The sequence below is a fragment of the Mixophyes fleayi genome, chromosome 5, assembly GCF_038048845.1.
Source record: "Mixophyes fleayi isolate aMixFle1 chromosome 5, aMixFle1.hap1, whole genome shotgun sequence".
Classification (NCBI taxonomy): Eukaryota; Metazoa; Chordata; class Amphibia; order Anura; family Limnodynastidae; genus Mixophyes; species Mixophyes fleayi.
In genome coordinates this window covers 211,381,736-211,525,914 of record NC_134406.1, presented here as the reverse complement: position 1 = coordinate 211,525,914, position 144,179 = coordinate 211,381,736, and the positions used below count along the sequence as shown (strand labels likewise).

The 144,179-nt window shown below is 40.1% G+C and overlaps 1 protein-coding gene across 4 annotated transcripts; it reads right to left on the bottom strand.

Moving 5' to 3' along the window:
• Positions 1-36,509: 36,509 nt before the first annotated feature.
• MIB1 (MIB E3 ubiquitin protein ligase 1) lies at positions 36,510-94,773 on the bottom strand. 4 transcript variants are annotated; one of them, XM_075213398.1, is made up of 22 exons: positions 94,221-94,772; positions 90,628-90,799; positions 87,318-87,447; positions 84,049-84,153; positions 82,501-82,567; positions 79,871-80,075; positions 78,650-78,833; positions 78,117-78,261; positions 77,793-77,926; positions 77,300-77,407; positions 75,431-75,628; positions 68,516-68,667; positions 51,348-51,480; positions 49,590-49,676; positions 47,489-47,650; positions 46,330-46,511; positions 45,738-45,930; positions 44,090-44,168; positions 43,308-43,421; positions 41,611-41,765; positions 39,664-39,797; positions 36,510-39,130 (listed from the first exon to the last, which is right to left on the bottom strand). In XM_075213398.1, exons 1-22 carry the CDS (start codon positions 94,447-94,449, stop codon positions 39,112-39,114), a joined length of 3,087 nt encoding a protein of 1,028 aa, XP_075069499.1. In that variant the 5' UTR covers positions 94,450-94,772; the 3' UTR covers positions 36,510-39,111. The 4 variants fall into 4 exon arrangements, with proteins under 4 accessions (XP_075069499.1, XP_075069501.1, XP_075069500.1 ...); XM_075213400.1 differs by having other exon boundaries at positions 41,611-41,711; positions 94,221-94,771; XM_075213399.1 differs by lacking the exon at positions 36,510-39,130 and having other exon boundaries at positions 39,657-39,797; positions 94,221-94,773.
• Positions 94,774-144,179: the final 49,406 nt, after the last annotated feature.

The window sequence follows — 144,179 nt, the reverse complement described above, 5'->3', positions numbered from 1 at the left end:
AACCAATTTTACCAAAAGTATAATATGACTTAGACTTACAAACACTACACTTGAAAGATCGTGCCTTTAAATGAAAAAGTCAGTCTTCATTGCACGACTATGTGCAACAGGGACAGTTTTTTGGGTTTACAAAGTCAAACAATAACACTTTGACCCTGTCTGTCTGGGATCTCAATGACGAATTGTCTGTACCATGTTTGGAGGAGGTATTGTGGCCCCGGTATCAAATTGGGTACCGGGGCCACCCCACTATGCAGTCCAGATACTTGTTTGGTGGAATTCAGACACGTGGAGGGTTTTTTAATTATATTGTGGCCTCGGTACCAAATTGTGTACCGGGGCCACCACACTACGCAGTCAAGATAGATAGATGCGTATTGCGTATCATAGATAAAGTACATTCAGTGGTGTGGGGCAAATTGAAAAATATTCAAAATGCACTGACATTATCAAAAACAAGAGGTTGTCACACGCTAAAACTCCAACATGTATATGATGGAGAGGATGGAGGAGCAGCCGTATGTGTAGTGTAATGCAGATCTGTTGAAGGTTTTTTATATATTTTATTGTGGTGCCCAGTGCCCACTCCTCTACGCAGTCCAGGTACAATTATTGGTGCAAATCATAAAAGTTCAGGGTTTTTAATATATTGTGGTGACCCACTCCTCTACGCAGTCCAGGTACAATTATTGGTGCGAATCATAAAAGTTCAGGGTTTTTAATATATTGTGGTGACCCACTCCTCTACGCAGTCCAGGTACAATTATTGGTGCGAATCATAAAAGTTCAGGGTTTTTAATATATTGTGGTGACCCACTCCTCTACGCAGTCCAGGTACAATTATTGGTGCGAATCATAAAAGTTCAGGGTTTTTAATATATTGTGGTGACCCACTCCTCTACGCAGTCCAGGTACAATTATTGGTGCGAATCATAAAAGTTCAGGGTTTTTAATATATTGTGGTGACCCACTCCTCTACGCAGTCCAGGTACAATTATTGGTGCGAATCATAAAAGTTCAGGGTTTTTAATATATTGTGGTGACCCACTCCTCTACGCAGTCCAGGTACAATTATTGGTGCAAATCATAAAAGTTCAGGGTTTTTAATATATTGTGGTGACCCACTCCTCTACGCAGTCCAGGTACAATTATTGGTGCGAATCATAAAAGTTCAGGGTTTTTAATATATTGTGGTGACCCACTCCGCTACGCAGTCCAGGTACATTTATTGGTGCGATTCATAAAAGTTCGGGGTTTTTAAGATATTGTGGTGACCCACTCCTCTACGCAGTCCAGGTACATTTATTGGTGCGATTCATAAAAGTTCGGGGTTTTTAAGATATTGTGGTGACCCACTCCTCTACGCAGTCCAGGTACATTTATTGGTGCGAATCATACAAGTTGATGGTTTTCTTATTATATATATTGTGGTGACCCACTCCTCTACGCAGTCCAGAAAGATACCTTGTTGCAACGTTTTGGACTAATAACTATATTGTGAGGTGTTCAGAATACACTGTAAATTAGTGGAAATGCTTGTTATTGAATGTTATTGAGGTTAATAATAGCCTAGGAGTGAAAATAAGCCCAAAAACTTGATTTTTAAACTTTTTATGTTTTTTTCAAAAAAAATCCGAATCCAATACCTTAAATCCGAACCGAGACCTTTCGTCAAGTGTTTTGCGAGACAAATCCGAACCTCAAAAATAACGAAAATCCGGATCCAAAACACAAAACACGAGACCTCAAAAGTCGCCGGTGCACATCCCTAAAAAAAATTGTAAGTAATAAGAAGTAATTTAAAATGTCATTGTATTTTCAGTTTTAATATGATTTAGTTCATTATTCCATTTTTTCCAAGTTTGTGTCTGTAATTTTTCCCCTCTATTTTAACATAGATTTAAACATTGTGCCCATAGATTGTAAGCTTGTGAGCAGGGCCTTCTCACCTCTTTGTCTGTTTTACCCAGTTTGTTTATTAGTTCATATATGTTTGTCACCAATTTTAAAGCGCTACGGAATATGTTGGCGCTATATAAATAAATGATGATGATGTGATGATGATGATGATTGTGCAGTTAGTATTTTTTGCTTCAGCAGATGCACTTACTTTGCAATTTAAGATATGCTATTTAAGCTGCTTTTATTTATCACAAAAGAACTCGTCTAATTTCTTAATTCATATTTTTATCACCAAATGTATTGTTCAATGAATGTATTTTGGTGGCAATTTAGTAGCATTTTATCCCACATAAATAATTTGTTTTATCACTCAAAACATAACCATACATAAACAAATATTAAGGGCAAATACGCAGTGAAGAAAAAAAAAAGCTCAAAAGGACACTTAACAGCTGAATAGAACTTTGTTGGGTGAAGTAATACAGTCAGGTCCATAAATATTCGGACATCGACACAATTCTCATATTTTGGGCTCTATACATCACCACAATGGATCTGAAATGAAACAAACAAGATGTGCTTTATCTGCAGACTTTCAGCTTTAATTTGAGGGTATTTATATCCAAATCAGGTGAATGGTGTATGAATTACAACGGTACAACGCTATATGTGCCTCCCACTTTTTAAGGGAAATTCTGACATTCAGCATATTCAAGAGACAAAGGGGTAATGGAATGTTCAATAAACACAAAGTCAACTATATCATGGTGGTGACCAGGGCCGCTAAGAGGAATTTCGGGCTACGGTACAGCAACATCCTAGGGCCCTTCCATAGGCACCGAAGGTGGCATAGCCAAACAAGGTTGGTGGCTCCTTACATTATACAGGCAGGTCAGGACCCCCAGACTGGACCGGGCCTGGTATTTTCTACCTGCTCCCCTCCCCACCCTCACATGATAAGGGTGGGGGTGGGGTGGATGGGGGACAAATAAGCACTAACCCACATTTTGCATATCTTCAGCTGTCAGCTATACATCATATCGAGCCACACTGACCCACTGATGATGGTTTATAAATTGGTAACAGTATAGGCCAATTTTGAGGCGACTGTAAAGAAACGGAGATAGCGAGGGAATGTGCCCCATGTTCTATTAAAATAAAAAAATAAAAAATTAATGACATTGAAAAAAGTTCTATCACGGTTTTATAGACAGACAATGTACCTTGCAACACAATTGCTGGCAGTGGCCCAACTTCCAACTAACACAAGCAGAAATCAAGCACAGGAAGTGGAGAGATGCTCTGGCATAGTGCTAGGCTGGGATTCATTGCAAAAGACTTGTCACCTGCGGTTTTGTTATTGAAAGTTATTAGGTGTGACAGCGGTTAAACAGATTTTATTTATACACAAGGATATAAATTAAGCCTCTCAGCACCTAGCACACTGGCTTTATTGTTAGACCAACATGAATGCTAACTCTGCTAGAGCAACGATTTGGCAATGGAGGCTGTTGGATCCTGTGACTGTATTACTAGAGTGAAAGAAGAGATTAGCAGTCTCTTTAACCTACTTTAACACAACAGGTAAGACTTAACTCACTCATATGATAGCTTACAATTAAAACATTAGAAGTGAATGTAGTCATTGTCATGGTGATGGTGATGCAGCCATTTTGAAAGGGCCATAAAACTGCCCTTTGAGAAATGAATATCTTCATCCACAGTTTGATGCTTGTATTAAGGCTTGTATTGTGATTCATCAAGAAATGTAAATCCCGACACGTGCTGAATTTTAAGTAAAATCGCTCTGTGCATGTTCAGAGCTGAACTATACACCAGTGAATGCAACACCATCCAATTCACCTTCAAGCGCAAAGGTCACTTATGACAGGCTATGAATTAGTGGACAGAACCCAGAGGGTAAGGGGCGTCTGCACTTAGTCAATGTATATTAAAGAGGTGCCAAGTTCAGGAACACGCAGCGTCTCATTCAAGCTTTAGGCATGTCTCAGGTATGTGTGGTATCCCTGGCAGCAGCTACAGGTCAGGTGTAAGCGCTGTGTGATAGTGATAGCGGACACTTATGCACGCTATAACATGTGTTTGCAGTCAGAAGCAACTCTAACAATGATCTTTATGTACAGTATATATTAGTAACATCATGATAAATGTATTTCATGGGGAAAAAATTAAAAAAACATTTTTTCCTATGTTTTTTCATTAATGACTATATTATTAGCAGGTGACAATAATCAAATACTTTTTTTTCTGTGTTTTCTTTTGGGACTTTATATTCCGCATATTTCTTGGACATATCCTGCAGTGTATTGTGTCTGTTTAAGCTGAGCGCACCTAGACCCCTTTTCAACAAGAGACATTTCTTCAGATCTGCTTGAATACGGATCTGCATATGTCCAATTTACGTGCACTTTTTAAAAAGACTCAATTTAGAGTCGATTGGTTTGTCTTAATGAATCATGCCCTATATGAGTAATTCTAATTTGTCCTGATATTTTGGAACATTTAGGATTATCATAGGTTTGTTAATATTATCTTTTCACATCTACAGTTTTGATGTTTTGCATTTAGAATTTTTAAGGACATTCAACTGCCAATATATTACCATAATATAAAATCCAAATGAATTCAGATATGTGTCGTGTTTAAAATAATAAAGAATTTGAACCTTGTTGCACAGAATGCAGATACAGATAAGAATAGAAATGGGAGATATATAGCATTGAAGAATTCCATAATTACGATATAAATCAGACCACTTACATGCAGATCATGTTGGACAGTTTGGTTATTTTCAACCAAACTGTCCCAGCGTTGCACAGGGATCAGACAGCCAACTATTGTTCCTAAAATCCTATTTGATTCAGTAGAAAGGAAAATTTAGTGGGCTACTGAATCCTACATGCATATGAGTTTGGCCATTCCTTATCCATTTTGATGACAGTACATATCCACACCTACCTTGGCAGTATGAGGAATGGTACACTAGGCCTACATGTCCCTGGGAATACAGTGTTAACATTACCTGGATGTTGGACAATTTGTGAGGGAGCACCATCTGGAGGGACTTAAACCAGACTTGTGGAAGCCAAAAACTGTCAACAAGCTCATCAGAGCTAAATACATTATGGAGTCTGTTCCAGGGCTCCCCACTGCTACAGTAAAACATGTGTGGGAGAATGTGGCCTGATATGCTGACAAATAGTCATAAAAACATTGTATGGATGGCTATCCTGGGGGGTTTGCCTCTCAGGACATTCATGCACTTCCAGAACTTGTACAGATATGTTCACTGCCCCTTCTGCATCAGCAGCTCAGCATATTTTTAGGGACTGCCCCACTGCATTGGCACTGTTGGATGCCTTGGAACATGAACTTAAGGACAGTGTGTTCAGGAACTTGCCTTTCATACATTCCGATATTTTATGGATTATTTCTTGGGACCCACACCATTGGGGCAATCCAGGAGGCCTAGCACCTTATGAATTGCTTTAGTGACGCTATATGGCTTCTCAGGAACGGCCTAATTTTGAAGAGGGAGAAGATGACCATCTAGGACTGTCGCAGGCTGATCCACAGCCTGCTAAGAGACTATAACACCATTGACAGCCCGGAGGAAGAGGAAGATGGTTCATTTTCTGTCTCCCTCTTCTCCTTCTCCCCCATGTATCTGTTTATTCAATAAAGCTTTAGGCTTGTGTCTCCCACTTACCCCCTCTAACCCATTCCACCATCACTGTTTGAAGTTTTGCTGAATGTCTTGCTTTAACTTATGCACCCTTCCCTATATTTGTGCCTGTCTTTCAATAAAGCATCGGGCTTGTGATCTCCACCCCCCCCCCCCCCCCCCCTCTGCCCTACCATCCCCTCACACATATTGTTTGTTTGAATCTGTTACATCTATTAAGTTTGCATGGTTACTGCAGTACCTGATGTATAGCGTAGGATGTCATATCGTGTACCTTGTGCTAAAAGTATGAATGATTATGTTTCACGGTGTACTGAGTTCACATATTGAGTGTCATGTATTGTATGTTTTTTGTACCTATATACAAAATAAAGATACCTTTTCAATCAAAAAAACAGTGTTAACATTGCTAGAGGAAGAAACTTTTGGGTGCGAGTAGAAGGGGGATACAGGAAGTGGTCTACTGAGCAGTGGAAAGCAAACATACGGTCATCAATCATCCTCTTCTTTACACGCAGACAAATACATGTATGACATACAACAAAGAAGCTTTGCAGTCCTTGTTCACAGATATGACGATATGATGATGATAATGCTGCTATAAGAGGTTACTGAATGGCTTGATGAACATGAAAACATTGTAAACCATATGCCATGAAGTTATCAAATCTCATGCCATTTGAAGGTTTATGATTGTAAAGTTGCTCCTGAGATTGCATTTTCCACTATCATGAACAAAACATTAAATGATGGTATCTGTTGTGGAAAAGTAATGCTGGATCCTTTCAACAGAGTTCCAGACACTTGTAGAACCTATGACAAGGTGAATCAAATCTGTTCTAGTGGTTGGTGGTGTCTCCAATGCCCTATTAATAAAAGTGTATGATGATGTTATAAAACAGTGCTCAACACATCGAAGACCTGTCTAATGCCTGACAAAGCGGGTGATGTATACCCTGTGCTCAGGTTGTACTTTATTTAACACAAACGCTACCTACTTATTAATAACATTTATTTATTTATAGAATTATTATATTATTTATTATAACACCAATCATATTACGCAGCACTGCACAGAGAATATTGTATAATCACATCAGTCCCTGCAGCTTTGGAACTTACAGTCTAAATTCCCTACCAAACACGCGCACAGACACACACTAAGGTCTATTTTTCTCAGGGGCCAATTAACCTACCAGTATGTTTTTGGACTGGAGGAGGAAACCAGAGCACCTGGAGAAAACCTACATAAACATGGGGAGATCATACAAACTCCACACAGATACTTGGTCCGAACTGAACCCATGACCCCAACAACATGATGTCGCAATACAAATCACTGTGCCACCCTGACATATCCATTTTGATATATTGGAAAAGGATATAAAGACATTTTATTTTAACAATATCAGAAGCCTCAAAAAGATGACATCATAACCACACCCCTTTTTACATTACTCATGAGTGTCACAGAGAATAAAGATTCTTGCACCCAGCAAATATAAATTATTTTCTAAAACGGTCATTGTTGCAAATTAATGAATTTATTCGGGTGTGGTAGAATTTATCCCCACTGACTATGCTGCAAACTTTATAATGTATAATGTAATTGAGGTGCTGGGTCCGGCCATTGCCGCTTTAAAGCGGCATTTTCAGTAGGGCCATTACCAGTGACGTCTATTCTTAGTGTAGATGTTTGTAAAAGTCGCATTTTTGCTGTGGAGAGAAATAAAGCTGCCGGCAACAGAGGCTGTCAGTAATATGGTAAGTCCATATTTTCAGCTCGTCGCTGTCACACTCATCGCTATTTTTCTGTCGTTGAAACGTTTGTCGGCATAGTCAGTGAGGATAACATGACTCCCACCGATTTATTCTGTATTGTTATAAATATGTCGCAGTGAAACAACTAAATGCTACAAGTTACTGTTTTGGGTTTTGATATTATTGTAGGGAACTTTACATGTACATATTTTATCCACTCAAAGACTGTCATCTGTGCTGAGGATGACTGGAGGAAACACATTAGGGAAAAAATGTGCAGGTCATTTATCTTCAGTTAAAAGAATGGAAAAATCAATACTCCAGGGTCCAGGATTTGTGGAACCTTTTTCATATTGCTTGTGAGAAATTCACCAGTGACCTCTAATGAAGTTAATCGTTAACATGTTTATTTTACTGAATTAGCTCTGAATTTAACTCAATCAATACTCAGGTCACAAAGCGCTTTATATAGAACATAAGGCACAATCACATGAAGCTCTTCCCCATAAAAGAAAATTGTAAGCTTTAAAAATGCCACAAATGTGTTTAATTAATGTTCTTTCTTTATTGCAGTAAGTAGATGATTGTTCACCACTACTTTAGTGTTAATCACCTCGTTACCTATTTTTACAAGTATTTAATTTTACAACTAGCCAACAGTTTTTCTAGTAGTTATTATTATTATTATTATTATTATTGTAAATTTGTAAGGTGCCACAATGCTCCTCAAGGCCGTACAGTAGAGAAAACAGAACATACATAAAACAGGGATATACAAGGTAGACAAAATAAATGCAGACATTAAAACAAAGGGTATGGAGGACCCTGCTTATTAGAGAGCTTACATTCTAAGTGTAAGAGGGCACAGCTGAAACAAGAGGAATGAGTGTGGCTTAGAGGGGAGATTGGGACAGTTGTGAGGGTGTATTAGTGTGCATAGTGCTAACGAGGATAAGGTCACCTCTAATAAAGAGAAGGGTTTTCAAAGAGCATCTAAAGATTTGACGGTTGTGGGAAAGTCTGATTGACTGTGGTAGGGAATTCCATAAGTGGGGAGCAGCACGGGAGAAGTCTTGTAGGCGGGAGTGAGAGGTGGTTATCAGAGATGAGACAAGGTGCAGGTCAGAGGTAGATCTAAGTGGGTGGGAGGGAGAGTATTTTGATATGAGATTTGAGATGTATGCAGGACAAGAGAACAAAGGTACATCTTTAGGATCAGTCAAGAAATGAATAAGTACGTGACAAATGAAACAGGAGCACATACCTCATTGTATATATACTTATGAAATAGGATGGACTTTATTATGTCATTAAAGAGCCATTTTTTACTCTATACCAGAGGCTCCTTGGTTATGCTATCTGCATAATATATGTCTTGATCCAGTCACCAATAATCCTGATTTGTGAGAATATTGGCCACACATATGAAGATCCAGTTTCCACAGTTGTACAGGTACCAGAACATGGCATAAATTGTTGCACACATATATTTACCTCTCCCAAATCTGCTGATTGATGATCATTTGCAGAACTATACTAAGTACAATCTCTGTCAATTTTACTGAGAACAACCAAATTTGCTGTCTAAATCTACACATGGGGGTATAGATACTAAACTGCAGCTTTGAAAAAGTGGAAATGTTGCCTATAGCAACCAATCAGATTCTAGTTATTTATTTAGCACATTCTACAAAATGACAGCTAGAATCTGATTGGTTGCTATAGGCAACAACTCCATCTCAAATCTGCAGCTTGATAAATTTACCTCATGGTGTTATGCGCAACTTCTTGATAGTGCCCTTAGAGCGGTGTGTTAGATAGAGCAAGCAAAGGCTTTAGCATTCTCCAACACACAAAGCAGCATACAGATTTCTGTAATATTACCATTTTACCACCAAACCCATGTGCAACACAAACCAAAATATACAATACCTCTGTTTCATGAACTACTGTGGTTACTGTGAACATGTGGTGGACTTGTCCTAAAGTAAAATAGAAAAATGAAGCAGACAAGACATATGCTGACAAACAGATGAACGTGACCACATACAAACACCTCTCATAGGTACATCACAATATTGGAATATAAAAATCCAAATTTCTATAATTTGGAGCTCAGCTCTGTGTGTATGACAGTCTTACTGAGCATCAGCAATAATTTTTACTTTCTATTTTTCAGAATAATAACTGGTTTTCACTAAGGGTGTGCACCGGCCACTTTTAGTGTTTTGGGTTCTGATTAGCTTGAGGTTTTGGGTTCTGATTTGTTTTGCCAAAACACCTGACGAAAGGTTTTGGTTCTGATTTAGGGTTTTGGGTTCTGATTTATTTTTAAAAAAGCATAAAAAGGGTTAAAATCAAGTTTTTTGTTTATTTTTCACTCCTACGCTATTCTTAACCTCAATAACATTCAATAACAATCATTTCCACTAATTTCCAGCCTATTCGGAACACCTCACACCTCACAATATTGATTTTAGGTACAATATTTGATTTTTTGGTACAGCAGCAACAGTGAACGTATTTTGAAATTGCAGTACCTATTTTTTGGGACAGCAGCAACAGTGAACGTAGTTTGGAATTGCAGTACCTATTTTTGGGTACAGCAGCAACAGTGAATGTAGTTTAATATCTGATACGCATCTATGTGGACTGCGTAGTGGAGTGGCCCCGGTACCCAATTTCCTACCGGGGCCACAATATAAAACCCTCAACTGGTCTGAATTCCACTGCACAGCTATCTGGACTGCGTAGTGGAGTGGCCACGGTACCCAATTTGGTACCGGGGCCACAATATATCACTCTCAACTGGTCTGAATTCCACTGCACATATGGCTGTTCCTACATCCTCTGCAGCATATAGAGGGTGTAGTTCGAGCGCGTCACTACCTCTTGTTTTTGACGACCATGGTACAGAGCATTCATCATTGAGATCCCATCAAGTATGTCAAAGACAGACAGCGTCGAAGTGTTATTTGTTGACTTTGTGAACAAAAAAACTGTCCCTGTTGCAAATCTTCGTGCAATGAAGAGTGACTTTTTCATTTAAAGGCTGAAGCTTTCAAGTGTAGTGTTTATAACATCATTACACCAACAGGTAAAAATCCTTTTAATTGGTATAATGGAGCCACAAATGAAAATTGCACATATGTAATGCCCGCACAATGTTACTGGCGTTGTCTGACACCACAAATCCCCAGGAGAATCTAAGTGGGTTAAGCCACTGAGAGATTATTTCCCTCAGTTTCTGGACTGATGCACCACTGGACTCAGCAAGGACAGAGCACTGGACTGATGCACCACTGGACTCAGCAAGGACAGAGCACTGGACTGATGCACCACTGGACTCAGCAAGGACAGAGCACTGGACTGATGCACCACTGGACTCAGCAAGGACTTTTTTGAATTTTTTTTATATATTTTTTTTTTAAAGGATTTTTGTAGAATTTTCCTTTTTTTTTTCTTTTTATGGAAGAATTTTTAATACTTTTAAAATAAATATGCACTTAGCAGAACAAAGCACAGGACAAAAGCACCGCTGGACTCAGCAAGGACAGAGCACTGGACTGATGCACCACTGGACTCAGCAGGACAGAGCACAGGACAAAAGCACCACTAGACTCAGCAGGACAGAGCACTGGCAAAAGCACCACTGGACTCAGCAGGACAGAGCACAGCACAGCACAGTACAGCACGAGAAATAGCAGGACAGAGGACCACCTAACACACCCTCCCTCTTCCCTGATCAATGCCCGAGTGAAGATGGCGGCGGCAAGCGGGGAATTTAAAGGTTCCGAGTATCGCGAGATCCGACAGAGGGATTATGACTCAGAGCCTCGTTTTAAGTTTCGAAATAGGCGGGAATACCCGGACAGTGCTCGGATCTGACTCGGATCCGCATTGTTCGGGGGGGCTCGGATTCCAGGAATCCGAGTCCGCTCATCCTTATTATCTGTGTACAGTGAAAACTATGTATAAACAAAGTATTTCTTTTGATCATTGTTTTTTTTACATAGAATACTTGTATATGTTACACATCTGTTCCCCCAGATGTCAAAATGGACAAAAATGGGCTAATGATTAGTTTTACTATAGTGGGGTTCATTGAATAATGATATTTCCTTTTGAAAACCAGCAATCAGGTGCAATTGCATTATTTATTAATCCACGTGTGTGGCAGTTTTAAAGGACACAAACCACATGCAGTTTGTTGCAAATCATTGGTTGGCAACCAAACACCCATGTTCACTCCTGTTTCAACCCTTTCAGATGCATCCAATTTTGTCTAACTTGTATCTTTAATATATGCTTTTAAGAGATGTATCTTCACGTGTGGCATAGGTCTGGATCAAGTTTGTTAATAATAATGACTAACATCTAAGCTCTGGGTGCATCTGGGCGCTATGTTTAAAGTTGGACATATAATATTGGATTTGTCCAACATTAAACATATCTTTGCAGCTACTTTGTGAATGCATTTTAGAGATTAGGCATCTTTTATAGGCATCAATATAGGCATCATACTGAAAATGTTTGCAATTTGATCAATATCATCAATAAAAATCACATCTAAAAAATCTGTGTGTGCTTTCTGTGCTATTTCACAATACACCGCATAATGCTTTAACCTAATATCTATAGATCACAGGTTACAAAACTGGTACTGCAATTTTGATCTGTTGGTTTGAAATGTGAGTTTTAACTTTAAAGAATTACACTTGCCAGATATTATGGTACAATTAAAAATAACTTCAAATACCACAAAATACTAAGAATAAAAATACAGCTTAGATGATATTATACACTTTGAAGCCAAAGAGACACTTCTGGCAGTTAATGGTGAATTTATCTATACAGATCTATACATTAGATGCAAAAGAGAGATAGTTTAGAAGGAAATAGGCAAGGTATTTGGATCCAAAAACAGACAAGCATACCTCCAAATTACCCTGATTTTGGCAGTGGTGGCTCCATGCCCATACCTGAAAGGGGTGTGGCTTATCAGGAGGTGGGTGTGGTTTCATGGAGATTTGGGCAGATCTGTGCAGGGATTGGACAGGGTATAGATGGCTTATTTTTGTTCCCAATTTTGCTTCCTAAAATGTTATGAGGCATTGTTAAAAGTATGATGTTATAGATACAACAATTAGACGAACCACACTGTTACCTATGCTAATAAATACAGTAAACAAAAAGTGAATACTATTGTTAGTTCACATTTTGATGAAAATGCTTATAATCATTATATTATATTATGTTAAATTGCTTATAGACCCTTCAAATACTAAAAGTAAATTTTGAAAAAAGTTTAAAAAACTAAAGTTAGAGGAAGAAAATAATAAAAGAGACATATATTCTTAAAAGTAGCCATATAGTTCCATAGCAGTGCATTCTAATGGTGAATTCAGTGCGTACCATTAGCAGAAAGACTACTGTATGCTATAGGATCGAGCTTATCAGATAATAATGATGTGTGCATGTTACCAGCACTATTGTACGAGCACTGGATACAGTAATATATATATATATATAGTAAATTGAAATTGAAGACGATTTGTGAAAATATTTGCAAAATAAAAGTTAACAGACACAATGCACACATTGCACATTATGGGAAAAAACAGTATAATATCTCCTTGTCCTTGAAATTCCTATAAAGAGGCTGATATTGCCTTTATGCTATCACCTCACCACTGTTAGAAAAAACATAATCTACTTTACTGTCATATGAAGCAAAGTCAAGAGACATTTATAGAATTATTAAATAAACAATTATGATAACACAAGATAGAAGAGAAATGAAAGTGTAGTCCAAAACACATTTACTATTTCGTGGAAACATTTTTTTTCATCCATGTTTTCTCTATAATCAGATACAAAAAAAAACCACTTTTAATAACTGTAGAAATTTGTATATAAATATATATCTTTGTATCAGCTTTTTTCTTTAAAACAACATTTAAATGAATTCATGAAGAAACTAGGTGATATCTTTATCATTCCTCATAAACCTTGATTGACTACACAGTGATAAGGCTGTTTAAACTGTCATCCACATGATAAGGTACACAGTCCACTCAGCCCTTAGCAACTGTCTGCACAGATGAGGCCTCTAACAGAGCAGACAGCACATTAGGTAATGTATATCATGTAAACAATTGAAATGATGTAACTTGTTTATTTGAACGTGAAAGACACAAAAGCAGTATATTGTGTCTACACATGCCACTTACTAAGGCTGGGTACACACTATACTGTTTTTAGCCAATTATTGGGCCTCTCACCCGATAAGCAACCGGTCAGCCCGATATTGCATTAGTGTGTACACTTAGACAATGGACGATAGTCGTACCAAAGCACCGACCATCGTTTGACTTCATTGTTCAGCAGAACTATAAATCTCGTTCAGCTATGGAACAACGTCCTTCCAATCCTGCACAGCGGGCAGCACAGTGGCTCAGTGGTTAGCACTTCTGCCTCACAGGACTGGGGTCATGAGTTCAATTCTCTATGTGAAGTTTGTATGTTTTCCCAGTGTTTGCGTGGGTTTCCTCCGGGCGCTCCAGTTTCCTCCAACATTCCAAAAACATACTAGTAAATTACTTGACTGCTATCAAATTAACCTTGGTGTGTGTATGTGTGTGTGTGTGTATGTTAGCGAATTTAGACTGTAAGCTCTATTGGGGCAGGGACTGATGTGAGTGAGTTCTCTGTACAGCACTGCGGAATTAGTGGCGTTATATAAATAAATGATGTTGATGTGTATGCACCTACAATCAGGATCTCCATAGAGTATACAAAGTCATGCTCTTTTCAGCCCATGGTTATGACAGATAAAGAGCACATATCTGAGGGTAAAAGATCTGTAGTGTGTACACATGAATCTGCATGCTGATTGGGACTTTTATATATCTTTTCAGTCGCTAGTAAAAAAAATTGTAGATAACACATTGGTCAGAAAATTCTGTAGTGTGTACCCAGCCTAAGACATTCAGCAGACTTATCTGGGGGGAGGGTGGGCTGAGAGCAGGGCCTGATCAACCACTAGGCTGACCAGGCTGCAGCCTGGGGCACTGGGTCCCGGGAGGCGTGGCACTGTGGGTATTTTTTTTTTTTTTTTTTAAATTTTTAAAAAAAAAAAAAATGTAAAATTTTTTTTTTTTTTCTTCATTCATTTTTTTTTTTGGGGTGGGGGAGGGGGGGGGGGGTCGCCGTTGGGGATCGCCGCGGGGGGGGTCGCCGCGGGGGGGTGGAGGGCTCGACGATCAAAAGCATTGGTGGTCAGTGGTTAGCAACACACAGCCAATCGCCAGGCTGCCTGTTGCTGTGCAGCAGACAGGAAGCAGGACGTCTTCACTTCCTATCTGCTGATCTGAGGAGAGGAGCGACGCTGGCACAACTACAGGTAAGTGAAGGGGGGAACTGCCCTGCATATCTATATGGAGGGGGGGGAACTGCCCTGCATATCTATAGGGAGGGGGGGGGACTGCCCTACATATCGATAGGGAGGGGGGGGAAACTGCCCTGCATATCTATAGGGAGGGGGGGGGAACTGCCCTGCATATCTATATGGAGGGGGGGGGGGGGAACTGCCCTGCATATCTATAGGGAGGGGGGGGGGACTGCCCTGCATATCTATAGGGAGTGGGGGGAACTGCCCTGCATATCTATAGGGAGGGGGGGGAACTGCCCTGCATATCTATAGGGAGGGGGAGAACTGCCCTGCATATCTATAGGGAGGGGGAGAACTACCCTGCATATCTATAGGGAGGGGGGGGGACTACCCTGCATATCTATAGGGAGGGGGGGGACTACCCTGCATATCTATAGGGAGGGAGAGGGGGGACTGTCATGCATATGTAAAGGGAGGGAGAGGGGGACTGTCATACAAATCTATAGGGTGGGAGGGGGGGGGCTGCCATGAAAATCTATAGGGAGGTAGAGAGGTTGATATGTATAAAGGAGGGCAGAGGAGGGGGCTGATATATGTGACTGGGGGAGTTTTGATGTGACGGGGGGGGGATAGCTAGCTAGCAGAGTGGAGGTAAGGAAAATAGCTGCAAGGGGGATGGATGCAGGGTGGGAGGTAAAGAAAATGGCTGCAGCAGGGGTTAAGGAAAATGGCTGTGCGAAGTGGGGTTGTGGTTAAGGAAAATGGCTGCAGGGGGTATTTAAAAAATAGAGCAGCTTTGGGGGGCAGAATCTCATGATTGTGTGGTGGTCACATGGGTGGTCTCAGCAATCACTAGAATACTAAATATTAGTGAGATGGGGCTGGTAGAGGTTTGTATTTGATTGACAACAAATATTCAGATATTGCTTATATATGCCTGTCCAATGGGGTACTTTTAGCTGGCCATAATGGAGTGTTTTGTTTTAACTAAAGGGCCTAATCATTCAGGGTTTGCATTATAATACATTTTTGCATTTTCAAAAAAGGACGCCAACTTTCCAGAAGCCAGCGAGAGGATAACAAAGTTGCAAGAGAGAAGAGCAAGGACAGGTAAGAGACAATGGCACAATCTGTCTAAATTTGAATGCTGGAGAATACACCTGAACATTCCTATTCAGGAGTGTTCCTATACACCTATATATTCGGAGGAGGGGGGGGGGGGGGCGCTGCGGCCGTATTAGCCTAGGGCGGCCAGAACCCTTAATCAGGCCCTGTCTGAGAGTCTAATTTGGCCACACTTGTAAGTGTGGGTGGGATCTGGCAGTTCAGCTCACAGGCTGAACAGCCGGACATCTTCCAGCATCACTAGGGCCTGTTAGTATCGTCAGACAATGACTGCTAATGATCCAATCATTTTCAATTGGATTAGTATCAGACATGGGGATCACTTTGGGACCATGCAACCTGCAATATCGGGTCAGTTGTCCGATATCACCGCAGATATCGCTGGGTGTGCATGAGTTACATTCACATAAGTCACCCCTGAAATGTTGATTTTATTTTGTTTTGTTCAATATTCCTATATATTACAAGCTTTATCCCAGAACACAATATGAAGGGCATTATTAAAACAAAAATCTAACTTCCGAATGCAAGCGCAAAAGCTCACCATTAATAAAGGTGCTATAATAATACAATGTATCAACAAAATAGTAACATTACAACCTGTAGCCTGGGGCATCTAGTCTCAGGTGGTGAGACTAGATGCCCCAGGTTTATCTGGGGCATCACAGGTTATCTGTACTGACTATACTGGAAGGTGTGCTCTGCACCCCAGGTAGCCTGGACATTATTCACAATTTCTCACTGAACTTTTTAGTTTATACAAATTAATTTTATTTTGTTTTATATCAGGACACAAAAACCTTTCTATGGTACAATAGTAAATCAATATTTATTAATTTATTCTTTTATGGACATTTTATAGACAAAAATTGGCAACATATAAAAATACACTTTTCCATGATTCCACGGAATTATTTCAATCCATGAAAAATACCCCTTAGTTTATACTGCAGATTCTATAATTGGCATACTGAATATGTGTTCTTTATTAGATGATTTCTCTATGCACGCGGTTCACAATTAAATATATTAATAGATTGTTGCGTGCATGTTTTTCTTCCTTTTCTATTAACTCTTCAATAACTTATTGAAATTCATAACATAAAGTCAAGCATTAGATAACATTCGTTGTACCTTAGCTAAGCATACATGATATTTGCCTAATATAACACTTGATGGTGTCATGCTACATTCTATTTACTTATGATTTAGGGAATATTAATAAAATAATAAGACAGACAATAACTTTGAGCTCGCTGTGAGAGATGTGATCTGGGTCTTATAAAACTCAGCAGAAAACACTGGTGACTATTTCACTGGGGTTTTATCTTAAGCCTGGAGAAGCAATCTAATTGAGATCACAGCACCTATGCAGGCCCACTAAGAGGAATTTCGGGCTCCTTAGCCGCCAAAGGGCCACACCTGGTTGGCAGCACTTCCCACTACACAGGCTGGCCTGAGCTCGGTTACTTTGTCCCCCCCTCTCTCGGCCCCCCTGCACCCATGTGTTCAGAAACAATCCGTGAGCCGGTTCCCCCTGGTTCACTGAATTTCTTAGTTACAGAATCTTAACCTTAGTGCAGACACAGCTGTAAATGCTACAGCCGTGTCACTGATAGGTGTAAAAGCTGCTTGATGCAGTTGCTTCCATTTGTCTTATTGGAAGCAACTGCATCAAGCAGCTTTTACACCTTATACCCTGCTTCCTATAATCTAATATTAGTACCATTTTTATTAAAACAAATTGGCTCTTATATATTGCCAGTAATTTTGAACTGATGAACAATTGCCGCCATTCCCAGATATGAGGTTTATGTCCATGACTACAATTCCATATTCAGTGGACTTTTTTATTATATCAACATTTTTGGATATTTACATATCACGCTGATCTACTCCTTGTTACACTGTATACTCCTGTGGTTCGACAATCATCTGGAGTCGGATTTAAGATCCAATATTCCATATTTGTTTTATCATTACTACTGCATTGCATGTATTCCATTATATTGTATTTACTATAACAGTTTTTGACACTATGTTGTTTTGTGCGGCCGGAACCTATTGTTCACATAGCTTTGTCATTATTAAACTCATTTACCTTTTCCAAGTGCCCAGAACCTGTTTATCTTTATATCAATACAATCTTTGGGAGTCTTAGGGGTCTCCCATTCCATTCCAGGTTCCTTAGTGGCTGCTCATTATATGTGGAGGGAGCGCAACCTATTCCCTCCTTTTTGCTCTAGACACGGGCATTGCAGGAAGTGGCAAAGTGCTGGTTACAGTCTGACCAGGAGCGAGTGCCCACCCTCTCTCCCCTCCAAATATCAAACAACTTTTCAACTCTTTTTAATTAACTTACGGTGACAATAGTGAGTTACAGGAGCACCTGGATTCTTTTGATTCAAGATTTAATAATCTACACCAGTACACTAAGAGGATCAATTGATTCACTGCCACCAACTGTACCACACAGTGCAGAGCCGCTGAGATAGGTAGCTCCCCAGATATGTTACATTGGATCATTTTATCTAAAGGTTGTGCCCAAATTATAGAGATGTATGTTCAAATCACAAGAACAAGGCAAAGAAAGTAGAGATTTAAGCATTTTTTTGATTGGTCTAAAACATACAAGGACAGTTGTTATTATTACCGTTTATTTATATAGCGCCACTAATTCCGCAGTGCTCTACAGAGAACTCACTCACATCAGTCCCTGCCCCATTGGAGCTTACAGTGTAAATTCCCTAACATACAGACACACAGACAAGGGTCAATTTTGTTAGCAGCCAATGAACCTACCAGTATGTTTTTGGAGTGTGGGAGGAAACCGGAGCACCCGGAGGAAACCCACGCAAACACAGGGAGTTCATACAAACTCCTCACAGATAAGGCCATGGTCGGGAATTGAACTCATGACCCCAGCGCTGTAAGGCAGAAGTGCTAACCACTTAACCACCGTGCTGCCCACAGTTGCAGGTGAAAGTCAGCTATGAACAGTATACATATGATACAAGTTACCAGCAAGACTTTGTACCCCTACAATGGATTCACTCTCAGTCCTCAGGTTAAGCACTAACAGACACTCCCTCAAGGGTTCCTCGTGGACCATGTATCCCTAGTAAGACCAAGAGAACAAGAACCAAGATTTTACCGCACGGCTAACACTCACTATGGGGGGGATAAGGTGGGGACTTTGGGAGTCATGTGACCACATATTACAGAGGTTGAACAGGCAAATCCTTCATCTAGGGGAGCCGGAAACCTAGCTTGTGTTTGGCTGCCTGTCTATTAAGTAGGCTAGCTTATCGGATATTTAATCATTTCACGTTGGGAGCTCCTTGGGAGAGGTCTGTTCCTCTATTTGGGTTTTTTATTTTCCCTCTGTGTGTATTACGTTGAATCAAAAACAGAAGAGGATTTCAGGTATGAATTGATTTCGTCCACTGCACTACAGAAACAATTATGGTCACTATAATATTAAAAATGCGAAAGGGTACATATTAATAATTTATTTACATTACTTAGACAGCACATATTATTTTTATAAACATAAGTGCACAGAACATTTCATAAGAGGGCACATTTCTAAATCTATTATACGAAGGGCCACAGTTTTAATTGAATTACACTAAGGGGGCTCAATTTATTTTTTATCCTAAGAGTGTCAACACTTGTAGCTCTTGTGGCAGTACACTTATGCTGGTACACTTGTAGTGCCACAATAGTGTACACCAGAAGTGTTCAGACTCAGTCCTCAAGTACTGCCAACATTTCATGTTTTCAGGATTTCTTTAATCATGTATAGCTGAGTTCATCTATTTTTATGGGTCATTATTTATTTCAACTGTTTCTACAGACAGAAATCCTGAAAACATGAGCTGTTGGTAGTTCTGGAGGACTGTGTATGAGCACATCTAAGGTACACTATAGTTCAACATTTTAACTCTGCTGCCCACCGGACAGGGATACCAGAAGGGGCCCAGTGCTATTTAGCTTTGGGGCAGGAATTTCTAGGTTTCGGGTCAGCTCAGAGGACCAATCCTGGTTCAGAGCAGGCTGGGCTATTACAGAAAGGGACAGTCTTTAATTATTTATTTATAGCACGTGGTTTGCGCAATCTCTCCTCTCACAACCACCCCTTTTTTCTGCTGGGATTTTTATAGTAAAATAGGGGTCACCATTGGAATCAACAGGACTGAATAAGCGAGAGCAAATCATAATTGTTTTACTACCCTAGCCAAAATTTTCTCCTATTTCTCTAATTTTTCCTTATATCTCCCACTTGTAGACTGAGCTATTTGGTGGGTTCCACTAGGGGAGATGCTCCCTGCACTTAGCAACAGGCCACTTCGTTCTGAAATTCTCTTTACTGCAGGGGAGGTAGAATTGAAGTTCTAAGCAGTGAAAATGATGAGTGAGCCAGGTCATGTGACCGGCTGGAGTGGGAGGAGTAAGCTATTCATTCCCCACGCCCCCACTAAATAAAAGTGTAGGGGGTCTAATTTACTAAGCGGCAGTTTAGTCGAACCACCGATTCTTGCTGCCTTGCCGTCATTTTTAAAATGATAATTGCATTAAAGACAAAGCCCATCGGGTTTTGTAAACATACCTCTAGATCTGCTCCTGGCACTTATATAGAGTCAGTAAAAGGAGCAGGGTCCCAAACAACACACTGTAGTGGTGTGAGGTTTGTGTCACACTGATATAGGAAGATTGTGGTTTCAAACACACCTCTACACAACAGCATTTATACATCCATCTTCTTTTATTTCTTTGTTTATTAATCTTTCTGTTAATTAGCACTACAAATGGCACTTTACAAATTGCATTAGGTATGTAACAATATAGTTAGGCTGATTCCCAGGAATAGATGTAGCTGGGGTAGGTTAGTTGTATTCCAGAGGAAATAGGCTGGTCTAGGTCTGTCATTTATTGTCAGTTTTGTTGCAACCTTGAGTTAAGTTTTATGTACAATAATAACAGGTTTCCGTGACTTCACTGTGAATAATACAGCACCATGCAATAAAATAAGTACAAAACAGAAGTATGTTTTTTTATCTTTCATGTAAGTCATACAAGGACACATTTCAGGATAGTAAAGGATTACTAGGCAGTAATAGTATTTAAGGTATATGATTTTACTGAGCTCTTGGTTACTGCTCCATAAACAATGCTAGTGTGAAACAACAATGAACATAAAAGTGCACATGAAAGTGTGGTGGTCGAGTACTGATGGGAAATCCTTCCCTTACCTTGTCTCCCAGATACGAGTCAGGTTCTTTTCTCTTTTGGATATCCGGTGGTCAGGAGATAAATACTTCAATGAAAGGGACAAAGGTTGGTCAAACAACTTGATTTTATTGAGAATGCGGTAAGGATAGTTTCGGTAAGACACTGCGCCACTGACCCCTTCAGCTCAATAGTAATGACAAAATAATGCGTCTGATCAGCATAGAGCACAATAGCATTTAACATATAACATACACCTGGTGAGTATAAGGCAGAATAACAATAACATCTTCAATACACATTGTCTAATAAGGCACACTGGTAATCACAGTTACTACTTTCACGTTAACAATATCTGACTGGTGATGATGCAATAACCATCAATAATAACCCATCAAGACTCTTACGGTCACTACCGCGCCCACTAGAGGGCTACTTCTTATTCAGGTGTTTGGGGTACCGTGCTATTCCCTATGGCTCAGGCGCCCCACTTTTAGCATCTATTGCTGAGTTAACTTGAATTGCAGCGGTACCACTAACACTGAATGTCACACCTTCAATATTAATAAATCAATTCTTAGATAAATCACATAACATTAGCATCATCTAAAACATTTGGTGCACCAATATTATCCCCGGTAACGTTACCATATTTTCCACTCAGTCCTGGGCTGACCTGTGCACAGGAATTTGGGTAGTGTTCCAATGTCCTGCAGAGGTTTCCATCAAGGGTTAAGTATTATAGTAGAAAGCAGGGCTGTTGCTCATTTCAGCCACAAGATGGCGCTGTTCTCTTAACAGTCAATGAATATCAGCACATGTTCTCTGCAGCAGGGTATAATGTCCAGATATCAACACACACACACACACACACACACACACACACACACACACACACACACACACACACACACACACACACACACACGATATAGCTGAAATGACCGTCTTAATTGTTCCCTGCAGCTTGTGTATAGGTATGATCTGGGGGAAAAGCTCTCACAATCCTTCCTTGTACAAGAATGCAATGTCAGTTTTGGATAGATTCTCTCATCACTCTTCCCTCTGACACTGGGGTGTGTGCAATACACTGCAGGCTGAGGTTTTACCTTGAAAAGAGTTCTGTAGTTAGTGAATATCGTCTTTGGCGCCCCGCTGCATGTCCCCAGCTGTTCTCCGTCTGCTTTGCTGGCAATGTCACAGTTCTGGCAGCAGCTTATTTTCTCTCTGCTCGGCTGCACATCCTCCCCCTTGTTCCTTCTACCATGCTGCTCTCTCTCTCTCCTCCTTCCTGCACAACCTCTTCCTGTTACTCCCCCAGCCAATCAGGGCCTTCATCCTCCTCCTGTCAATCACTCCTGGGCACAAGTTTTCAGGAGCACAATTAACCCTTTGTAGCCCTGCATTTTAAAACGTTTATGCACTCCTCTGTGCTGTTCAACAGGGCTTTGGGGTACCACAAAGTTTCCTTATAATTACAGAAATGTGTGTACGTTAGTAATGGAATCTCAATTGGAGTATTAAGCGGTCACACACATGATTACTTCTGAAACACACTGTGGCCTTTTAGCAGGGCCGCTGAGAACGTCAGAGCTGTGCGTGCAGCCTAGGGGATACGATTGACAAATAGGAAGTTATTGGTCTGCGCAGTCACCTGCTCCTATTTCCCCCTATAACCCTGGCTCCATAGGGCAGGTGTAGCCCTAGCCCCCCCCCCCATGGTTCTCAGTGGGCAGAATGACAGCTCCTATCAGGAAACAGTCCCAGCTTCCCAACCTTCAATGGAGCGTGGGGTTCAACTGCTAAAGTGGGCAAGCTCTAAAGTGGAAATTCTGTTGCCATGTATGCAGTATGTTATTTTACACAATATACAAATATTCCTAATGTATTATGACATCACTAAACACTAGTACCAATTAAAAGTTTTGACCATGCTTCATAGAGATATTATTCACACACATTTATATGAATTGTATTGTGAATTGATTAGATTATTGCAATAATATCAGAAGTCCTACACAACGCCATGCTCTGTATAATGGTTTTACATGATTATGTAATAACTTGGCAACTAATTTCTAGTATCCTTACATCTAGGGCTACGTCATACTATATATTGTAAGACTGTAAGCTCTTCGGGGACAGTCTCCCTTCTGTTTCTGTTATTTTATGAAAACACATGTACTTATCTCCAGTATTGTTAACATGACACTATATAAAATACTTGTACATCAATATCATTAGTAGTAGGTGTGTCACAAGCCCTGGCAGAGTTACAACTTACTATTGTATTAGTTATGATACCTGCCTGCTTTTAGTAATTCACTTTGATAATGAGTAACAACAAGGAGCCATCAGGCAGTGCTTCCTAGGAAAAAAAAGTGAAATAAGTCTCACCGAAAGGGAAGTAATATTTACAGAACAGTCCTGTGAGCTATGCCCCCCCCCACCCCCCGTTGCCCCCCAACTGGGATTGAGAGCATGACACACAACAGGACGCAGGGCAGATTGTTCTGATCAGCAGTGAAAAGCCATAGAAGCAATTCAGTATGGAATTCTATATCATATTTGCCAACATTCCCGGAATGTCCGGGAGACTCCCAAAATCCAGGTCGGTCTCACAGACTCCCGGAAGAGCTGGCAAATCTCCCGTATCCCACTACTGGCTTCCAAAAATGATGCGATTCGCTGTGAATCACATCATTTTGGCCCCGTCCCCGCAGCAAACCGCCATTTTTGTTGCAGGGGGCGGGCCCAAAATGATGCATTTGGCCACGCCCCGCCCTCCAGTCACGCCCCACTCTCCCGCAAATAATTTAGCGAAAGTAGGCAAGTATGTTCTATATTTAGGAACTTAAACATATGAATATTTATTTTTGTTAACTGTGTTTTACTTCAGGAATTTAAAAGAAGAAGCATTTAACCTAAGTCAGCTTTTACATCTGTTTAAACTCTAACCAGTTCTATTTGTCCTAAGCAGGTGTTTGTCAGACATCTAACAGTTTCCTGTTTAGTGTGTCATTTTTATAATCATTTACTTCATTTATTCAGGTCATATACACGATGTGCAAGACAGATTTGTTGGAATACTTCTAGTGTAAAATGTGATTTTATTTCATTAGACTATGCCCTTAGCTACAAACAAAAGCTGATTTCATACTACATTCAAATCACCTTTTTATAGTGCAACATGTTTGCAGCACAGTAGTTTATTTTTATTTTCGCCTTTAGTTTATGAATGACATAATGCTAACAACTGAATGATGCAACATAACAGCAGCTACATAAGATCTTGTGTGGGGCTGTGCGTGTGAGCAGCAGTCAGTTTTATTCTGCAGCTTTTGCTTCAGTGCAAAGTGCATCTCTTCTTTGTCAGTGGAAAGGTGGTGACGTAAATGATGTTGCAAGAACACTGGTTTGTCATTCAGAATCCTCACTTTGAGGGACAGATGATTTGTATACTTGTATCATATAAAGCATGCAGATGCCACTCATGAAAACTAGCTTTGACAAAGTGGAGATACTGCCTAAGCGCTACATGAAAAAACAGACAGTATTTAACCATACTTACCAACTTTTGCAGTCAGCTGTCCGGGAGGGGGCTCCATCTTGGGGGCGTGGCCACGTTAATTGTGCTGTTAGGCCATACCCCTATCATTCTTTGCCCATTTCAGCCTATCAGAGCATGGTGGCGGGCCAGGATGACGCGTTTAGCTTCGCCCCCACACGCTTCACAAACAAGGTGAGCTGGACCCTGGATGTTGTCCTGCTCTCCTGGGAATCCAGGAGAACTCCCAAAAATTCGGGATTGTCCCGGACATTTCAGGAGAGTGGGCAACTATTATTTAACTTATGTGCAATATAGAAAACTAATTTGCACTCCTTGCATTGTAACATGGTTTTGTCCAAGAGACTACTTGGGACTCTAACCTCCCTTAGGATGTAAGCTCACATGAGCAGGGCCCTCTTCCCTCCTGTCTCCTCACCTGTTCTTCTGCTCCGTGCTTATTGCATCAGCCTGCCTGGAGTTTCTGAAGTATTGGTATTTTTTATTGTTCTGTACTGTTTCACCCTGTATAGTCTACTGTTTGTACTGTGTACGGCGCTGCGGAAATCTTGTGGCGCCTAACAAATAAATGATAATAATAATAATAATAATACTTACTCAATTTTTTTTTACTTAACTTTCCTTAATGAATCAGGTCTGTAATGTGTGTTACGTTCCCACCCACCTTGCAGCAGGTAAGCATCCACCAGGAGAATTACCTTTTTTATCAGCGAGTCCAGGCTATCTGGATGTTTTCAACAGAGATAGGACTTCTCCTTATTTATGAAGCCCTTACTACCGGCGATCGCTATTGCCGAGTCTGTCCGTCAACAGCTTACACATGGGGACCATGTTGCAAGAGCAAAATTTAATTAATAGTTGAGAGGGTCTCCTGGAGGCCAATTATCATGTGGTAGAATCCACATGATAGCGGATGTCACTGATGATGGGGTATACCACCCACGCTCGAGACTGCCACTGAATACATTGTGCCAGTTGTGCAGCATAAAAATATTTCTGCAGCAATTTGCGTTTTGTTCAGTAATACAGAATTTGTATACCTCCCCTCACCTTCCTTACAAATCCTGCATTTGCTCCTGTAACTGTCTATTATATATTTAAAAGGGTTGAGACTACTAGCTGCTAGAATGTACACTATGCTGGAAGCAAAATTAAAATCAATAGATATACTTAAAGGACCTCATTTAGAGTTGGGCGCAAAGTCCATGTAAGAAGTGTAGGAGTGGGAGTGTGCCGCAGCTTGGTAGGGTATTACAGGTGGCAAGCAACCCCAGTTACATCCCACTTGTAACACCCTACCGAGCTGCGAGCAGTTCCTGCAGCTAGATAACTGCTTGCGCCACCAAACTCCTGCCGCACAATTTTAGCCCTTTTTTGACGTGTGTTGCGTCTGCGCCTCACTGAAACTAGGACTTACTTACATGGTCACGCCTTCACAATTACGCGTTCCGCCCTTTCTCTCGTAGTGAGCCGCAAGCTGTCGCAAGGGTTAATGGCGTCCAAGATGCAGGCGGATATGGTGCTTGCGGCACATGCGTGATAGTGTTTTTTTGTTCAATGTGCCTAAAACGGACTTTGTGTCTGACTCTAAATGAGGTCCAAAATGTGAATAGTAGTAATGTTTGTGAGGAATAACTTCTGTCTGTATGTTTTACTGAGCAGAATAACTCTTGAGATGTTGTGGTATACTTAACAATGAGGAGGTTTGTGTATGAAAATGCAAACCCACTGCTCAAATGCTATTTTGTGACGTCATATGACCAAATTGCACCAACTAATATGATGCATTGGTCAGATGAGGGTATCTCCTTGACCAGTAAGACAGAAGTGGATCTACTTTCCCACCAACATTGAAAAATAAGATTTCATTTAGTAAGGCAAGATCAATGAAATTAGATAAAAGGGTGGGGAGGGAGCATTTAAGAGGGGAGGGGGTCCTTGCTTTGTGGGAGGACATACAGCCTTTTTCATCAGAATGTCCGGTAGACTCCCGAAATAGTAGCTGGTCTCCTGAATTCCAAAGTGTCTGGTAATTTCCCAGTAGTCAGGCTGGAATAGAGAACAAGTGGGCGGAACACAGCGTGTGACACTATTCCCATCATTACTCTCCCCCCACCATGGAGGGAACACTGGGAAGAAGCATAAGCAATGACTACATCTGTTTTCTGAAGAACTGCGACCATTTTCTTGTAGAACAGATTATTATGCTGCTAGGTAACTATGTCACTTAATTGTATTTTGTTGTATTCTATATACGGGACAATCTGAGAGGTGAGTAATTTGGAGGAAACACTACAGGAAAAAATAAGAAGCCTTTAATATACAGCAACACCAGTCCCTATTGATGAGAGCGGTGAACATTTTCATGAACAAACCGTGGAGAATAACAGAATTTTATTTCTGTAGGAAAATACATATGATGTATACAAATGATTTTTACAACTGGCAACATTTTTAAAACAAGTAAAATCCACAAATACATATCTACTATTAATGTCCACAGTGCAGGGCAGCGGCAGCCATTTTCTTATAGTCTCCCAAACACAACATTGACTTTTCTGACATAATTGCCTGGACACCTGGAATATTGGGAAACCTGATGTGCCTCTGCTGCCTTGTGCATGCAAGCACCTGATTATGTGATGCCATAAAAATGTGCAAATCTGAGTTAGCAAAGGCATATTACCCATTATATGCATATAACAGGGAACAGCAAGAAGAATGAGGATCCTTGTGACTCAAGTGAGACAGCACAAGGTGTGTATTACAGGAATATTTTCATTAATATTTTATTTTTGTAATAATTTATTACAAGTCCAAAATATAATTGTTAGAAGTTTGATAGGTTTTTCCTAGTTAAAGAATTCATGGCCTATAGATCAAGCCATGTCAACTTGGTAAAGCGCTACAGAATTTGCTGGCACTACATAAATAAGTGTTGATGATAATAAAACATTCATCACATGATTCTGTAAGCTACTTGGTCTATTTTTTGCGATTACAGCATGTAAACATATTGGGTTTGCCTTCAAAGATATTTCCAACACTAGTTTGACGCCCATCTTTACCAGCGTTATAAAAATATGCAGGTATAGCGACAGTGGGTATCTGACCGTATAGTGGGGAATTTTAAATTGTCTTAAAGCTTAAATGGGATTGAAAGTGTAAGGTCAGTAATGCAACATACTGGTATCGCTGCAGATAGTGAAGAACACATCAAGAACTAGTTTCACCTTTACATTGTTCATATCATATTGATTATATGAGAAAGTCTAAATGAGCAAAGACAAAAAAGTAACTAAGATAAGATTAGGGTCAGAAATAACAATAAATGTAGGATTGCGGCTGTGTTCTAATCATACAGTAAATTTAGATTAGATTAATGCAGCAGTGCTTCTCCAAACTGGCAGTTTTTACACTAATGGTTGGATCTTTGCCCTCATCAATAGCTATACTGTTCCAGCACAGCGAGTGGCAGAGTTACAGTGCACAAGTATAGCATTGTCAGCTAATAACACAGATACATAAGAATTTGTGAAGATTGCATTCAAGAACTGTTATTTAGCTTCACCAAGGTTTGTCCTGTACTTCTAGCGCCTCCTAATTAGTGTCATGAAAAGGTGTCTAGCGCCACCTGCTGACCACTATCCACACTACAAATTTGTATTTTGAAAAGATGCAAATGCAGAAAAGTGCCACTGAGATGCACAGAAGCTCCTACAAAAGGTATTTCTGGGTGTCACAATAATAAAACAAAACACACAGACACATTTATTTGGCAAATAATAGCTTTATTACACATAGGAGAGATGAAATTATGAACTTAAGAAGGTAGAGAAAGTATTTCCCCCCTTCACACCTTATTGGACTCTATGGGGAGTATTCAATTGTCGGCGGAAACGGCGAAAATCCCGCGATCTGCGCACTATTACCATTATTACGGTAATAGTGCGCGGAAAAAACGTTAGTACGGTAATTTTCTTGCTGGATTTCAGCTCCTATTTAGTTTTTACGTGGCGGGATTTCATAACAATTGAACACCCCCCTATGGGGTAGATTTACTAAAGCTTATAAAACAATCAACAAGATTCTAGCGATCATTTACCCAGTGCATGCTAGAACCTGATTGGTGGCTATGGGCAACACCTCCAATATTCCTTTTTTAGAATCATTAGTAAACATACCCCAATGTCTACAACTATTCCATTTCTCTGCAATTTTTTGCATTGTAAATGTATGAAACCTGAAAAAGACGCTTCCACAATAGTCAATTTGTCGGCTCACATTTTTAATTGCAGCTACATATTCAAAATGCATTGTAAAATTCCATTATGATCCATTAATTTGGTCTAATCTCCAAACTACCAGATTTCTTCAATTTGACCCTCAATGTGAGCTCTCATATTGGACACATACCTGTTCAAGCAGCCACATAATTGGATCTGCTTAGGTGTGGTCAGCAAAAGGTTCTTGAACTTTTTGTTCTAGGACGCAGGCAGGGACACTGAGGGGGGGGGGGGGGGGCGGTTACAAATTACCGGGGCCCGGGCCTGCCTGTGGGTCCCCGCTGCCAGGTAGTTAAAAAACATGTAAATGACTTGTTTTTTGTCCAGCGGATGGCATTGTGAAAGCTGCAATAACACGTGGATGAGAATAACTCCATTTGAATACATAATGGGGGAAATTCAATAGTCAGCCATGTAGCGCACATCGCAGGCAATTACGGTAGAAATCTCCACTGCGCAGTGTCTCACGGACGTTCCGGAATCACTTTGCGGCTAATTGAATTCCCCCCATAATGTCATGTGTAAGAGGCGCAGCCACAGCCCATATTGGCCACACCCCCATCACTACGTGGCTACAACCACTTCGACAGGGACGTAGCCCCATCTCTTCTCCTGTTATGTGTGTCTGGGGGGGAAAGGGGCCCAGAAAGTTTTTGTACCTGGGCCCAAAATTCCTCTTGGCAGCCCTGAATGCAGGTTAAGTATAGGGACCGATGGTTCAGTTCTAATAAAATAATTGCAAACATGAGTCATGGCTCAGCCCACAAGCTGCTTGTGGGTGACTGATGTACTGTACTTTAGGCACATTCAATCTGTTGTATTCATAAATAGCTCAGTGTTTCGCATTTCTGCCATACAGCATGAGTTCGATTCCTGACCAGGGCCTTATCTGTGTGGAGTTTGTATGTTCTCCTTGTGCTTGCGTGGGTTTCCTCCTACACTACAAAAACATACTGGTAAGTCAATGGGTTGCTGATACAATGAACCCTGTAAGCTCCAATGGAGCAAGGACTGATGTAAATGAAAAAATATATATTTAGAGGTTTCAAGAGCCAACACACATATACACGGATCTGCCACAACATTAAAACCACCTGTATATTATGTAGGTCACCCTCGTGCTCCAATGGAGCGCTCACCTGTTGCGGCATGGACTCCACAAGACCTCTGAAGGTACCCGGCCCCAAGATGTTAGCAGCAGACTCCAAGTCCTGTAAGATGTGAGATGAGGCCTCCATGGATCGCACTTGTTTTATCCTTGTTTTCATCAGTGGACAGGGGTCAGCATGGGCACTCTAACCCGTCTGCAGCTACACAGTCCCTTACAAACAAGTATGTTCTGACACCTTTCTATCATAGCCAGCATTAACTTTTTCAGCACTCTGCACTACGGTAGTTCTTCAATGGGATTGGACCAGACAGTTCAGCCTTCGCTCCCCACATGCACCAATGCGCTTTGAGTGCCCAAGACACTGATCCAGTTCACTGGTTGTCCTTCCTTGGACCACTTTTGGTAGGTACTAACCCCTGCATACCGGGAACACCCAACAAGATCTGCCGTTTTGGGAGAGGCTCTGACCCAGTCGTTTAGCCATCACAATTTAGCTCATGTCAAAGTGGCTCAAATCCTTATGTTTGTCCATTTTTCCTGCTTCCAACACATCAACTTCAAGAACTACATATATTATACTCACACATACATCATAAGGTTTTTTATAAAGTGTTTGTGAGGGAACAGAACAGCACACAACTTTGAATCAGTAATCTGATTCACAGGTAGTGCAGCAAACCTCTTTTTACCAAAAAAACAAACAAACAAAAAGCTAATAGGGGATCAAGTAGCTTGCATTCAACCGGACAGCACATATAACAAGATCTGTGAAGGTATAGGAAATGTAACATATTTGGGAATTGTCCTTTCATTTTTATTTGCTTGGTCACATTATCAGGTTTAGATTGTTGTTTGTGGTTTCGCTTAGCCAGTTACCTGTCCACCCCTACTGCAGCCGCATGGCCAAGAATGTCAACTGTGCACCAACACTGTTCCCAGTGTAGGAATAGGTGCTGCAACCACCAGGTTTCTCTACCTGCACCTGGAACCCTTTCTTCTGTACAGTGTATAGCTGCCAACACACTTCTTTGCTGGTTACTCTGTTGGATCCTGTTGATCGCTTACTTTAAGCCATGACAGCAAGGTAGCAGGCAGTGCATTAACTCAGGACAGCTGGTGGATGGATTAGAGTGCACTTACCTGTCGGCAGGGCCGGACTGGCCATCTGGCACTTCTGGCAAATGCCAGAAGGGCCTATGGCCAGATGGGCCGGTCCGCATGCCCGCCGAGCAGCAGCACTGTGCGCGCTGCTTGGCGGACGGAGAATCAGTGACTGCTGCCTACGCGAGCAATCACATGGGACAGCACCTGTCACGTGGTGCCGTCCCATGTGATTGCTCGCATAGGCGGCAGTCACTGATTCTCCGTCTGCCGGACAGCTGCTGGATGTTAAAAGGTAAGTGTCTCTGTGTTTGTGTAATACTGTGTCTGTGTGGCAAATAGTGTGTGTGGCTAATAGTGTGTCTGTGTGGCAAATTGTGTGGCAAATAGTGTGTCTGTGTGGCAAAGTGTGTCTGTGTGGCAAATAGTGTGCCTGTGTGGCTGTGGCTGTTTGGCAAATAGTGTGTGTGGCTAATGGTGTGGCTGTTTGGCAAATGGTGTGTCTGTTTGGCTAATAGTGTGTCTGTGTGGCCCCATGTTGCTATAGTGTGCGCGTGCAGTATTTGAAATATAGCGTGAGTGCAGTATTTTAATATAATATGTGAGGGAAGGGAGGATCTTAATATAGTGTGGGAGGTAGGCTATTTAATGGTGGAGTGTAGGTGGGGGCTAATTATTTAAGGTGAGGCGAAGGAACCTTTAATTTAATTTAATGCTGGGGTGGTTTAGGGCTATCAATTGAATATGGGGCTGATTTTGGGTAGGAGGGCTATTTATTAAATGTGAATATGAATTATTTATTGTCAGGGATGGTTGTGGAAAATGGCTATATTTATTAAACTTTATAGCTATTTAATTTATTGCTGGGACTGTTTGGAGGAAGGGAAATTTGTTTTGAGTAAATGGGGTATACTGTTAATTTAATGTTGGGGCTGTTTGAAGGGAAATAAGTCTACTTATTAAATGTGAATATTATTATTTTGGGGACAGGAGGGAGGCCTAATTATAAAACGTGAGTGCTATTATTTTAACACTGGGGCTGGTTGGAGTTTTCTAAATCTCATGTACCCATTTTTTTTTTCAAAATAGGGCATCCAATATTCCAGGATCAAGACAAGAATGAGCTGAGCTAAAGAAACCAGCTGCTACAAGTCGTGAAAGTGACCAAGACAGGTAGGAGAGAGTAGGACAACCTGCCAGCTGTCCTGAATCTGGTGGGGCAGTCCTGAATTTCTGTGACTGTCTCCCTTAGTCTGGATTTGGTCCGACTGCAAGGACAGTTGGGAGGTATGTCCCGCTTCACAATGTACTGCTTGTGAAGGCAAAGCTGTGTGCTTCTAACAGTAGTGCCTGTGTATTTGTCTAAAATGATAACCATGTTACATAATAGGGGCCCTCATGTCATAAATACCCTGAGCCTTAATCCAGCTCTGGTTAGGGAAAGGGAACGGATAGCTGCTCCCAGTTCCTGGACAGGACACAGACTGTAGAGCAAGCAGACGAGCTCTAAGTATCACAAGATTTGGTAATCTCATGAGACAAAGAGCTTCCCTGCTCACTCTACAGGGATTTCCCACCCTTATGGATGTCAGCAACACCAGAAGAATATATAAGTACAGTGGGCTGGGGGTGTCATAATGTGCCTGGGGGGATGGCGTGATGTGGCTGGGAGAGCGTGATAAATGTAATGTATTATTATAATGTATGTATCAATGCCCCATGTTGGCCACACCCACAACACAATGAGGTCACGCCCTGTTCAGCTGCGCGGCGGCACGTTTTCTTTCCTGTTGGAACTAAGGTGGGCCTATGTAATTTAAATGCCAGGGCTGATTTTTAGTCTCAGTCCGGCCCTGCCTATCGGCCATAGGATTGCAGAAGGTATAGGTGTTTCATAGGAACACAGCGGAAGCTTTAGTAGTCGTGAAATGAGTTATTTCTACTTACAGTAGTTAAGATATTACACATGTCCATGGGGCTTTTAGCTTTTTATAGTTGGTCACAAATATGCGAGCAGCTGGTAAGCCAGCACCATGAGGAATTCACCAGACCATGTTGATTCCTTTATCAGTCATCAGGACCATGCTTTCTTAAAAAATGTTTTTACTTTACTTTCGGGGAGTGGGAGGTTGGTTAGTTTGGGGATCGGAGAGCTCAGCCCTCTCTCCACTAAGTTTGGCCTGTGAGGTTTGATCTTTAAAACTTCCACACAAAGCTAGCGGTATAGCACCATCTCTACTTCGAATATGGCTCCAAAGACAGGCTGGGGGTTGAGGTCCTGCAGTCGGAGCTCTTGGAACCTGACTGCAGGGCTTCAGTTCCTGGGAGCAGCACCCCATCAGGATATATTTAAATCCCTCCTGTGGAAAGGAGATTGGTGCTGTTCTCTGATCCCAGTCTGGGAATCGGGTTGCAGCAGCATAAACGCTGGCAGCCCTCTCTCACAGACTCATTCCTGCAATGCTGGGTAATCATATTGTGGACATCCCAGCAGGATCTTCAGATGTTTAGGCCATTGTCATCATCAAGGAATTCACTAAAACATATAAATTTACCCTAGTTATTTTTTTTATTAAAATGACTATAACCATAATGTTTATTTTCCTTGTTTTATGTAAATATTAAAAGGCATGAATGTATAATATGCATAGTATTGGATTTATAATTATCTACTTCTTCTAGACTCTTATAGAGTCTAGGTGGTCTGCTTCGGTATAGTCACTGCCTCTAAGAGTGCAGCACAAACTCTGAAATAAGCTGGATCAGGCTTTCTGATACCCCTAAGGTGAGTTCAACTTTTTAAAGGTGGCTCATTTAATGTGACTATGATATATTTCTGCATTGATGGATTCAGGAAACAACACTGTTCGTAAGAACTGTATCTTTAATTGAGAATTTTATTTGTTATTGCTGTATACATTGACAATTATGGGCATAATTTGTTAAGAACTATTTGTACCAGAAGTGTAACTATAAAATTACTGGGCACCACAGCAAAACTATTACAGGGCCCCCACTAGCCAAGCCGAGTTTCATCGCTACAGCTGTTTCCTGCAGTCATCCGATATGATGAATGATTCAGCATGGATCAGCTGCGAGAGAGTTTGAAGTTTATAAATATCTAACTCTTGCTCTCCTGCATGGTGATTTCATTCTCCCTCCCTGGACTGGGATCAGTTCATCCCATTGGTTCTACTTTGCATGAGAAGGAAGAGTAGAGCTAATCACAGCGCAAGCCTGTGCTGTATCAAGGTCTGCAGCACTGCTCTGTGATTTGTTGTTCTCTCTTTAAAGCAGAAGTGTAAGCATAGAATTTAAGCAGTATGTTATCTGTTGCACTTGTCCATTGTTCTGAGTCTTTAGATATTATCATATGGTTTTGGCAAGGGAGGTGGACCTCCTCCAGCTGCAGGCTCCTGTAGCAGCTGCACTCCCTGAAAACTAGTGTAGTTCAGACCCTGGTCTGCACAGTTGATACTACTTTCCATATATTGGTCTTTACTAGATAGCTGTCTGGATCTATAGCTGCAAAATACATTCAGGGTACTTGGTGATATCTGCATTTCTTTTTCTTTTATTCCATTGACTAGAGTTACCATAGTTTGTGGTTGCCAAAACAACTCAATATATAAAAGCATGCAGACATGGTCAAGAATTCAATTGTTCAGACCAAGCACCAGATTTGGGAAGAAACATGATCTAAGGGACTTTGACCATGGACTGATTGTTAGTGCCAGATAGATGGTCCGAGTACCTCAGAAACTGCTGATCTCCTGGGATTTTCACACACAAGTGTCTAGAGATTACAGAGAATGGTGCACAAAACAAAAAAAACATCCAGTGAGCGGCAGTTCTGTGGGCCAAAATGCCTTGTTAATAAGAAAGGACACAGGAGAATGGCCAGATGGATTCAATCTTAAAGGAAGATGAGTAACTCAAATAACCATTTGTTACAACAGTGATATGCAGAAGAGCATCTCTGAATGCACAGTACGTCAAACCCTGAAGTGGATGGTCTACAGCACCAGAAGACCACACCTGGTACCACCCCTGTCAGCTAAGAACAGGAAACTGAGGCTGCAGTGGTCACAGTGCAGCTGCACAGCTCACCAAACTGCACAGTTAGACTGGAAAAATGTTGCCTGATCTAACAAATCTCTATTACTGCTGTGAAATGCAGATGGTAGGGTCAGGCTGGTGGTGTAATGGTTTGGAGAATACATTTTTGACACACCTTAGTATGAATTGAGCATTGCTTAAATGCTATAGCCTACCTAAGTACTGTTGCTGGTCGTGTGCATCCTTTTATCATCATCATAATCTATTTATATAGCGCCGCTAATTCCACAGCGCTGTACAGAGAACTCATTCACATCAGTCCCTGCCCCATTGGAGCTTACAGTCTAAATTCCCTAATGTAGACACACGCTCACACACAGACAGAGACTAGGGTCAATTTTGATAGCAGCCAATTAACCTACTAGTATGTTTTTGGAGTGTGGGAGGAAACCAGAGCACCCGGAGGAAACCCACGCAAACACAGGGAGAACATACAAACTCCACACGGATAAGGCCATGGTCGGAAACTAAACTCATGACCCCAGTGCCGTGAGGCAGATGTGCTAACCACTAGGCCACCGTGCTGCCCAGACTACTTATTTTCTAATAGCTACTTCCAGCAGGATAATGCGCTATGTCACAAAGCGGACGTCATCTCCACGTACATGACAATGAGTCCCGTGTACTCCAATGGCCTCCACAGTTACCAGATGTTAATCTAATAGAGCACCATTGGGATGTGGTGGAATGGGAAATTTGCAGCATGAATGTGCAGCTGTCAAATTGCAACAACTGCGTGATACTATCATGTCAAAACGGATCAGGATCTCCAAAGATGTTGCCAGACCCTTTTTGAATCCATATCACTAAGTACACACACACACACACACACACACCCCCCCCCCCCCCCCCCCCAAGTAAAGGAGTTGGGTCCTACACATACATATATCACATATATATATATATATATATATATTTATTCATCAAGTAAAGGAGAAACATTAAAATAAGAAGTTATAGTACCTTCAAGTAGAAAAAAACCCTTTAGAGCAGGGTTCTTTGGCAGTCTGGAGAAGCCTATGGATGACTTTTTGGAGCCCAAACACCTGTCAGCACCAAATATATGACATTTTCAACCAGAAGTTATTTTTTTATATCTTTTTCCCTTCGAAGTTCATTGACCACAGGTTAGGAACACCTTCTTTAGAGCATAGTTTGCTTGAGAACGTGTGCAATTATATGCAACAGAATTAAGCCGCTACCAGTTGTAAAATATTAGTATTTATTAAAGCTTAAGCCATGCTGTAATACAACAAGCAATGAATATTTTCAGTAATGTACAAAATGTTTTAGGTTTAAACATACAATTGTTTTGATTCCAGAACTAGAGCAGTTACATAACCTATCAATTTCAAAATTCAAATCTTGAAATACATATTAAAAAATTAAAAGGAAAAAGCCATATTACTAGAACATAGAAGTTAAAGGGGATGTACAGCGACAGACCTTTTCCTCCTCGCACCAAGCAATGCTGAAAAAGGTGCAATTCTGAGTACTCCAAATGACAGGAGAAAAACTGTATATTGTGGCGATTCCAGCAGCAATACTAACGTAACAGCAGGGGACCCACTGGGATACCGCTTTACTGCTGTTAGGGGCCACAACTTTGTTGGGGATGACTTTAGCTGGACATCCTCTTTAACGGTATATTTTACCTCACCTTTGAGGTAGTAAGCTTATATGCACAAACAACATTAAAATGAGAGTAGGCTTGCATTGTAGTGTATACTATTACATGAAGCAGATTTCTATGGTGCAGTAGCAATATCTGTGTATGCAATAACTTCACCGGCGTAACACATACAAAAACAGTATAACAACAACAAAAATTCTAAAAAGTATAAATTGTTTTTGATTTCTTTTTTACCTAGAACACTAAAAAAACAAACAAAAAACTAGCAGCTAAGCAGCAAAATAGAGAATTCTTTAAACTGCCTTTTTTGATTAGGACATAATGGTGAGATGAAGACTAGTCAAAGTGAAGCCTTAGGCTTGAATGATACACTGCATGAACATACAATTTACATATTTCCTTTGCCCTCAATGTCAAATGATACAGCTTAGCTGGAGTTGTTATTCTTTTATTAATCATGTAGAGAACAGGGAATTTTAGAGAAGTAGAAATATAAATAAATCATTTTAATTCAATGTTCTGGCATTCACTAGCCATGTATAAGGCATCAATTTAAAGTGTGAATTCCAGAAAGCACAATCTTGACAACTGAACGGAAAAACATCTGAATAATATTCAGAGACCATGGGCAACCAATCAGCTGCAGTTTAGAACGGTCATTTCATAATTAGTATTAAATGCAATAAATATTTAGAACATCATAGTAATAATAATAACATAATAGCAGTGACAGAGTAGCTGAAAGCATTAAAGATATACTTATTGATATGAAGAACATAAGTGTTACTAGTGTTGTCCACTATCCGTGAATCTTTATTTTCTTTTAAGAAAAGCTATAGAAGTAAATATTAGGGGTCTTCCTAGCTTTATATAGGACCATTTCCAAAGGTACAGGTTCTAATGTACAACTTTAAATGTAGTCTTTGAAGAAGCAGAAATGATACATAAATATATGTGTTACCATGCAATATCCTACAGAAAACATGTGCAATTATTAAAAAGATTTAGGGGGGTATTCAATTGTTAGCGAGACCGCTGAAATACTCAACAGCAAATCTTAGGTAACAGATACATGTTAATCTTTGTGAGTGATGTGTGGCTTCATGATACCTTGTTGTAAGTTATAAATTAAACCAAGACATCTCCAAGAAATAGGAAAATGGCCACAGGATGTAGCACAAACAAATATATGCAAGTGTCGCATTAGAACTCCTAATGATATACTCCACCAGGATTAACCTAATCTATTTAGCGTAAATTTTTGCTTCCCTAGTAAAGTACAGCAACACTGCACTGCTAATGCTTAAAGAACATGGGCACACTCATCTATTTACAGGATTATGATTCCGACGCAACATTTTAATAAGTTTGAGCCACCAAGATCGATCAAAGAGAGAAGTTGGCCGGCATTGGAAAGCACTGATTTTTATTTAATCTCTTTATTGAACACCCAGTGTGTATCTTGTGCTTTTAAAGGAGAAGAATTCCACTGAAGTTCTCCATTCTAAGGGAACCCCAATTCCACTCTCACCTCCCACATTTCACAAGTGCTGCATTTTCCACAAGCAGCAGGTTCTGTAACAAACAGGTGTTACGGTTACCCTATCAGGTGCCGCCCTCCACCATAAAGCTATCTTTGACAAACTCTTTGAAATTCTCTCTGCTGCAGTTTCAGCATTGATTATGCGTAAAGGGTAAAAGGAAGTGAGGGGGTGGGGGGTCTTCTTTAGGGGGAGAAAATTTATTGAATAGGGATCACTTTAGTGTTTACCATGACTGACAAAAACATGGCTTAATACATCATATATTATACATAAAAGGAGAAAAAAAGGGAGGGGGATAGAAAAAAAATAAAATAAAATTAATAAGTGATTTGTTTCAAATGTCCGGTAAACAAAATCCAAGGGACATATTGATAAATGTGATCTCAATTTTTAAACACACATTGGTGATGTGAAAATGACATCTGATCAGCAGCCTTAAAAAAATATATATATTATTTTTTTTTTTATTATTTTTTTTTTTTTAAAGAAACCATTGTGAATATTATGCTTTGGGGCACCTGAACAGTTTACATTCATTATGGATTATCTCAAAAAGGTATCAAGTTAGCTTCTTTGTTCTGTCTTTGGGAGCTCAACATCTCAGTTTCTTTACATGAAGTTTTCTGTCTCCTAACATGACATACTGTATCTGCAAATGAATAAAAGAAATACCATTACTCATCTTCATAGAGATAACACCACTGCGCTAATTACAATCTCCAGCCCAAGGACTACTAGCAGGCTTACTATAAAGCATGTTCATTCCTGAGCACAGGCGGGACAATATACCACACATGTGCGCAGGAGTGACCGTGCCAAAACTAGATTTCTTTAAATAAACAGTTTTTGGATTAGGAAAATGTGTAGTTGATCCAGCCACCATTTTTGTTACCTCAAAATCACTGTATAACAGTGAGATTTGAGATATACCTTACAATTTTAGGTAGAGCACAAAAAACAATTTAAAGTATTTTGCAGGCAAGAAAAGGAAACCGTAAATTGACATGGCTTAAAAAAACAACAACAAAACAAGTGGCAGGAACTAGCACACAGTCCGTTTCATGCATCATTTCCAGTTATTTTACAAGCTGCTGAACACTGGAACTTTGCGCCTACAAAACTGGAGTATTTGGGAAAACTATATACAGAAAAGAAACAAACAAAAAATTCTGAGTCTAGTACAATAGGATTCTTCTCTCTATGGCCTTCCGACAAATGGGGCATTCACTCATCCGGTCTCCACAGAGCTGACAAGTTCCATGTCCACACATGAAGATCATATTCTTGAGCCGATCCAGACAAACAGGACACATGGTCTACAGCAAAATAAATATTATAAGAATTATTAAATGAACACCATCTGTTGGAATCAGTCTAATTTCAGACAGTTCATCAACAGCTAATGACATTCTGTGCATTATAATATACACACTCTAGGAACAAGCCCACCACCCAGTCTTTGGAACCACCTACATCTGTGGATATATTCTACAATTTTGCATGATGGAAATTATAACGTGGTCATCAGAAATCCCAACCTACTTCCACTTAAAGAATGTCCCCTTTATTAAAGGTTTCCATTTTTCTCCGAAAAAAAAGACTGCACTGATTAGCCTCATTTCTATATTTAATTATGAAAGTGAGTGTACCATGTGTCACTTTTGTGTTTTTGATGCTTATTACAGTGGCCGAAGTGCACTTATAAATATGTTCTTCCATCAAATTTTACCCAAGAGGTTCCAAATGTGTCCCAGTCAGAGTATAGGACAAGGCCTGCTTTACACCACCTCTGAGCAGGAGGAAATATAAAGGTCCTTCTGCAAGGAGATCAATGTGTGTGACCTGTAATACTAGAAACACACCCTAAATGTGCCTTCTACACCCTGCAGCATATGTAAATAATCACACCATGTAACAATTATGTCTTTCATTGATTTATTTTCATTTACTTCTGCAAAACTAAGACATCTCGTTTTACGTAATCCAGATTTAAAAATGTACTCCCTGTTCTGCCCCATCTCCTCCCATTGGGCAAAGCACCACTTTTGCGGCTCCACAGATGCCACAACAGTGGTCAGTGAAACTATGTGGTTTGCAGAAAATCAGACGCACTTATGAAAAAAGCAGATGAGAAAAATGTCAATGCCGTGGACATGGACGTTTGCTCTATGGAAAAGGAAACTTTATGGCTAGGGGCAGACAGGAGTCTCCCCAGCAAAAGAAAATGCCGGACCTTTCAAGTAGCCAGGAAAGATATTTGTCAAGTGGATTCCAGAGAAACATAGGCACCAACAGTAAGGTTTTAGGCACTAAGCACATAGGCTTGATCAGTGTTCAGTCAGAACATTCAGTACAGCACTACAGTCAGAACATTGCTGATTAAATAAATCATATCCTCTAATGCAAATCTGCAATTAGTCTTATGTACCTTGCTGCTTTTTGTTGAAAAACACCCGAACACATGCGTACATTGTATTATAGAAAGTATTAAGAAATATATAAAACTACCTGACATTTCCATAATGTACAGGTCCGCTTGCTATTTGTGCTGATTATTTGAAAATCAGTGCTGTAGGGTAAATGTAGCAAGAGTGTCTATCCTTATGCAATGTCCCCCAATGTATAAAACATAAGACGACCAAGCCATGAAAAATAGACAACCAGTAAAAATGTTAAAGACACAGAACCTCACCATAGGAGGTGTCCTAATTAGGTATGCATGGTTGAAAGCCTAATTAACATCATGGCTGTTTATTCATTGTAAACCACACTTCATATTGTCACTATAATGAAATACAAATATAATAAAGTGTTGGCCTCTCTGCCTACCCCGGTCCTATAATGTAGACATATATCCAGCATACTAATCACTATATTTCAAGTTTAGTAGACTGTGTCAAATGATGACCCTTAAATTACAAACAGTAGAATCAGTTTTAACATTGAGCATGTCTATTCTGCTGGGTGTAATATACCTGTGAAATTCCCGATTCACAAGCCTAGGAAATCACAATAAAAGGGCATTAAAAGGGTTCTAAAATTCCTATGAATGGTAAACAGCTAAATGCAAGCATTAAATATTGCACATGCAAATGAATGTATCTTAATGGTGATTTATTTGAAGATTACCTGTTCTTTTATATCTTGTAACTGCTGCTGCAGCTTCTGCACATCTGCATTGACATTGGTATTGTCCTTGTCCTTCTGTAAGGCTGGAATGTTCCCCCCTGCTGCAATGCAAAGCACAACATCCAGTAATAAAAGACCACCACTGTGACAGCCGTCTGAAATTGATACATTATACCAGCGTAAAAGAGTAATTTCGATTCCAGAATAAATACTATATTTTCATGAAAAGTACACACAATACCTCTTAATACTGCAACACAAGAGAGAAGTAAAAAGGAGATGCAGCTTGTGAGAGTGAAGCCAAAGAACAACAAACATTCAAATGGTCTGTGTAATTTATGATTAGGTTGGTCACTGTAACTTACATACAAGACCAAGGGGGGGGTATTCAATTGGCCGCAAGATTTTATTATTTTTTTTAGACGGCGTCAAGTCATTTTAACGCTTTTTTTTTTCTCATTTTCGAGCGGGTTAACTTTACCCGCGATTCAATTCCATTTTTAACACTCCCGTTTCTTTTCATCAAACGGTCCTCTCGCGCTCCAGTGGGTCTATTGAAAGTATAGGGTGTGCGAGAGGCAGCCGCGTTAAAAGCAATTCAATCGTTTTTTAACGCGGCGCGTTAAACAGGCCAATATGCTGCTTTATCTCGCACCTCTTTGGGGTGTGATAAAAATAAAAAACCTCTGAAAACTATTTGAAATCATGTACTTATGAGAGAAAAAAAGATAAACTATGTTTATCACTAATGCCTAACATGTAAAAGTTGATTTTCTTGTGAAAAAATAATTATTATTCTTTATTTATATGGCGCCACAAGGTGTCCGCAGCGCCGTACAATATAATAATGAAATAATGAATAATGAAATAAAAAATAAATAAAATCAATAATTAAATATATCTATGTATGTTTTTGTTACAAATATGTTTGTACTTATGTGTTTTGACATGATATAGATGATTCTATAGTAAAAAGTAGTTAAATAAAAAAATATGCTAAAGAAAGTACTGTAATGTAGATATTCTCAACTAGAATGGTTGTGTAATACAATAAAATGTATGAAAATGTATGGCAATCCTTTTTTTGTGTTATACATGACAGCGTTAAAACTGCCCTTCACTCCCCTAAAAACTCACAAACACAATGATTAATGTTCCCTCTTTTTCAATTGAATTGCACGAGTTTTCAGGCTGCGTTAACGGTCTGTATACCAGTTAAAAACCCGCGGGTGATTTTTTTTTTTTTTTTAACGCGGCGCGAAAAAAAAAAATCTTGCGGACAATTGAATTACCCCCCCCTGTGGTATGGAAGTTTCAGGGTCACTGACAAAAAGGGGCATATCATACATCTGAGAACATTACATCCCGTTGCCGACATTATTTTAATAACTAACCATATTTTTTGTGCATATTTATGTAGAGGGATCATTTCAGAGCAATCTAATGCATTCCTATAGGGAAAGGGGAAATAGCTTTATTAACCTGAAGGCACTTCCTAAAACAGATTGTTTTTGGTGTGTTGTCTCGCATTGAATTATATCAGAGAGAAGATCTCCAATGATGGATGGGAAACCAGATAAAAGTGATATATATGTATATGTGCTAGCTATAATTGAATTAAAAAAGTGGTGTTTAGGTAAAATGACCATAAGTAAGAGCCCTTACCCTGCAGACACAACTTACAGTCTTCTACTTACCTATGTCATCTGTGACATCTTCTGTCCCCTTCCCACTACAACACATAACAAAAGGCACTCTTCGTTCAACCAGAGCACGACACTGAACACACTTCTTCATAAGACTCGCACAATCTGGAAAGTAAAAAACCTCAACCTGTAGACATCTTGTATAACAGGAAATGGTGCTGTATTCACTGCACACACATTTATAACAAAAAGAAATGTAGAACTTTAATAAAAGGACAGAACGTCAGCATTTCTTTGTCCCTTGCAGCGCTTACTACAGGAGATTCCTAGAACGTGTGTCACTTTGTAGATTGGCTTATGTCATGGATGTAACAGTATTCTAGTCATGCATTCTCAAGGTCAGAGAGAACTTGAATTGAGAAAACACATATGTCAGCAACCTAAAATTGGACATGCAAATACAGTCACTTCTGGTGAAAACATTAGCTTAATGCATATCCGACTTTCAGTGTGGTCGTAATTTACTATGCACTAAAGCTGTATAAAACACATGCGTAAGGGATGGCGATGGCGGTCAGCAACGTTAATGTTAGCCTTACTTTTTATAGGAGATTAACAAAAAATTGAAAATAGATATATAGTGTGTATGGATAGATAGATAATGTATATTTCTCTAAATCTGCAAAAGACAAATATATAACTGTCTTTCCAGCTGGAGCTAAATTCTCCACCCACGATACTGCTAATGAAATCATCCTGGCTGAAGGGGAAGGACTACTGTACAGATGTTGATCAACAATTGGGATATATAAAGAGCAGCTCAATAAACTTACTTTCACAAGCGCACATATGTCCACATGGCTGAAAGAGTACTGCTGCTTTCTTGTCCGAGCACACAACACATTCCTCAATCTGTAAATAAAGATTAAATAGAAACACATGAATACCAGAATACACTTGTTACAATAACCATGGCTTAATTTGTACTGAAATGCATTGCAATGGCATTCTGACACTTTGCTGGTAGCCCTGAAACTCTGGTCTCGCTTACGCTCTGCATCTCCATATAGGATATATAGGGGGGGTTCATACCACCTCTTCCTGCAAGAGAGCGGACATCACTGCACAGTACCCCCCAGAGAAGGTGCAAGTAAAACCCAGGAAGAGTGTCCTGCTTTCCCACTAACCCGACTGGTGCATGCAGAGGATCTTTTCCCGTTATACTTAACAGCACAAAGAGGGGGGGGGGGGGAGGGGGGCGCACGCAGTAAACTGCTGTGCAGAGCATTAACAGGAAGATTGGAGGAGGCTGGAGGCAGACTAAGTTCTAGTAATGCCCTCTCTGACTGACCATCCTCCTCCATAGGCTGGTCCCACCAAAGGCACATACTATCTCTCTTGGCGTTTCATTTCTTATTTTTCTTTCTTGTGTTGTACAAATTAAGCGCTGGCACAACCAAATATTTGTGGAACACTCAGTGGAGAATATCTGCTGCCATGAAGTTCAATACTAATGTTCCAATTAATTAAATTAAGGATTTAGCCAATTTTCTAAATCATATGTGAGAACATTTAAGTGCAGACGAATCAGAGTTGTTATTTTCTACTGCAGTTTAGAAAATGAAAATAAACACTTGAATGGTTGCTCCAGGAAATACCACCTTTTTCTTGTGCACCAGTTTATTTGCTGTGGTCATAACATAGAAATATTATGCAAATAATAGACATGAATAAGTAAACAATAATGGAAGCACTGACCATACCGTTAAGTTAGTGCTGATGAGAGTAAAACACCTGTGGGTTCCTGTCTCCAAATGTCATTAAGGTTTTAAGAACTTGCACTGCACAAATAGATTTTCTTTTGTGGACATTTTATAAAACTAAAACTGTCCAATAAAGTTAAAGAGAACTAAACTCAACAGTTACAACCCAGTAACTACGCTCCTGCTGTTATACAATATCTGCAACTTGTTAACACATTAGGAATATTAAGAGCTGCATGTAAATACAATATCACACACACACATTATCATTTCTTAACTGCCTCTGTGAATTAAATTAGGGTTTTTTTTGTGCTTCAACAATACTGGACATTCAGAGCACAGATGATGCTATGTGGAAGGATCAATGTATATATCAAACAGTCTGGCATCAAAGTGGCAGAAGGGCCTCATCAATTTCCATAGTAAAAAGGTGACCACTGTCCTGACAAATCAGCTCCATGTATTTGTTCTTATTTCCATTTATTCTCACATGCAACAGAATTATACAGTGTATCCTTACATACCTTACCATACAAGGTCACAACTGGCATTATAGCGCGGACAGAGATATAAAGAGATGACAACTGCATAAATACATTTTGATGCCCTTTAACAAGTAGCAGATGGTAGATTAGGGTTGTGTTATACAATTGTTGGTGTTATGTGAGAAATGAAAATCAAATGATAAACATTTATAAGTCACTCAAGTAATACTTACCTTAGTTCTAGACTGTACTTGCTCTTTGCAGAGGAGACATTTCTTCACACGTGGAGAACATAAAGAACAGGTAGCTATATGCCCACATGGGCCAAAAAGTGTATCCCTCTTCAAATCTGAACACACCATGCACTCCTCCAGAGTCTCAGAATCGTTGTTAATCAAAGATGGGCTGTGCGATCCGACTTGACCACTAGAAATGGGTTTGGGAAGGTTAGAAGTTAGAAAGGTTCCGATACTAGTTTCTACTCACCAGATTATCCTCCACTAGTCTAATACACCGACCTCCCATTCTGGGAAATACTCCTCCGTACTTTGTTCATAGCACTTATGTACTTCATATTTAATCTCCCAATCCCTTTACTTTTTTTTACCGTTTCTTTTTAATGTAGCACAATAAGTATATAATATTGCATATACCAAAGAGAAACATGGTTACATAATCTGAATTATTACAAGATTATTGTATAGACAATGAACATGTGTATAACAAATTCTTAACATATGTAATGAATAGGTATAAGTCTCCATTCTTTTCCAAGCTGTTCAGGTTATGGACATAACATAACCTGTAAAATGATATAACATATACCTAGACTTCTCCTTGTGGCATTTAGCCAGAGCTTTGCAGAGGCTGGGATCAGGACACAGATCAAGAGGAGACTGGCCTTTCTTGTTGCGAATGGTGAGGTCAGCTCCATTTGCTGCAAGAAAGCAGGCGATAGAGGCTGCGCTCTTCTTCTCTGCACCTTGAGTTCCAAGTCCCATAATGAGCTGAAATAACAAAACAATTCATAAATGCATTACCACCAGTGTTAGATCAGTGTTCATCATCATCTATTTATATAGCTCCACTAATTACGCAGCGCTGTACAGAGAACTTACTCATCAGTAATATTAATTTCATATATCCATTTCAAAACAGATTAATATAGGTGCACAACTTGCAATGGTCTTTATTACATAACCATTAATGTAGCACCAACCAGCCACTAGAATAAAGAGGGACTATCACCAGTAACATGCTGTAAAGAAGTACGACAGAAAGAGAAGTGGAAGGAATCATATGAGCCAGCAATGTGGGTGCTTGCACATCGCCAAGATCTGTGCTGCCACTAACCATGTCCATACATGGAATTTATCTCATTTACGTGTGCACCCCAATCAAAGATTAATAAGCATAATATGGCTGGAGGTCAGCCTGCAAAAAATATGACCAGCTTTTCCGTTTAATACATAACATATTATAATATATATGTAGCCTTCTTACTACTTGTATGAAAAGTAACATCACAAATGTCAAAAATAGTTTCAAATTCCTCATAGTAAGTTGGCATTATGTCATATTTATGTTGACCTCTGTACAGAAACTAGTCTGGTAGCTGCCCTTCATGTTCAGTCTAACTTACCCAATAAGTTCCATGAATCAGCATGCCCTACTACTTACAAGATCACACCTTTTCCTTAATTTCAGTAATACAGAACCTGTAAAAATATGGTAGTTTGTGGACAGTAATTTTAGTGCAGTGTTCCAAGTCTACCTGAAGAACACTGGGCAGCAGTACACATACTGAATTATAACACAAGAAAGCTAATCATTCCACAGATTGACAATCAAACTAATTTCAAGCACTTGAGAAAAAAAAACAAAAAACTAAATTATTCTTGAAGATAGAACCAATGATTCAATAAAATACTTAGGATGATCACACCTTAAAAAGACAACACATAAGCTGGTTGGATATACTTACGGTGTTCTTTGATGGCTCCCATGTAGTATCTACTTTGCCAACATCCTGCATGTCCTGGAGCTGGCGCAGCTGAGACAAGGTATGGTGCCTAAGGGCTTCATGTAGAGGGGTATCGCCATCCTTATCTTGGATATCCAGTTTGGCTTCAGCGCGGACTAACAACTAAAAGATCAGAACATTTATCTTAGATGCGTTTTCACCAGTCCATAGAGGACGCTCAACTAGAATAAGACTGACCGGTGATGAGAAAAACAGACAGGCAAAAGCAATATTTACATTTTAAGTACAATTAAAGAAGATAAGATTGCTAGTCAAGATTTCCTTTAAAATGAATATTCACCAAATGGAAATAAAAAGGATTGCACATCATGGCCATTAACATATGGCTGAAAAACAGCATTGTGGGCTCTTCACAAGAATGTTACAAACATTGAGCTCATGCTGTGTCCTGAGAGCCGCACTGATGTCAGAGCGCAGAAAATGCTGCAGGCGCAGGGATCCATTTGCTAAGCCTAAAATGCAGATGACACAGACAGCTGTGCTACACTTTGGTCAGAGGTAAAACATGAGAAAACGCATGATTTTCCCGTGCTTTCCACCGAGCTACTTTAGCCACTGTTTTTCAAGTGTCAGAAATCACTGCCATCAGACTTCACTTAGGTTTATCTTTTCCTAATCTATTCGTATCTCATTCCAACATTTGTATGAATAAGACCTTAGACATATTAGCTTTGTTGCACCATTATAGGCTTTTTCCCATGTCTATACATAAATGTGCTGTACATGAAAGTGGGGTTATATCACGACGATCACATGCACGGCTACAGGCTTCAGGATTACTGTACTAAGGGTTTGCTGTATTCCAGTGTAACAATGTGTCTGTAGTTGCAATACCCACTGGCTATGAGTGGGTAACTTAGCAGGAGCCCTGGAGAAGTCAAAGGCTAATTCCACCAAAAACAGAATATTTTAAGATGAATTAGGAGTCTTGAAATAAAATCCTACATTTTATTTGCACTCCATGAATCCACTTGAAGTGAATGAGAAGTTTATGGTTAGGGACTAAATAAGGGGGACAGAGAGGACATTAGAAGCATCAGGGGACCAGACAGATTTTCACAGAACCACAGAGCACAAGTAAAATGTAGGATTTTGGTTTAATACACCTAATTTTACCGAGAGCTTAAATATGAGCTTAAAGATAGCCTTTGAAATTCAGAATAACACATGTGCCTAAAAATAAACATTTTATAAATCAGCATAAAACAGCAGATATGTGCTGTTCATTAACCAGTAAATATAAGGGACCAACCCTTTCCTAGCACACTATCTGTTTTCAAAACATCCAAGGGCGGTATGAGATTTGTGCCTTAAGACCACCAGTACACTGCACCATTTTAAAGCAATAAAACCCACAGTCAGCACATCATGAAAGTGGATCGAAAATGCTGATGTCAATCCGCTGCATGCAGCACCGATTAATGGTATTATTGCTTTAGAATGCCATGGTATTCTAGTCAGTCAAATGTGGCACCCTAAAGTACCCATCTAATAAATGTTGGATGCCCTTCTACCCACACAAAAGAAACCTTCTGAAATTTGGATTCTCAATGAATTTACTATGCAGTTGTAGTATGAAAGTGGGTCAATTATACAAATGCTACCAACATGAACAAAACTATTCTGTAGTAGCTCAATGATAAAATTCACAGGTAGTGACCAAGAAGTCAATCTGAACTAAATATAGATTCGGATAGAAGGCCCACATCCCTTTTGACTATGATAAACTTAAAAAAAACAAAAACAACCCTAGGCAGAAGAGTTTAGAAAACGGATACCACCAGAAAACAGTTTTCCATGTCCACAAAACCAATACATCTGTTCCAAATCTTGGAACGAAATGTGATGGAGACTGTCCAAGTTCTGGCAGGACAACCTCCATAGACTACTTAATGACTTAATGTGTCGAGCCCTTGAGCTCATATATATTTAAGTATTACAGCTAAATTTATTTGGGCTCATCATTTCATCAGCCAGAGCTACCTTGTTTTAAAGATTAACTTTAGTAGTAAATAGCCATTTACAAGTCATGAGTTCTTACCCTGACAATTTGTGTATGCTGACGCTCCACAGCCAGATGCAGAGCTGTTTGCTGGTTTACATTTTGGATGTCCAAGTTTGCACTGCCCTGAAAGACAACACAGAGTCAGAGCAACAATGAAGAGATCTCCTCCACATAAATCAGCATTTTCACCACACTCTCTTATTACACTGACCACTGCAGCGTAAATCACACAGCATGGCAATCATTTGCCATTCCTGACCATTATATCGAGTTAGGTGGTACAGTACAGTACAATATAGTCCAGCAATGGTGCGATTCCAAAATAACAATCTGCAGCTTCTTCTGGCACCGTGTTTGTCATTTTGAATATTTGAAATCATTGGTAAAAACACAAAATTTGCCCAGATTTTTTATGAACAGGAAAACTGCTGTCATTTTTTTTTTTTATAACAGGGCTGTTCCAAGAGACATCCGAAACACAAATATTTGTTTAAACTCACATTGTTTTATTAATTGTTCTAACAATTATAGTATCACTGATCTCTATTTAAACCTTAGTGCAACTGACATCTATAAATATCACGCTTTGCAGTGCCACCCCACAGCAGGACATTTATACACACCAAGCTAAAGATAGCAGCTGTGTGCTCTACCGTGGCTTTACCCCCGACTGTGACAGGAACAGCATTGACTGGGTTCCTGGTTCCTCCCGTGCAAACTAAATTAAAAGCTGAAAGTCATTAGCTCAATTCCAAATTATTTTTTTAAATTCTTATTTTTTTAATAAAAAAGGAATTCCCTCTGACATCACAAAGCACTACCATCTCAGAGAGCAGACCTATGTATCTGCATGACAGACCTGAATCAGACAGGGCTTAATGACTAGATTCACGCTGAAATGGAAGCAAGCATAACTGTACTATTAGATCTAGTTTAGTAAGGCTCTTACAGTACTGTAAATAGGAACACCCTTTACAGCATATGGGGACAGAGCACACTAACCTTTTATAGCGTCTCTACCTATTTGTGCCTAGCACAGGAGACTGTATAGGTTAGACCTAGTTTTATATTATCCCTTTGTGCAGTCTATAAGCAAACTTAAGTTTCATTCTCGCTGATGTAAATTTGGTGTGTTGTACCAGAATTTTTAACGTTGCTATAAGACACAAAAATAGGTCTGAAATTGGAAACCATTGTATCCAATGACGCCATACCCACTTGTGTTCAGGGGCATTGCAGCCTGCACATTCATGTGACCTCCAATGACCTCCCATACACACGCAGTACAGTTTCAACTTGCGATTGTAAATGCAAATCAGATGTCAGTGGTTACCTGGCACCTAACACAAGCTGCTGATTTTTCCTATCCCTTCTCCCCAACATTATATTATACACCATAGCGTTTGTGATAGCACAGAGGCATTTATTAGTTTTTCTCTACCCGTCTTAGAGAGCTGTATACAAAGGATATGACATCACACCTCAATTAGCCTAAACAGGGGAGCTCTGGGAGGAGATGAATAGATTCTGGAGAAAAGAGAGCAAATAAAGGAAAAGTGCTAAATGGTGAGCTCTGCAAACTGCCTTACCACCACTGTCATAGAAACTAAGTAGAAATGGGAAAATAAAAGGATAAAGTAGGTTTAGATTTCCTTTCCTTTCCACACACACACAAGGTAATTTCCACAACATAAAGGACATATTACAAAAACATGAGTAAGGAGCCGCATAAAGTATTAGAGGCTGCACAGTATGAAATTCAGCATACTGGATATAACATATATGATGACATACCTGATGAACTAGCAACTCAGCTACTTCAACATGATTATTGAGTGCTGCTAGGTGCAATGCTGTGTATCCATCATCCTTCTTCTCATCAACAATCCATGGCCGGGGCAACTTTGAAAGCAAGACACGCATAGCACTAATAAAATAAGAAGTAGTAAATATGAATGTCTTCCTGCAAATAGACATTAGTAAACAATGTACACAAGACTTTAAAAAAAATTATATACTTTACAAAGTCTGAACATTTATTAAACGATAAATGACATCCCCCTATAATAAACTGGCCCAATATTGAAGCATTTGGGGACAAAATAAGTGCCATGGCTGGAAGTCTGCTCAAAATCAACATTAATGGACACGCCCATAAATCCAGTTTGCAGATGACCACCATCAGTCTGACAACAGCACTACCCAGTCGCTATCTAATCCAGATACTGAGCATGAGCATCAGTCAGTCAAATCTGCCCAATGTGACCATCCACATCCCACACCAAAATGAAACTGATCAGGACAAACGAGCAATCTCAACACACTATTCATCATGTAACTGCTCTTTGGAGATTCCCATCGCTATTATGTGTGATTTTGTTTTTAAATATCATTAGCAGAAAAAAGTATAAGGATAATAAATAAATAGAATCTAAAAAAAAATAAGCCAGCATAGGAAACTTAACAGACTCAAGAAAACCATATTTGTGGTACCTAGAAAAGGATTACACGTCAGTAGTTGTGAAATTCCAAATGGTCCTGCTAACAGTGACAGGAAGGTGCCATGGGGCAATTATCTTATGAACATCAAGGCCCTGGGACCTTGCCACTCACCTTGTTGTTGAAAGCAGGGGTCTACATGTTGGGGGTTTTTTTAAACTGAACTTTATTTGTCAATACAATACAGAGACAAAGTACCCATATTAAACTTATGTCCTTTGTATATAGATCAGAACTCATGTCAAATTTGCATAACAGATTATTAGAGAAGCTTCACATATAAACATATACTCATGGTGTTCTGTATAATACACCGCCTGTAGATAAGCACTTATAGAAAATGACAGATGTTCAGAGTGACAGATCTTACTGCCAAGGTATGCACTGTTTTGTGTAATAAAAAAAGGTGTTGCTTGAACGCTCTATTTATAGACCCCAGTGAGCTCCCCCCTTACCCTACACTAATGAGACAGATACAAATATACACAAGCTAACTCACCATTGGGTATGTTAACCCCTTACTTACTAGTGTCTTGTAAGTAAGCAATCAGGATCAGGTTAGTTTTGCAGTACAAATTGCACTATTCAGTACAAAATGTAAAGTTAACTCTATTTATGTTAGTGGGGGGAAAAAAAAGCAAAAATAACAAATTCTAACTAATGAGTGAATAGTTGGAAACACGTGATTCTAATTTCATGTAAGACAGTGTTCAGCTCATTGACCATATTCATGTTAGGATATCACTTGCTTGCTGAAGTGATATATTGAAAAATAACGTCTTAAAACAGTATGTTCTCCTGGAGTAAATGAAGGGTACATAACTTACGCCTTTATTGAAGACTTATAACTTCATTCCATATCTATTTTTATTGAATAATTGCAGAAACAGTGAAAATTATTTAACCATTTCTGCTTTGGCATAAGCAATGTTAAAAACACCAGTGAGACAAGACTGAAGGGTGACCTCGTGGAAATGCCATTGGAAAAATGCTACTTTGCTTGTTAATGCCCCCCAATTATCCCCTAAGCATTAAAAATGTATAGAGGAAATCTATGCAAACAAACTAAATATACAATAAGCATGTAACCACTCTGCGCTCTCCTGCGTGCACTATACTGCATTGGCTTTTAAGGTGACATCACTACTACACAAATGGCCTTAAACACATTTTTCTTCCAAGGGAGCAATTGATCATGAAATTTGTTTTTAAACTAATAAATGTAGTTTGAAATGGAGGCCTGGACGCTAAAAGGGCCACCGTTATGTGAACAACGTGTTTTGTTATGTTCTATACAATAACAGAACCAACATTACTGAAACACGTCTAGCGCATGTGGTTTTATTGGGCGAGTTTCTTGCCTTCCAACAAATACCTGTCTATCCTAGTGATAGCTAACAAGCTATTACACCTAAAAATGAAGCGAGATAACCACTTGCATATAGTATCAGGTAAGGGCAAAAATGAAAAAAAATTATTACTTTAGTTGCACAAAATAGGCAACATCTATATCTTCGATAAGATATACTTGAGCGTAAATAAATTTAAAGTATACAGTTTGGTGACTGTGCCTCTTTAAAGGACTAATTGGACAATGAGAAAGAATTGAGGAGAAGCTACTATACCATTGCTTGTTGCAATATAAATTTCCCCTCTGCCCTGTAACTAGGCAACATATCAAAATCAGTTAATGATTGATGACTGGAGAAAACCCATTTTGATAATAGACCAATCAGCTTTAGCCCACAAGTACTACTCTATAAAATCCTGTAATTGAACAAACAGAATACAAATTGTGACATGTATATGCAAGACATTTTCATGACGCTTGATAGGATTGTAGCTGGAAAGCATTAATATTCAATGCATGCCCTACTAGCCTGAAATTTAAAAAAAAAAAAAAAAAAAAAATGGTTACACAATTTGTTGTGGCAGCAAAGGGTTGTTTCATATCTGAGCAGACTTAAGACTTTTCTCTACAACATTTCTAAGTATAGTGGCAGCCACAACCGGCTGTAGAAGCATCAGCACACGTTTAGTAAAAATATGGGTAATTTAAGTGGAAACATGAGAGACCGCTTTATTTGGCAGTGCTAAAAATAACTGAACAAATGGCAAAGCAGTGTTGGGGCTTGTCAGGATGAACAATCAATAAGCAGAAAGCAAGATAGGAGCTCCCAGAGCTCTTGGATCGACAATCGACAGCTGAGAGACTATTTTTTGCTATGGTTGACTAAATATGGTCAGGGAAGAGAGAGGTACTAGAGGGAACGTTTGCCTGGGATTGCATGTTTCAAATGCTTAGCTGCCTATAAAGCTCTAACAGTTTAGCTTGTGCCTTTGAGTGGGGGATATGGCTCGTCTCAATAATTGCAAGTGGGAGTCCTGACCTCATGAACAGCTTGACTGACCCCAAGGAAGGAGAAGTAGCTTGCCACAGATGTGTTCGCAGTTCAATCTGGGGACTTCAACAAAAGAATACCTCCATAGATGCATTGTTAAACAAGGAAAAAGACATAAAACCAATGCATTTTTTACCCTTCCCTTCACCTGAGCATGGGAAAAGTTGACTAACCTCTTGACACCGTTCAATTTGGGGGTCAAGATAATGCACTTGTGGCTTACACTTCTCAGCAATTAAGCAGATGCCCTGCTGCATTGAGTTTGTCAACTTACACATGTTTTCACATTTAAAGTGACGAAGGAAGGTGAGTTTTTGTGTTTGCCTTTTACTTTCCCTACTTCAATTAACAGGGTTCTCAAAAGGCAATGACAGTAAATTAAAGAGCAGGCCAATTTTTATGGTGTTCTGTTATAAACTATATTTATATGACACTAAATATATATAAACTTCCTAATGTCTTATGTGTGCTTTATATACAAGTAGTCTATGATAGGTAGACCAGGATAGCAATGAAGGGGTTAACAACACTAACACTATAATATATGATTGACTATTTACAAGTGAATGCTGCTTATGCAAAGAAACTTACGACCTTCAACACCTGCCTTTATACACATATAAAGCACAAACCTAATCATGCACTTAATAAGACAAAAGTCTGCATAAATATCACCCCCCAGACAGCAGATTCTCAATAATACATTAGAATCACAACATTCATTTTACACACACTGCTAATGTTAAGTGATGAACAAACTTATGTGAGGTGTGTGTTTTGTCTGTAGAGTGTGCAGACTGTGTAGTTTGCTAACTATTTAAATCCTGACTGTGTATGCTGTAATAGTAATGCTGCAATGCTGTTTTTCCTTGTATTACTGTGCTATATCACCAGCTACTCTCTGATTTGCTCTCTATCAGCTGCATGCACTAGCTTTGTCAGGCTCTGCAGGAATTTTACTTTGGCTCATCTTTCCATTTCTCGGGACACCTAACCAATAGTGCTGCTAATTGCAAGAGTCTCCTACAAATAAGAGCCCTGTCTCTGAATTTCAAACACACTAATTCCACGAAACACAGATGAAGTGGAGAGCTCACCAGCAGTGTGACATCATCCCGGTCATTTCAGTGCCTCCGAGATTACAGGATGCAAGTTGTGGTCTAGGTGAGCATGGCAAGAGGCAACATTTGCACTCATCAATATATGGAAAGGATTTGCAACTGGTATAAAGAGGCAGGTGGAGGTGAGTCACAAGCCTAATTGATAATGATGCCAGAAAATCCTAGTCTTGAATTAGCTGCTGCATGTGATGTTTTGGCCTGATGTTAAAAACCCATATGGTTTAATATTGTGCTTTAAACAGGGAATAATGTTTTGTAATTACTAATACATTTAACAGAAGTATGCTGATATTCCTTTGCGGGAGCAAAGTGATTTGCAGAGCAGATTTTTAGAAAAAATATATACATTTACTAGCACAATTATGCATGTAATTCTGTTTTAGCTGGCTGAATTCTGAGATTTTATAATCTGAACAGAATATGTACATTTATGAAAACATTATTAGGTAAAGTAATTCATACAATGCATTCTGCTGTAGGCCTTTCTTACACCAGATATTACACAGCAATGCACCACTATTAGGCCAAATGCAACAAACTCTGCCGTAGATATGCTGTTTATCATGCGTAGTGGAAAAGTTGTGTTTCCTTTGCAGCTTCTTCTGGTGACCTGCCTGTGTAGAGTACATACTTCTTTATGTACCCATATGAACATACAATGCTATGGAATGTAAAGAAGTATGTATTTTCACCAGGTGCAAACTGCTCTGGGAAGAAATGGGACTCCTTACACTGCAATACTCACTGTGATTAGATCAGGTAATCCAGACTAAGGTGATTTACATGGGTTTTTTTCTTCATGTGTATAACTGTGGCCACCGTGCTTCCTTTAACATGAAGAACGTTATGTATACTATGTGATTAACCACTATACCATTTATCAGCAGAGTAAACTGGCCTAGAACATCGTACCACTCAGTTATTGTGCCAAATTCATTATTATATTTATTCTCTATTATAGGAGATCATGTGTGTATGGCTATGTTCAGGTATTGGATGAGGCATAATGACTATAAAATAGCTCTTCAATGTATAAATATAAAATTATATATATATACACACACACATATATATATATATATATATATACACATACATATACACACACACACACACACATATCCAGTATGATTACAACAGTCTCCACCACCATTTGACTTTAATGCCTAATGAGATGTAATATTTACTATGCATTACTTCGTCTTCTATTATTCTATACTGCATTGCCTATCTGAGATTTATTTAGTAATGTACCATTTCATATTAAGGATTTTTAATGAACTTAACATTAATGAGCTTAACTAAGCACTTCACTTTGGATTCCTATATAGAATATAATTAAGCTGGGAACTGCTATATATATATATATATATATATATATATATATATATATATATATATATATATATATATATATATATATATATATATATATATATATATATATAGAATGCTTAGTACCAGTGACAAATTAGACCAAAGCTGCAATTTGTCACTCAGAACACCACTCACACAGAGTCCGGCACTCTTACAGGCCTATTATAGCAATCATAGAGTTAAACACAGCAAAACAACAGTATTCCGACAACCAAAACTATAAATGGACATTATGTACCTTTGATGAGATGCAGATGGGCACAGCTGACAAAGAATTATTTTGTTAAGCTTAGCGTAAAATAAATTAAACTCAAGTTTCCCTTAAAAGGGATATAAACGATTTTAAATTTCCTTGCAGAGGTCCAACAAAAACTTGCTCTCAAAACTCTGATGAGCAGTATTGCAGACATTATACCTCTAATATTGACTGAAACAATTCCAAAGCAATAGTGTGATATACAATTAGTTAAGAAAAAAACACTTGGATGAGTGAAAGGTTATACTAGATAAATGTGAAATTTAAATAACAGAAAACATTTTACAGTAGTTACTTTGACAAAGCAATTCCAGCTTTTGTTAATTTATGAGAAATTGATGCATATTAAGGAGATGAATGAAAATCTTAAAACCAGAATTTGATATTTGGTAAATATAACAAAATAATATATATGTAAAACAGCCTCAATTTAATAAACTAACAAAAGCTAAAGGAGCACTGAGTCAATCAAGAATGTCAAAGCCATCACTTAGATCAGCTGTTCCCTTTTAAACCCAGTACAGGCTGAACTCTGAGCATGTGCTGACACGGTCGTAACTCAAACGCCTGACTGACATGGGGAACAGATGCTGACATTATCAAATGCTGCAGTGCTTTTTCCATGGCCTTTTCTTGCCCTGATATGGCAAATGCATGAATGTGAACTGCCATCCAAGAGCACACTTGAGCAGCTGGATCTGCAGAGCAGTTCACATATAACTGGTATAAATAGCCATCAGTTTTAGTGCTGACTTTATTGCTCCATACAGAGAGACAGCACCTGCTAGGTTTCTATCAGAACATGCATTGGCGTAAGGAGTAGATTTACATTAACATGGACACAGCAGAAATGTGATTTCTAAAAGCAGGGTTTGTTGCTGGATGCAAGTATGTTTAGCCAGGGCAATACTTTAAGGTATCCACAATTCTGTTGAAAGTGATGCCCGATATAAAATGAAAATGAGAGATGGTGATGTAGATAAGATAATCAATATTGTAAGAATAGCCTCTTGTCCTTCCAATGATACACACAATAATCCTCGCTACATCAAACAGAACAAATGTCTGCAGTAAAAACCCTGTAAAGTTTTGCAGTCCAACATTTACTCTTCTGTTTCCTCTACAAAATATACAAGTATTTCACACAAGACACAACAGTCAGAAACCTACAAGAAAAACATTATTAAATAAAAAGCAAAATATTCTGATGTTTACAAATGACCCCTAAAAGCAGCATTGCACAATAATTTTAAACAGCAGATTAAACTATATAAAAACACTTATCTTTAATATTAATGTGTCTGAAATGTAGTAAATATATTTATCACAATTTGATTATTTTATGTATTACTGTATTGTCTATGTAGTGCAATGTATGTGGAAGTGGTATTGCAGGGAGTCTGCATGTAGCATATAAATTGCCTGTATCTGCAGTGTGTATGTTTGCAGTAGAGTCAAGTGAGGCAGCAGCGGCCATCAGCACAAGCTGCAGCCACATATATATATATCTTCATGTGCACCCTTTGTCACGGTTCTCCGGTTGGGTCTTATTCCCACCATCCCTGCAATGCAATGCTTTGCTAAAGCTGGTAAAATGGAACCAAATCACCTCTTCAATGGATTTGGTCCCCTTCAACCAGCTGTAGGATTGCATTGAAGACTACACCTACCAGGAGACGCTGGCAGCTAGCAAAATGCTGCAGTCAAACGTTTGGGGATTTTTTTTTTTCCCTTTAGAGGATTATAACAAAGCATAATATGATGTGTTTTTTTGGCTTGCTATAAGTGAATTATGTAATAAAATCTTATTTCACCAATGTCATTAAGTGGTCATATTTCTTTACATGCAGGTTTTAGCACTGGCGTTTCACCACATTAATAAGTCATAAAAGTATTTTGTATGTAACCATATATTATAACATTACTATAAAACTAGTAACACTAGGGTTGTAAGCCCATTCCTTCAATGAAGGGACACACATGAATTACACAGGTTCCAGGGTAAGATGATTACCTCCAATCTGCATCTCACCCAGTCCCGTCGGTCAGAACAGTAGTAAACCCATCTGAAAAGTTGCATTCAAATGAATAAAAGCAGTGCATAGTAAGTGCATAGTATTTAATACTATACTACCCCAAAAGGTGTACAAATGTGATGCTAGGGTCAAAACACAGTCAACAACTTGTGTGACAGAGGCCTGGGTTACACACAACTCCCCTATTAGTCTACACAATGTACATGTTGAGAAAACTGGATAAAATACCAACATTTACAGCGGCTTCACAAACAGTTGTTTCCTTTGATTTTCTTGAGGTTTACTTTACACCCATTAGCTACATGATTGGACTAAACAAATAATTTAAATTCCTTGATGGTTGCTGAAATCAGCACTGTATATATTCTTCAGGCACAATTTGCATGCCCAATGTGCTTTAATTAACGGACAGAGAAGAATGAATTTGCTCAAGGTCGGATGAAGCCACCAAGGAGATTCACAATAGGACCCACAATACTGTTTTGTGCTGCTGTACAACTATTTCTCTTGTCCACCAAGATAATTTTGCAGTTAGTTCAAAAAACAAAAAAAATCAGTTATCTAAACACTTTCTCTGTATATAAACATTTAACATAAGAAAAAAAAAATCATTAGACAAGCACATTGTGCTACATAATTCCAATTATGGGCTTTAAAAGACTTTTTTCAAAATATCAGCACAGCAACAAAAATCTAAATCATATAGTGTTGTTTCACTGTGATTTATCAACCACAATGTTTCACAGACTCCCACATTAACACAACACCTAGATTAAGTGTCATATTTCTACATTGTATTTTGGATAAATATATAATTTCTTGGGTTTTTTTTCACCCCCAAAAATATTTTAAGCACTCTAAATTCACAGAAAGCATCCATCAGGATTTAACATTTGTATTCTTTTTCTGGAAACAATACATAATTTGGCTTAATTAGAAAAAATCTTAATTACTGTTAAAATGTTCATTAGCACTTGTTTGTCATGGGGAAAGACTCGGAGGCTTAGAATAATGCAACAGTTATGCAAACAGTATAATAAAGGTTTAAACAAGTTGCTATGTTTCTATATTAAGTTTATATGGTAAACACAAGGTGTAATGTAAGCTACACTGAACATTCAGCCCAAGTCTATGAAAAGAAAAGGGACTAACGCCGTTGTCTCACACATACTGTGGCATAAATTCAGTAGACCACTGTAGCTTTTTCACATTTTCTGTGTCAACAAAGCAGCACATGGTAACGGAGAGGGTTTTATTGATCAGTATCATAAATATGGAAAGACAGCAATATACACGTCAAGACAGTCAATGGTGCAAAACTGAATATGTAGTGGAAAAGTACATAACCATCGGTAAACTAACACAATATAACATATCAACTGTTTGGCGAGTTTAGAATACACGGAAATAAATTATGCAGCAAAAATAGCCCAAAAAGGGCAGCATACATAGGATAACAGCCATGTTACTTTAAAAATGAATTCAATCAAAGCTAAGCAGACAACTTCCATATTTTTAACATCGTATTTTGCATTACTGAATGCAACAAACCAAAGCTAAAAGCCAATGAAGAGGAGTACTCCATAGCATTTGTGACTATGCTGGTGGTATCAGTTATCAGATACATGCTTGGAAATTGCAAAAAGCTGTATTGTAAAATATATAATATGAGAAATAGCGGGTTATATGTACTTCCTAAAACACTGCAACCAGGGATATATATAGTTCACAGCCACCAACCAGCCTGACACGGGGTGGGTAACATGGGAGGACAAGGATACAATGCCCCATATACCACCTCATACACCTCCGGTTACTGTGCTTTTGCTTAGGGTAACTACTGCTCTCACATGCGAACTCAGAAAAGCTTATCCTTTTTCATCAAGACCCGCATAGTCTGTAAATTATCTGCGTTTCCCATTGTTCAATGTATTGAACTTCTTTTAACAATCTTAATTTAGTCTATTTTTTTAAAATATTATAATGAATGTTAGATTAGTGCAAAATAATAACATAAAACATTATCTCATAGAATACAATAAGTGTGACGAGAGGACCATAGTGGCTGTTCCTACATGACTTGGTGACCCATGTCTAGGGCATCATCTGATCCAACTACAGTTGGTGACATAACAAATCTAACTGGCTATAATAAATGCATCTACAAGCTTACATGTTACAAAAGAATACAAAAAGAAATGTACACATTAAATATGTTTCACTGGCACCCCATAACCACACCCCAGGCCCCTGTTTTATAACTACTGTCCTCCGCTTATGAGGAGTATAGTATGTATTTCATGAGCCATAAAGAATAAAGTGACCCATTTTGGTTTTGCTGATGGCACATTCATGCCATTTCTACATAACCATTTAATTCTTTGGTTGCTTTCATAATGGTATCAGAGCTAATCAATTTATAGGGCCAAATTTAAAATCACCAATTTAAATGGATTCCATATTAAGAACCAGGAGCCATGATGGGGGTAGTATGTCACTTACAAGAGAAAAATACATTAGAGAAAAAGAAGTACACCAGCAGCAAAAAGTAATACTATGTTTTACCTTTACAGCCTGTACATTGCTTCACAATCAATTTTCAGGGCACAAAATAAAATATATATATATTTATATATATTTCCTTGAACCAAGCAATATTATTAGTATAGGAACAAGTACAAACACACATTCTTAATAATTAAACAACATTCAATGAGCAGGTTGATATAAGATAGATAGATATAAGATATTAACACTTTCATTCCTCCACTGCCACATAAAAGGATGAAGTACAAACCAGGGCATGGGTGAGGATGTTTATTTTACTTTGCTCACATGTACACTACAATGCAAGTGTCTTTCTACATGTGTGTTGAATAGGAGTTCTTACTAAATGTAGAGGTTAAAACCCCATCTATAGTGTAGTATACGTGGACTACATTATAGTTCCGCGGAGATATATGTTAGGAGTGTGTGCCAAGAAACATCATGTGCCCACCTGTCATATTCTGTGTAATGCACACACGCAGGAAGATTAACTCTATTGATTTTCAACAGTTTTCCACCTCTCTTCAAAACCTTCTGACCCCAATTTCTACATTCTCCTCCACTGATCGGGCAGTACCCCATTTTCACCAAACCCTAGCAACTGCCCTTGATCAAGTGGCTCCAGAAACTCTACATACTCCACGTAGACTTCGTTGCCAACCATGTCACACTAAAGTAACACAAACTCTACAAAAACTATATTGAAAAGCGGAACGTCACTGGCGTAAATCTTGTACCTCTAATGATTTCATCAGATATAACGCTATCTACTACTCCTATAGAAATACTCTGGACACTGCTAAACAAACTTACTTCCAATCTCTCACCTATGCTCAGGCTTCTAACCCCAAACCCCCTTTTCACACATTTAAATCTCTTCTCAATCCTCCCACCGCAATCAGCTCAATTCCTTTGTAGCACCCTCTGACACACACTCTTCATTTGATCCCACAAATGAAGAGGAAGTTTCTACTCTCTTCTCATCTTCCTACTCTACCTCCTGTCCTCTTGATCCCATTCCCTCACAAATTAGTAGGTCCCTGTCTCCTGTGCTCATTCCACCTCTAACTAAAATCTGTACTCTCTCTCTCCTGGTATTTTTTCATCACTAATCAAGCACGCAGTGATTACTCCTATTTTAAAAAAAAAAGAAAATTCTGACCCAAACTCTATCTCAAATTACCGCTCCATGTCTCAGCTCCCATGACCCTGCAAGCTTCTGGAGAGAGTTGCCTACACTCCCCTCACACACTTTCTTACAGCAACAATCCACAGAGACTGCGCTGACTAAGGTTGTCAATGCTTTAATCACAGCAAAAACTGAAGGCCATTACGCTCTTGTAATTCTCCTAGATCTCTCTGCTGCATTCAACAATGTTGACCACTCTCTCCTCATACAAACGCTACAATCCCTAAGTCTTGAAGGCACTGTCCCTATCCTGGTTCTCATTCTACCTATCTAATCGCTCTTTCAGTGTTAATTTCTCTGGATCCACCTCTGCTCCGCTTCCTTTATCAGTTGGAGTACCACAAGGCTCAGTCCTAGGTCCTCTGCTATTCTCTATCTACACCACTTCTCTTGGAAAACTAGTAAGCTCCTTTGGATTTCAGTATCATCTCTATGCGGATGATACACAAATCTATCTATCCTCTCCTGATCTTTCACCATCTGTGTTGTCTCGCGTTACCGACTGTCTTTCTGCCATTTCATCTTGGACGTCTTCTCGCCAACAAACTCAATCTTTCAAAAACTGAATTAATGATATTCCCACCCAAAAACAGAAGTTTCCTGCCTGACATTTCTATTTCTGTTGATAACATGACCATAAATCCCACCCCGCAAGCTCGTTGCCTAGGTGTAATCCTTGACTCACAACTGTCGTTTATTCCCCACATCAACTCTATATCTAAATCACGTTACATACACCTAAAGAACATTTCCAGAATACGCACATATCTGACACAAGACACCACAAAAACATTAATTCATGCACCATCATCTCCCGCATCGACTATTGCATTTCCCTCCTTACTGGTCTTCCCAAAAACACACTTGAACCCCTACAATCTATTTTGCATGCAGCGGCTAGATTGATTTTCCTTGCAAACTGTTCTTCCTCTGCTGAGCCACTCTGTCAGTCTCTACATTGGTTGGCTGTTTTTCAACTAATCCAATATTAAACTCTTCTACTAACATACACGGCCTAATAAGAAAAAGAAAACTAATCCCTTACAGCGCTTCACAGGCCACTGCTGCAAAGATATTAGACCAAAGACTAAACACTTAAGTCAAAATTATATAGAAAATACACAAGTCAATAATTCTGTGCTGTGGTTCCATTAAACTGGTCTCGAATAAATACAAAAGGTAAATTATACTTATATTCAATCGTGTTGATGCACCCAAACTTCTTATTTTTTCTCCAAATAATAACATAGAATAAAAAGGGAAAACAATAGTGCATTCCTGTATGGTTAAAATACTAGTTAGTTAAACACTCTGAAAAAACAGAAATGTCCACTGAGGTGACTGTTAAAAACTTCCAGAAGAAGCCTTCACCAACTAGTATGTAGCCAAAATAGACATCAATCATGCGTTTTAAGACGTCACTACACCAGGTGTAATAATCGTGTCTTCATACGATGAGAGAGACCCCCCCACAGGGGATCCTACTTACAGACTATTTTCTTCGGTTATGGCCCTTCAGATTACACTTTGTTCTCTGGACATCACAACCAGTGACCATGTAATGGAGATAAAAAGAAATATCTCCAAGTTAGCAAATAAAAACTTTTATTTGATAAAACACAAGACATGGGTACTCCTTCCGGAGCACAGAAGACGGTCAGCATGTAACATAAGCCGCGGATAAAGATGATGAGTGTCCTCACAGATGGTAAGTATGGATCGGTAGGAGTACTTTTTGTTGGATTGACACATAAAACACAGACGCGTTTTCGATCCTTAGCATTCAAGGCTGAAAAAGATCTGAATGCTAAGGATCGACACGTAAGGACTCTTAACCATACAGGATTACGCTATTGTTTTTCCTTTTTCTTCTGTGTTATTATTTGGAGAAAAAATAAGAAGAAGTTTGGGTGCATCAACACGATTGAATAGAAGTATAATTTACCTTTTGTATTAATTCGAGACCAGTTTAAGTGGAACCACAGTACAGAATTATTGACCTATGTGTATAAACATACAAGGCCATCAACAAAATTGCACAGACATATATCTCCTCTTTTGTCTCAAAATATCTCCCACCTAGACACCTCCTTTCTGCACAAGATCTGCGTCTCTCTTCCACTCTCATCACATCCTCCCATTCTCGGTTACAGGACTTTTTTCGGGCTGCACTCACTTTGTGGAATTCCCTCCCTCGCACAGCAAGACTTTCCTCTAGTCTTCAAACCTTCAAGTGTTCTCTGAAAACCCACCTCATCAGGCAAATTTACCCTATTACCACCCTCTACACAGCTAACACAAGACAACAACCCTCTGACCAACATTGCTGTGTGATTGATCATACAGCCCACTGAATACTTTTTACCTTTCCATTCTAGCTGGACCATTGTGCAATATGATGTAGCAGGTGCCCTTGTGTTTCAAACGCCCATTGTCCCATATATTGTAAGCTTGTGAGCAGGGCCCTCTTACCTCTCTGTCTGTATTACCCAGTATTGTTTTATTAATGTTTGATTCCAATTGTAAAGCGCTACGGAATTTGCTGGCGCTATATAAATAAATGTTGATGATGATGATGAATGCGCATGAGCTAAGAAGTAACAGCTGCTGTTACGAATATATCCCAGTCACCATGTTTATTCCAAATCATATACATCCCAAATACTTATACCAGGTCCCAGAAGTATCATTATAATAAGAAATCCTCTTTAAGGCACCCTGCATCTGGTGCGAGTGCAGGCATATTGTCAGTGTAATGTTACATAAGCATCAGGCTTTATTGGAGATGCAGATTATTTTGTAAGACTTTGTTTTGTATCTATGCTACCGCACTGAGGGGCTATAACCAGACGGTAGCGTTGGTGATCTAAATACACAGGGGAGATTAGATTATGGTGAGAGATCTCTGGCCCCTGGTCAGTATACATTACCACTGGCATGTGGTTACTGAGGGATGGTGTTAGGGCAAAGGCTTATACAATGTTATTACACACCATCTATCACTTACTCCGCCTACTGCTGCCTATACTACACTACACAGATATACACCAGAAGCTGCCTCTTAATTCTTCCCTGTTCTCCCTGCCAAATGCATCACAGACTCTCCGTCCTCTCAATTCCCAACTCTGCCCACCATACACCATTCTCTCTGCTCCTTCCCCAACTAGGCTGTCTGCCCAATAGTATTTATACTGCCATTGAACACTCCACTTCTGCTTCTCTCTTACACCCCCTTCTCCAAGAGGTCCTGGGCATTGGTCTTACTCATCCTACTGTCAATCATCAATACCCTCTCTCTGTCCCTGCATGCCACTGAAAATACCCACTGTGGTGCAGTGTCTGCGCATGCCTCTAATTCATACAAGGGTACATTTCCAAGTAAAATTGTGCTACAAAATACCTTCCTTTTTTGGGTTCAGGGCCCATAAACTAGACCATTCTCTATTAGCAGCTACTACTACTAGCATTCTAGCTACCAAAGGCGAAAAAGCAAACCATGAGTCAACGTACAACAACCTGAAAGGTAGGGAGATCTGTGGCAGACAAAAATTGTGCAGTTTAGCTATACATTTAATTAGTATTTTGTAAATGTATGCAGTCTTCTCCCTCACTCTCTAGTTATAACCATTTAGCTGCTTATGTACCTAGCTTTGTCAACATATACATTTCCTTCTCTTTCTAACCATTTAATTCAAGCCATAACAAATTGTGAATCTACTGTTGACAACATGCATGTCAGGGCTTGTAGCTCCACAACAGCAGGAAAACAAATATCACTCATCTGCAATCTAATGGAATTAGTCAGTTTGGGATGTGTATATTTTGTTTTGCGCTTTGTTTGATGGATAAAAAAAAACATTACTTAAAAAACATGCCCACTCTGCAGGAGCCAGTTTGTTGCAGTCAAGTTTGTAAGTAATTCCATAGAGTTCCATGGGGCCACGCCCACTAGAAACTGAATCCCATAATGCCTAGGACATTTGTTTGTTTGCTCAATAATTATCTTCAGGCATGAGCAGGGCCGGATTAACCCGAGGTCTAACTGGGCTACAGCCCAGAGGCCTCGGGCATCTGTGGGGCCCTTGAAACTGCTTGGTTTTTTGGGAGGCCTTTTTTTTGAGCTGCTCAGCTGTAGTACGACCGGCGGCTCCGACTGTCAGATGATGGTTACATAGAATAACAGGCAGCTAACAGCAATTGTTATGCTGTTAGCTGCCTGCTGAGCCTATCACCACCCCCCCGAGCGCTAACCTCCATCTTTTCTTCACTATTTTTCCGTCACTCACCCCCTGCTGTAGTTCTTCCGCGGCGCGCAGTAATGTCCTTACTGAGATCTCGTGAGACTACTGTGTGCCGCGGAAGGACTACAGCAGGGGGTGAGTGACGGAAAAATAGTGAAGAAAAGACGGAGGTAAGCGCTCGGGGGACCTCCATTCCCTTAATCCGGCCCTGGGTATGAGAAGCATCACTTTTACAGCAGCCTCCTGCCGGTGTGAAAAGAGCACTAATTTTATGCAACTGCTGCAACATTTCTGTGTATGCGGTGTAAATGTCGCAAACATATTCTTGCATGCCTAGAACACTTGTTACAGTGGGAGGATCAGGGAATACAAAATGTGCAGAACAGTTAGTACATATGGTACAAAATTAACTAAAATATAGTTTACATAGCTATTTGAGGGAGATAGTATTCATGTAAAAGTTAAGATTTTATAACATGAAGATATGTCAAACAACAACAATTAAAGGAACAGAAACTTATTTGCCCTTTGTACTTGTCCTTTGTAAATATTAAGATATAAATGTATAATGCATCATGTCACAAGACTTAACCATTCGAATGGCACAACACAAAGCATGAGAAGGTAGCAATGCTGTTTGCTCAAAGTAACAATTAACAATACACTGAATGTAACCATTTCTACTAACAGAAACGCGATACCGTAATGTAACCGTTTCTACTAACAAAAGTGATACACGGAATGTAACCGTTTCTACTAACTGAAACACAATACACTGAATGTAACCATTTCTACGGTCGTAAAAACAATGAACTGAGAGGCAGCAGTTTTAGGAGAGAATAAAAGTTCATAGGAATTAAATACAAAAAGTACTATTGCTAGGAGTTACTAATAAACGTTTGCCTGGAGGTGGACAACTACGTTCAGTTATACTAAACAAATGCAACATTTTCTGCGGAGAAAAGATATTAAATGAAATTTGTTATTTTCTCTTCACTACCCAGTTGTTATTCTGGAATCATGAACCATAATTAATTTTAAAAGATAAAGCAACGCTCAACATAAGTTGATTTATAACACAATTAGTACTAATCATCAACTAGCGAAAGCCCCAAAACTACAACGCTATATTCCACTTCAACAACACATTTAACATACCAAAAAGCAGATGGTAAATTCTAAGTAATGTAACTGAGAAACATTTAATTAAAATACATGGTCCAATAAATGAATTGCCAGCTATGAAAAGATAATGGAATGGAATAATCTACACGCTCTCATTTCAGCACATTACCTGGGATTTCCTCGTAACGCAGCATGATGAAGGGCATTAAATCCATTATTGTTTGTAATGGTGACGTCGGCTCCAGCTTCCAACAACACAGCCAGGATATCGTCACGTTTTTTGCTTATTGCATCATGCAGCGGAGTATCACCTTCGGAATCCTACAAATCAGATGTATTTAGATTACTTCAATATCCAGGGCAATAATTTTAATTACAGCATTCACCTCTCAGCAGAGATATGCAATAACTATGACCCACTAAAACAGTGTACTTAAAATGAAAACACAGCTATTGTGAAAGCAAAAACTACCCACATTTTAATAAATTTCATCTTGTATGAAGTTAATGTCAAAAATAATCAGAGAGGAAACCTTCCCAAGAACTTAATCATTATATCTCTTAAAATGAAGTCATTTTTGTGACATTCTCTCCTGGATCATGAACGTAGCCTTATAGTGTTCAACACAAGTCTAGCATCTACTATATAGGTTAAAAATGTCCACATGCAAAACGTTTCTGAATACAAACAGTCTCAGTAGATATATAACACACATGCCTGTAATGAGTATCTTATCTTCATTGATTTATAGGTGCGCTGGAGCACCAGACAGTGGGAAAAACAGAACATACATAAAACAGTAACATATAAGGTAGACAAAATAAATGCAGACATGAAAACAAAGGGTACAGAGAGCCATGCTCATGAGAGAGGTCTCTAATTGGAACAGGGCACAGCTGAAACAAGAGGAGTGTGGCTGAGAGAGATTGGGGCAGTTGTGAGTGTGTATCAGTGCAAGTAAGTATAGGTGGGAGTAGGGTCAGTGTTTAAAGATTTGAAGGCTTTAAAAGAGTCTGAATGGGTGTGGAAGGGAATTCCATATGCAGATAGCATTAATTGAGAAGTCTTATAGGTGGGAGTGAGAGGTGGTTACTAGAGACGTAACGCAGGTCAAAGCTAAGAAGTAGAGTTTTTTCATATGCGATGCATGAAGAGGTGGTGTTATTGAGGGTTTGTAGGTAAGAGTGAGTAATTTTAATTGGATTCTGAAAGACACATGGAGCCAGTGTAGGGTAAGAAGAATGGTAGACAGGAGGGTGTTGCATTAGTCAAGGCAGGAGATGATGAGAGAGTGGACAAATGCATTTGTAGCATCTTGGGTAAGAAAAGTCTGTATTCTATCAATATTTCTATAGTGGAGGTGACATAACTGATAGAAATTCAGTTAGCAGAAATTTCCTCAGAAATCGCCACTTTACAGAAATCTTTGTTGATTTTTCCTCGTACTGGGAAATGAGCATAGATTTTACCGTAGTAAAGGTAAAAATAGGCGGCTGGGAGGTAATGGTGTTGTTATGAATGTGAGGGAATGACTCTGGGACAGTCGTTCCTAAATCCAGTTCAGGTCAATCAATATGATGGAGGCACTAATTAAATAACCTGTATTCAAGCACAAATATCCTTAAAACCTGTACTGTTATTGAGGGCTCGAGAACCGGAGTCTGGAAACTGCACTGGGAGGAGGGAAGATGATAAGCTCTGTTTTGGACATATTGAGCTTTAGACAGCATTGTGACATCCATGTGGAGATAGCAGAGAAACAGTTGGTTACACAAGATAGTACAGAAGGGGAGAGGCCAGGGGAAGAGATATAGAAATCAGTATCAGTGTAGAGGTGGCACTGGAAGACAAATGAGTGAATTAGTGAGAAAAGCAGCGGGCCAATAACAGAGCCATTAGGGATCTGAAAAGATAGAGCAGAAGGGAAGATGTGCCCGATGTACAGACACAAAGTTATTTTTGATAGGTAGGAAGTAAACCAGGAAAGAACTGCATCATTAAGGATCATGGAGAGTATGGAGATGTTAACTTTAGGGGGAACTCAATTCCTAGTGATGAGCTGCTAGACATTGCAGCGATGTTTGGCTGCACTCACTTCTGGGTACTACAGTACCTGAAATCTATGATGTTACATCACATGTCCGGCCCCCCTCCACGCCACCTCCCTTACACTTTGCTGTAAAATTTGATCAGCGATAATTTTTGTGAGTGCGGTCTCAGCAGAACGTTGGGGGTAGGAAGCCTGCTTGAAGAGAATCAAGAATGGAGTGAGAGGAATTAAGAGATAGTAGGTTGTACACAAGTCATTCAAGAAGTTTGAAGGCAAAAGGGGGAGGCTGGGTCGTGAGATGTTTTTATGATTGACGAGATGAGAGCGTTTAAAGAAGGATGGAAATGTGCCAGTGGAAAGAGAGTTCAAGAGGGGAGCTAGAGGAGGGCATGAAGTGAGGGAGGAGTGAGTGGAAAAGCTGTGAGGGAATAGAGTTGAGGGGTCAGGTTGTAGGGTGAGATGATGAGATGAGTGCAGAGACTTCATCTTCAGTTACTGGAGAGAGTGAACAGAGGAAGAATGTGTAAGATAAAGTGGCTGGAATGTGTGGAATTTGTCATGAGGAAGTAACTTGTTAAGTAGGTGGAAGAAACATAGGCTGTGAGGGAGGAAGGGGGAGGAGGTGCCCGTGGGCAGAGAAGCAATTTCAAAGCAGCAAAGAGGGAAAGAATCAATGGGATTCGAAGACTGGTGGGAAATGAAGTCCATTGGGAGAATCCAACGGAGGCAGTGATAGAAGTTTAGAAGAGAGATTGGGGTTGTCAATGGAAATGTATGAGAGTAGGCAGGTCCAAGGATAAGAAATAAGTGAGTCAGGCAGTGTCAAATTTGTCAAAGATTTGGGAAACTGGACCAGGGGGCGATAAATGACAGCACCACAAGGGGTTAAAGGAGAGAGAAAAAAAAGTATAGTGTGGAATTCAGAGAATTAGATTCCGAGGGTATGACTCGCATGGTGCAGTGTGGAGAAAGTACAGTCATGGCCAAATGTTTTGAGAATGACACAAATATTATTTTTCACAAAGTCTGCTGCCTCAGGTTTTATGATGGCAATCTGCATATACTCCAGAATGTCATGAAGAGTGATCAGATCAATTGCATTAATTTCAAAGTCCCTCTTTGCCATGACAATGAACGTTATCCCAAAAGCATTTCCACTGCATTTCAGCTCTGCCACAAAAGGACCAGCTGACATCAGGTCAGTGATTCTCTCATTAACACAGGCGAGAGTGTTGATGAGGACAAGGCTGGAGATCACTATGTCATGCTGAAGGAGTTAGAATAATAAACTGGAAGATTTAAAAAGAGGCTGGTGCTTGAAATCATTATTCTTCCTCTGTTAACCATGGTTACCTGCAAGGAAACATGTGCAGTCATCATTGCTTGCCCAAAAACGGCTTCACAGGCAAGGATATTGTTGCTAGTAAGATTGCACCTAGATCAACCATTTATCGGATCATCAAGACCTAGAAGGAGAGAGGTTCAATAGTTGTGAAGAAGGCTTCAGGGCACCCAAGAACGTCCAGAAAGAACCATGACTGTCTCCTAAAGTTGATTCAGCTGTGGGATCGGGGCTCCACCAGTGCAGAGCTTGCTCAGGAATGGCAGCAGGCAGGTGAGAGTGCATCTGCACACACAGTGAGGCGAAGACTTTTGGAGGATGGCTTGGTGTCAAGAAGGCCAGCAAAGAAGTCACTTCTCTTCATAACGGACAGACTAATATTCTGCAAAAGGTACAGGGATTGAACTGCTGAGGACTGAGGTAAAGTCATTTTCTCTGATGAATTCCCTTTCAGATTGTTTGGGGCATCTGGAGAAACACTTGTCCAGAGAAGGAAAGGTGAGTGCTACCACCAGTCTTGTGTCATGCCAACAGTAAAGCATCCTGAGACCATTCATGTGTGGGGTTACTTCTCAGCCAAGGGAGTGGGCTCACTCACAATTTTGCCCAAGAACGCAGCCCTGAATAAAGAATATTACCAAAACATCCTCCAAGAGCAACTTCTCCAAACAATACAAGAACAGTTTGGTGATGAACAATGCCTTTTCCAGCATGATGGAGCACCTTGCCATAAGTCAAAAGTGATAACTAAGTGGCTATGGGGATCAAAACATTGAAATTTTGGTTCAATGGCCAGGAAACTCCACAGACCTTAATCCCAATGAGAACTTGTGGTCAATTCTCAAGAGGCAGGTGGACAAACATAAAGCACAAATTCTGACAAGCTCCAAGCATTAATTAGGCAAGAATGGGCGGCCATCAGTCAGTATGTGGCCCAGAAATAGATTGACAGCATGCCAGGGCGACTTGCAGAGGTTTTCAAAAACAAGGGTCAACACTGCAAATATTGACTCTTTGCATAAACTTAATGTAATTGTCAATAAAAGCCTTTGACCTTGAAATGCTTGTAATTTTAGTTCAGTGTAGTATAGAAACATCTGACAAGGTTTAAAAACACTGAACCAGCAAACTTTGTGAAAACCAATATTTGTGTCATTCTCAAAACTTTTGGCCATGACTGTACAATGCTTTCTCCACTCTCTTGTCTATATCTTTGTCTGGGAGTATGGCTGAGGTATAGTACCCCCTAGGAGAGTTGTAAGGAATGTAGTGACATAGGTCAGCCAAGTTTCTGTAATGGAAGTTGAGGAATTTCAAAATGAATAGATCATGGATGGCGAGTTTATTACAAAGAGATTTTGCGATCCAAAGTGCTCAGGAAAAGTGGAGGGAGGGTAGAGGAGATATGTTGATAAGTTTCACACAAGATTATAATTAAAGATAGATGCAGCATCTTCAAGACACACATGGTCTTCTACCCATCCTAAACTGTTTATTTGAGCCTTTTCATTTGGGTAACGCAGTTGCGTGAAACTCTGAAATTGCAGTTTGAAAACGTATGGACCCTACTGCCATCTCTGTAGACCACAGTACAGGTACAAATAGTTTAATGGCACTTCCAATGTGAAAATAAGCCAATACAAATGCTAGGGATGTAAGGATTTACCAATTTAACATGACTAGGAGTTTGTCAAAAGTAAGACCTGATTAATTGTGAGAAGCAATTAAGGAAAGAGAAATAAATTGCTTTATTGGTTTAAATGAGCTGTATTGCCAAGGAGTAACACATAACACTATAACTGAACCATTACTCTTCTCTGGATTTGTAGTAGCAGAAGAAGCCGTGTAGGCAGGTGTGGTAGCAGGTTTCAGTATGGTTATGGTCCATACTCAATCAGTAACTCTAACAAGAGTGTCTGTACCTGCCCTAATCCCTAGGGTCCTGACTTGGCATTGTTTTTTCATTTTATTTGCAGATTTAAGGATCCACCCAAAACATTAAGCAAAACATGGCTCCAATCACACACCGGCACTAGGACCCAGTGAGAAAAGGGCATACAGTCAGCAACAGAGGACAATCTATATGCATTGTGATACACTAATCAGGGCGAAGCGGATGCGCACTCACATTAAGCTAAGCCTATCAGTGGGTGCAGGCGCCCAGCAAAATGCCAGTCAACCTGAGCTTTATGCAGTCAAGTCGGTCTGCCAGGGTGTTGTCTAGAAACATCAATTAAGGAGACAGAGAGCAGAAATTAGAGTGAACCCAAAGAGGAGCACATGCTTTATCAGACACATCAACAATCTCCTAATAAATAAAGCTTATACTGACATAGAACTAACAGTAGTGAAATTAATAAACATTTAACCCAGTGATGGAAAGCATGCTCACATATAGCCCAAAGTCACTTAAGGGGCCCAAACATTAACATTTACAGAAAAGCATTGGGGGTTTTTAAGGTACCATTACACCTAAAGCTGTAATATTGTGGCTCATTATGACATGTACCTGCTACCTAAACAACAGGTTAATACATGATTGACTAAAACTGGTCAGTGACTGAATCCACTACCCAGCTATAGAACTGGCAGTATGACTACATCCTGGTGGCACTTAAAAAGGGAACAACTATTTATCAGAACTAGTGCAAGAGACTGTCATCAGCTGCTCAGCCATACTCGCCCCATCTGCTATATATAACTGTATAATTATTTATATCTGTAGAAAATCCTGATACATATGTATGGAAGAGATAAAGAAGAGAAATGGGAAGAGCAGAGCCAATGTCCAATAATTTAAAATAAAAGGTTACGAACATCTGTAGCCTTAATCGTTTAATAATAAATTCAGGTCAAAAAGGTAGCAATGTAGAGTAGTAATGTACAAGTCATTCCTCGGACAGCCATCTACATAACACATGCATGAAAAACCAGAAGCTAGCTACATGAAACAATGCTCCTGTGCGTCATAAACATCAAATAAAACTAATGCCAATTTTAACAAACACTGGATGGAACATGAATGCAGCCTGTAGCATTTTGTATCAGTCAATTGTTCACTTTGTAATTATGAATAACTACATTAATAGGCACTTAAGAGGAGGAGCTAGTTTCCAGTGAACAGAGGAAGAGTGTTAAAACTCCTATATATGTACCCATAGAGTGCCCAATCCACGTATGTTATAGTGATAAATGGAAACTTTATACTGACAGACATCAGCATTTACCAATACTGTGAGGTTTTATTCCCCTTTCTTTTATTGTGAGTATGACAGATGTGATGTATCTTCTTTTTTCACTAAGCTAAATTCAATTCTGTCCTCCTTATAACAAACATAGTGCATTAGCCAGTGCCAACATTCCTCAATCCTCTCCTATTGCTCTCAGCATGTTTACAAACAAACAATCCCAGGTTATGCGGTTTAAACAAAGCTTGCAAGTACAAAGGAAAATAGATCTGTATTAGAAACTTGGGAGTGATGAATAAGGTTTGAAATCAATGGAACAAGTGATAGTGATTCAAAATAACAACCAGATCTTACCTAGATATCAGAGATCCACATACCTACATTCGTGATCACATTACAAGAAACATTCACTCAGTAGCACACCCGTTTCAAAAACACTCCTGAAAATCAGCACAGGAGCTCACAAATCAGTGTTTTATAAAAATCATACGAGAGTATTTTACCTGCAGACTAGGATGACAGCCAAAGTCCAATAAAGTTTTAACAACTTGCAAGTGTCCTTTATTTACAGCAATATGGAGTGGAGTTTGTCTACGCTTGTTACGAGCATTTAAATCTGCTCCCCCTCTGTGTAAGACCTCAATCACAGAACCTTCGTCACCAAAGGCTGCATGATGGACTGCCCGGTCTCCATCTTTATCCTATGGAAGCAATATATATATTGTTAGCATGCAAAGCATTATTTACTGAGATTTATTACAAAGCAAATCAACGGATAAAATAAACAATGTAAACATTTCATTTTCTTCACATTAACCAGCTAAACAGATTTTGAGAAACGGATAGTATATTTTAAAACAAACTTGTACTATAAAACAGCCAATACAAGCATCCTATCCATGTTTTAGCTACTATAAAGTTTGTGACACCAGAGTTTGCAATACATGCATAAATATCACAGCATCCAGCTGCTGTTGCATAGACGGATTATCATTGCACAAAAAAAACCCGGAAAAAAGTGATGGAAGATAATATTTTTTTTAAAGTAAAGAGAATCCCCATTAGGGAACAATTACACAAGTTCAAAAAAATGCCCCCCAGTATGAGACATGGACAATTTACTACTGACCATGTGACAAATATGACACTTGCTGGAATCAATTATGGCACACCAAACACTGTTTCAGGGTAGTATATTAGTTTACTATTGTGTGATCAACCATTAGGCTATATTCAATGAAGCAGAATTCCCATTTTGCCTTTCTATTTAAGCACTCTATAATTTTTAAAGTTCAACTATGGAAAATAATCAAATGAATGAGTAGACAATCACAAGAACAATTATCATAAATAATATGTCCTGCAATACCTGGAATGCTCTTAATGCAGACTACAATCCCTGTAAAGGTGGCTCTATTACCATGCTGCGGATTAAATGCATATACATGTTCCATTGCTGATAATGAAGAACATGGAAACAAAGATAAAATTAACTTTTGCAGATTTTTCCCTTTGAGCTTGTGAAGGGTAGCTCATAAAAGAGCAAATAAAAAAATGAAGATGTGAAGCCATCAAACTACATCATATACAAAGACAGAGTACTTCCACTATGCTCCACTGAATAGCACAGGATGGAGATCTCCTGTGCGGTGATCTGCAGTGGCTGCGTGCACATTAACAGCACGTTCTGTTCCCAGCTGCAGCTAATAGGGGAGAGACGGGCAAGGCCAGAAAGTGTATAAAGAGTCAGAGCTGATATCTTCTCCCACCACCCTCGCAGTGTTGTAGTGAAAGGAGACCTGGAATCTACACAGATTATAGTGAAAAGCGGGAAGATACAACGCTGCATTACATTCAGGCGCGGGCTGGCAGATTTCAGCCCGGGGGGGGGGGGGGGGGGCGCACAGGCGGCCGCATCACATGACACGGCCATCGGTAAAAATCAGGAGAAATTGCATCCGGGGGGCAGCCAGCCGGCCCTAACAGCAGTGAGTCTGAGAGGCCCAGGGGGGCCAATGCCACCCTGCCCAGCCCGCCCCTGATTACATTTATTGTTGTGAACCCAGCTTACGGCTAGGTATGAAATCTCTTACACACAGCACAAAGCAATATTCTAGTCTGAGATTAGAAATGACAGTTTCTATATAAAACTGAAACGTACACGGCACAGCATTCTGTGCTCACATAAAAATGTATAAACTAATGGCTCAATGCAGCTGTAAAAACTAAAAATCATACAGTGTCTTTATTTTTAGAGTAATTGCAATAATCGTGTCAATGCATACAAATGTAAAGCAAGAGAATGGAAATGGGCCTAAAAAATAATTAAAGTGAAAATGCATTTTATCTTATAAGTGGTTAAGATCAGTTACCTCAGCTTCCACATCTACATTTTGTTTCAGAAGTAACTTCAAAATGTCTACATGTCCATTCTGACTGGCTGCTTGCATGGCTGTGTGTCCAGCACACTGCCCATTTACCTAGAAAGACAGCAGAGACGTATCACACACATGTAAACATACACAAAATAACGTAATCACTCCACATCAACTGGTGGAAAATAATTGTAAACCATAATGAAAATACACAAGGCTTTTAGGCCCAATTACCCAATGAAGAAATATGGGGTAGAGTAATTCCCCCCCGTTCTTTAGAATAGCGCAGTCCGCGCTCTATCACCGCTACTACGGCACCGTGCACTATCACCATTACTACTGTAATTACTCCGCTGATTCTTGCTCGCAGCTGTGAGCAAAAATCTGCATTGAAATTACCGTAGTAACGGTAATAGAGCGCGGCCGCGTTGTTCTTTAGAAGAACGTGGGGAATTGAATCTACCCCATAGTCTATTATGAAGTTCCTTACATCAACATCCTGCCTCTTCAGCAAGTCCTCCACTTTAGCCACGTCTCCGTTTGCAGCAGCTTTCACCAGTTCCTCATTAAGATCACCAGATTCTTGGGTTTCAAATAGTTTCTTTAACAGTTGTGATAACCTCTCTATGGAACGAAAATGAAAGTGATGTCACCAACACATATACATTAAGTCTATAGATCACTGAATCCAAGAGCATACAGTTACACTCTCAGAGCCTAGGGACTACAACTAAGAAGCTACACACTCACTAGAGAGCACACCTTTATTACATATAGTAGGAGATTATCACAAGATATACATGGAAGAACCTACCTCCTGTCGCACTACTTATTGCTGATCCTACAGAAGCCACTTTGGAAACAGCAGTTGGGTTATAGGTCCAAGATGTTCCACAAACTTCCACCTTTAGGTCACTGTCAGAATAAATCTGCTGTACTCTTCCTACTTTACCTAAAGTCTAAAAAGACATTAGACACATTTTGTCATATGCCACATGACATTTATGCCAATGGTACACAAATTATCAAGTTCCTATAAGACATAAAATGTACATGACAATATCAGAAAATCACACAGCTAAGAGAGCTGTGCCTATCAAGCAGAAGGACATAAGACACAGATCCTAGATGACAGTAGTAATAAGAGATCAAACATCTCAATTGTTACATCTATAGCTTTCAAGGCAGGGAAAAATTGATTATGACACTTCCGACGAGAAAACATTTTAAGAAATTAACATATATCAAAAATTCAATTATATTCAAAAGCACCCGATAGCCCCTTTAAGGACTAGAGTAAAATGTCATCAATTGTAGATACATCATCAAACTATTAATTTGACTTACAGGAAGCATAGCTTCAGCCCATTCTCCATGACCTCTTTGAAGAAGTTTTATCCTCTCTAGGTCGTAACATATTTGTACAAGATCCCCCACTTGAAACTGAGAGGTTCCTCCTTCTGCACCTTGGGCAGAGTCCCCGCTCCGAACAACATTTGCTTTGGTGAGTACAGCTGGATTAAATGTCCATCTAAGGAAGCATAAATAAGATTATACATTTCATCATCATCATTTATTTATATAGCGCCACTAATTCCGCAGCACTGTACAGAGAACTCACTCACATCAGTCCCTGCCCCATTGGAGCTTACAGTTTAAATTTCCTAATATAGACACACACTCACACAAACAGACAGAGAGGGAGACAAATAGACAGAGGGAGACAGACAGGGAGAGACTAGGGTCAATTTTGATAGCAGCCAATTAACCTACTAGTATGTTTTTGGAGTGTGGGAGGAAACCGGAGCACCCGGAGGAAACCCACGCAAACACAGGGAGAACATACAAACTCCACACAGATAAGGCCATGGACGGGAATTGAACTCATGACCCCAGTGCTGTGAGGCAGAAGTGCTAACCACTAAGCCACCGTGCTGCCCATTTGTACCTCTTTCAAAATAATATCACATGAACACATTGTGAAAATTTAATTTGTAACATTAAGTGTAGTAGTTTTAAATCCTTTTTTGGAGGTAGCAGGGCAGGTTATTACAAGTTTAGTAACATAATTAAAGGATCATTAGCTACTAAAAACATTCACAAAAATATAGCTGCAATTCATAGTCTTAAAGTAGCTGAAAATATTTGAGATAGTTGTGATAGGGGACAGACATTTTCCTGCACAGAGCAGATTTCCTGTTAGCTATCCCATTGAAAGACAATGAAGCCAGCATTTCCTCAGTCTGAAATGGCCGATAACTGAGAACAATAGGTTGAACTCAGCTACATAGCAAATGTTAATACAATGTGAAATATCTAAAGTTCTATAAAGAGATGGGACTTTTAAATCATTTTAAAAAACTTTAATATCTGGGTGTAATCAGTAGCTTATTTGTAAAGGGAAACTAGCGTTTTAGTTTAGCAGAGTTCTACATAAAAACACTAATGATAGTAGAAAAGTAGAAGCATTGCAACAATACATACAAAAGAGTAAAGCTGAAGTTATATCTGGAGTAGCACATACACATTTGATTGAGCCCACTTAAGTTAAACTGTGGCTTCACTAACCTATTTCCACTGGGGTACTGTACTACAATATCATGATCCTCATCAATGCCACAGACGGTTCCTGTAGTTGTCAGAGTTTCGAACATGCCATCAGTCCAACCTCCATGACCGTGCTGCAATGACTGGACAATTTCCAGCTCCAGATCAATATTAACAAGGTCTCCAATAAGCAGACCGCCTGGGTTACGATTACCATTTTGCTCACCTGAAAAATACAGCAAGAATACATCAGTTAAAAGGGAAATTGTAAATTATAACCTGCACTACATGGCCAAAGGTATGTGGACACTCCTTTTAGTTAGTGTTTGGTCAGTTTAGCCACACCCATTGCTAACAGGAGCATAAAATAAAGCATATAGCCAGCAATCTCCACAGTCAAACATTAGCAGTAGAATGGGTCGGTGACTATCAAAGTGACAATGTCATAGGACATCACCTCTCCAAGTCAGTTTGTGAAATTCTGCACTACTATTATTATTATTGTGAAGGGGAAATGTCTAGGAACAACAACAGCCAAGCTCACAGAATAGGACTGCCAAATGCTGAAGTGTGTCTTCAGTAGCCACACTCGCTGCAGAGTTCCAAACTGCCGCTGGGAGCAACTTCAAGCACAAGAACTGTTTGTCGGGAGCTTCAAGGATTGGGTTTCTATAGCCAAACACAACTCAGATCATCATGCACAAAGCCAAACGTCAACTAGAGTGGTGTAAAACACGACTAGACTATGGAGTAGTTGAAACGTGTTCGTTGAAATGCCGGAACACACCTCACCATCTGGCAGTCTGATGGAAGAGTCTGGGTTCAGGGGATGCTTTCTACCCGAATGTGTACTGCCCACTGTAATGTTTGATGGAGGAGTAATAATGGTACGGGCTATTTCTCATGGTTTAGCCTGTGCCCATTAGTTCCAGTAAAGAGAAATCTTAATGCTACAACATGCAAGTAGAGAACTGAGTGCTTCCAACACTGTGGCAATATATTAGGGGGCCCTTTTCTGTTTCATGACAATGCCCCTGTGCACAAAGCAAGGTCCATCAAAAAATCCTAAATATTGTGTTGCAGTTTTATCAATAAGCTCCATCCCCTTTTACAGTTAAGGCACAAGAAAATGTTTTCCAGTGCACCCTGCTTTATAGTGCTATATTAAGTGCCATATATGAAAATAATTTTAATTTCCATTCATTATGATACATTTCTCTATATGTATCCATCTCCTTGTTTTTCAGTCATTTCTGGCTAATTTACACTCCACCTCAAACATAAGATCGGCATACTATTAAGCAAATGGCTGCCCTCCTCTCTGCAAGCTGTATGATGCAAATAACGTGGAGTACTGAGCAGTTACACACAGCATGCAGGACAGGTATTATCATGGCTGTGTGCAGCATGTCAATGCAAATACTGTATTTTACCCTATTTTGTCCTACACGGCGCAATAATCACACTCTCCCTAAACGCTCTCTCAAATTACCATCCCATCTCTCAGCTCCCAAGCCCCTCTTGCCTACATTCGCCTCACATGATTCCTTTCCGCAAACAACCTACTGGATCCTCATCAGTCAGGCTTTCGTTCTCAATATTCCATAGAGAGTGCATTGACGAAGGTTGTCAATGATTTAATCAAAGCTAAAACTAAAGGCCATTACTCTTCTAATTCTCATTGATCTCTCTGCTGCATTTGACACTGTTGGCCACTCTTCTCATACAAACTCTAGGGGGTATATTTACTAAACTGCGGGTTTGAAAAGGTGGAGAGGTTGCCTATAACAACCAATCAGATTCTAGCTGACATTTTGTAGACTGCACTAAAGAAATGATAACCAGAATCTGATTGGTTGCTGTAGGCAACATCTCCTTCTTTAACATAAGTCTGCCCACATTTAATGCACATTAGTGGGTGTGGTGATGAGTAGCAGGAGTCTTTCTTTTCTTCCATGAATATCTTATTCATACACAGCTCAGTACATTACTATACTACTATAGCTAACAATTAGCAACATAGAATTGCCAGATATGTTATTACACAGCCCAGATGACCGGCAAATTAATACCAGCAGTGCCCAACATATATCAGTCTGAGCCCCCACAGCAGTATCCATCCCTCTCCAGTGCAAGAGCTGTGGAACTGCCAGAACTAGTTCTTGGACACATTTATAAGATGCTTTTTGTACAAGGACATCGCAGCAATGACATAATTTGGGTTTCCAGGAAGTGTAAGATGTGCAGTTTAGTTTGAAGAAATAGCACAGCATCATTTAAAGCCTGCCATTGAGTCCTGCAAACATAACAGCAGCAGCACTGTTAGTAAAGTATGTAGCAGCTATAATACAGCAGGAAGAAATGGAGTAGGGGCAGGCAATGTTCCAGAGCGCACTCATAGCTGGTCATAGGAATAGCTGAGAGTGGAGAAACTGAAGGGCTAGAGTCTAGCTGCTAGACTGAGGTTCTGCACAGGAAGTGGGTATGGGGCTATTTTAGCCATTAAATAAAAATATTTGCGTTAATGTTTATCTGTTCTTTAAAGAATTAAACAAATGTATTATAACACAATCATAAAGCAGTTTGTTTCTATTTTACTTGTTTAAGGCCCCCTTGTAATATTACAGGCATATAAGTGAGACAAGACTCACCCAGCACAGGACAATGGTCCCTGTAAAATGAACCGCCCTTGGCATCTTGTACACACTTCAAGTCAGACTGAAACAAAAAATATACACTTGGTAAATAAAAGGAAAATTGTAAAACACTTCCAACAATGATTAATGTCAAATTATAACCCTGGCAAAAAAGTACAAAATCCACGTTTACATAATCCCATTCAAACATTAAACAAATGTCAGACATTCTAAATTGTCAAAAGCATTTCCTAGTACACACAAACACGCAATTATAAACAAGCCATGCAACTTGGATGGATTTTATGCCATAATTTTATGCTGACGGAAAAGTTTTTAGGGGACATAGGTTTTTAAACTTTTTTACAATATTTCAATATAAAACAAAAATAAAAAAAAAATACTCAGGGCTGACTCACATAGCAGCACTAAAATGCACTGGGCATGAGGTGTAGCTTTATTGTACCAAAACAGAGCAGGCTTCAGGATCACCGAGATGAATGCCAGCATGCCTTCTCCATTTACACAATTATACACATTAGACCAATAAGAGTTATATTTTCAGTGCACTGGTCATGTGATCAGCGCAGTAAGACCACACTGCATGCCGAGCGCACTTCATCACCAGTAGGTGAACGAGTCCTCGCCATACGACAATTTCAGTTGCAACATTTATTCAGGAGTATAAAATACAATAATCAGAGAACTGAAAGTTCAAGCCAGGAATACACAATAAGGTCATTTATGAAAACTGATCCAAAGGTAAAAGGTGGTGTCGCCCATAATCAGCTGTGCGGTTGGATTTTATAAACTGCACCAGAAAAATAACACAATCTGATTGGTTGCAATTGGCAAAACCAGCTATTTTTGTTGCATCAGGTTTCCTAAATGTCCCAATTAAAAAAAAAATAATAATAATAAAAAAAAAGTTAACATGAAATGATAATATTGCTGAAAAATACCTTTAAATTCAGCAACAACTTTTATCCAACAGATTCTGCTGAGGGAAACTCACAACAAGGCTGATCTGTTTAGTCCCACACTACTGAACCAATGCTCATGATAAAAACAGATATGTGCAACAGTAAGTGTGTTTATTTTGAAACACATAGTTTATTCTGCTCAAGTCCTTTGAAAATAAATTATTTACACTTGCAATCAAATGCACACAAACAATAGTCCAAGCAAGAACTGCATAACACTGAAACGTCTAGTAACAGCATTAAATATTTTTCAAGGAAGAGCAAAAAGGCTAGGGTCTGATTAGACACCCTAAAGGAAGCAAGCTTTATCCTGCAAGTACTTAATGTCTTGTTGTAACCAGAGAGCTGTAATCATATCAAAGATACAACAGCTGGAAGGGTCAAAATACACAAATACACACTGATTTCACCCTATTGTATAGTATCAGTGGCCTCACATGCACCACAAAAGCACTTTACTGAAGCATCCAAGCTGGCAGAAGGATGTAACAAAAGAATGCACAGAAAGCAACATAAAAGAAGCAGCCGCTCTTCACCAAGCTTTTCCAGGGGTTTTTTGTTTTGTTATTTAACCGCTTACCATGCCTTCAAATCCAACTCTGTAAAGGTTTTTAGCTCCATTGTCCCAGAGGACATATGCTGCGCTGTGTGGGCTTGACGCACTCCAGTCCTGGATCTCTGTGACCTACGGTGGGGAGGGGGGGGGGGGGGGGGGGGGGACACGTAAAAAAACAGATACTTTCAAATGCAGCTCACAGTGATCTTACAGTAAGCAGTAACGTGATCAGATGTAGTCTGTAATATAGTGCTTCCCGTTTTAACAAATAATTTTAAAGAAGAACATTAAAATTTAATTATTTGTGATCAAAGCAATCATAAAATACTCATAGCCAGACAATTGTTTTCCTTATATATGCTGCTACAAGTTGCTCCATTTCGATATGTGAATGATCAGTTATATGCTCTGCTCCCATTCAGCAATTAAATGCATGACCTGTTTCATTTAGTGAACACCAGTCCAGTCTAATGCTCTATCTATGCCATCTCCAGCCTAAACACAGGAGGGAGGTTGTGGCTGGTATACCACTGACAATATAACTTACATCTGTTATTTTGCAGAAAGAACAGATACTATTTTAATAACTTGTTTTGCAGAACACACAATCAGAGCTTATCCACATGAGAGTATTGTGCTGTTCCAAAGGGAATGCAACACATGATAACAGTCTGGTAAATAGCACAGCTAGAGATGTACTGAAATATGTGGCTCGGAGGTTATTACAATAAAACAGTGTCTGCATCATTTCCTCCCAGTCTCCTCCTAGCCATTTATACCATGCAGACATAATACATGGCATAGCACTGATCAGCAGTTCTCAATATTGCGATATTTCCACAATGGTTTTATTGTGATGCAGTATATACACTGTATGTAAATAAACAGCATATATTTATTTTTATATACAGTACATATACTGTATGTAAAAATAATTGAAAGGATACTAGTTTGCCAAGTTTAACTTATTTTAGGAGCATATGGGCTATTTTAAACATCAACATCTGACGGGGACAAATCAGGTGTTGATGCTCCTCCAGTTGGCCAACGACTGCAACTTCCTACTGTGGAGCATCATGGGCCAAACGCACTTCTTAGCACCAATAGGATCTGGTTATGTTCTATTCACCTTACTATCAACCACAGATGGGCTTTATTCAGATACATTAAAGATAACAAAAAAAAAATCATGGTAATACTAAATACTTATTTTGGTTCACTGGCTCAGGAGTGGAGAAGTTTTTTTTCTTTACCAATTTTGTTCACAAACAGAATTGAAGTTTGGTTAAGGGCTTCGAAATGCTGCCCAAGTCCTCAAAAGAAAAGTACGGAATTACAGATATTAAAAGAATAGATGCAACTTTATTTTCTAATGTATCAGGCAAACATTATGGGCTTCCTGGAAAGGAATGTGCAGCAGCATGTGATGATTAATTTCCTTCTAAAGCCAGGCTACTACCAGATCACACTTCATTGAGAAAAAGTCTGTGGTAGGCATGTGCATGCACAAGGAGATCACCTTTTGTGTGCCGCTTCTCAATACTATGGGTAACATCAGAAGAGATGGGGGTGGGTTAGGACCTTTGAATTGTACAGCTTTCAAAGGAATACAAAAAAAACGAGCAACCTACAAACTTTATGTGGACGGAAGCTATACTCAGTATCTGGATTACTAGAATAGGGTCACTGGACTAATAGTGATATCCAGCCAGAGATCATCACTGAAGCCATGAATTACTAGAGGCTGAACTATTGCAAGTGTCTGCTTTTGCAGTTTTACTGCATGTTTAAAGACTACTGTCTTTGTTGTGAGAATATTATACAGTTACAATCATTCGGCAATGATGTAAGTTGTTCTGGACGTAGGAAATATTTTCCATTGCACGATTCGCTGCCAGATTAAGGATTTGCATAAAATTGCTAAAACGGAAAACAGCTACCCACGAGTTTAATTACATAAACCTGGTACACACCACTATGTACTGCTGTATACATACTTTTTATTGTATTTTTATATTTATATTACACATATAAATGAACAATATGAAAACAGCCAGATTGAAGTGAACAAGAAAAGGGGGAAAGTAACAGAGAGTAAGGAGGGGTTGTCTGAGCATAGGGAGGCCATATGGGGTGGGAGGGGTAGGAGCAAACAAACCTGAGCAGTTCTAAACAGTCAGCTAACAATACCCCAGTGCTGAAGGCAATTTTTGAGAAAAGGCACCAAGGATCAGAGATGTGAACAGTATAAAACATACTAAGTCCCAAGTCTGCGTGACAAGTGGAGTACAAACCATTCTATTGCTAAATTCCTATGTATTAGTTAAAAATACATTATTAAAAGGTGTATGATTCGCACCCCCTAGCAATTAATAATAAAACTGTATAAATAAAAGGTAAAATTGCACAGCTAAGGTCGCTTGTTACCTGAAATCAGTTTCATCTCAACTTCATTGCAGTTTCATGAAATTTCAGGTTTTGCTTTTCTGCTTAATAATGACTAGGCTATACATATGCTTTTATTACATTGTACAAGCTTTATGGAACTGTGCAATGTATTTCATTAGAAGCCATCGCTTGATAAGTCTGAAAGTTGCATTGAAGGATGGCTATATACTGGTTTCCATGTCAAAAGATACCCTAAGCGATTGCTCATTTACAAAGACAAAGCATTGTTATTAAAAGAGAAGAATCTTTACTTCTTCCCCAATATCAGCTTTACTATGTAAACATTAGTCAAGCAGGGAAGACAATAGACAACGACTGATTAAGTATAGGAAATACTTGCACCTGGCAAAGCAATTAAGCCCCCATAGTTAGCCATGGTCTATAGCTAGCTAGTGATTTTATCTAGGAAGAAATATCCAAATGTGTCACAATACGATATATTTCTTCTGTGAACAAATGCAGTATTCTGCTACTTTTAAAAGTAACTTGACATAACTTTAAATATATGTGAGTTGCGCCATTAACGGCACGTTTAAAATGCACCATGAACACATGGTGTATGAGACATACTTCCTTCTAGCAAAATATAACACGCGCATACTCCACTAGCCAGTCAAAACAGAAAAAATATTCAGAGCATAACTTCCCACAGTCAGTGGTACACTGAAGTGCAATTCCAAAGCAATCCTTGTTAAATATAACTGCTACTTTCTATATTTTAATAATAAGCTTTTCTAACAAGCAAAATACAGTAAGCTTCACTAAAATGTACAGTAACTATATATTCTGAATTATTTCAGTACTAACGTTTTCCTGCAAGAGTAATCAAAATAAGAAATGTTTACCTTGCCTCTCCTCCCATTGCCACCGTCTTGGTCTTCCCACTGCCAGTCTACTCCACGCACCACTCTAGCGCCTGCAAAAATTCCTCTTGCCGTTATCTTCTTTGACTTGCGCCGGGATTCCAAAAGCACACTAAGGGTTAAAGAAACCATGAAAAAAATAAGGAAATGGCTAGAATATACATTGCTTGAATTGCTATACTCTCAGTCTTCCACAAGAAATAAATACTTATTACCGACTGGACCGAAAACAAACAAAAAAATATGTTACGTGAAGTACAGGCATTTGGTAGCTCTACCAACTGCCCCTCTGTACATGGTTTATTCAGGTTGTCAAGAGACACAGACTCAGTTTTAAGACCATCTGTTTTCCTCCCTCACCAAAAAAATCATTCAACCTCATCACAGTGTAATTTACTGAAAATAAGCCAAGCAACAGAATGTGCTAGATTAAGACCAACTCTTTTTATCATGAAAAAAATGCAGCACACAGTGTTTACCGTCTCGCCCATTGTTCTTTTAGAAAGCAGCCGAACTGTAACCGAATCAACAGACTATGCCAAATATAGTAGATTGATTTGTAGGGTAAAATACATTGCTTCCGTATGTAGTCTAGAATACACACACGTGTGTAACATACACACAAAACTCTACTGACCAGGTGACTGTCACTTTGGAAGTAGCATGAACAGCCAACCACATTTCATATCAACACACTGGAAAGATATAGCAAGAGAAATGATAAACGACAGAAAGTGCAAGTAAAAAGCAGAAACAAAAAGAGCATAAAGTAATGGAATAACACACCATGTGTGTTTTGCAGATGTCTAAAACAAGTGTAGTGATTAGCAGATCCAGGTCAGGTGTTAAGGGGTGGATAATAAGTGTCTGTGCCAAAACAGTGACACGGCTTCAGCTATTTCCTGCTGAGGACAAAAGAACACCACGTTTTCCAGTTACCACTACAGATTTCCTACTTGGGGGAAGACAAATGTTTAGTTTTATATATTCCACTAGCAAAAAAGGGGTGATTGTTGTTCTATTACCAAAAGCAAATTAGTTATAGTTTTTCTTTAAGGTAGGTCATAAAAATAAATAAAAACAACTCAGTCGATTTACTACAATACATTCAACTTTGGTCTCAGTAAAGTGAAAAATAAATCTGCCCATGCTTTTTGGTGGCCTAGAAAAAATAGCAGGCAATGCAATAAAAAGGGGCGGGAAATTAACTTTTCTAATTTGTTTACACACAAGTGTCAATGATAATTTTGATTTGTAGCATATTCCCTTACTAAGGCCTTTGTATATCACGTTAAACCAATGAGAGGAAACCCGATACACTTCAATTGCTGCAGGACGGCCCTCAAACCTTCAAAAGGGATGCCCATTACCCTTCATCTCAGTAACCGGTTAAAACCGTACATTTTATCAGAGATACCTATTTGTAATAACATATCAGAAGGCATTTTTAAAAAGTGTGACATGCTATAACAAATCTGACAATAAAGCAGATAGGAAATGGGGACCGCAGGTGAAGTCTAGCACAGACTAGGGCCACCTGTTGCCCATCACTGCACAGTTGCTTGTTACCATTATAAATTTAGTTTACACACCTAAAGCAATTAGCAGCAATCTAATTTCTGTAAACAATTCTGTTAAAATGAATTGTTTTGTTTAACAAAAAGGACTTAAATGTTTGTTACTTAATATACAATATTTACAGGTCTGTATAAGAAACTTTAGAAGAGCGGAAGTATCGGGCAAAGTATTCTACAAAATTAGTATGAATGAGAACATCACATATTAACATCTAAATCTGTACACAACAGCGGAAAATGTTTCATAAATGTGAACACACTCTTTTGCTCCCCAATTCTCACATTATCTAGGCTGTATTAGTAGATTATCGGTGACAGCTAAAACTCCTTATTATACCGCACTATGGAATGCTGATACTGGTCTACTGTCACCTAATGTACAATTTTACTGACATGCTCCTACCCGAGCTGGAGCTCCAGGGACGCCACTTTCGTAGTTCTGCCGATTTATAATGCCGGCGAAGGGAGTAGAAGTATGAAGACCAATCACAAGCTGTAATCTCATGCCAGTGCTAAAAGAACAGCGAATGTACAGCCTCCAGGGCGCCAGCGAGGAGAAGGCGAAGCAAGCTAGTAATGTTACAGTAGATGGCAGTGCAGCTTTAAATAAAATATAGTTAGGACAATCACAAAATGGCTTTAGATTTTGTTGTCTAGAGCAGAGACTTCTCACCTTCTGTATCAATGTAAGGAATTCCTGCTTAAACAGCTGCTATTTCAGCAATATCGAACTGACACCCAAACGACAACATAGTGAATTTTACATCATAGGCATTCAGCACTAGTGCATCTGGCCATTAACCCAAAGGAAGGTGATCTGGTGGTTATAGGGGAGTTATTGCTTTCTGTTTATAAGAGAAAGATTTACATGATGTATTAGACTTCTATGAAGCCCTTATCTTTGTGAGTGCAATTTTTGTCTAATCAAAACCATTTAACATTATTATGCGATGTGTGTGTTATAGTATACATCAGGGAATAGTTTTATTTAGTTTTACTTTTAAAGACATGGTTCCAAATGTCACAATGTTTGTGTAAAACAGGGCAACAATAAAGAGGACACCCGACTGAAGCTGGATTCACCCATTTGGTTGTATCCTTATGAAACCCTTACCCTCGCTGTTAGAAGATGTTTTGTGGCCTCTTGAAGGGCAGAGAAAATCCAAATAAGTTTTGTAAGGAGGGGACGTAAAATCAGCATTTGGACAAGAATTTCCGTCATTCATTTATGTGCCATGTCAATCCGTGATACCCAATAACCATCTGAACTGTTATCTGCATCACAAGCTCTATGCAGCAGTTTAGGAGGTGAGCTAAAGATATGGGTGTAAGCCTGGACAGAAATATGCAGGAATTAATACCATATTGTTTTAATCTTAAACGCACTCTAAAGCTATTCTTTCATTTCCCCTTTATATTTGTATTTGCAGGATTTTACCTATTTTTTTAGATGGTGTTAGTAAGCCTGCTTGCAGTTCCATTGTTTGCTTTCTCTTCCCCAGAATCCCTTTATTTCCACCTACAGCTCTTCAGTTAAGCCACCTGTAGTGGGATAACCCATTCACAATACAGAGAGAGCGCAGTCACAACTCTAAAGCTTGCTCAGAGGAAAAACAAAAATAATTATGTCTGAATGCCTTAATGTTTAAAACAGACTTACCTACTAGAAGAGAGATATTTAACCGATTTTAACAACAATGTAAAACACTACATACCGTTCACTTCCTGGGGTAGTAATTCTGTAAAAACGATGTCTCAAATGATGTTTGTCACCATGATAGCAGACCGTGCATAGATCATAGTTTGTGCACTCTGCACACTTCCAACGGATCCCAATAATGGGTTGTTGTCGGCATGTATCACACATTGTCCCATCATGTTTGACACCTATAAAAAAAATTAAATGAGTTCATTTTTAATAAGGCATGCAAATTACAATTAGATCACCAAACAGCAGCACTGACAGTCTAGCTAGTCATTTTATCATAATAATCCATGACTGCCAGATTCAGCATACACATTTATAACTATCCATTCCTAGTGCAGTCCTCAATAAAGTTTGATCACGCCTTCTAGCAAGTAATATTTTAAGGATTTCTCTATGTGGGAACAACAGATGATATTGTGACTGACATATTTAAATAGACTAATTTAACAATTTATCATTAAACGTTAACGGAACCTTTAGCTGATTATGTATCTTCCCAAAAATTACCAAGCCACCTGATAATGACCCCATCGATTAAGCTTGGCTCCTTTGAATTTTAGGATTTTTTTTAGAGATGCTCAGGCTCGGTTTTCTGAAAACCGAGCCCACCCGAACTCAGGGGATCCCAGTAGGCTCGCGAACCGGCTCGGTACTTTCGTGCGTCCTCGGATCTGAATCGAGGCAAAACGTCATTGTTGCGTTGTCGGATCTCGCAGGTTTTGGATACCATAAGTACCCCCCTCCGCAGGAGATCCAGTGCTATTGCTCACACAGTAACATGGGTATCAGTGTTCTTGCCATTGCTCAGTACCATTGCTCATACAGAAACAGGAGGGGTAGCAGTGTTCTTGTTACTTGACAAAAAAATGACTGGAAATTAATGTTATTGAGGTTAATAATAATGTAGGAACCCAAAAAAAAGTCAAATTATGTAATTTTAGAAAAAAAATAACAAGAGCGGTTTTGCCAAAACTAAAACACGAAGTTAATCCGGATCCAAAACTAAAACACGGGGGTCAGTGAATAGCTCTAATTTTTTATCAAACTAAGGGGGTTACCTTCTCCTCAATGTTTACCCGATCGTTTCCAGCTCTGTATGCTCTGCATATGGACAGTCCCCCACACCCACATCATTTGAGTGACATCTCTGGGTTTGAAATGTCTAGGGAGAATGCTATCAAATTGAAGAATTAAAAATCCAACGACTGTGGGCAATGATCTGGTGACAAAGAACCAACCATATGGGCAGGACATAGAATTTGAAACTGGTAATGGTACAGAGTAAGCATGAAGTAGCAGACCACTATTATATTCACTCTAACACAAAGTGTATCTTAGAAAGGAGTCAGGTAAAAGCAACCCTTAGGGGGGAGTAATCTGATAACAAGCATGGAACATAACCCAATTTAGTAAGCCTGCTCTAAGAATACTTGATATGTATGTAAACCAATGTACTGCACATATTAAGAACACCCAATAGCTATGTTATCCACAATAGACTTGTAGGGCCTGACTCATTAAGGTCAGGGTAAAAATAAAGCCATCATGTATTTGCGTCTTATATGAAAAAACAGCCAGTATTTTCCTTATGTGCAAAATAATAAACTCATTTGACCCCTTGCATTGCAACATGGTTTTGACAAGTTTCAAAAGTTACTCATTTTTTTGCTTTTTTTTTATCCTTTCCTTAATGAATCAGGTCTGTAGTGTTCGGCTAGAAACATATGATTGTTGCGCACTAATTGTCAATTAAATTAACCTTGCTGTCCTAATATGTACATCCAAATCAGGCACCCAGTTCTTGCAGCCACTCTTCCAAAATACAGTCTGGACAAAAGATGACATCACTGCTTGCATCCCTGGTAGCTTCCATGCGATTGGTCAGTAAGATTTGAATTGCAACAATTGTTCTCTGCCATCTAAAGTACGGCCCCATCTGTCAGCAACTCATATTTTCTGTCATTCCCATAATCACGTTTAATATTACCCCATGTGTAACACACATTCTTTTAACCAGACTTAAATGCTTCAAATGACTGACAAAATTAAAAATCTACATGTTACTGGTGGCTCATAATACAAAACAATGAAAGCAAGGAGGACATTCAATTACCAAAGATGATCCTGAAGAGGACAAATAAAAATAAATGACAAATCCAGGAACCAAGTATACTTCTAAGGAGCACACCTATAAAACATACAGCAAAAAGTTGGATACTAGTAGAAAATGTGCCACTATTAGGGATCATACCCATTGGCGGTTATCAAATGCATCTTACATGCATTTTTGACACACGTAAATGAAAATGACGCTGGAAACCATTATTTCTAGTGTTATCATACTCTTATGTTCTTACTTTGCCATAGCTTTTTTCAGAACACTACTTTTTGTGTTTATCATATGTAAATGAATTGAGAAGTCTGCAGTGACTACAAATGTGTCAGTTAAAACACATTTAAAAAGCATTTGTGTGTCATGTTTTTACTATCAATACAAATAAATGCAATCAAAATGACAGAATCCAGCCTTACATTGGGATATTTCCAACACTAATAAATGCATTGAAACTGTACATCTCTTTTGGGCAAACGGTGAGATGAGTCATTTCACTCGAATGTCAGAAATGACTCTTCTGCATAGACAATACCAATACTTTCATGACTTAACCTGCAGCCACACTGCTGATAAGACAAACTTACAACTATGCAGCTGCAGCATCTCCTACCTACACCTAAGAATTCCAGATGCTACCTAACAGGTACTAGTCAAATTCTGTATGGATAGTAATGTTACAAAGACAGAAGGATCACGGGACTTAAAGAAAAACTAAACCCCTATAAACATAATATGTACATTTCTGCTGTTAAAACACTTGCAGATCACTGCAAACTAAAATAAAAAAAAACATTGTATATCTACTATTACTTGATTGCAAATACTATCGAGCAGCCAAAAGCAGTAAACTCATAAAAATGCAGCATGTATCATACACACATGAACATATATAAAACACACATACACTGACATACAGTAAACAGACTCCTGTCTCTAGAGGTGCACAGTTTACATGTATGTTGTCTCTAGAGGTGCACAGTTACATGTATGTTGTCTCTAGAGGTGCACAGTTACATGTATGTTGTCTCTAGAGGTGCACAGTTTACATGTATGTTGTCTTTACATGTATGTTGTCTCTAGAGGTGCACAGTTTACATGTATGTTGTCTCTAGAGGTGCACAGTTACATGTATGTTGTCTCTAGAGGTGCACAGTTACATGTATGTTGTCTCTAGAGGTGCACAGTTACATGTATGTTGTCTCTAGAGGTGCACATTTACATGTATGTTGTCTCTGGAGGTGCACAGTTACATGTATGTTGTCTCTGGAGGTGCACAGTTACATGTATGTTGTCTCTGGAGGTGCAGTTACATGTATGTTGTCTCTGGAATGGCACAGTTACATGTATGTTGTCTCTGGAGGTGCACAGTTACATGTATGTTGTCTCTAGAGATGCACAGTTACATGTATGTTTATCCTCCAGCACACACACAGCATGTATACAAGACGTATACATCTCTAGACTGAGCTCCCCGATCTGCTCACCGGTGGGCGCACTGTCCAGCACTCTTAGGTCGTAGGCCCCGGAGCAGCGATAGTTGGCAGCCGTCCCGTTGTCCCAGACCACCACCACTTCTTCGGGGCTCTCGAAGCTGCGCACGGTACCCACATGGCCCTCTCCGCCATCCTGCTTCCCCCACTTCCAGTCCGGCCCCCGAGACACACGGGCCCCCACCCCTTCCACCATGACCCGGTTATTACGGGAGCCGCTCATCCCCCGGGAGGGATTCAGGGTCCGTGGGCCCGGTTGCCTCACTTTTCTTCTTGTCTCTCGCTCACCAGTCAACGAGCCAATGCCGGAGGAGGAGCAGAAAGTCGCTGCGGCCGCTGCTACTCTGCACACAACAAAGATTCCCCCAAACAGTGAATGAGACAAGGCCGCCGCTCCAACTCGGGGACCGCTGCAAACACCCGGCTGCTACTGCGGCTGCGCGATCCAGTGCTCAGTGTGACGGGAGCGCGCTCCTGGGTTCTGGGGCCTGAAACGGGAGCGCGCACATGGATTCAGAAGCATACGAAGGGAGCGCGCTCATAGGTTCAGACTGAGACATACGACGGGAACGCGCGTGGATTCAGAGGCCTGGGGAGCGCGTTCCTGGGTCAAGCAGGAACGCGGCTTTAGCAGGGAAACAGTTCGGGGGCGCGCATGGTTTCTGAGTGTTCGTGGAGTGATGAAACGAGAGCCGTCTGTCTCACTATCTACCCAGGGCCACCTTAACAGCATTATGGGCCCCCGGGCAAAGCAATGCACCAGGGCCCATATATATATATATATATATATATATATATATATATATATATATATATATATATATATATATATATATATATATATATATATATATATATATATGTATATAATATATATACGTATATATAATATATACATATATATACGTATATATATGCATACATATAATATATATATATATATATATATATATATATATATATATATACACATATATATATATATATATATATATATATATATGTGCCCCCATATATATATATATATATATATATATATATATATATATATATATACGTTCTCCCTCTCTCCCCTGGCCCCTCTCTTCTCTCCCCCTGCTTCACTGGCTCCCTTTCGTGCCTGTTTTTGTTTTACCCTCCCTTAGGATGTAAGCTCTTATGAGCAGGCCCCCCCTCCCCTCCTGTCTCCATACCGGTTCTCCTGCTCTGTCTTTACTCCATATGTCTTCCTGAAGTTCCTGAAGCATTGGTACTTTGTGTTTATTGTTCTGTACTTTGTCACCCTGTTTTGTACTACTGCTTGTACTGTGTACGGCGCTGCGGAAACCTTGTGGCGCCCAACAAATAAAGGATATTAATAATATATATATATATATATATAGTGTGTGTGTGTATATGTGTAAAAAAAAAGTGATATATATATATATATATATATATATATATATATATATATATCACATTTCTTATGCATTGGTCAGCCGTCAGCGTCCCTTGAAATAATTAAACAAAACAAAAACCAATAACTTACCTTTTAATCAGCTTATTCTCCGATGCGATCCTCTTCACTTTTCTTCAGAGTCACTGCTGATATAGTTGTTTTCGCGCGGTGGACTCCTCCGTGCTGCGCTCTGCAATGGATGTCGGGCGTGATGACGTCACGCCCGACAAGCACTGCGAGCGCCGCATGGAGGAGGAGACCAGGGAGGGAGCTGGATCGCCAGCTGACCGCAAGGTAAGTATTTTCTTTTTTTTCTTTTTGCATGATTTATTTTTTTTTCAGCGCTGCCTCGGACGGGCCACCTGCCCATTGTGCCCAATGGAAGAGAGGGCCCTGTATCTACCTCTACTCTCTTTCTCATATTCCAGTAGTATCCCATGCCACAAAGGAATAACTTCTCTTGTCAAGAAATTTCTTGCCACAATTGGAAACAAGGATCAAATTATAACTTGCGACCATTTAGAGGAGAAGTCTTGGAGAAGGCAATCTACAGCAGTAACTCCTGAGCCTGGCAGATCTGAAAAAGGAGGAAGTTTTGGATGAAAGCCTTGAAGAGCAAAGAAAGGAGAAACTGAAGTGGACTCATGACGCAGGCTATTATAAGTGAACTCTGCCCAAGGCAATAAGTCGACCCAGTTGTCCAGTTTAGCAGAGCTATAACCTCTGATGAACTTTTCCAATTCTTGATTAGCTCTCTCAGTGAGACCATTAGTTTGGAGATGATAGGCGGAAGAGAATTTTAGCTTGATCCCACAAGTGCAACAGAAAGCTTTCCGAAATCTGGCCACGAACTGGGTCCCACGGTCAAAAAGTAATCTCATCAGGACATCTGTGTAACTGGAAAATCTCCTTGATAAATAATTGAGCCAAGGTAGAAGCTGAAGGTAAGCCTTTTCAGGGTACAAAGTGAGCAGCATGGGAGAGTCGATCCGTGACAACCCAAACAACAGAACATCCCTTGGAAGGAGGCAAGTCAGTAATGAAATCTATCAAAAGTTGGCTCCAGGGACGAACAGGAATGGGAAGAGTATGCAACAAACCATAAGGAGACTGTGTGAGGACCTTATTCTGAGCACAGACAGGACAAGCGGAAACATACTCCTTAACGTCGGACTGCAGGGAAGGCCACCAGTAGTGTCGAAGTCGTATAATTGGATGAACGAAAGTATATTGGTTAATATTGTTTTGCTGTGCGATTAAAATATACACGTACACACTCGCATTACAACATTTAGTTATTTATATAATTCATATTCATGCTAGTCCGTTACACTGTAATTTATGAGCAGATAGTATTTGGTTTATTATTAGTTTACATAATATGATTATATGTACACTTCAGTGATATTTAAGGTTCAGCTTATAGGAAAGGTGTCATGTCTAATATCATATTAATCCCCTTTACATCAGCAGCTGTTCGGTGCATTCGGGGAAGAGATCGCACATTGCATACTCTAGTTATTGATTTTAGGGAATAAACCTTTAATATGATATTAACTGTCAAATGCTAATGGACTGATTGTAATTGGAGTTTGGCGGGAAGAACAGAGCAGTTTGGCGGGAAGAACAGCAGTTTGGCAGGAAGAACAGAGCTCATCCCCTGGAGAGACCCCCACCTTTGGATTCCTTAGATTTAATCAGCCTATGATGTGTAACCCCCTGGACCCTTCTGATGCCTGGACCAATAGAAGCAAGCTATACCACCTGCATTGTTTCACTGTATCTCTGTTTGCATATAAGCAATAGCTCTCATGTAGTGTTCAGTCTACTCTGACCACAGTTATCTAAACAGATATACTGTCCACTGGGACCTGTGGAAGCGCAGCGATTGCAGCGGTATGTATTTATCTTTTGGTATTGGCTGTACTGTACTGTAATATATTACAATCATGTATTGAATTGTTAACTTGTTACATCTGCTAAAATAAATCACTTTGTCCGTTAGAAACACAATACAATCGCTTGGGCAATGCTTATTTGAAAAAGATACAATTACTTTAATAGTAGCTACAGGATATTAACTCCTTGGTCTTCTCAATACCGGAGTGACCAGCAAAACGAGAGGCATGAGCCCATTTGAGGAGTTTACCACATAGGTGAGAAGGTATGAAGATCTTCCCATGAGGAATTTCCAAGTCCGTGGGTGTAGTCGTTCTAATACATTCAAGATCTAGAATCGGGTCTATGCTTATCTTGTATCTCCAATTCAGTAGCGTCAAATGAGCGTGAGAGAGCTTTTTTGTTCTTTGACCCTGGCCTGAAGGTGATACAGATATTGAAGCAGGAGAAAATAAAGACAATCTAGCTTGCCGTGGGTTCAAACAGTCACTGATTGTAGATATAAAAGATTTTTATGATCTGTGTAGATTCTTACCTCCTTCTAAAAGTTGTCTTCACTCTTCCAGTGCTAACTTAATGGCAAGAAGCTCCGTATCCCCAATACCATAATTTCTCTCTGCAGAATTCAGCCTTCGAGAGAAAAATCCACACGGAAAGAATTTCCCAGGTGAGGATTTCTGAGACAAGACAGCCCCAACACCGACAGAAGATACATCTACTTCTAGGTAGAAAGAAACTGGTGTCTGGCTGTCGTAGAATAGGAGCGGAGGCAAATGCCTCTTTGAATAAGCCAAAAGCCTTATCAGCTTCAGATGGCCAATGTTTGGAGTTGCAGACTTCTTGGTTAAAGCGGTAATTCGAGCAACAACAGAAGAGAATCCCTTAATAAATGATAATAATTGCCAATTCCTAAAAATCGCTGGACGATAAATTATTTAGGTAATCATTATTTATTGATAAAGGGGCAAAATGAATATAATATTAACTTATGGGGGGATTTTTTTACTTCATTATATTAAGGGGACAAAATTATTTAATTATTATATTATTTGGGCACTTTGTAATGCCAAAATGTGCAACATAAATAATTATATCCACCATTAACGATCAGTTAATATTATTATATATTCATATTTCCCCTATAATATAATGCTATAATAGTGTCCCCTTAAAAAAATCCCCCATAAATTAATATTAAATTAATTTTGCCCCTTAATCAATAATGAAATAATGAGTGCCCAAATAATTGAAATGTCAATGGTGCTTTCTCTTATGTTCTGAATGGCAAAATAGCTAAAACAGTTTGATCAATCTCGCCACTCACAACCACCTCTTTTATTTTGGCCATTTGGATGGTGCTTTTGTGGCAGTTAGTAAATTTGGTGGTTTTGAAAAATGACAATTCTGGCCGTATTAATGGTGGTTTGGGCTTTAGTAAAACCACTGGAAAAATCGTTGGAAACCGTTGGTTTCACAAAACCACCTTTTAGTAAATCTAGCCCGAGGAGTGTCACAAAGCCATGAACAAGATTTTCAGGCAGACACAAAAGCTAGTAACAAAATCGTCTTGAAATTCATCATCTTCAAAAAGGCCTGAAATTCATCATCTTCAAAGAGGCCTGCTCCACTGGTTTGAAAGGGAATTTTGATAATTCTCTCTTGCTAATAGGAGATACTAATCTTAAACATGACTAGTAGAACAAATTTGAAGATGATGAATCATTTAAGTAATGAATCACTGACAGATCCTACAGATAGATCTTACACCTGAGCCTCCAAAGTCCGCCACTCTAGACCTCTGTCCAGGACTGACTAAAGAAACTAATCTTTTTCTGATATGAAATAAGATGAAGAGTTACATTACTAAAGTGTGGTTTTGTTAAACCGCAGGATTTTCAGTGATTTTTTTGGGGTGGTTTTTAAAACCACCAGATTGACAGACCATATAGCTGACAAAACTGCTGTTTTTCAAGACACCACATTAGACATCATCATCCCGGTTTTCTTCCATGTAACAATGCAAAATTTGACATTTTTCATACTGTGGTTTGCCAAACTGCCGGAAATATCGGCAGAAATCCCTCAGGAAAAAGAGGTGTTTGTGATAAGCGAGATAGCTCTAACCATATGCTGTTTGAGGTGCTTTGTCTATCAAATTGTTTAAAAATGTAGTAGCCTTGTGCACCAGTGCATACTTGCACTTGCACTGCCACTTGAGCTTTCACTATCCCGTTAGAAGAAAATAAAGTGTGCCCCCTTGGTTATATTAAAACAAATCTATTCCCCTTAGTATAATATAGAAATGTGACGGCTTATTATAATAAATATCAATATGTGCTTCCTTAGTATAATAAATATCAATCTGTGCCCCCTTTGCATAATAAATGATCTGTGCTTCCTTAGTATAATAATTATCAATTTGTGCCCCCCTTAGTCTTTGAAATAGTCCATTCCCCCCATAATATTTTCTGTAGTACAGTGTCCGTAATAAATACTTACCTGGAATCATCTTGTCTTGATGCTAGAAAACAAAAAAAACCCTGATAGACGAAGCGGACTGCTTCCAAGGAGCTCCCATCACCAAAAAGAGTTAACATATGGTAAACCCCTCTACTTAATAAACCGGCAACCAAACAGCAGTTGTCATTTAGAGGATCGGGCCCGATGTTGAGTAGCTGTGGCCTGGGTTGTTAATGTATGGTGAAACCAGATGGGGGTAACAGAAGTAGTTATGTGGAGAGTAATGGAATGCAGTGTGGCTTGCTGCCCAGGAAAGGGGAAGATGAGAAAAATAGGAGGAGGGGACCAGATGGACCAAACTTAAAAGATTAGGAAATTAAGACTGGGAAGGGGAGGTATGTACAAAAGTGGGAGGCCAAGGGTTGCAGACTTTATTGAAGGATTTCAAAGTGTTATGGAGGGTACTAGTCATAAACTCAACTTTATGGGGGGAATTCAATTGGCCGTGTTGCTGGTAAAAACTCGAGCTGCACATTATTACAGTAGTTTCAACACTGGCTTTTTGAAAAGCTGGGTTAAAATTACCGCAATGACGGTAATAGCTTTAATGCCGCGCTAATTCGGGGGGAATTGAATTCCCCCCTATATATATATATATGCCAAAATTTATTGCTAACTTTCTGTATTGTTGGAGCTTGAGGGTGTTTCCTATCTGCAGCAATATGACAAGTCGCTACTGCGACAATATGTTTAAACAGTTTATTCTGATGTTTAGTAGCTGTTGGGACACCAAATGGTAGAAAGAAGAATCTGGGGGAGAGGGGCACATTGTGTTGCAATAGTATGGATGCACAGTTTCTAAGTTTTAACCATAAAATCATATGTGGAGAAAGGAGCTTTCCATTGAGCAGCCTCTCCAGCAACTGCTAGAGGTGTCAGGAAAAATCGTATGCAATTTGGTGGGAATTAAATACCAGCGATATAACAACTTATATGCATTTTCTTTTCTTTTACGCAGATAGAACTCAAAGTGGTATTTTCTCTTCTTCCCAGTCCTCACTATCCAAAATCTGCCCCCCAGATTCCTCTCCCAAGTTCGTTCATGTGGATCTCTCAAAACAGGTTCTGTGGGTTTATTCCCCAATACAAAACAGATATAAGGCCATTAGTTGTTGACTGTCCTAGTGAAAGAGACTCAAGAAAAGTTAGTGACACACAGTTGTGACTTGACAGAGAGGTGAAAGATCCTTAATTACATGAATTGAAAAAAGAACTTGGGATTTTAAATTTGTTGTTTATGTCAATGAATAAAGGGAAGTAGGGATCTTTAGCAATATCATTGCGATAACTACTACCATTCTCTTTCCATAACTCTGAAATGCAGCCTGGAGGGAATTTAGGATTGTCAAATAGAGGGATAATGGAACTAGGTGCTGGAGCTCGCTTAAAAGTTTTGTTAGCTCTATCCAAGAGTGTGTGCAAATACTGGATGGCAGAGAGCTGACTTTGGATGATTAGGCCAAGAGAGCCAGACGAAAGAAGAGGTCTACTATATACCTCAATCAAGGTCCAAACTCTCGTCGAGTTAGGAGTGTTCCAGAATAGACATTGAGGGAGCTGTGCTGCCATATAGTAATTTTTGAAATTAGAGATACCCAGACTTCCTCCCTGTGCCAGCCTCCATAGAATTCAGTGCTCAGCTCTAGGATGTAGATTACCCTATATAAATTGTTTTGTGTTACGCTGTAGAAATTTGATTACACATGGGGGGGACCTGTATCGGGAGGGCTTGGAAGAGATATAGAAATCTAGGTAAAACATTCAACTTGACGGAATTTATAAGTCCCATTCAATAGATAAATTGGTAGTTCAGACTTGATGTGAGACAATAATTTGGGGTAGTCACCACATGAAAGGGAACATCTGAGTTAGGTCTTCCTAACTGTGTGAGGTAAAAGTCAAGAATCTCCGTTTTTTAGGGGTTACGTTTGTAGTCTGAGAGACAGCTATAGATTGCAAGTTGTTTAAGAAGCAGAGGTATAGATGAAGGATGGGTCAGATAACGTCAAGAGAATGTTGTCTACGAACTGTTATCTGACCTCCCAGTTTAAATTGATGAAATTGCTGTATTGGAATGATTTTTCACAGCTAAGGGTAAAATTAGTAAAGCAAATATCTTGGATGAGAGGGCTCATCCTTGCCTCATGCCATTCAAGATCTGAAAAGGAGATGAAGCAATTCCGTTGGCCAATACTGTTGCTCTACAGGATTGATATAATGCTAATATTCCATCTAGAAATTTGCCTTGAAACTCCATTGACCCAAGAACTCTAGACATAAAGGACCACAAAATATGTCTGAGTGAATTAGGTCAATGGTGCGCCTCGTTTTATCAATGTCTGGCATAAACCTGAACGGATCAGGGAAAGAAGAAGGGAGCTTAATATGTTTACCAATATTTTTGGCGTAAATTTAAATTCAACTCACCATATAATAATAAAATAGGCCAATAGTTGAACATATAGTGGGATCTTTGCCCAGTTTTGTTATCACCACCATATTGGCCAAGGTCGCAGAGGCATCAAAAGAGGCTACCTATAGAATTTTGTAAAAACTAAGTGAGACTGTCAAAGCCGGGAGCCAATGAAGATTTTGCCACCCTTTTTTAGAAGCATAAACCAGGGGCAACAAAACCTCTATATACATATTAGAATTATTTCCCAATTGTTTAACATGATTTTCTTCAGAAAACTCGAAATGGAGCAAATGGTGATTTCTAAATCCTAAAGTATAAAAATCTGTTAGAAATGCTTGGTTGTTCTCGTCCCAAGACAGAATTGGTTGAACTTACTTAAGCAGATCCATACTCCATGTGCACCTCTCTTTTCAAATGTACATGTAAGACCCATGGAAATATTTTATAGTGAATCCCAATAGCAGGAGGAATAAACAGTAGTTTATATAAAAGTTATTTACTGAAAATACTTCAGATCATATAACGGTGTCACTACAACATAAACTAATGCACAAAGGAAATGTAAAGTATTGTACCTTTGGTAATGTAATGTCCACATTGGTTGAACAGAATAAGTATGTACATAGAAATACCAGGGACAAATTAAGTTTGCAGGGTTGTTGTCTGGAACCAGTGGGATGAACATCCAGGAGGAAAGTCATACAAGCTGAGGTCAATACACAACAAACAATCCAGAGAGTAATATATCAAAAGCTCAAGTCTAAGGAAAATAGTTTGATAAGCTTGCTTTTGTCCAGAAAGCACACCTTCCATAATGGAGGTCTGTATAGAGGGAAAGAAAAAGATGCAGCCTGTTTGTTAATTAAGCATGTGGCTCACTGTTTAAGGTCTCACTGCTACAATCCAAAATCTCAGAGGCTCAAAATCAGTATCAGGTGGAATCTTGATAAGGATGCTGCACTAGCAGGGAGCCTGACTGTATCACCCCCTCTTCTTCCAGGAGGACTATTAGGTTGCCTTAGGCTTGTCTCAGTGATGTGCAGGAAAGGCAGCAATAGGACTTGGCGCATGGACATCTGACCTGGGATCAAGTCCTGTGGAGTTCACTTGCATCTTTCTTGTGAGAGTGTTGTTGTAACAGTAGACTGACAAAATCATGTTGTTTGTTGTTACCTGGACAAACATATTTTTCAGGTAAGGAGAAAAATGGCACAAATGTTTGTGAATGGTCCTCATTTTTAAAATATTAATAAGACCGTGTTCCTTAAACAACCTTGTTGTTGCATCACACTCCCTTACCCATCTGTTTCTGAAGCATTTGTCATCAGCTTTTCCTAGCTATGCTACTAAAGCCTGAAACCCATCCTAAGATTTGCCTATTCCGACAACCATCATATATCTGTCTTCAAAGAGGAGGAAAAAAGGATATGTTGTTCTTTGTTGTCTGGGTAGGATCCCATCTGTTCAATAAAGAATAATTGAAGAGTTCAGACTTGCCATCTCACACACCTCATGGCATGTATACTAGAGGACAGCAAGACTAGAAGAAAGAGAAATTGTTTGAAAAACAGATTATTATTATCTTTTATTTCTAAGGCTCTACAAGGCTTCCGCAGCACCATACATATGATGTTACACATACAACAAAATGACATATGTACATACAGATAAGAACAATGGTTTCAGATAAGCAAAATAATAAATGCTGTCAGGATGAGAGCATAAATCTGATATGAATCTTGAAGACAAGGGCCACATTTGAAGGCCTATACAGGTATATAGAGATATGGGCTTCAAAGGAAAATGTCTTCATAGTTTATATTTTGGTAAATCTCTGTGTTACTCCATACCAAGAAGCAGAAATCACACCAGGGCTGTGAATGACAGGTACTGGCAGTATCCAGGAACAACTATAATCACATATCTTTGGAAAAGGTATGTCACATTGTTATAATTCATCATGTTTGGTATTTAAATGTATGGGAGATTATGACCGGTTATTTGCTTGCTGGTGTGGGTCTTGCGAGTATGTGAGCAACTAGAAGCCTTGTGTGCCAGTGTGGGACAGTATATTGGGACCTTTTGCCTGTATTCAATAGGTGTTTCCAAACCTGAAGTGTGTGGAGGATGTGAGAGTGCTGTGTGGGGCGATTTAGTAGGTCTATAACCTGTGTGATAGGTAGAAAGAGACTGCGGGCTGGAATCGTGTATGACCTCATACAGCAATCACCCCAAAGTCACGGCAGCCGGGAGCGTGTTCATGACAATGCAATACAAAATGCAATGTCAAAACAGGGATAGAGAGTAGGCAGACATGAGACATAGGGTAGAGGGCCCTGCCTATGACAGCTTACATTCTAAGAGGGGTATTCAATTGTTAGCGAGACGAGTGAAATACCCGCGCTCAAAAAATATTACCGTTAATACGGTAATATTGCGCGTAAATACCGTTAATACGGTAATTTACTCGCTGGATTTCAGCGAGCTGAAATTCAGCGAGTAATTAGCATATTAACGGTAATATTTTTCGAGCGCGGGTATTTCACCGGTCTCCCTAACAATTGAATACCCACCTAAAGGTAGGGGATAATGAGAGGAAAAAAAGGGAGCAAATGGGACAATAGGCATAGTGGGGTTGGATTGTGACCAGGGAGGTAAGATGCTGGCAATGTAATCGGCAATGCAATAAGTGGTAATACAACAGCAAGACAACACTATGTCAGTGCAATGTTATGGTAGAGAAGTACAAATGCAAATGTAATGCAGTACAATAGTAGAGTTAAGAGTGAGAGTGAAACAGGGAAAAAAAAGAAAATAAAGAGATTAGCATCAACACCAGACATACTCATCCGTCAATAATAGCCTTCCCTAGTAAATTATATATTATCATATCCGATAGGTGGAGCACCCCTGAATACAATATCATTATGTACAACCAAGAAAAAGAGAGAAAGTGTATTCCTATAGAGGGCACTCAAGGGCTTTATTAGATAAAATGAAAATTGATTGATATGCATTAAAAAGGCATTCTACTTTGTATTGTAGGTGAAATATCTAAAAACAAAATGTGATTCTTGATTATATAAGTTAAATAAAGTGAAGTTAAAATAAATAATAAAATATGAACTTTTGGTATCAAATCAAGTTTTATTTATAAATTTTTTCTAGATATTAATACTTTCTTAATAAAATATAGACACCACAAAAATGTACAGCATTAATGCTGATAGAAGGATATATTTATACCAGGTATATCTTCAAATTATTAGTATTAGAATATGCCTGTATTCTGTCTTCAGTACATACATATAAATGTAATGATGCCACTATTTATAAGGCTGATGGTAAAGATTAATTTCTAAATTGGAGATGATCAATCTACAGAATATATTCTGTGTATCTATACTTCTCACATATAATCCCAAAATAAATTTTTGTCCTTGGATTTCATTTATATTATCCCTTTAATGATATGTTTTTTTTATTGAAAAGTATTTTTATTTTGCATAAAGGTACAAAGAGCATACAATACATCACATCATCATCATCATTTATTTATATAGCGCCACTGATTCCGCAGCGCTGTACAGAGAACTCATTCACATCAGTCCCTGCCCCATTGGAGCTTACAGTCTAAATTCCCTAACACACACACACACACACACACACACAAACACACAGAGACAGAGAGAGAGAGAGAGAGAGAGAGAGAGAGAGAGACTAGGGTCAATTTTGATAGCAGCCAATTAACCTACTAGTAGTTTTTGGAGTGTGGGAGGAAACCAGAGCACCCGGAGGAAACCCACGCATACACGGGGAGAACATACAAATTATCAGTCTTCACAGACTGATTTAGAATGTATTAACTGCACATTACGATATGTAAACATTCATTCCCACCATCCGGTCCACTTCGTAGTAAGCCTGTTCCAATCTGGGTTAATGTAGCGTGAGTTGGCGGTTTGTATCACCGCTGCTGCTAGACACCAATTTCCACTTTTCTTCAGCTTAGGAACTCACCGCTTGATCATAATGGAATCACAAGACCCGGGTCTAAGATTATAGACGTTTGCACAAAGTTTCAAATCCACCAGGATAAACTCATGATGAAGTGAATTCCTAATGTTAACCATTCAGATTTTTTTTTAAACATAATTATAAGAAAAAAAGCCAAGTGGAATGAGCTGAGTGTTATAATATATATTTTCGCAAATAAACATTATTACCAAAGTTGGTGTGTTTACAAAAGAAACATGGTTGCTATCAAGGCAACAGACTCTCTCAACCTCCAAGTGCTGTTGCAGGCCAACAAGGTCTGTTCTAGAGGTGACAGATTCAAACAGGCGCTGGGCCCACCACCGGTCCCCTGGTGGCATGAGACTGGTGGTCCCTGATCTTCTCCTTCAGGCAACTCTTCTCAGGCACCCGATTAAAATGTATTTAATGTCTTGAAAGCTGAAATTATGTTAAATATGCCCTACAAGTTGAAACAATACAACACTGCTGTTTCTATCCAAACGATCCTTGACAAAGATCCATTTGGATAAAGACCTTTCTGTTTTTTTGTATTTGGAGTGCTGGGATTGGACCATACACCACAGAACACAGCAAAGTTCAATTCATCTTCTTGCGCAATGGGCGACAACCTTTGATTTCAGGGGTGAAACGAGTAGGGGAATGGGCGGATGTACGCAGCAGCATCTGATACAAGCTTTGGGCATCTCTAAGTTGCATGATTTTCTATCGTATTACTTCCACCATCTACAGGTCTCGTCTACGTGCTGATTACTAGTCATGATGGTGGAGTATGCTTGCTAGAACATATGTTTGCAATCGAGCAACTGTAAACAGAGGAATTTCATGCACAATAGACATTAATTAAATCCTAATAAATGTTTTTTATGGGAAAAAAATATTTTTAATGTTTTGTCATTAATAACTATGGGCCTGATTCATTAAGGATCTTAACTTAAGAAACTTCTTATTTCAGTCTCCTGGACAAAACCATGTTACAATGCAAGGGGTGCAAATTAGTATTTTGTTTTGCACATAAGTTAAATACTGTCTGTTTTTTCATGTAGCACACAAATACTTGATAGCTTATTTGTACACTGGAATTTAAAGTTGATATTTGTGTGCTACAGGAAAAAACAGTCAGTATGCTCACAACTATTGATTCCAAAGTCTGGACCCCACAGGCTAAAAACACACTTAGCCTGCGGAGTCCAGACATTGCCGCTTTAAATTGACATTAATGTAGGGCGCACTGACGTGAAACTGAAGTCCCGGGCAGCTGGTGACGTGAAACTGAAGTGCCGGATAGCTGGTGACGTTAAACTGAAGTGCCGGATAGCTGGCTCTTCGGAATGACTGCCTGTCTGCATGCGCTGCCGTTGGAAAGCTGGATCTTCGGTTTTCAGGTCTCTTTATATTCGATTCGTTTTTTGGTGATATCGGAATTTTTATGCAGGTGTCAAGCGTGTCGGGGTTCCTGTCACCCTTAAGACGTACCCAACCCCCTGATAGTAAGTTAAAGGGACAGCACAATGACATTGCAATGTCTATGCACTAAAGTGGTGCATCTATAGAATTGAAGCTAAGTGAGCTGACATTTATCACCTGATGTTAGATTTACTAAAACATTTAAAAAGGAGTTTCTATGTCTTCTGAGGGTTCTCTTAAAATAGACCTGAATATCCTGTGGTGGAACGTTAGGGGGTTAAATAACAGAGTTAAGCGCTCCTTGTTGGAGGCTCCTATTAGGAAACGGCATTCGGCCTCTTAGTTATAAGAGACTGATCTCTTTTGTTTTTTTCCTACCCTTTGAGTGAATCCACTGTCAGTGACCTTGTGAATTTGAGGTAAACATGGGAGGCTGATTTAGAACCTCTTACTGATAAGGGCTGGGATGTTATTCTTAATAGCTCCCACCATTCTGCTGCCTCCTTACGATTTCAGCAACTTCAAGTATTTATTCTCCATAGAGCATAGTTAACTCCTGTCTGATTAGCAAAATTTCACCCTGTTGGTACTACTTGTTGCCCAAAGTGTGGAAATGGGGCTGGTACCCTTTGGCATCTCTTTTGGGCATGCCCCAAAATACAGGCCTACTGGCTGAAAGTTATCCATTGTATTCAAAAAAACAGGTATTACGAGTCCTAGACTGTCACCGGCCACTTGACTATTTGGGTTGTACCTGAAGGGTGGGGTAAATAAAGTGACACAAATATATATTTTGCATGTATACATGATGGCTAAGGTCAGCATAGCCAGTCTTTGGATGACCCCTACGAGTCCTACGATTTGTACTTGGATCTCGCTGGTCACTTCTATGATATGACATGAAAGGTTTGTTTATACTAGTAAGAAGGCCCCGCAATATTTGAAAATATTTGGGGTAAATGGTTTGATTCCCCTTATTCTCTGGCCTCTATGAGGCGGTTGAGTGCGGATGATTGAGCCCACGAGCGCCAATGCTTGACGACTTAGAAAATATGTTTGTCAATTTGCATTTTGGATCATTCTGATTATATGTATCTGCTGATGTTTCTGGCAGCTTCCCAGTCTCTGATACACTGCCTTACATTTTGTACTGTGTGTAATCATGTGAACTTCATGTGGACTGTTCTGCGATATCTATGTTTTGTAAATTTAATGTTTTGATTTGGTCTTGTCCTAAAATACCAATAAAAATACTCGATTCAAAACAAAAAGGGATTTTCTAGAATATACTAAATAGATGATAGTTGCTATGGGCAACACCTCCACTTTTCCCTTTTAGAAGTTTTAATAAATCTACCCCGAATATTTCTATAAGCTAACAATAATAACATAGCAGTTGAAAAATGCAATGTTTAATGTTAAACTTTACTGGTACTTGATATTTGTAGAATATTATTTAACCAATTATCTGTGTGGAGTTTTTTTGTTCTCCCCATGTTTGCATGGGTTCCCTCCGGGTGCTCCGGTTTCCTCCCACAGATTTTAGACTGTAAGCTCCAATGGGGCAGGGACAGATGTGTGTGAGTTCTCTGTACAGCACTGTGGAATTACTGGCGCTATATAAATAGCTGATGATGATGATGATGAACCAATACAATTGCATAGTGGCTATTTATTTGTGCAGTTTCTATAATTATCTGATAGGTGGCACCAGAGTACTAAAATAAATTGTAACTGCACTTCTTGCAATGGTTAGTGGCAAAAACACAATTCTGAAATGCTTTGAAGCTCTTATATCTATTGAAATCTCTTGCAAGTTCAGAAAACTTGGTGTATAAAGAGTAGGTTCAAATATGAAAATATGAACTAATGAAATAAATGCTTTCTGGTTCTTCTTTCTTAATGTGTCACAAACATTTTCACTGCAGTAGAAGCATACATAATGGTTATGGAGATGACAAAGGAAGCATTGTTCTTAATGAAAATGCATAACTTGTTCTCAGGTGCCACTAAAAAGCCAAGCATACAAATATCTATTACATTAGGGAAGCACGGTGGCTTAGTGGTTACCACTTCTGCCTTATCTGTGTGGAGTTTGTATGTTCTCCTTGTGTTTGCGTGGGTTTCTTCCGGATGCTCTGGTATCTTCCACACTCCAAAAACGTACTAGTAGGTTAATTTAAATGGCTGCTATCAAATTGACCCTAGTCTGTGTGTGTGTTAGGGCATTTAGACTGTAAGCTCCAATGGGGCAGGGACTGATGTGAATGAGTTCTCTGTACAGCGCTGCAGAATTAGTGGCACTATATAAATAGCTGATGATGACTACATGTATTAGTTGCAGACTGAACAGAACACAGTATAAACGTGCTCCGATTCATCAAAAGAGCAGATATCAGTAGCATGGTTGCCATCATTTTAAAATGATTTTCATAGACATTTTGGTTCTAAACAGATGCATCTAAGTATACTATGTGCAGCACTGGCCTGGTGTTCAGACTCTGCAGGATGTTTGGCAGCTGACATGTTTACCAAGATGGCAGCCTCCAGTACTGTAGACAGAAGTCACGCTTGTCCCAGGATAGAATGCTGCCTTCGACCAAAAGGGAGATGTATGGTGTCAAAGTCGTATAATTGGATGAATGAAAGTATATTGGTTAATATTGTTTTATCGTGCGATTGCACTCAGTATGCCACGCTACACGTGGCATAACGCGATCGCACGGTAAAATACGCACGCACACACTTGCACTACAACATTTAGTTATATATATATTTCATATTTATATGGATTCCATTCCACAGTGATTTATGAGCAGATAGTATTTAGTTTATTATTATGATTATATGTACACTTCAGTGTTATTTAAGATTCAGGTTACAGGAAATGTGTCATGTCTGATATCATTTTAATCCCCTATTCATCAGCAGCTGTCCGGTTCATTCGCCAAAGAGATCGCATATTGCATACTCTAGTTATTGATGTTAGGGAATACATAGTCAGAGTGATACCAAACTGTAAAATGCTAATGAACTAGTTGTAACTGAACATCTGGAATGTTGACCCTCAGCCTTTGAGGGGGTTGTTTGAACTAGCCTATGACCTGTTTACACTGGACCCATCTGAAGTCTGGACCTATAGAAGCAAGCAACGTCATCTGCATTGTTATCTCTGTAACACTGAGTGTATATAATATAGCTGTGCTCCCACTGGCTTCAGCCATTCTCTGACCACAGTATTCTGGAGTGAAATACTGTTCGCTGGTACCCGTGGGAGCGCAGCGAGCGTGGTATGTATTTATCTCTTTTTGGTATTGGCTGTACTGTATTATAATCATGTATTGAATTGTTAAACTTTGCATCTGCTAAAATAAATTACTTTGTGCCTTGGAAACACAACACAATCGCTTGGGCAATGCTTATTTGAAAACGATACAATTACTTTAATAATGGTGATCTGGTACCGCCGAGTGGTGTAAACAGGACTAAGACCCCGATTCGTGACATTTATAATTTACCAGATGTTAATGTGAGCATAATATCTCATCAGATTGTCCCTGGAAATTATTTACAGCCGACAACTGTGAAATTAACACTGTTGACATCTCATTTTCAGGGAAAGTCCTACGACTCTGCTGGGACGTTTGTGGTGTACCTTTGTTGCTGTCAGACTCACGATCCACGACTTGGCTTAAGATTGCCCGACTTGCTTGTGTGGGACTTAGGGGTGTGGAGGTCTGGTGCTTATGATGCTGCCCTGAGTGCCTGACAGTTGCACGGCGACCCAACACCATTTATGGAACACTGTAATTATACCTACTCTATCTGGACTGCCTGGAGCTGCTCCCAATTTACAGTGTGACTTTTCCTGCATTTGAAGCCCAATGGTGAAGTTCGCTCTGAAGATACACTCTGTCTTCTTCCCATGCTGCAACTGTCTCCATCTTGGGTAGATCCCTTTTCGGCCGCAGCTTTCATCTCCACACCACTTTGGCACAGTTACCCCTTGCATGGCTATACTACCTGTGGCTTTATAGGGGGCTCCTTCGACTCACCATCACACCTGAGGTGGCTGTAACCCAGTGAAATATATCACGTACAGTGAATCGATTGCAGTTTCCATTCTGGTTCAATGTGAGTATCAACATTTGCCCTTGCTGTGATTCTGCCCCTGCTATCTCCCAATCACAAAAAAGCACCTCATCTTCCCCAACATCTACATCTCTCACTCCTATAGGAGCTGAAAGTCCACCCACCCATAGCTTGCTAGCTTCCCCATCTGCAACTGATGCGGCTTGAGAGATGTCCCTTATTATTATTGCTTTACTGAAGCAGAAGCTTGGGGAAATGCAAGAATCCATTGCATCTGTACAAACCTCTATAGCATCTATAGCTTCTCACCTTGATACTTATGATAAGCACATGACTGTCCTCAAACAAAAAGTTAGTGACTCTTAGGATTCTCACACTGAAGACCTAAATGTTATACTCTCTCAAAAAAAACCTATCCACTTTCTGAGTGAAAAGGTGGATGATCTAGAAAACCGCCATGGGCGAAACAACCTCAGGTTTATTGAGATCCCTGAAACAATTAAAGGCCCTGAGCTCATAAATTTTATAAAAGAGGAGCTACCTGAAACATTGGGAATACATAGAGTTGATTATCTGTTTTAATTCCTTGTTAAAATACCAGGAGGAAAATTAAATGTTTTTCGGGTGTAACGTTATTTTGTCTGTTTTCACAATTGTTTCTAGGTACATTTTATTATTATCTTTGCTCACAAATATGTACTTTGTTGAGACATTCGAGACTTTCGGGTATGGTCAGGTTGGAGACCTGGCTCTGATTAATCCTTCTGACAATGATCGTGGATACATTGACTACCATCTCAGTGGCCTATATCGTGATGAGCATTTTTTGGAAGAAATCTGCAATAAATATTGTGTATTTAACCATATTCAGGGTTCCTTAGCTGTGATTTTCTGCACTGAAGCTTGACAATCGCGTTTAGCCAGGAAACTCATTTGTGTCTTTCGCAATATGTGACTCTTAGGGATTCTTGGATCAACAAGTGCATTTTGGCGTCTTACACAAAAAAGATTCTCTTTAGGAGAAATATACAATATGAAATTTTAAATAGAGTTGTTGAACCCAGTGGTATATTTCTTTTATTGAATGTTTTGATTGGAAATGAAAAATTTACTTTATTGAATATTTATGTTCCTAATTCTCCATATGGGGATTGTTATGCCCCACTTTCTAGTCTCTTACTTCAAAGAGACGCCCCTAATCTTATTATAGGGGGCAACTTCAATGCCGTAATACCAAGTTGGACAAATTGCATCCACCTAATCACCTCCTTGACTCCCAATGGGAAAATAGTCATATTTTAAAGAATAGAAATAACCTTACAAACGATACCGATATGACCTTTACGTTTCACTCACATGTTCACCACATGTTATCAAGAATCTAGTATTTCTAAGTTGCTAATTCACTAATCCCTCAACTTCTCTCTTGGCATATATAGATATATAAATAGTATATTGATTTCTAATTACGCCCCAACCTCCATTACACTCTTTTCCCGAACATGTACCCCAGGCCAATTTTCTTGGAGATTTCCCTCATATTTACAAGAATTAGAGGAGTATTTCACTTTAAAATGGCTTGAGTATGTCGATGATAATTTAATCCATTGAGATCAACTCATTTTATTTTGGGAAACTGCCAAAGCAGTGATGAGAGGTCATATGATCTTGTACTTGGCCAAGGGAAAACGGAACTATCGTGAAAAATATAATTTCCTCCATAGTGCCATGACCTCTGTTTTTACTACCTATATTTCTGACCCCACGTTCACAAATCTTAATATCTACACTGAACACCAACTTTTGGAGAGCTTTTTACTTTTTAATGCACAATTTAAACTAAATTACTCCAAGAATACATGTTACAGGTAGGGGAATAAGGCTGGTAAACTGCTATCAAATCTGGTTAGAATGCATAAACAACATCCTTGGATATTGTCCATAAAATACACACTTACAGGTTCTAGATTCGCTATGCTGGATGAACTCAGCATTTCAAAAATCTTATGAACAGCTTTATACAGTCACTCTGGCCAATCCAACTTTACATCTTAAGTTACTGTATGTCACTAATCTCCTGTAACTTACCTCAGCTCACAACTATCTCTTCATTACAAAACAATACATTCCCTGGAGTGAATGGGTTTAGTGCTGAATTTTACAAACTCTTGAATACTAATAATATACCTTTTTTAACCACTTTATATCAAATCACTACGGAATTTGCTGGTGCTATATAATAAATGATGATGATTAGAAAGTACATACAGAATGCCCCTTCTTACCCTACTTTTAATGAAGCCCATATTATCCATATTTTGAAACCGAAAAAGAATCCAGAACTGATCTCTTCTTTCAGACGTATTACCTTGCTTAACAAAGATTACAAAACCATGACTAAAATCATTGCTAGTAGATTGAAATCATTATTCACTAGTCTTCTGACATCTCACCAACTTGGTTTCACTCTGTAGACACTCTGCTAAGGGGGTTTTAACGGCAATAGCCGCTATTAAGCTCATTGAGCAGGGCCCTCTTCCCTCTTGTGTCCCTACCTGCTCTTCTGCTCCGTCTTTACTGCATTAGCCTGCTTGGAGCTCCTGAAGTGTTAGTATTTTTTGTTTACTGTTCAGTAATGTTTTACCCTGTACTGTCTACTGTTTGTGCATTGTACGGCGCTGCAGAACTCTTGTGGCGCCTAACAAATAAAGAATAATAATAATAATAATTATAGTGGCCTCTCACGGAGCATCCAGCTCCTGTACAGAATTACTGTTAAGTCTTGACATTGAGAAAGTGTTTGATAAGGTCTCCTGGACACATTTACAACAAATATTTGAACATCGTGCTTTTGGTCATGCGTTTTCCCAAATTGTAAAATGTAAATGTAAATTGTACATCCTAGACTACCCTCCTTAACATCAATGGCGTTAAAAGCTCCCCCGGTAATTATGGTAATTATGACAAGAGGCATGTCATCCGCCGGGGTATCGGGCAAGCAACCCGACCCCCGGCAAACTTACCTGGCTCCGGCGGTCCGCTCCATTACAGGCGCCGCCATCTTGGATTCGCAGACCCGCAACTTATAAAACCTATGTCAGCTTCCCCATTGGCCAGGCAATCCTGGCACTAAATACAAAAGGCACTTCCTCCATTCATTCAGTGCCTGTTCTTCAGTTGCCCCTGAGTACCTGTTGTGACTGCTCTCCATGCTGTTATCTTGTCTGGTGAGCTGACGCTTCAATCAAGGGCCGGCTGTTATCTTGTCTGGTGAGCTGACGCTTCAATCAAGGACCGGCTATTATCTTGTCTGGTGAGCTGATGCTTCAATCAAGGACCGGCTATTATCTTGTCTGGTGAGCTGACGCTTCCATCAAGGACCGGCTGTTATCTTGTCTGGTGAGCTGACGCTTCAATCAAGGACCGGCTATTATCTTGTCTGGTGAGCTGACGCTTCAATCAAGGAACGGCTATTATCTTGTCTGGTGAGCTGACGCTTCAATCAAGGACCGGCTATAATCTTGTCTGGTGAGCTGACTCTTCTATCAAGTACCTACTATTCTATTTGTCTAGTGAGCTGACGCTCCAATCAAGAACCTGCTATTATCTTGTCTAGTGAGCTGACGCTCCAATCAGGAACCTGCTATTATCTTATCTACGGAGCTGACGCTTCAATCAAGTACCTACTATTCTGTTTTTCTAGTGAGCTGACGTTCCAATCAAGAACCTGCTATTATCTTGCCTAGTGAGCTGACGCTCCAACCAAGTATCTACTACTCTTCTGGTCTTCTGAGCTTCCATCCCCACTATCCTCCTGCGTTCCCAAAGGGCCTCGCTCAGCACTCTAGCAGGGGCCGCGACCTGCGAGCAGACGCAGCTAAGACCATACTGCTTTGCGGCGGTTCCTGGTGAACACCGTCTGTTCGTTAGACTCCGCGCCCTGCTGGAGTAGTGCCAAACTGTACGAGCCCTAGGATTTGCATTGTAAAGACCTGCTACCATCAGAGACCGTGACAAGGCACTTGTCAGGGTTGCCCACAATCCCCTTTGCTATTCAACTTGGCTTTAGACCTCATGCTTAGAATTTTGGAGTCTATGCCTGACTCTCAGGGTATTAGGTCTGGTACTTCAGAAATTAAAATTATGGCATTTGCTGAAGATCTCATGCTGTATATATTATACTAATCCTAAACATTCTCTTCCTCTTATTTTGGACACAATAAGACAATATGATATAATTTCTGGCTTCGGATTTGTCAACCAAGACAAATCCGTAGGCATGCTTCTAAATAGTGCAGCCAAATAAAATTGTTATGGGCGGATTCCGCACTCACATACTTGGGAATTCAGTTACCAAAGTACATACATAATGTAACAATTGTCTCAGGAAGAGAGCCCTGGGGTAATGGATACACGTGTTAACCTGGTTTAGCGCTGGCCACGGAGTCTAACTGGTCCCCCGGTCTTCAACAACAACTGCTGCAAGGCAGGATGGACTTTTGCGGCCAGGAACACGCAGATTGTGACCCTGTGATCAGCCACTAGGCATAACACAGTGGAGAGAAAGGGAAATCAGAAAGCAGGTCAGCCGTACGAGGACTGGTACACTGGCGGTAGCGAGGTACAAATTCAGTATGCAGAAGGGAAGTTCAATAACAGGCCGGGATCTGGTGCACAGTTAATAGTGCAGTACAAAATCAGGATCTGAGAGAGGTCAAAACAAGCAAGGACTGGTACATGAGGGGTTACCAGGTACCCGAAGGGTTTACAGGCAGAAGCACTATCCAAGAAGGAATCACTAGGGAAGCCAAGGTCAGCAGCAATACTGCATAACTGGGAGTCACCCTGGGTATAAATACCTGTTGCTCTGACAGTGCTGCAGTGTCAGAGTGAGCTTTTTATACTCTGCAGATGAATATGCCACTTCCCAGCCACAATCATGTGTCCGCCTGAACCAGGAAGTGCTGATCTTACACAGATGCAAAGGGAATCAGCAGCACAGGAGTGTGAAGCAGGTAAGTTTGTGACACATAAATTATACTCCATAAACATGAAATTACTCCTTAAATGGGTTCTTGAGAAAATAAGTCGCTAGAACACACTTCCCTTGTCTTATTCAGGTTGCATTAACTTGCTTAAAACAATAATTTTCCCAAAACAAGTTTTGAGAATTTGGTCAAATTAGCATATGAAAGGCTGTGGTCTGTTTCCTGTGGAAAGGGTAACTCCGCCCCCAGGAAAGATTTTTGATACACATTATACAAGGAAGAAATTTCCTTTTCCTCCCTGCTCCAAAGGTGAGAGGACTTAGCTGATGGAGACTGCAAGCTTAGTTCCATGGAGGTCTGTATATAGGGGCCTGGAGAGGCCATTTATATTAGAACCTGGCTAGCAGGTAAAATGTTATAATGGAGTTTTAAATGGAATGAATGAAACGTGAGTGAGTCTGGAAACATAGTTTAATGTATTTTTCAATGGAAGATGGTTGATTAATGTTGTAATAGAGTTTTGTTAAGTTATTTGAATGGAATTGTCTGAGTTCATGAGTTCAGATAAAATTGAGTTAGTAAAGACTTTGGTTTGGTATGGATAGTGTTACATAAATGCACGCCTTGTAATAATATTGCAAATGCAATGTATAGTAAGTGTATGGAAATGGTTGTGCATAGTTTGTTTGGTAGAAAGAATGGTGGTGTTGGAAAAGTATTTCATGGGAAAGTGAAGAAACCGTGTAGGTCAGTGGTTCCCAAACTTTTGCAGTTCGCGGCACCCTTAGAGTCTCCAAATTTTTTCAAGGCACCCCTCCAAAATAATTATTAAGCAGTCCTGTTTTAGAAGTAGTTGGGTCAGCACAGAAATACTTATTTAGTTGTATGCAAAAATGCCCCCTCTGCATACAGACACGCTGTGTCCCCCCTCCACTGCCCCCCTCATGCTGTGTCCCCCCTCCACTGCCCCCCCTCACGCTGTGTCACCCCTCCACTGCCCCCCCTCACGCTGTGTCACCCCTCCCCTGCCCCCCCTCACGCTGTGTCATCCTTCCACTGCCCCCCCTCACGCTGTGTCACCCCTCCACTGCCCCCCTCACGCTGTGTCACCCCTCCACTGTCCCCCCTCATGCTGTGTCACCCCTCCACTGCCCCCCCTCACGCTGTGTCACCCCTCCTCTGCCCCCCTCACGCTGTGTCACCCCTCCTCTGCCCCCTCACGCTGTGTCAACCCTCCTCTGCCCCCTCACGCTGTGTCAACCCTCCTCTGCCCCCTCACGCTGTGTCAACCCTCCTCTGCCCCCCTCACGCTGTGTCAACCCTCCTCTGCCCCCCTGTCACCCCTCCTCTGCCCCGTCACCCCTCCTCTGCCCCCCTGTCACCCCTCCTCTGCCCCCCTGTCACCCCTCCTCTGCCCGCCTCAGCCATAAAAAAAAAAGAAAGAAATCGGGAACTTACCAATCCGTTGGGCGCCGGGACCCAGCAGCCTCCTCTCTCCCGCAGCTTGTTACTGACGTCGATATTCAGTGACAGCTGCGGGAGAGAGGAGGCTGCTGGGGCCCGACGGATTGGCAAGTTCCTGTTTTCTTTCTTTTTTCTATGGCTGGCCCGCGGCACCCCAGTGGCAGCGCCGCGGCGCACAGTTTGGGAACCGCCGGTGTAGGTGGTATTGAAAAGTCTGCTATGCTGCAGTTAAATAGTGTGGCTGAAATTAGGATTTAGATGCATAGCAAGTGATTGGATTGTTCAGGAAGTGGTCAGGTTGTTTAATATAACATTTTGTTAGACTGTTATTGTGGTTTATTGCTGGAAATATTGATGTAGTTAATATGGCAGCATGGTGAAATATCATGTGTTCAGAGCATGCTGAGTTAAATGGATCTAGAAGCTCCATGCTTGTAAAATGGCTGCCATTTTGAAACTCTCATGTGAAGGGCATGTGGATAGTGAATAATGGCTGTTGTACTTTGACTGAGATAAGTGAAATGAAATGATAGAGGGATAAATATGGTAGAGTATGTGAGAATATTTGGAAGGTTAAAATGTATGCTTGAGTGTGTGTCTCTCTCTCCCCCCACAGGTCTCCCCCCTCCTCCCCGTACACACACACACAATGCATTCACACACCTTTAGACAATAGTTAGTCAAAACACACACACAATGACTTGTATATTTATATAACAGCCAATAAATGTAATGTATTGCACCAAAATCTATACTTTGTGTTAAATATTGTTACGCTGTTTACTGTTTTATAATATGTACATAAATTTTACAATTAGAATGTTAATAATACAACACGATTTAAATTAAACTATATTTTGTGCATAGTTCTTGAAGATATGAGCATAAGCTATTATATGAATATTAGTCCTGTGGATTTAAGGGAAAATAAGAATTATATTTCTCAGGTTAAATCAGAAGTACCTTTGCGAGGAGTTGGTTGTAGAATTAACGGTAATAAATGGTCATCCATATATTTGCCAGATTATTAAGGAGATTAAAACCCCATAATCACCCTAGAAATCCTTTTACATAGATGTAAAGGGAGAATTCCTCAAACAATTTCTAAATAGATTAAAGCAGGATAAATAGGTGATTCACTGCTGTTTAAGTGAATCACAAATTTATAGCACACAGTGTCATGGAACCAATAATCCGATTCTTGTGTAATAAAACAAGTACGCCTTGTCATATTATTGCAGATGTATGACTACTGTCAGCTCTAACATCTTGGTTGATCATTTAGTTTAAGTTTCAGTGCCCATCTACTAGAACACTGTGGTCTATTGCAGTGTTTCCAAACCCTAGTTCTCAAGTACCCCTAACAGTGCAGGTTTTCCAGGTGACCAGTGATATAATTAGTACTACCTGTGGATCTTTCAAAATGTGTCAGTCAGTAATGATTACACCTGTGCTCCAGCAAAGAGATATGGAAAACATGCATGCACTTGAGGACTAGGGTTGGGAAACACTGGTCTAGTGCAATGCCCAGAAATTCATAACACTTTAAACCCACCACCGTCATACTAAATTGTGGAAGCAGGCATGTAATGATGACATACTTGTCAAAGACATGTAATACTACTAACTCCAATCAATATTGTTTACTAGCATTGATCAAAGTTACAAATGTGCTGCAACCAATCATAAATTAACTTTGATCTGCCTAGTACAGGGTTTCCCAAATCCAGTCCTCAGGAAGCCCTAACAGTGCAGGTTTTGCAGGTCACATGTGAAATAAGTAGCACACCTGTGGATCTTTAAAAACAAGTCAGACAGTAATGAATACACCTGTGCTCTAGCACAGAGATGCGGAAAACATGCACTGGATTTTGGAAACCCTGGCCTAATTTGCAATAAAAGCAAATGTCTGATTGGTTGCTATGAGTTACTTCATCTTTGAGCAATATTGGTAAATAAACCTTAATGTTTCTATATCCTTTTTTGTTACCTAGCATTTCAAAGTATGGTTTTGAAAGCAGCTATTTAAAAATTGTCTAGGAAACATTTTGAAATAAGTCTGGCATGGAGAATTTTCTCCAATTTGAAAAGATAAAGATGCATAGAGCTCTCTCCCTATCCCCTGACTGTGGACTCCCTCCTTGCAGCAACACATTTATAGATGTACAGAACAATAAACAATTGGGTTATAGATGAACACTTATTTAAATGTTTTCAGAAACCAGTACTGGTCAATCCAGTTTTTTTATACACTTCTGAATCTTTGTTTACACAGGGATCTAATGGTTGCAGGTGTATTATATATTCCCACTGTGTCTTCGTGTGTATATTTATCTATTTGTGTGTACTTTATGTGTAGCAGTGTGTTCCCTTGTCGCTGTGTCCATTAAGAGAGTGAAGAAGCAGAGACCTGGGGAGGAAATTGCTGGAACTGGCCAAGAGGCGAAGAAAAGTAGAGGTGTACAATGAAAAAAGTAAAGGGCCAAGAACAGAGCCTTATGGGACCCCAACAGATAGTGGGAGTGGAGGGTAGTATGTGCCAGAGGTAGAAACACTAAAGGAGCAGTTTGATAGGTAGGAAGTGAACCAGGAAGAGAACTTCAGTACTTCATTGACATAACTGGAATAGAAGAAATAAGATGAAAGACGGTTAGAGGTTCTGTTGTTTAACTGTATTTTCTAAACACTTTGCGACAAAACACACATCTCTTCCCCACTTTTACAAATAAATTGGGCTTATTACATTACCTCAAAGATTCTAAAATCCTAATCAATTTCTATGACTTTTAAACATAGTCAGTCTCTTTCTTAATCATACACTATATGGACAAAGGTATTCGGACACTTGACCATTATACCAACAGTGACTGTAATGACATTGTGTTCAAATACATATACTTTAATATGGAGTTGGTCCCCCTTTTGCAGCGATAACACCTTCCGCTCCTCTTGGAAGGCTTTAGACAAGATGTTGGAGTGTTTCTGTGGGAATTTGTGCCCATTCATTCTGTAGAGCATTTGTGAGGTCAGGCACTGATGTTGGACGAGAAGGCCTGGCTCGCAATCTCTGTTCCAGTTCATCCTAAAGGTGCTCCATGGGGCTGAGGTCAGGGCTCTGTGCGGGCCAGTCAAGTTCTTCCACACTGAACTCATCAAACAATGTCTTTGTAGTCTTTGCTTTGGATCATAGTCATGCTGGAATAGAAAAGGTCCTTCCTAAAACTATTGGCACAATGTTGGAAGCATAGCATTGTTCAAAATTACTTGGTATGGTGAAGCACTAAGAGTGCCCTTTACTAGAGATAAGGGATCTAGCCCAAACACTAAGAAACAGCCCCATACCATTACCCCTTCTCCACCAAACTTCACAGTTGGCATAATGCAGTCAGGCAGGTAACGTTCTCCCAGCATCCGCCAAATCCAGACTCACCCATCTGACTGCCAAACTGAGAAGCGTGATTCATCACTCCACAGAACACGTTTCCACTGCTCCACAGTCCAGTGTCTGTGTGCTGTATACCACTCCATCCGATGCTTGGCATTGGTCTTGGTGATGTGAGGCTTCCATACAGCTGCTTGGTCATGAAAACCCATTCCATTAAGCTCCAGCCACAAAGTTTTTGTGCTACGTTAATGCCAGAGCAAGCTGGGAACTCTTCAGCTATGGAATCAGCAGAGCGTTGACTACTTTTATACATCTTGCGCCTTAGCAGTTGTTGACCCAGCTCTGTGATTCTACGTGGTCTTCCGCTTTGTGGCTGAGTTTCTGTTGTTCCTAAACGCTTCCACTTTCTAATAATATCACTTACAGTTGACTGTGGAGTATCCAGCAGGGTTGAAATTTCACAAACTTTCTTATTGCAAAGGTGGCATCCTATCACAGTACTACGCTTGTAGTCACTGAGCTCTTCAGAACTACTCATTTTGTATCACAAATGAAGACTGCATGGTTAGGTGCTTTATTTTATACACCTCTGGCAACGGGTCTGATTGAAACACCTCAATTTAATTATTAACAGATGTGGCCAAATACTTTTGTCCATATAGTGTATATTGCCTAAATTTTACCCTCTCAATTTATAAGTTTCAAATGATGTTGACTCTTAAATTATGTAGGTAGAATATGCTTTATTTGGTTGCAGTGTAGCAAATCCAGTAAGACGTTTCTTATAGAAGTAAGATGTCCTGACAACTTTGGCACAAAGTTAAGCATAAAAAAGTGCCCCATGCTAACGCAGCATTATCTCACATGTCAACATTAAAGCATTAACAGGATATTATGGGTTTGCAGAGGTAGCAAAAGTTAACGCACTTGAAGCTGTGCCCTCCTGTAGAATAGTCATGACTATTACGATTTTCTACTAGAGCCTTGTATAGATTTTATACTGAGGTCTGATAAACAGCTCAAGCCACATAGACTCTACATACAATGACAATGAGTTAAGAAGTCCACTGAGAGAACCAGTGTCAGTTGGCATCTACCAGATAATCCTGCATTTCACTATTTGGAGCACCATTTTAATGTTATGTTCTTTTGTTATTTTGTTTTGCTTGTATCCGTACAAAACCTTATGTACAAGCTTCAACAAACAAGTAAAGTAAAAAAAAAAGGAGTTAAAATGTTTATATTTAGTTTACATCATAAGAATTTGTATTTAGCTGCAAACCTCTCCTTGGACTTAGGGAAATTAACATTTGCCCACAGAGAAAACTCTAATTAATTATAGTGAAACAACCTATCACATACAGTGCACAGTCAGACGTTCTAGACAGATTGCTGCTGACAAGTAAGCAATATAAATCAACCTTTGAAATCCAACAGGAGAAAACATAAACGCACTTCTGTGTAAGACACATGATAACTTATCTACACATTTATGCACCTGGAATTCTCTTGATTTTCAGCTACTGCTGATATGAAGTCTCATACGATCTGTAGCAAATATTCTATTAGACAGTATTTCTCATTGTGATGTGATTTCTTGGTAAACTAATTATATATAATTAACATAGTTGTCTTAACCTCACTACAGATAAGCACAGATTATTTCCTTTTGGTCATTGCAACAAACAGAGAAATGGGGGAACATTGTATTGCTAGGCACTCTTTCAGAAATGCAGAACAGGGGCCTCCATTGAGCAAGCGCTGGTTTGGTGCATGCGCAGTAAAGGACAGGTCTGTACATAAGCAATAAAGTGTGGTTCTGATGCAAGCACAGTGCAGCCCCAGCCAGAGTTTTACTATTTATACGCTGGACCTTCACATTCTCAGAAGGGCCCCCACTTCTGGTCCCCTTAATGGCCACACTAGTTTCACCACAGAACCAGAGGATCTGTTGATTAAGAGCAGTGCATAGTAAGTGTTTACATAAGTAAGTATATAAATGGCCTTATTGTCACCACATTACGTTAACATTAAGGACTTGCCTACTTGATAAGATATAAGCAAGGGGTTTCCAACACAGTGCGCGACGTGAATGGCTGCTACACAGCCTGCGGAGCTAATGACACTTCCAGTCAATTTCGGATACAGTCGTTGAGTGCCGGTGCTCTTAGAAAACAGTTTGTTGTGGTATGTTATGGTTTGTCTATTTTCAATTGGATCATGATAGAAAGATGAATTTTCCATTGCATTACAATGGAATGACAATTGTTTTTGTTTTTTTTAATAATAGAGTGGTGATTGATGAGTTTTGGGCAGTTTTTATTTAAAAATCTATTTTTTCAATGGGTTTTTAGTGGAAATTGGTCCAGTCACTCTAGTCTGGGGTTGATTTCAATATAGCTGGGCGACCACAATCATCATCAATCATCATCATTTATTTATATAGCGCCACTGATTCCGCAGCGCTGTACAGAGAACTCACTCACATCAGTCCCTGCCCCATTGTCTAAATCCCCTAACACACGCACACACACGCACACACACGCACACACACACACACACACACACACAGACAGACAGACTACGGTTAATTTTTTAGCAGCCAATGGTGTGTCTTCCCATTTTATTGAAAAACATTATCAGACTGTATAGCTATGGAGCTGATTAAGCCATGTTATAGGGGAATCCATGCTGTCTAAGTTTTCAATTCTTTAATAATACATTGATTCATGTTCTACTTAAACAGCTTATTTGTGGGGTTTTTTAATTTAACATACAATTAATTTGATCTAATATTAATACAGTTGAATTCAAGCACATTTGTGTGTAAATCCTTCTATCCATGAACCTTTTCAGCATCCAAAGATTAGTCAGCAGATTCAGGCAAAAACACTTCATTCATTGCAGGCAGGTGAAAGTAATGCCAGCAATTAATTGAGTAGGTATTCTCGCATCCACCCTATACTTTGTTTAATATCAATTACAGGGGTAATATGGACATGAAAAGCCCTTTTTTCCACTCTCACAAGAGCGAAAGAAGGAGGAATTGAATGTATCCTGTTTTGATAATGCTTCCCTGGAATAATTTTAAGCTCTGTTGAACCTGCTTTACCCATATAGCAATTCCCTTCCCCACTCCTCACATGGGAATCCTTTTACCTGATGCTGGGAGCCAGCTCTCAGTCCTGGAACATGCATTCCATCCAGTCCTCTTCACTAAATCAACACAAAGAGAACTGGAAGCTTTGTAGCACTCAAACTAGAGCTGCCACAAAAAATGCACAGATAATTCTTGGCTACAAGTGACAAGGGGGTATTCCAGGGGGCAGCCTTATTATCTACAAAGGGTTGTTTCTGTTTATGACGGTGCTGCCCTGCTGGAGTACATACGTCACTTCTATGCGCTAGAAAATCAACCTATTAAAAGCATCTCAATAATTTGTATATGGTTGAACAAGTAAAACATGGTATGTAGGCCAGTTCAAATCATTTGTGACATTCTGGAACATAGAGGCTCCATGTATTATCATTGTTATTACGCTCTATAGCAGTGAGGGCCAACAGTCGGTCCTTCGAGACTGCAGCTCATTCCCTGTTTATGCCCCATTTGTCTTTTTCTCAGCTTTACTCTCCATTGCATTGAATTGTAAGACCAGGATGTCTATCACAGTTGTATAGAATGCCTCCAAAATCCACCTGTGACTTTTCACTTCAAACTGTGCCTCATCTGATTATGAATACATTTATTAGCTGACTCACTAAGTGTCTGATTTCTACATTAACATTACTAGGATTGTTTTTTGTAAACATTGCTATTTTTTCTGTGCATATTAAGCTCCACATTATGTTGATATCGTTTGGAAGGATGCTTAGGAATGTGGGTGTGACGGTGTTTAATATGTGGTTTTCACTAAATATTAAAGGAGTATTGCAATGTACTAACCTGTTTCTGGTGTAAAGTCCAGAAAAGCAGAGGGCATTCCAAACTGGTCAGCAAAGCATGCACTGGCGGGCTTAACTGTCCGGACAAGGATGGACCCTTCTCAATCAAGCCCTGCACAATGGGAATATTCTTAAAGTGATGGGGGGAGGGGGTTAGATTAAACATGTTTTTGAAAATCTTTCCTTTTAGTCAATGGATGTCCAGACACCAGATATCTACTTTTTGTTCACTGTACGGCGATCTACCACCCTCTTATTTTAGTTCAATGCAAACTAATACAAACAACCATATCCATATTCAATTCAATATGGATATCTTTGCTTTTGCTATCTGCAAATTGTATTAAAGACAGAGCTAATGCACATATTCAGATATGCAGCTTGTATACATATTCAAATATACAGCCAAAACATATATTAAATATGTAAAATATGCACCTGACACATATTTAATAAAATACACAGATACCATATTTAATATTTCATACACACAAAATCTACCAAAAAGATACGTAACATGCAGACAAATGATAGTGTGTTTATTTATGCAGTCTTGAAACACATACTGAGTGGCTACTTTTTTTTAGTTCATATAATTAAAAGTAAGTGGCACCCTCATTTATGCTCAGGGTATTCGATTATTCTCGGATTACTGAATCAACAAACTGTCGAAAGTGTAGCACAGGGATGTTTGCACAACAACTCCACTGTGACTCATAGTTGTTACAAATTAGCTGGTAAAGGATCTCTACTTCAATGAATTTGTTCCATTTCATTTGTCAGTTGCTCAGGTGGACTAAGATCTGGTGACTAGAGAGGCCAGTTCAAGCTGAACTCTTTGCCATGTTCCTGAAATATTTCCATTCTCTAAATTCTTGCTCCACAGACAATTTGTATTCTGAAAAAGCCCATTTGCAGATGGTTAGGCAGCTCCCATGAAGATGTGCACTTGATGAAGCTTTGAAAAAGTTCTTCTTAAACGAAACGCATCAGCAGATGCTAAATGGGAAGAGTTAAAGAAACAGATCTGTTTGCTAGTAATGAAATCATACTATGTTGTGATTGAGAAGTTTGACAGTGCAGAGGAGTACTGACTCTGATTGCGGTGATTACCTGGAGTGGTGAAGGATTTTTCTTCTGATAGTCAACGAGAGTTATTACCGAAGAGTGAGAGGACTTGTCATACTGTGCTGGAGAAGCGCTAGGAAATCTCCATCCAGGGATCTGGGGAATTTGATTTCAGCAACCAAGATTCCGATGAAATACAAAAGGTACAAAGATTAAGTGCTGTGTTCCCTGCTACCTGCATACTAAATGTCAAAGGATATCATCCCAGGATCTGGGTAATTAAATTAGCAGTTTAGAGACACAGAGACTTTGCACTATGCTTATTTTCTGACTTAATTATTATACTCCTGGGGATGATTCTGTCTCCTGTGCCCCTGCTCTCCTATTGGCCAGACTAAGTATTTAAGGCAGGAAGGTCTATTTCTTTTACCAACCTTCATATATTGTCCATGTAGAACGTGTACGTCCACATCACAGGTCTCAGTTATGATCAAACCCAGAGCTTGTGGTGAAATTGCTGTACTGTATTTGAGATCAGCCAGAGTCCTTCCTGTGGCCAAAAATCTTAGGGTAGTCACTAGTCTCTGCTCTGCAGATATGTCCTCCTTCTGGATGAGGGGTTCATTTCACATACCAGGAAATTCCTGAAGTCATCAAAGTTGTTGTCCCATATCCAGGGCCGCTGAGAGGGGGGGAGCAGGTACTAATTACCTAGGCCCGGAAATGTCAGTGGGCCCGCCCGGGCGCTCGCGCCAACGATTTTTTTTTCATTCCTTTTTTTTTTTAAACTAATTTTTTTTTTTTGCGAGGGGGGGGGTTGGGGGGGTCGCTCGGTCATTGGTGGGGGGAGCAGGGTAGTTAAAAAAATGTAAACATACTCACGTGATTGCGGCGCCGGCATCCCTACGGGGGGAGGGACGGTATTACCAGGGCCATCTCTTCCATTGGGCACAATGGGCAGGTGCCCGGGGGCCCGTCCGAGGCAGCGATGAAAAACAAATCCTGCAAAAAAAAATAAATACTTAGCTTGCTGTCACGTCAGCTGGCGATCTGGCTCCCTCCCTGGTCCCCTATTCCGTGCTCTGCTCGCAGTGAATGTCGGGCGTGATTCACCAACATTCACTGCAAGCACAGCACGGAGAAGCGTGAGAACAGAGAGACTCCTCAGTGCGGAAAAAAGAAGAGAAGGGGATCGGACTTAAGGTAAGTTAAGGGGGCCCCTATATATATACCGGTATATGTAATAAAAAGTGATTATATATATAATCACTTTTTTTACATACATATATATTTTTTTAACACACACAAACATATATACATATACATATATATATATATTTATTTATTTAGATTTAGGGGCCCTAGTGCACTGCATTGCCTGGGGGCCCATAATGTAGTTACGGTGGCCCTGGGCATGACACAGAGGGATTAAAAAAATGAGGGGGGCGGGGGCATGGCACAAAGAGGTTAAAAAAACGAGGGGGGGCATGGCACAGGAGGGTTAAAAAACGGGGGGCAGCATGACATAGAGGGTGTCACGGGCACTAGGAGTTTCTACCCAGGATTCACCAGGTGTGATTATGCTTACCAGAGGGGCGGAGTTTATCACAGTATATGGGTAATCTGGAACTCCTCCTCTTGATGAGCTTGAACTGGGCGAGGTACTGAAGGAGGAACCGAGAATCGGTTGATGATGAGAGGCTTGAGTAATGAAACGTGGAAGGCATTGGTTCTTTGGTAATAACAACTTGAAACACACGGGATTAATCACTTGAGTGATTTTATATGGACCGATATAACGTGGGGGAAACTTCATGGAAGGAACCTTCAGGCGAATATTCCTGGTAGAAAGCCATACGCGGTCTCCAATTTTGAGTGGTGGAATTGCTCGCCTCTTTTTGTCAGCAAAAAATTTATATCTGGAAGATGCCTTCTTCAGGGAGGTTTTAACCTGAGACCAGATAGTTTTAAATCTCTGGCACAAATTCTCCACAGCAGGAACTTGGGTGGGAGGGAGGGCAGGAAATTCTGGGAGAGACGGATGGTGACCGTATACCACAAAGAAAAGTGTTTTCGAAGATGACTCGTGATACATATTATTGTGGGTGAATTCAGCCCATGGAAGCAAGTCTACCCAATTGTCCTGGTTGGCTGAGGAAAACATTCTTATGAAAGTCTCTAAATCCTGGTTGACTCTCTCGGTCTGCCCATTCGACTGAGGATGGTATGATGATGATAATGACAGTCGAATACCCAAGGTTTTGCAAAGGGCTCGCCAGAATCTGGAGACGAACTGCACTCCTCTGTCCGAAACCATCTCAGATGGACATCCATGAATCTGAAAAATTTCCTTGATGAAATGGTCAGCCAATGTAGATGAAGAGGGTAATCCTGTCAAAGGAATGAAATGGGCCATCTTTGAGAATCTATCTACCACTACCCAGATGGTATTACATTTCTTGCTGGGGGGAAGATCAGTGACAAAGTCCATACTTATATGGGTCCATGGTTTGGAAGGAATAGGTAGTGGTTGGAGTAGGCCCACCGGTGTTCTACGGGAGGTTTTAAATTGGGAACAAATATCACAAGCAGCCACAAATTCTTTGACATCTTTTCTAATCGAGGGCAACCAATAGCTCCGAGAGAGAATCTCTAGTGTTTTTCGTTCTCCAGAATGTCCAGTGTAACGAGAGGAGTGATACCATGACAAAATCTTTTTACGCAGAGGTGGTGGCACAAGGGTTTTCCCAAATGGTAGAACATTGGTGGAAGAAGTGGCCAAACTCACAGATGTAGGATCCAATATAGGACGGTCAAAACAATCTTCAACGTCAGTGGAAGCAGCAACCGCCCGAGACAATGCATCAGCTTTTTTATTTTTTGAAGCCGGTTTGAAAGTTATGATTAAATCAAAGCGAGAGAAAAAAAGTGACCATCTTGCTTGTCGGGGGTTCATACATTGAGCTGACTGTAAATAGAGAAGATTTTTGTGGTCAGTAAAAATAGTCAAGGGGTGACGAGCCCCTTCCAGTAAATATCTCCACTCCTCTAAAGCCACTTTTATGGCCAATAGCTCTTTATCCCCGATAGTATAGTTCTTCTCGGCAGGTAGAAGAGCTCGGGAGTAGAAAGCACAGGGATAGAATTTCCTTTGTTCTGATCTTTGGGATAGAATGGCCCCTAGTCCAATATTAGAAGCATCTACTTCGAGGAAGAAGGGAAGGGTCACGTCAGGTTGTCGAAGAACAGGAGCGATAAACGAAAGAAGTATACCACCGCACAAGATAACATAAAATATAAATTGATCTCGTCCAATAGTGAATAAATGTTATATAACAAACCTGGGATATAAAAATACCAATCCAGGGGGTGCACCCTACACAATATCAATTGTACAAGTAGAGTAGAGAGAAAGGGGTGTAATTGGGGCACTCCAATAAGATAATTAAAATGAAACTTTAATGGTATACATTAAAATCAGGGTAGAAAATGAGCGAAATATTAAAAGAACATACATGTAACATACAGTGATACAATACAAGTTAAAAATGCAAACTATATTGCAAGAGCTCCTACAGTCAATTGAACACACAGTTATATGCACAAGAACTTTAATAAGTTTTAGTGCAACTAAATGGTCACAATAAACCTTAAATGAGGTCAGCAGTAATTCCCCTCTGATCTCGGCAGCTGAGCGAAACGCGCGTTGGCATTTCAGGGCTCCTACACTCATCTCCTGCTTTGGGTTAATTCTGGCTCTTTATCCCCCTGATCGCTCCCCAGTTACTATAGGCAGGGAACTTATCACATAATCCCGCGTTTAGAGGGGAATTACTGCTGACCTCACTTTATTCGTGGCATTTGTCCTCTATTTGTAAAGACAGTCTCTAATTACAATTGAGATAATTATTTATAGCGCTCCATATTATTTGGATCACAGAATATTGGCACTATATACAGGTCATATTATTGAGGTCTCTTTATATCCAGAACACTATTATGCAGGAGTACACCAGTTTCATTTAAGGTTTATTGTGACCATTTAGCTGCACTAAGACTTATTGAAGTTCTTGTGCATATAACTGTGTGTTCAATTGACTGTAGGAGCTCTTGCAACATAGTTTGCATTTTTAACTTGTATTGTATCACTGTATGTTACATGTATGTTCTTTTAATATTTCGCTCATTTTCTACCCTGATTTTAATGTATACCATTAAAGTTAAATTTTTATTATCTTATTGGAGTGCCCCAATTACACCCCTTTCTCTCTACTCTACTTGTACGAAGAACAGGAGCGGTGGAGAATGCCTTCTTAAGGAATTGAAATGCTTGAAGTGCCTCAGCCGACCATTGCTTGGTATTGGCGCCCTTACGGGTCAGAGCTACGATTGAGGAGACAATGGAGGAGAAACCTTGAACGAAGCGTCGATAATAGTTCGCGAATCCTAAGAAGCGTTGAATCGCCCTGAGAGTAGTTGGCTGGGGCCAAAGTAGCACTGCATTGACTTTCTCCGGATCCATCTCTAGACCAACTCCAGAAAAAATATATCCCAAGAATGGAATCTGGGATAATTCAAAGGAACATTTTTCTAACTTGCAGAATAGTACATTTTTTCGGAGTCTAGAAAGGACCTCTGCCACATGCTGTTGATGGGAGGACAGATCTTGCGAGAAAATCAATATGTCGTCCAGATAGACGACGACACAAACATATAACAGATCCCGGAAGATTTCATTCACGAATCCCTGGAAGACAGCTGGGGCATTACACAACCCAAAAGGCATGACTAGATATTCATAGTGTCCATCCCTGGTGTTAAAAGCTGTCTTCCATTCGTCTCCGGCCTTGATCCGAATTAAGTTGTAGGTGCCACGAAGATCTAGTTTAGTAAATATTCGAGCTCCCTTGATGCGGTCAAACAGTTCGGTAATTAACGGGATAGGGTAGCGATTTTTGATGGTAATGGCGTTAAGCCTCGATAGTCTATACAAGGTCGTAATGACCCATCCTTCTTCTTAACAAAGAAGAACCCCGCTCCAGCGGGAGAGGTGGACGGCCGAATAAACCCACGATTGAGATTTTCTTTGACATAGTCAGACATCGCCTGAGTCTCTGGTAACGACAGAGGGTATACACGACCCCTAGGAGGGTTCTTGCCAGGTTGTAATTCTATCGGATAATCCCAAACCCGATGGGGTGGAAGGCGTTCTGACTGGGCTTTATCGAATACATGCGCAAAGGAAGCATACTGTGGAGGAAGGTCGGGCGGACAAGGTGCTATAGAAGATTTATTTATTTTTACTGGAACGACTCGAGTCAGGCATTTTCAGACAATTCGGACCCCAGGAAATGACTTGCGGCGTGTTCCAGTCAATCTGAGGAGAATGGAATTGAAGCCACGGAAAGCCAAGTACAATAGGACTGGTAGTAACGGGAAGGACCAAAAAAAAATTTGCTCTCGATGTAAAGCTCCGATTTGAAGGGTCAAAGGAATGGTACGTTGAGTAATAATTCCATTGATAACTCGTGAGCCATCTATAGCGGTGACAACAATAGCTGTTTTTAAAGGAATCACTGGTAAGGACCACTGACACACTAGGGAACTTGAAATAAAACTTCCGGCAGCACCAGAGTCCAGAAGTGATTGAGACGTAAATGACTTGGTAGAAGTGGAAACAGTAACAGCGAAAGAACAAATTTTAGAGTCCATGAGACATGGAGAGGATTCCAGGGACCCTAACCTTACCTCTCCGGAACAGGTTAGGGACTCGCGTTTCCTGACTTTCTGGGACAAGAGTTCAGCATATGAGTAGGATCAGCGCAATAGATACAGAGTCTATTTTTCACTCGTCGCTCTCTCTCCTCAGAAGTTAGTCTAGAGCGTCCTATCTCCATGGGTTCTACAGGAGGTGGAAGGTGACGAACTCGAGATGTCGGGTGAACGGAGACTTTAGATGAACTTTCTCTTTTAGAATCTCTTTCTCGAAATCTCATGTCTACTCTGTGGCACAGAGAAATCAAATCATCCAAAGGAGGAGGGTAACTCTTGTGAGGTCAGAGCGTCTTTTATTTTGTCAGCAAGACCCTGCCAGAAGGCAGCTATCAGCGCCTCACTGTTCCATTGGAGTTCAGAGGCAAGTGTACGAAATTGGATTACGTACTGGCCTACTGAACGGGATCCTTGGCGTGGTCGGAGAATACTGGAGGCAGCAGAAATAACACGACCAGGTTCGTCAAAAATTCTTCGGAAAGTTGAAATAAATATGGCACTATCTTCTAATAGAGGGTCATTTCTTTCCCACAGAGGGGAGGCCCACGCCAGAGCCTGTCCGGAAAACAAAGAAATTAGATAGGCAACTTTAGAGCGATGAGTAGGGAAATTGTGAGGTTGAAGTTCAAAATGAATGGAGCACTGGTTGAGAAAACCCCTACAAGTTTTCGGGTCTCCATCATATTTAGCGGGAGTAGGCAGGTGTAGCGTAGAAGTGGTAGACACCTGGGATGGCACTGGGGGAGAAGAAGACACTGGAGGATCAACAGTAGCTGATACATTTTGCACAGGGTCTCCTCGGGCGGCTAGGGCCTGAAAACATTGGAACAGCTGTTGCTGCCGAACATCTTGTTATTCAATCCGAGTAACCAGATGCTGCAGCATCTCCCTAGCTGTTGGTTCCGATCCTGGGTCTGTCATGGCCTGTTCTTACTGTCACGGGCACTAGGAGTTTCTACCCAGGATTCACCAGGTGTGATTATGCTTACCAGAGGGGCGGAGTTTATCACAGCGATCCTCTGGGCAGTATGGTGAATGGTTGGAACAGTACAACAACTTAGGATAAGGAATGTCAGCGGTGAGTCAGCGACTTGCAGCTATGCGGCAGGAGAGTCAGCGACTTGCAACTATAATGCGGAGGTAGGTATAACAACTGATGTGCAGTAAAGACTCGTGCCAGTGCAGGTGGGTAGCGGGGAGAGTCAGTGGTCTGCGGATAGCAAGTTGTACCACTGCTGTGATGGGAAGAGTTGTCCAGGTGCAGGTAGGAACGGGAGCGTCAGTGGTCTGGGGATAGCAAGTTGTACTACTGCGGTGATGGGAAGACTTGTCCAGGTGCAGGTAGGTAGCGGGAGCGTCAGTGGTCTGCGGATAGCAAGTTGTACCACTGCGGTGATGGGAAGACTTGTCCAGGTGCAGGTAGGTGGCGGAATAGCGGGTAGTCTGTAGCGGCAAGTATACCACTGATGAGCAAGGGAGACTTGTCCAAATGCAGGCAAGCAGCTGAATAGCAAATAGTCTGTGGCGGGTACATTACCACTGATGAGCATAGCAGGCTTGTCCAGGTGCAGGTATGCAGCGGAATGGCAAGCAGTCTATAGCGGGTACGTTTACCACAGAAGAGCAGATAAGGCTTGTCCAGGTGTAGGCATGCAGTGGAGTAGAGGTAGTCTGTAGCGGGCAAGTTTACCACGGGTGAGCAGAAAGGACTTGTCCACACCAAAACCGATCACACGAGCAGAACACATGAAACACCTAGGAGTCTCAAGGGAATGAGAACCAAGAACAGGCAACGATACTAAGGACACAGGTGCCTTAAATAGTGAGTGGTGATTGATTCACCAATAGGATTAAAAGCAAGGTTTTAAGTTCAAGAGTCCTGCACATGCGCAATCCAGTCAAGATGGCGGACGGACCGGCTTAGGACAGGCGCCGGCAGGAATGAGAGAGAGCCAGGTACCAGACCAGAGGCACTAACCGTCCGGTGAGTGACAGAGGGGTTAAAAAATGGGGGGGCATGGCACAGAGGGGTTAAAAACGAGGGGGTGGCATGGCACAGAGGGGTTAAAAAATGGGGGCAGCATGACACAGAGGGGTTAAAAAATGGGGGTGTGGCACAGAGGGGTTAAAAAATGGGGGGGCATGGCACAAAGGGGTTAAAAACGAGGGGGGCATGGCACAGAGGGGTTAAAAAATGGGTGGGCAGTTAGACACAGAGGGGTTAAAAAACGGGGGGGCATGGCACAGGGGTTAAAAAACAGGAGGGTAGCATGACACAGTGGGGTTAAAAAACGGGGGAAAGCATGGCACAGTGGGGTTAAAAAACAGGGGGGGCATGGCACAGAGGGGTTAAAAAACAGGGGGGGGCATGGCACAGTGGAGTTAAAAAACAAGGGGGGGCATGGCACAGGGGTTAAAAAATGGGGTGGGCAGCATGACACAGTGGGGTTAAAAAATGGGGCAGCATGGCACAGTGGGGTTAAAAAACAGGGGGGAGCATGTCACAGTGGGGTTAAAAATGGGGGGAGGCATAGTATAGTGTGATGAAGGGGAGCCAGGTGAAGGGGCAAAAGCAGAATGGAGGGCGCAGTGTGATCATAAGGCATGGCGATGATGAAGGGGCACATTATTGTAATGTTGGAGCTGGATGAAGGCCTAATTATTAATCGTGGATGGTATTGATTTAATGCCAGGGTTGTTTGGAATTATCTAAATGTAGCCATTTTTTTTCCAAATAGGGCCCCCAGCATTCCAGGATCCAAACAAGCCTTAACTAAAGAAACCTGCAGCCACAGGTGATGAAAGTGAGAAGAACAGGTAGGAGAGAGCAGGATTCTAGTAGGGACAATGCCAATTTTTGGTGAGTGTTGTGCCCAATGTAAGGTGCAGGCCAAGACTGAACTCTTTGTGTACACACTGCATTCTTTCTATACTACACTGTGGTGCTAGATGTCCTGAAATTCAGGAGTGCTTGGACATATGTGACACTATGGCAAATTCAGAGCCTAGTGATTTTGATGTGTTAGCCACGCCCCAATGGCGCCCCAAAATGCATGACCACACCTCCAATTTTTTTTTAAGCATACTCGACTATAAGGGGGCCCCATGAATTTGTTGTACCGGGGCCCTGAATTCCTCTTGGCAGCCCTGCCCATATCTCCTGGAGCAGGGGCATATGAGAAAATGAGTCTCTCACCTGGAACCACTCTTTGGTCCAACAGGTCTGATTCTTTCTCCTTCTTTCCCTCCAGGTCTGTGCTTGCAGTGTTCTTGCCATAGCGAGGAGCAAAAGACCATGAACTTGTTGTTGTTCATATGTCTACATTATATTAAAATAAATTGTAAATATTCAGTTGCGAATGAACATACAATATACACAAAGATGTGTTATGGAATAAATGGCGATGACATATTTCCTTTTCTTGAATCTGGATATGTGGAAGTTTTTTTAGCATTTTACAGTCTGATATCAATCTGACAAGATATTGCCTAACATCAATAACTAGAGTATGCAATATGCGATCTCTTCGGTGATGGAACCGGACAGCTGCTGATGAATAGGGGATTAGAATGATATCAGACATGACACATTTCCTATAACCTGAACCTTAAATAACACTGAAGTGTACATATAATCATAATATATAAACTAATAATAAACTAAATACTATCTGCTCATAAATTACTGTGTAACGGAATCAATATGAATATGAATTATATAAATAACTAAATGTTGTAATGCGAAGTGTACGTGCATATTTTACTGTGCGATTGCCGTATGCCACGTGTAGCCTGGCATACTGCGTGCAATCGGCCAATAAAACAATATTAACCAATATACTTTTGTTCATCCAATTATACGACTTCGACAACCCCAATAAATACAATTTATTGTAAACATTTTGTTTTTTTGGAACTTCAGGTCTCAGCCAGTCATGGGTGTCAGGGCATCTTGTCACTTGTGGTTCTCCAAGTGCCAGCATGCCCTTGCTGCCATGGGTATGCTGGTGCTTGTAGTTTTACAAGTATCAGCATGCCCACACTGTTATGGCAGCCTGGACTGACTGGGACTTGTAGTTGCACAAAACAAAATGTTGTCTGCTTGTTTTTTTCGGCAGACCCCACTCCCTAGGGAATCCAGCCCAGCGCTGAACAGCCTGAGGTTGATTGTCATTATGGCAGGGGGACCCCTGCTGCGTATCCCCCTGCTATAGTGCCACCCACACCAGGCTGGTTTGCCTAGTGCTAGTTATGTGAAAATTGGGTGACCCCACGCAAATGTTTCCCCGATTTTCACGCAACCAGCAATAGGCTGGCAGCATTAGGGTTAATAGTGGTCGGGCGGGGGGACCCCATGTGCTTTTTTTTAAAAAACTTTTATATATTTTTACACTTTTAACAGCCGCCGGACCTCCAGCTATATAGACAGGGGCAGTGTAACAGTGATGTGTTTACTATTCACGTAGCTAGATGAGGACAACACAGGAGAGTTAGCTAAACACGGGAGTGTTTGACATTGCAGCAAATCACCAGAGATGACCAGCGATTTTTAAGATCAGAGTAAAAATCACAGTTTAATACATCTGGTGACTTGAGGACTAAAGTCGCGGGTTATCACTAGTGATTTGCCGTGATTTTAAAACGCTGAAAAAATCGGACCTTGATACATTTACCCCCTAGTCTGTGTTTGCAATTTATATACGCTGTGTTGGAGTTAGTATTAACAAATCAGCTCCGGAAGCCTATTAACTTATGGAACTCAGGTGCAGCATCGCAAAGAATATTTAGGTCTTGTCTTTACTTTCGAAACAGCTATACCAGAAGCAGGCCTGAATGTATTTCTCTGGTCTCTGAGCTTCCTGTATGTCAGCAATGTGATGTCAGGTGACACAATAACAACACCTTCAGTTTTATGCTAGCATATACTTTTTTATGAAGTTGAATTTCTAGTAAAGCCAGATATAGTTGAAACAAGGCAATAAGTGACTGACATGACTATTGAAGTATCTGCAGGAATATATTTGATATAATTACACAGTAAACTGCACTAATCTACAATTGTATTTTAAATTAAAATTGGGCGGGTCCGGTTCTCCGAGAACCGAACCCACCCGAACTTTGGGTATCCGAGTACCGAGCTGAGCAGCTCGGTACTCTCCCGCCCATTCCGACTCCAAATCGAGGCCGAACGTCATTGTGACGTTGTCGGATCTCGGGACTCGGTTCTCGCGATACTTCAACTTTATAAATACACGCCTCCACAGCAATCCATCGCCATTTGACAGAGGGAGAGAGCAGGGTGTAGTCATAGGCTAATTAGAGCAGGGACAGAGAAAACAATATTGTTCTTGCAATTGCTCTAACCAAAATCGCTAGTGCAGAGAGGAGGATAGAGGTTTATTATTTTTTCTTCATATTTGGCACTCCCCAGCGCTTTTGGGGTGTCCCCCATAATTGTGCATTAATATTTCTGGCTGTCAAAAGTCATATCTGTCAGCAGTATCTACTAAATAATTTGTAGCACACCTCAGTGCTTTTGGGGTGTCCTCCCTAATTGTGCATTAATATTTCTGGCTGTCAAAAGTCATATCTGTCAGCAGTATCTACTTAATAATTTGTAGCACTCCTCAGTGCTTTTGGGGTGTCCTCCCTAATTGTGCATTAATATTTCTGGCTGTCAAAAGTCATATCTGTCAGCAGTATCTACTAAATAATTTGTAGCACACCTCAGTGCTTTTGGGGTGTCCTCCCTAATTGTGCATTAATATTTCTGGCTGTCAAAAGTCATATCTGTCAGCAGTATCTACTAAATAATTTTTAGCACTCCTCAGTGTTTTTGGGGTGTCCTCCCTAATTGTACATTAATATTTCTGGCTGTCAAAAGTCATATCTGTCAGCAGTATCTACTAAATAATTTTTAGCACTCCTCAGTGTTTTTGGGGTGTCCTCCCTAATTGTGCATTAATATTTCTGGCTGTCAAAAGTCATATCTGTCAGCAGTATCTACTAAATAATTTTTAGCACTCCTCAGTGTTTTTGGGGTGTCCTCCCTAATTGTGCATTAATATTTCTGGCTGTCAAAAGTCATATCTGTCAGCAGTATCTACTAAATAATTTTTAGCACTCCTCAGTGTTTTTGGGGTGTCCTCCCTAATTGTGCATTAATATTTCTGGCTGTCAAAAGTCATATCTGTCAGCAGTATCTACTAAATAATTTTTAGCACTCCTCAGTGTTTTTGGGGTGTCCTCCCTAATTGTGCATTAATATTTCTGGCTGTCAAAAGTCATATCTGTCAGCAGTATCTACTAAATAATTTTTAGCACTCCTCAGTGTTTTTGGGGTGTCCTCCCTAATTGTGCATTAATATTTCTGGCTGTCAAAAGTCATATCTGTCAGCAGTATCTACTAAATAATTTTTAGCACTCCTCAGTGTTTTTGGGGTGTCCTCCCTAATTGTGCATTAATATTTCTGGCTGTCAAAAGTCATATCTGTCAGCAGTATCTACTAAATAATTTTTAGCACTCCTCAGTGTTTTTGGGGTGTCCTCCCTAATTGTGCATTAATATTTCTGGCTGTCAAAAGTCATATCTGTCAGCAGTATCTACTAAATAATTTTTAGCACTCCTCAGTGTTTTTGGGGTGTCCTCCCTAATTGTGCATTAATATTTCTGGCTGTCAAAAGTCATATCTGTCAGCAGTATCTACTAAATAATTTTTAGCACTCCTCAGTGTTTTTGGGGTGTCCTCCCTAATTGTGCATTAATATTTCTGGCTGTCAAAAGTCATATCTGTCAGCAGTATCTACTAAATAATTTTAGCACTCCTCAGTGTTTTTGGGGTGTCCTCCCTAATTGTGCATTAATATTTCTGGCTGTCAAAAGTCATATCTGTCAGCAGTATCTACTAAATAATTTTTAGCACTCCTCAGTGTTTTTGGGGTGTCCTCCCTAATTGTGCATTAATATTTCTGGCTGTCAAAAGTCATATCTGTCAGCAGTATCTACTAAATAATTTTTAGCACTCCTCAGTGTTTTTGGGGTGTCCTCCCTAATTGTGCATTAATATTTCTGGCTGTCAAAAGTCATATCTGTCAGCAGTATCTACTAAATAATTTTTAGCACTCCTCAGTGCTTTTGGGGTGTCCTCCCTAATTGTGCATTAATATTTCTGGCTGTCAAAAGTCCTAACTGTCAGCAGAATCTACTAAATAATTTTTAGCACTCCCCAGTGGTTTGCGCTCAGAATGGATTCAAAGCAGTCCACATATGATCTAAATGAGCAACCAGGTTCTGTCACCAGTCCTGATGTTAGTGTTCCCAGTACGTCATCTGGCCAAGGCGATGTCAAACAACAGAGTGTTTTCAAATTAGTGCAAAAAACAAAAACCAAAAAAAATTTTACTGTATTGAAGCGAAAAAGAAGTGTAACTGAGCAAAAGTTAAGTGACGATAAAAAAAAAATTGCAAGCATGCCATTCTACACACGCAGTGGCAAAGAGAGAATGAGGCCTTCACCTTTGGCTATTAGTGGCAGATCCCAAAAAGTTACCCAGCCTACAATTGGTGCACAACTACTGTTACGCGTCAAAGCCGAGCTGCAAGATAACAGTGAGGCATTACAGGAGAATATTTGCTCTGATTCACAAATGACAACAATCCCTGTGGAGAGTCCATCCAACAGTGGGATGTCTAATCGTGAGCATTCTGCTGATGTGTGCCTTAATAGCCTGAGTGTAGCCGGTGATACCCAAATTGAGGATGCCACTTTGGAATTAGAAGAGGATGAGGGGGAGATTTGTGTAGGCGACGAGGGCGCTAATGATGATGTTGATGATTATGATGCAGACAGATACCAAATTGCCTTTCTCAATTTCTATTTATATTCTAGATTATATAACGGCTGAATAGTTTTCTATTTTACTCCTAGTGGAGAGAGGATCTGATGCAGACAGATACCAAACTGCCTTTGTCCATTTCAATTTATATTGTACAGTATATAACGGCTGAATTTATTAGTATTTTATACAAGTGGAGGGGGGCCTAGAGAGACAGAAACCAAACTGGCTTTCTCCATGTCAATTAATATTGTACAGTCTATAACGGCTGGATTTTTTGGTATTTTATACAAGTGGAGGGGGGCCTAGAGAGACAGAAACCAAACTGGCTTTCTCCATGTCAATTAATATTGTACAGTCTATAATGGCTGAATTTTTTGTTTTTTTAAAAAAGTGGAGGGGGCCTATAGAGACAGAAAGCAAACTGTCTTTTTCCATTTCTTTACATATTTAACTATAAGTGTAGGGTGTAATATAGATTCAAAGACGATGGCTGCATTGCCAATATGCATAGATGGAGAGGAAGACAATCTGTTTTGTGTGTAGAATAAATGAAGGCCTACCAACGAAGAATTAAACAGTTTTTTTGGATGATTTATTACCTCAACAATTAGATTACTTATCTCTAAAACAGTTGGAGCACTAAATTGGGTTATTTTAGGCACAAAAACATGTATTTTCCAACAAAATAGCAAAACAAAACCAAACAAAACCAAAACCAAAACCAAAACACGCAATGGCGGTTTTGCAAAACCAAAACCAAAACCAAAACACGACGGTAATCCAGATCCAAAACCAAATCCAAAACCAAAACACGGGGGTCAGTGACCATCTCTAATTTTAATAGACATTGGATATTATTATTTTTTTATTTTTCTATTATACTGTTTGGTTTCAGTATTTAGCTGCAGCTCTCCAACTTCACCAATAATATAATGGCATATTTAATACCGTATGTGCTTTCCTATATCACTGTCAGTAAATGTATTGTGAAAACGCTACTGCTGCTGACCTGACTATTATTACACCCACTGGTCTCAGTAACCCTCAGTTTCTCATGCCCACACTACAGTACAACATACAAAGCTCTTTCTGTACATGGTTTGTGTATAATATACTGAACCTCTATTTTGTGTGGTTCCCTTGTGACATTTAACTGCAGTGTCATTCCTCCATATCAAAGAAAATTAAATGCCTCTTAACATTTTAAGTTTACATTGTTTCCCAGAGTCATTTCAATAGGGGTCAAAAGTAATTAGAATATTGGTTCCTATGAATAATTGAGGACTGAGTGACAGGGTGAGTCAAAGAGAGCTATGTTAAATCCTAGATCAGTGGTTCCCAAACTTTCTCAGCTCGAGGCACCCTTAGGGTCACCATAATTTTTCCAAGGCACCCCTAAGCAAAAATAATTACCGGGTAGTCCCGTTTTTTAAGTAGTTGGGTCAAAATGATGTAAGATGTATTTAGACCCCTTCACCATCACATTGTGCCCCTTTATCATATCACTCTGTGTCCCCCTCTTCGCCATCTCACACCCTGTGTCCCCCTCTTCACCATCTCACTCTGACCCCCCTTCAGCGTCTCTCTCGGTCCCCCTCCTTCAGCGTCTCTCTGCCCTCCTCCTTCAGTGTCTCTCTTTGTCCCCCTCCTTCAGTGTCTCTCTATCCCCCTCCTTCAGTGTCTCTCTATCCCCCTCCTTCAGCGTCTCTGTCCCTCTCCTTCAGCCTGTCTCTCTGTCCCCCTCCTTCAGCCTGTCGCTCTGTGCCCCCTTCAGCCTTTGTGTCCCCCTTCAGTGTCTCTCTGTCCCCCTTCAGTGTCTCTCTGTCCCCTTCAGCGTCTCTCTCTGTCCCCCTTCAGCCTCTCTCTGTCCCCCTTCAGCCTCTCTCTGTCCCCCTTCAGCCTCTCTCTGCCCCCTTCAGCGTCTATCTGCCCCCTTCAGCCTCTCTCTGTCCCCTTCAGCGTCTATCTGTCCCCTTCAGTGTCTATCTGTCCCCTTCAGCGTCTATCTGTCCCCTTCAGCCTCTCTCTGCCCCCTTCAGCGTCTCTCTGCCCCCTTCAGCGTCTCTCTGCCCCCTTCAGCGTCTCTCTGCCCCCTTCAGCGTCTATCTGCCCCCTTCAGCGTCTCTCTGCCCCCTTCAGCGTCTCTCTGTCCCCTTCAGCGTCTATCTGTCCCCTTCAGCGTCTCTCTGTCCCCTTCAGCGTCTATCTGTCCCCTTCAGCGTCTCTCTGTCCCCTTCAGCCTCTCTCTGTCCCCTTCAGCGTCTATCTGCCCCCTTCAGCCTCTCTCTGTCCCCTTCAGCGTCTCTCTGTCCCCTTCAGCGTCTCTCTGTCCCCTTCAGCGTCTATCTGCCCCCTTCAGCGTGTCTCTGTCCCCTTCAGCGTCTATCTGTCCCCTTCAGCGTCTATCTGCCCCCTTCAGCGTGTCTCTGTCCCCTTCAGCGTCTATCTGCCCCCTTCAGCGTCTATCTGTCCCCTTCAGCGTCTCTCTGTCCCCTTCAGCGTGTCTCTGTCCCCTTCAGCGTCTATCTGTCCCCTTCAGCGTCTATCTGTCCCCTTCAGCGTCTATCTGCCCCCTTCAGCGTGTCTCTGTCCCCTTCAGCGTCTATCTGTCCCCTTCAGCGTGTCTCTCAGTGCCCCCCTTCACTTACCTTCTTCCCTGACGTCTTCTCTGCTGCTGCTCACTGAGACTGCCGGACATGATGAGGTCACGCCCCCGGCAGTCAGTGAGGAGGAGGATCCGGCGCTGGATGATGGGTAAGTTGTTTTTTTTTGTTTTTTTTTTCTATTTTCTTTTTTTTTTTCTAGGCGATCGCGGCACCCCTGTGACAGCGCCGCGGCACCCCAGGGAGCCGCGGCGCACAGTTTGGGAACCGCCGTCCTAGATTGTTGGTTAGTTTTGAAGAGTAAACTTGGCAGCACTTCATGCTAGAACAATATAATTTGCATCAATGAATGCAAGTAAAGCCAATGTTTTATATACATATATATGAAGTCATGGGAAAGATAAATAGTCTGTGCTTTTACAGATCAGGACATATCTGACAATCTAATTATACTTAACTTTTCCAAGTCCTAAAAATTTGATGTATCTAATCTCAGGTGACAAATAACCCATAGCAATTTTACTTTGTCTTTATGTAACGAAAACTAAGCCTAGACGAGGCCATGTGGGAAAAAGTCATTACATTCTTGCTGCTTCCATATAACTAAAGAAGGTATTTATAGTCAGCTGCTGCTAATCAAGTGCACTTTATTATGTGAACGTCAGAAAGTGCCGCCACCTCTATATATAGAATAGTGACAGGATGGACTAGAGCAGGCCTGTCCAACCTGCGGCCCTCCAGGTGTTGTGAAACTACAAGTCCCAGCATGTCCTTCCAGCTATCAACTGGTTGTCTACTGGCAAAGCATGCTGGGGCTTGTAGTTTCACAACACCTGGAGGGCCGCAGGTTGGACAGGCCTGGACTAGAGCATTATTTGTGTTCACACCATGACACGGATAAAGTACATCTCCAATGACCTCAGAGAAGGAAAGGGGTTTAAGGCCCTTCAAATGTGAAGCCTGTCATTTAATAGTGAGAAAGAATATTCACAAATGGGGAACCTTGAACTTGATTTAGTTAATTGAACTTGAGTGTATGAAATAGCTAAATAAGGGAACACTTTGCTAGTTGGCCAGTGTAGCAT

What these genes read in the sequence shown, in the direction of transcription:
- MIB1 (XM_075213398.1), bottom strand. Translation starts at nt 94,449, where the DNA reads ATGAGCGGCTCCCGTAATAACCGGGTCATGGTGGAAGGGGTGGGGGCC. An exon ending in GCGTTACGAGGAAATCCCAG is followed by an intron (nt 51,481 to 68,515) that starts GTAATGTGCTGA and finishes TTATTTTATTAG; the next exon opens with TGCTATGCGTGTCTTGCTTT. An exon ending in ACATATGTGCGCTTGTGAAA is followed by an intron (nt 43,422 to 44,089) that starts GTAAGTTTATTG and finishes TTTACTTTCCAG; the next exon opens with ATTGTGCGAGTCTTATGAAG.